General features: G+C 36.1%; 2 protein-coding genes, 1 long non-coding RNA gene and 1 pseudogene across 6 annotated transcripts; 2 read left to right on the top strand and 2 right to left on the bottom strand.

The window, feature by feature from the left end:
* Nucleotides 1-13,379: 13,379 nt before the first annotated feature.
* Nucleotides 13,380-53,594, bottom strand: Tcea1 (transcription elongation factor A1). Its single transcript, XM_026394411.2, has 10 exons — nt 53,368-53,594; nt 45,685-45,747; nt 35,517-35,622; nt 29,863-29,950; nt 24,685-24,830; nt 23,383-23,439; nt 22,192-22,346; nt 19,458-19,604; nt 17,124-17,195; nt 13,380-14,916 (listed from the first exon to the last, which is right to left on the bottom strand). Exons 1-10 carry the CDS (start codon nt 53,428-53,430, stop codon nt 14,908-14,910), a joined length of 906 nt encoding a protein of 301 aa, XP_026250196.1. The 5' UTR covers nt 53,431-53,594; the 3' UTR covers nt 13,380-14,907.
* Nucleotides 36,269-40,573, top strand: LOC113186838 (eukaryotic initiation factor 4A-I pseudogene; annotated as a pseudogene).
* Nucleotides 53,595-53,825: 231 nt separating the features above from the next.
* Nucleotides 53,826-81,868, top strand: LOC144255684 (uncharacterized). Its single transcript, XR_013343888.1, has 3 exons — nt 53,826-53,901; nt 54,761-54,850; nt 81,811-81,868. It is a non-coding gene; the product is annotated as an uncharacterized LOC144255684 (long non-coding RNA).
* Lypla1 (lysophospholipase 1) lies at nt 69,085-103,670 on the bottom strand. 4 transcript variants are annotated; one of them, XM_077800429.1, is made up of 9 exons: nt 103,486-103,670; nt 102,629-102,660; nt 85,028-85,093; nt 83,459-83,506; nt 81,784-81,854; nt 78,127-78,200; nt 76,290-76,391; nt 74,815-74,991; nt 69,085-70,946 (listed from the first exon to the last, which is right to left on the bottom strand). In XM_077800429.1, the coding sequence occupies exons 1-9, from the start codon at nt 103,552-103,554 to the stop codon at nt 70,893-70,895; spliced, it is 693 nt and encodes a 230-aa protein (XP_077656555.1). In that variant the 5' UTR covers nt 103,555-103,670; the 3' UTR covers nt 69,085-70,892. The 4 variants fall into 4 exon arrangements, with proteins under 4 accessions (XP_077656555.1, XP_077656556.1, XP_077656557.1 ...); XM_077800430.1 differs by lacking the exon at nt 76,290-76,391; XM_077800431.1 differs by lacking the exons at nt 83,459-83,506; nt 85,028-85,093.
* Nucleotides 103,671-114,346: the final 10,676 nt, after the last annotated feature.

Below are 114,346 nucleotides of genomic sequence, written 5' to 3'. Positions count from 1 at the left end.
GCTTAGAAAGTTCTTCTGTTGAAAAGAGTTACCATTATTTTAGTATCATAATTTGCCAACCTAAAGAAATTCACAACTTGGTCATGTTCACAATGAAACCTTCAAGTAAATCTATTTCCATTTTTATTATTGAAAGAAATATGGGGCATTTTTACTCTAAAAAAATAAAGCACAAGAGTTTTATCTCAGTCTTTACTTTTTCATATATAAATATTTGGGATACATGCAACATATCTTTTAGCTCCCATATCTTTTAGTATTCTGTCTTTATATTCCCACTATTTTTATCACAAATGGAATAACTTCAAAGCTTTAGGCAAATATATAGTTTGTAGCTCAACCATCCTGAAGAACCCCATGTCTACAGGAGTGGGCAAGACACAAAATCTAGACTGGTTTTAGTAGTGGGTTTGAAATTGATTTGCAAGTGGCCCACACCATGCTTTAGCCCACACACGAGGTAGTTCTCCTGTTAATCTCCCTACCCAGCCCTTCAAACAGCCTGTCTTCACTATTCAAATTCAAGTCCCAAGCCTAAGCCCCTGTCCCTCATTTCTCAGTAAACCATCTCACCTCCTACTCTACTATGAAAATTGTGTCTCTAATCCTCCACTTCCTGTGTAACCTACCAAATATGTACAAATCAGCATCTATTCTTGCCTCCTTCAGTCTCATTTCAGAAAACGTGTTCTTACTTCCTTTAAAAAATGTCAGTCCTAACCAGACATGGTGGCACACACCTGTAATCCCAACGGCACGGGAGGTTGAGGCAGGGAGAAAGTGAGTTCAAAGCCAGCCTCAGCAAAAAGCAAGGCACTACACAACTCAGTGAGACCCTGTCTCTAAGTAAAATACAAAATAAGGCTGGGGATGTGGCTCAGTGGTCAAGTGCCCGAGTTCAATCCCTGGTTCCCCCCTACAAAAAAAAAAGTGTCAATCCCTTGCACATGTTTTTGCTTCTGTATCTTCTCATCTCGTTTTTCACTAAGCAGAGTGTATCACTGTAATTAAGAAATAAACCCTGTCCTCTAGTAGTTTATATCAGACAAGGAAACAGATTGTCAATGGCAACTGCAATGTGATATAGTTACGTACAGTAACGGGACAAACAGCTATATAAGTACTGCAGGGTTATAGAAAAATTTTGCAGAGGTGGTACCAAAGCTAAAACAGCAACAATGTGTATGTGCTAGTGGGGAAGGAGGTGAGGTTCCTGGTAGAAGGGAAGGTCTTCATAAATGAAGTGACCTCAACTAAGCCCAGTTATGGATATGGTGAGTATGAGGTAACTGTAAGACATAAAAAGACATTAAGAAATCAGCTGGGTGGAGGTAACTGGGTAGTCGAGATTCAGGGCTGGAGTATTGACTTGGGATTTCTCAGCATGTAAACAAATAAGATTTTCTGGAGAGGCATAGCAAGAACAAAGCTAAGGATAAATCCTAGCAAGGATGGATGGAGAAATGAGAATCCCAAAGGAGACTTAGAAGGATTCACCTCAATACAAGTAAGAAGGAAGTCAGGGACATGTAAAGCTGTGGCACTTGAATGAGACATGTTTCAAGCAGAAGCTTCCATAAACTCCACTCTCATATTACTTATGGGGGTCCTATCTGTTATATTAGGAGGCTGAGGGGGCAGTGAATAGCGGGGAACACTCCTAAAGCAACCACCCATTAGCTTTCTCACTATTATGTCCTCACCTTCACCTTGGCCTTTCCCCACACTGTAAGCATGCTCCATTTCTCAGCCAAGGACAAGCCTGCATTCTGTTTTAATTGTTGAGTCTCCTCCTTTTTCAGACTTTTCACCACTTGCTGCCTCCACCTCGTGCTAATCATGCTCAAACCAACTACCTACTCTAAAGATGGCTCTACCTACAAGTTTAAACCCCAACCCCACTATTTTCCTTTATATCAAGGGCCTCATCTCAATGAGTGCTCAGGTTCTTGACATCATGGACAATTCATGGCTGGAAACACTCCTTCCCTATCTTCTCAGGCTCTCTTCTACTTCTCCATATTCGGTCATTTTTATTTCTTTCCTCTCCAGGCAGGAGAGCAGGGCAGCTACAGGTTTGGGTCTGGAGCCAGACTTTCTGACTCCACCATCCACTGTTGTGTGGTAATGGCTATACTTAGCCTTCCTGAGCCTGTTTCCTCATTAATAAAAATGATGATAATAATTGGACCTGGTACTAAGCATTGCTATGAAGATTAAAACTAATGCATATTGGGCTGAGGTTGTGGCTCAGTGGTAGAGCACTTGCCTAGCATATATGAGGCACTGGGTTCAATTCTTAGTACCACATATAAATAAAATAAATAAATGTCCATTGACAATTAAAAAAAATTTAAAACTAATGCATGTAAAATCCAGTATCAATGTTATTATTTCTTGCCCATTAAATGTGATGGCCCCTAAAGTCTGGACTTTAGCTTACTTTTCTTACTAATCTATATGCTCTCCCTTGGTTCTCATATCCCCTTCTCATTGTTTAAAATACTACCCAGTATACTAATGGCTATCAAATCAGAATCTGGACTGTGCTTCCTATGGCTGCTGGCTTGACAGCTCCACTGGTATATCCCTCAGATGAATGAAACTCAGCCTGCCTTAACTTTGACTCATCTCCCCTTTGGCTCTCCACCCTCCAGCCTCCTGGCCCCTGCCTGTAATCCAGTCACCCAGCCAGTCGCCCAAGCTATTATCTGGGTGTTAACTTTGATTCTTCCCTGCCTTTCTCCTACCAAATGCACTAAGACTTATCATGTACCTCAACATTTTTTGATATCTTATTCTTTCTTCTGACCCCATCAGATCTTACCTGCATCATTGCCAAAAGAGCCTAACTAGTCTGCCTCTTGCACCCCCACCTCAGCCCATTCAAATTCATCTGTCAAATTGTTATCAGGTCATCTTTCTCACATACAAATCTGCTTGCCACTCTCTCACTCTTTAAAAATTTTCAGTACAAATTGCCTACAGTACAAATATGGAGTTACTGGTCTGGCATATGAGCTGAGAGATTACTAACCCTCCCCTCTCCCCAGCCCCAAGCCAGCCCCTCAAGGGTTAGACTCTAACATCAGCCCTTCACAACTGTTTGTGAGAACTTGGTTCATACTTTCTACTGCCTCTTGCCTGGTCACTCTAAAACACCATGCTTCACCCAGTTAACTCTAATTGTTCCTTTAAGATTTACTTCACATTACCTCTTCCAGAAGCCTTCCTTACCTGATCACCTAAGTCATACTCAACATGCTACGTTGAGGGCCATTCTTTAGTGTTCCAGGAATGTTTTATACAAATGAAATCACTACAAATCATGCTGACGTGTCTTTTCCACTAGATGGTAAGCTTCTAGGGCACTGAAAATAATTTTACCCATCATTTTAGCTTTAATATCAGCTTACAGCAGTATTCATAAAGGTTTATAGAACTATAGAATTTCCCACAAAATAAAAACTACATTCCCAAAATTGTTTCACAATGTATTATAAAAGATACCATTACCACCTACGCAACTACAGAACTCACTACTACTATTACTACTACTACTACTACTACTACTACTACTACTACTATGGACCAATTCAGTGGGTAAACCCCACTGTATATGAATGTCCCAAACTACCCCACAAATTCAATTCAATTCCAAGTTTTTGCTTCTAAGTAAAATTTAATAGGTGATTTTGCTGTATTTGGAAAAACATATAAACAAATAGAAATTCCAAATGGCTTACATATCTAACAGCTTTTAAAATAAAAATACATTAAGCCTGGGGCAATGGTGCATGCCTGTAATCCCAGTGGCTCGGGAGGCTCAGGCAGGAGGACTGTAAGTTCAAAGCCAGCATCAGCAACTTAGTGAGGTGCTAAGAAACTCACTGAGACCCTGTCTCTAAATAAAAATACAAAACAGGGCTGGGGATGTGGCTCAGTGGTTGAGTGCTCCTGAGTTCAGTCCCTGGTACCCCGCCCCCCAGAAAAAAAGAAAAGCACATTAAGACTATTGGAAGACAATATAGACAATATTTTTATAACCTCAGATGAAAAATATTTTCCTAAGCAAACATAAAATGTAGAATACAGAAAATACTGGTAGATTTGATTATATAAAAAAGTTAAAATGTAAACCTCACTCTATAACAATCTAAAAATTACTATGGAGAATTTATTAGTGTGCCTACAACTTAAGATATAACTCTGTAGACAAAAAAGAAAAGGCATAATAAAAGATAATTAATAGTTGGGCATGGCTGCACAAACTTGTAATCCCAGTGACTCGGGAAGCTGAAGCAGGAGAATCCCAAGTTCAAGGCCAGCCTCAGTATCTTAGTAAGACCCTGTCTCGAAATAGAAAGAACTGGGAATGTAGCTCAGTGGTAAGGTGCCCTTGGGTTCAATCCCCAGTACAAAAAAAATAAATAAATAAAATAACAGAGAAATTAACTGATTAATAAATAAGACAGGCATAATAAATATAAAAAGATAAAAAACACAATTTAAAATTTTGAAATGACAGTGGTTACTATTTCTACGCTAGATTTGCAAAAATCAAGAGTTAATGGTATCCAGTATTAGCAATGTCAGAAAATGGGAACTTATACCCATTTGGCAAGCAGATAGTCTAGTGTGATTTTTTCGAAAATAATGCGTCAATATATGTCATTTTTGATGTACTATCCACTAGCTAAACAATTATACTTCTAGCAAAACATAAGTTGTAAACAGAATAAAGATAAAGATATTGATTATAACATTGTTTATGGTAATAAAGTCTACTCCATAGGAGGATAGTTGAGAAGAGAATGGAGTATATACACATGGATTTCTCTCCAGTTAAATGAATGTGATATATATGGGTTGACAGATAAGGATTCTAAGATAAACTGCTGAGGAAAAAAAAAAAGTTACAGGATATGCATATGTCCCCATTTTATTAATAATGGTCATTCCAAACACATTCCCCTCCCTGACTGAGGTAGGTATTAAGTGCTTTATACATTATTGTTTAGTCCGAACTCAAAGTCCTATTGGCTAAAATGGTGTTGCTTTATAGACTAGGCAGAGGGCTGGCATACCCTCCTCAATCTCATATCTAATAAGTGGTATAAATAGGTTTGAATCTGAACAGATCATAAGCCCACTCTGTAATGCCAGTTTCCTAGGAAAGAAGATTACGTAGTGGTAATCAAGTGGGCACATGCACACACACATACACACACACACACACAAATACACAAAATGAGGCTTTTTTTTTTTTTCTATTAGAATTTTTGAACTTGAAGCTAAACCACTTAAGCTTTCTTTCCTGGGATGTGTATCAAAAACTTCAATGCTGTGGGGCTGGGGGGTATAAGCTCAGTGACAATATACACAACAACACCTTGGTTCAATCCCCAGCAACAACAAAAATTTTCAGAGGTGAATTGTCTAAGCTGGATAAAGTACAGTAGTCACCAAATAGCTTTTCCTGAATAATGCCCAACTTAACCTCATGGAGGGATCAAACTAGCCTTGATATTACAGCACACCCACTTAAAATAACTATTCCAGAGGAATATGCTAGAAAGGCAAGCAATTAACTCAAATATTATTTTTTTTTAAACCCTAAGAGTTCAATTTGATTAGTCTAGGAATGGGAAGTCTGGTTTTTATGGTTGTTTGTACTAAGGTAGAACTTAGGGATGATTTATCACTAAATGATATCCAATCTTTTTTTTTTTAAGATAGGGTCTCAATAATTTGCTCAAACTTGTGATCCTCCTGTCTTAGTCTCCCAAGATCCTGGGATTATAGTATGCACCACCATGTCCAGCTTGGGAAGTCAGAAATTTTAATTATCTACTTAAACAATACAGAGGGGAAAACTTGCTATCAGTTGCTTTTCTTACCATGCAGGAATTCTCTCTCTTCTCACTTAAATAAATCCTGCCCTACTAACTACTGCCTTTCATTATTGTCTGTGGATTTTATTCTTCAAATTTGCAAGACAAGAACCATGAAAGAAACTGGTAAATCAGAGAAACTAGTTTCATAACAAATTCTGATTTTATTTTTGGCCCCCAAGAAAGGGCACTTTGGAAGGTCATCTGCCAACACCACCACAGACCTCTCTCTGGATTTCCCTGATAAGATGCCCAAACAAATAGCCTTACACATGGAATCCAAAACCAAACTCCCCTTCTACTGGGGGCCATTAAACAGGCCTCTCTGTAGAAGGACCCTGATTGCTGTCCCCTTTTAATCCTCCCTCTTTCAGCCTAAAGCAGCCAGAGTGATCATCACCCCTTTCCTATAAATGTAGTTAAAGGTACTTCTTCAGAACAAGGAAATAAGTAAGGATAGTTAATGTTCAGCCAATCAGGGTTATGGGCCTCAATGAGATTAATCTGTAGAAAAATCCAAATATCCCAGCAACTCCTTTGTCCTAAAACTGCGCAGGAAAACAGATTTGGGGGTAGAACCAAATAAAGATCACAGTAAAGATCAAATTCAAAGGCTAAAGGACACACAGCCAATTGGAGGGGCACGGACAAGCGATCTGCCATAACACTTTGCCAGTAACTGTTAGCAAGGGTTTTGATCACTGCCCCTACCCAAAAACTATAAAAGCCCCCACATCTACTACATTTAAGTGGAAAACTGGCTCTCAGTTCCCCTCTTGCCTTATGGAAGTTATCTTTTATTCTCACTTAAATAAATCATCCTCCACTCTTGAAAATGAATAAATAAACATACAGAGGTTTTAATGGTCTTACAGACATGCTTTGACTGAAGTTTGTTTTATTTTGAAGAGAATTAGGACTGTCATTTTAAGGAGAAGAAAAGGATGGACTTTTTATGGGAGTTCCATGGGGACAAGGAAATGACCCAGAGAAAATACACAAAAGGAAAACAAAGGAATAAAAAGTAAGTTACTATATACCATCAGTAAAGCATAAAGAGAGATATCAAGACAGGAAAGAGACAAAAGAGCTTGAAGATAAAAAACAATGAATAAGACTCTACTAATAATTACTTTTTTTTTTTTTTTTTTTTTGGTGGTGCTGGGGATTGAACCCAGGGCCTTGTGCATTCAAGGCAAGCACTTTACCAACTAAGCTATATTCCCCAGCCCAATAATTACTTTTAAGTGTAAATGGATTAAACTTCCTAATCAAGAGACACAAAGTGACTTACTAAATTAAAAAAAAAGATCCAACAATACACTGTATATAAGACTCACTTTTAGGTTTAGGATAGATATATGTTTAAAGTAAAAGGAAGTAAAAAGATATTCTATGCAAATGGTGGCCATACTTACATCAGACTAAATAAAAAAATGCCAACAGACAAATTAAGACATTATATGATAATAAAATGGCCAATTTACAAGGAAGGCATAATGTGTAATGTGTGTATATGTGTGTGTGTGTGTGTGTGTGTTTGTGTGTGTGTGTGTATGTAATCAGAGCGCCTAAATATAGAAAGCAAAAGATGAAAGAACTAAAGGGAAAGCCAGACAGCAATCTAGCAATAATAGGAAACTTTAATACTCCACTTTCAATAATGGATAGAATATTCAGACAGAAAATCAGTAAAGAAACAGGACATGAATGGCACTACACACCAAGTAGAACAAACATACAGAACATTCCATCCAACAACAGCAAAATACACATTCTTCTCAAATAAACATAAAACATTTTACAGGACAGATCACCTGTGAAGTCCCAAAACAAGCCTTAGCAAACAAGAACAAACAAAAAAGATTTAATTCATACCAACTACCTTTTCCAGCCAAAATGAAATTTTACAATCAATAGAAAACTCATATATGAAAATTAAAACAACACTTTTTTTAAGCTGTTGATAGACTTTATTTTATTTATTTATTTTTATGTGAAACTGAGGATCAAACCCAGTACCTCACACATGCTAGGCAACCGCACTACTACTGAGCCACAACCCCATACCAAAAGAACACACTCTTAAACAATTGATGGGTTAAATTCTTGCAACAAACAAAACATATCCAAAACTTATGGAATTCAGGAAAAGCACTACCAAGAGGAAATTTTTATAGCAATAAACACCTCAAGGACAAGAACAAACTATGCCCAAAATTAGCAAAAAGAAGGAAATAATAAAGATTAGAGCTAAAACAAAATAGAAAACAGAAAAATTGGAGGGTGGGGGGTCACTGAAATGGAGTTGGGTTTTTAAAAGTGACAAAATTGATAAACTTCTAGCTAGATTAATGAAAAAATAGCTTAAAACATAATAAAAAATGAAAGAGAAAACATATTTCCAATACCACAGAAATAAAAATGATCATTAACTTATGAACAATAATATATATCAACAAATTGGATAATATAAGAGAAATGGATAAATTCCTAAAAACATAAACTCTACCAAGACTAAATCATGAAGAAACAGAAAAAATAAAGGTCAATAGTAAGGAGATAATCAATAATAATAACATGTCTTCCATTCAAGAAAAGCCCAGATGCAGATGGCTTCACTGGTGAATTCTACCAAACATTTAAAGAACTAATGACATTCTTTCTCAAACTCTTCCAAATAATTCATGGAGGAACATTTCCAAATATACTTGAAGAAGCCAGAATTACTCTGATACTTAAGTCAGAGAAAGACACTACAAAAGGACTATAGACCAATATTCCTGATGATGATAAACACAAAAACTACAACAAAATACTACCAAGCTGAATTCAACAGCACATTAAAAGGATCACACGAGACTAGGGTGGTGGCTCAGCGGTAGAGCGCTCACCTAGCACGTGCGAGGCCCTGGGTTCACTCCTCAGCACTACAGAAGAATAAATAAAATAAAGGTTTGGTGTCCAACTACAACTAAAAAATAAATATTTTTTTTAAAAAAAGGATCACACACCATAATAAAGTGAGATTATCTGAGATGGATGCAAGCATAGTTCAACAGTAGAAAATCAATTTGTGATATTCCACAGTAAAAGAATACAAATCATGATCATTTCACACATTTGATAAAAACTCTCAGCAAACTAGAAATACAAAGAAATTACTTTAACATAATAAAAGCCATATATAAAAAGCCCATAGCTGACATCACACTCAATCTGTGAAAACTGTTTCCTCTAAGACCAGGAAAAGAAAAAAGCCTCACTCTAATACCAGAAGTACTAGCCAGGACAATTAGGCAAGAAAAAAAATTAAAGACATCCAAATCAGAAGCCAGGTGGCTTCTGTAACATACCTGTAATCCCACACACCTGTAATCCCAGCAGCTCAGGAGGCTAAGGTAGGAAGATCAAAGCCCTCAAAATAAAAAAGGGGTTAGGTGCCCCTGGGTTCAAACTCTGGCACCAAAAATAAAATAAAATAAAGGCATCCAAATCACAAAGGAAGAAGTAAAATTATGCCTGCTTATAGATGACAAATTCTTATGTGTAAAAAATATGTCTCCAAAACAGTAAACCTGTTGGAGCAAAAGAAATTCAGGAAAGTTACAGGGGCTGGGATTGTGACTCAGTGGTGGATTGCTCACCTAGCATGCACGAGTCACTAGGTTCGATCCTCAGCACCACATATGTAAAATAAAACTAAAAAATAAATATTAAAAAAAAGAAAGTTACAAGATACAAATCAACAAATCAATCTGTTACCACTTTTATATGGTAACAACAAATTATCTGAAAAAGAAATTAGGAAAATAATTAACAATTAATTAAATGAATTAAAGACTTAAACATTAAGACTCGAAACTATAAAAGAAGAAATGCTCCATGGCATTAGTCTTGGTGATAGTTTCTTAAGAGATGACACCAAACACAGAAGCAGCAAAAGTGAAAACAGACAAGTGGGAGTACATCAAAGTACAACACCTCTGCTCTATAAAGGGAAAGGTGTGAAAAGGCAATCTACATAATGGGAAAAAACATTTGCAAATTATTTATCTGATAAAGGGTTAATATTTAAAATATATAAGGAAATCCCACAACTCAAAGAGCATGAAAACAAATAGCCCAACTTAAAAAAGGATAGAGGACTTGAATAGACAGTTCTGCAAAGAAGACATACATAACAGGCATATCGAATATGCTCCATATCATTACTTATTAGAGAAATGCAAATCAAAACCAGAAGATAGCATTTCACACCTGATAGAAAATGGATAGCCAACAAAAAAAACAAAGAATAACAAGTGCTGGCATATATATGGAGAAATTGTGAAATCTATATACTGTTGGTGGGCATGCAAATGGAGAAACAAAATTTAGGAAAACAGAATGAAAGTTCCTAAAAAAAAAAAAAAATTAGAAATAGAATTACCATTTCATGCAGTAATCCCATTTCTGGGTATATGTGAAAAAAAGAACTGAGATCGAAATCTCAAAGAGAAATACAAACTCCATCTACTGTAGTATCATCACTGTAGTAAAGACATAAAAATTACCTAAATTTGCATTGATAGACTATGAAAAAGAAACATGTTCTATATACAAAATGGAATACTGTTCACCCATAGAAGAGAATCCTACCAAATAGATAGGGTTTGTGGATCAAAATGGATAAAACTTGAAAACATTATATTAAGTGAAATAAGCCAGTCACAGGACAACAAATACTGCATGACTGATTCCACTTATAGATGAAATCTAAAATAGTCAAACTCATAGAAGCAAAGAACAAAATGGTGATTGCCAGGAGCTGGGGAGAGGGAAAATGGGAAGTTGCTGTTCAGGGGGTGTAGTTTCAGTTATGCAAAGATGAACTAGCTCAAGAGATCTGCTATAACACATTGTGCTTATAATTAACAATACTTGGGGCTGGGGATGTGGCTCAAGCGGTAGCTCGCTTGCCTAGCATGCGTGCGGCCCGGGTTCGATCCTCAGCACCACATACAAACAAAGATGTTGTGTCTGCAGAAAACTAAAAAATAAATATTAAAATTCTCTCTCCCCCTCTCTCACACCTCTCTCTTTAAAAAAAAAAAAATACTTTGCTGTAAAAAACTTAAGTGGGCAGACCTCATATTATCTGTTCTTACCATAATGAAAAACATTTTAAATTTAAAAAGATGGACACAAGAGCAAAGGAATTCTGAGACAAACCATTCTGATATTGACCTATAGCCTTAATAGAAACTTTAATGCTCCTCAAGATGTCTTCTGCTTCTGCAGATAAATGGAAACCTTAGTGCACTCCTAGCTCTTGATGTTCTGTATCAAAGTTATTATTTAACTCAAATACTCATCCAAAACAATTTTTTTTGTTGTTGCTTGAACACAAAGGAAATTAATATTCTTACAAGATATTTATAGTAGTTCTAATTTCCACATGGCTGGATCTATCCCAGGTCCCCTTGGCTTTACCACAAAGGATCCCTGCACGTGGTACGCAAAAGAGGCACAGAGAACCCTATATGTAACTCATGCTGACTTAGCTATCTATCATTGTTCATATAATAATCATCCCAGAGAAAAGTAGGGGGTGGGATAGGACTCTGAACGAGACCCACAAGGGACAAATGGAGGGGAGAAGTTACCCTCTAAAGGATTTGGGGAAATGTTTAGGAACTACAACCAAAGAGATAAAAGCTATAGCTATGCCATTCAAACTCCTGTGCTCTCATAGTGGTTAACTTTTGTTAATCAGCTACACTTTCACAGTGGCATTTTTACACAAACAACTTTTATTTCAAAGTAGTTCAGTCAAGTTATGGAAACATGAGTTCATTTAACCAGACTATATGGCATATTGCATATGAAGTGTTTCTATCTTTACAGTCATGGCCATTAAGAAAAAAATAATGACTGTCTTTATGTGGTATCTAGGGAAACCTAGAAGCAGGTCAGTCATTTGAGGCAGTTGCTCATGCTTTCAAATCCACCCTCCAACTAAACAAACAAGTGCAAGAATACACAGGTTGATTTGAGGGGGAAAAAAAGGGGGTTTTTTTCACAATTAATAAAATGATTGCATCACTATAGAATTAAAGTACAAAAATGGATCATCCCAACACTGTATCTAGCACGATATATTTCTTTCTTTAAAACTGGAAGTCTAAAACATTACCAACCAGTGTCCATCGTACCATTTCAGTTCCCCAATCTGTGAAATGTTCTTTACATCTAATTTCTATGTTGCCAAATACAAAGGTAATGAGCTGACACAAACATAAGCAAGAAAAAACTATTTCATGAGCACCCACTATGATATAGGCATTCCTCTAGGTGCTAAAGATATAGCAGAGAACAATTTTCCCACAAGAACTTAACAAGTCCACCTTCATCTACTGGTGATCCTACACAGCCACAGTCACGAGATTTTTTTCCAATATGCTTCTCTATTAGTTCTGACTGACCTCAATTTACTTCAAGATTCCTCAAAGTAATTCTTCCAGTACTATCTAGAAATTCATCAGTAACTGTTCTATTAACTGTGAAGTAGCATCTTCAAGGTTGGTACTTTGATTATTTCTTAAATGGAGCTTTTACTGGTAATTCCCCGTCAATGATATTCCTATCACATTTCCCAGTGAGATATTCAACTTTTCTGCAATGGCTAATTTTCTACAACTGAAGAAAAGAAGGTGGGGAAAACAGTTGACTAAAACGCCTTAGATCATAACTCTTTAACTGCAGTTTTTATTTTGAAACTCAATTCAAAATCCCTAAATTATACTTTGACATTTAAAGACAATCTTTGAGTAGCTATAAAAGCAGACAAAGTCTCTTACTTCTTTTGTTGTCTTGTTAATATTTTAAACATTTTCCATTTGTGAGATATAAACAGATTTAGGAATTTGGGCATATATAAATATTTCAGAATTTCTGCCACAGCTTAGCAAAATTTATAAATCAATATTCATCAGCAGTTGGGTAAGCAAAAAAATAAAAATAAAAAACAAGGTTTTTACTGTTTTCCCAAGATGGTTCTGTATTATTCACCACTGTATCTGTCTACCTTAAATTCCTTTGTATGTTCACTTACAGGTTATTCTGTCCTGAAGTAAATATTGTAAAATATTACCCTTTATTGTACTTACTTCTAATGATTTAATAACTGGTCAGTATCCCTCACTAGTAAGACCAACATATTATAATATGTGCACATAAGGATACAGTTTTGTCTACTTGGAACCACCACTCCCTCCCAATCACCAGCAGTCCAGGAAAAGAAAAAACATACTCTGAACTACTGCTCAATTCTCATTTGAGCAGATTTTACTTACACAAAACTATACTCTAGAAATACCTCAGTAGTTGGAGGATAAAGGGCATTTTTAAACAAAACATAAAATAAAATTCAATGTCTAAAAAGAATGACAAAATGTGATACACACTTAACAACAACAAAAAAACTTTATTGAGTTACAAATTTTAAAATGGATCACTTAATTTAAAAGTGGGACTATTTTAACCTTATTATCCTTAAACTCATTCTTTCAAAAATGCACTTTATTTCTAAAATGAACAAAAGGTTCAACTATTAACTGACAAAGTAAATGTGGGTTAGTGCCCGTGGTCCAATCCTTAACATGGACATCAAAATGATTTGCAGTAAGAAACAGGAAGAGAGTAAGCAAAGGAAAGTGCAAAGCATGTATGGAGGTCTTTCTATGGTAACTGACAGAATGAATCTTCAGCATGATAAACTGTACACTTTGCAATAGTGGCCTTTTAAGATGTGCTAGAGCAATTGTAACCAAGTAACCAAGGTGAAAACTATTTTTTCTTATTCCTAACATAACAAATGGTAAACACATAAACAAAAAAAAAAATAAAACTTAATCTTAAGATACATACTGTGAAAGGACTCACTCTAATTCATGTTTTCAGTTGATTCAACAATCTCATTCATCATATAACAGAACAAGTCTGCAAATAAGGCTCAGAACAAAAATATCTTCTATCACCCTCCATACAGAAAGACCACAGCTTTAGTGATTCCTACAATCCTAATGCTTAATCCTTGGTCAGTATAGATTTTCAAATAAAATCAAGTCATGAACTGTTAACAATACTACTCTACACTAAGATGCTAACATTTTCTTCCCAGTACATCTTCCTACGAGGAAAAAAAAACTGTCAGAAGCTTTTGCTCTTTGCCTGTAAGGAGATTTATGAAAAACCCTATGAAACTGTAACAATGTTCTTTTGTAAAACTAAAATACACTACCAAGTCAAACAAGTAAATAAACAACAAACCAAACTGATTTTAACAAAGTCAAGTCATGTTTCCAAAAGTAAAATCTATTAAGAACAATTAATATACATGTACAAGAAATCACAAGAAATGATGATCACGGTTAGTTACAGATGCAAAAATAATATGTAATTAGCCCAAGCATGTGAACATAATAATTAAAATCAAATTCATATGCTAGTTCGAATATTATGTACAATTTAGATAAGATGGTCAAGTATTATGTGAATACAAACCATATTTGGTAAACCTAAACTTATATTACCTTTTTTCTTCCTTTAATATTTGTAGGTACATGCCAATATGAAAAAAAAATGTAATTTTTATTTATGTATTACAGAACAATAGAATTTCTACTGTATGCTTCAGACTGTAAAAAAATTAAGGAACATTTTCCTTTAAGAAGAAAAAAATAAAAATAAATTGCTAAAAGTTTGATAAAAGTTTAATATCAACTTACTTGTAAAAATGGGGGGGAAAGGATTGAAACAGATATCATACAATTATTGTATGATCTCCCTACAGATCTGAAACTACAGAAGGCATTGAAGGAAGGGATGTTAGGTCAAAAACAAACACTAACCCCACGGGATGTATGCTGATTTAAAAATCTGACTTTCAAGAAATCTAGTTGTTTGGCCTAGTTTTAAAGCTAATTACAAAATCCATTTTCTTAATGGTCCAGATCCAAATTCTTCCAACTCAACAGAACTGTCAAAAGAGAAGAAATATTTCATGAGACCTTTCAATGCAAACAAGGGGGCATATATTTCCCATTAACATAATATACACTGTAAATTGTTTTTTTTTTTTAATGAGACATTTTTGGAAAAGATTTTTCACACATAGTAGTTACCTATCTTAAGGATTTGACTTAAGAATTTGACAACTTAAAATTTGACAACTTAAAATAGATAACCAAAAATATATATATATATATGAAACATTTTAGGTTTTTTTTTCTTGTTGTTACTGGGGATTAAGCCCACGGGCACTCAACACTGAGTCATGACCCCAGCCCTTTTCTGTATTTTATTTAGAGACAGGGTCTCACTGAGTTGCTAGGGCCTTGCTAAGTTGCTAAGGTTGGCTTTGAACTCTCATTCCCTCCTGCCTCAGCCTCCTTAGCTAGTGGGATTTTTACTAAGGACCTCCCTAGCCACTTAAAAAGTTTTTATTAAATGACTCTCTTGATTTTAGGTTGAAACAATAAAAATTGTGCTGGGCACAACAGCATATGCCTATAATCCCAGACACTCAGGAGGCTGAGGCAGGAGGACTGCAAGTTCAAGGTCAGCCTCACACTTCAGTGAGGCTCTAAATAACTTAGTGAGACCCTATCTCAAAATATAAAATAAATAGGGTTGAGGATGTTGCTGAATGGTAAAGTGCCTCTGGGTTCAATACCCAGTACCAAAAAAAAAAAAGTAAAAATTCCTACCAGCTTTCTACATTAACCTGAACTTTCTTAAATTCATTAGGCACTATGTCATATATTCTGCTAATTAAGTTTGTATTCAAAGCAGCACAATCCATGCTCATAATAAAAAACTGACCAATTATGCAAAACAAATCTAAGAGAAATAGCTGAACAAGTCAAGTTTGCTCAACAGGATTGAAATTTAAAAAAAATAATAATAATCAATGTCTCTCTCCTAAATATCAATGTAAAACATTCACCAACTTAGAAAGGTAAGAAACACTGCTCAAAATCATGAAACCCTTTCAATATTGGTAAATTCTTCATCTCAGAATCAAATATTTGTATATAATAAAATAGGTACTGGACTTAATCTTTAGCCCCCAAAGTCCCAAATTATATTTGTGGAAGTTTATTTGTCTGGCTTCCAATACACTTCTAATTTCCAGAAAATGATTCAACCTATGTGAATAATTCAAAATTAAGTATTAAACCGAAGTCTGTAAATGTAGCCAAAAAATAAATAAATAAATAAATAAACCTTTTAAAATACTTCACAAAAACTGATAAGAACACCCAGCATTTTGGGGACTGAGAGGCATTTTACATACATTATCTCTACTCTTCATCACAACCTTCAATGCCAGTATTATTTACATTTAATACATAAGAAAATGACAATTAGTGATGGTATGTGCAAGAGATTTTAAAATCAGTTTATATGGTTCCAAAGACATGAAAGCCTCCCAACCCTACACCCGTAACATCCCTGCCTATATTTACAGGAAAAGTATTTTTGGGACTAAGGTGTAACCCTTCTCTCAATTTTTAATTTTATTTTTGTAGCTCACAAAACCATTCAAGAATGAGTTATTTAAATAATATAAACTTATCCGTGAACCTACGTCAAAACCTACAGGCAACATTAAGGTTTAGTGAAAATGCCCATCAAACCAGAAAACTGCTCACCTATAATTCCTAAAATAATAAAAATCATTGGGCTTAAGTTCAACAAGATAAAGAAAGTTTTACTGAATAAAAATCAATTAAAATAAGTAATAAACATATATATTTTCTGGGAGTTCAAGAAGAAATGATGTAATGAATATAGGATCTTGTTATGATAATTGGACATTTAAGATTCTCTCCTGGGGACTAGGGAGGTAGCTTGGTGGTGGAACTTTTGCTTAGCATGTGCAAGGCCCTGGGCTCAAGGCCCCAGTACCTAACAAAAGTGGGGGGGTGGGGGGAGGATTCTCTTCTAGTTATTCTTGTCCCTACAACAAAACATATATAACAAGGAGGTAAAATCAAGTTAATTATTTCTAGTAGGATATAAAATAGCTTATTCCAATACAAGTAGTTAATAAAGGACTTCTACATTACTGAACAGTGTGAGCATACATGTATAATTTAGATACTAGGTAAAATTATTAAAAGACTAAAAAAATTGTTCTATTATAAATGAGTATAATATGAATTCAAGAGGATGCCATACCTTCCATCGATTTCCACATTCATTACAAACAACAAATGTTGTCATTGGTTCATCTGCACTTCGGGTTTGTACCTGCAGAAAAATCAAGTGAAAGATATTACTTAAGTAGTACTATAAAAAAAGGAAAACCTAAAGAATATCAACATATAGACATGTAATTATCACAGTGGTACCACAATAAAATGTGTAAGAGTCTAGAAAAAATCCAAGTAAACAAAATAATATCAAAGAAGCATGTATTTCCAAACTTGATTTTTCTAAACCCATTTCCTCTTTCATGTTTAATTTATCCCAGATAAGTAGGGGAATCCTCTAAAATCACCCATTAAATATAAATAGTTAATGTGAAAAAACATTCATCAGTAACAAATACAAAAATGTACAAATTTAAACATGTTGATATTCTCTTACAAAGTGGCAAAGATGTAAAAACTAAGAATATTTCATTCTGACATGTAACTCCTACAACCTCCTAAATTAAGCAATAAGGTTAAGAATCTTAAATAACTATTGTCTCTAACCTATCTATTCTAAGACGGTAATTAGAAACATGAAGACCTATGTATAAGAATATTTGAAAAATCCAATTTTATAATAGCAAAAGTGCTGGAAACAAGTATCCAATAAGGAATTAATGTACTAAAAGTGCATCCATCTGATGGAATATTATATAGCCATTTGGATTTTGCAAAGGATCATGTTTAACAATTAAGAAGAAAATGCTTACACTTATAGAATTTACATGAAAAGTGAATAAGACAGTTTTGGCAGCATATACCTCCAAGTATATGTAAAAAGAAAATCACAAAATATTGCAAACATTAAAATATTGATGATTATTCTCTATAGATGGCAGATAAAAGGGTGATTTTAAATCTCTTATTCATGGGCTAGAAGTACGTAGCTCAGAAGTATGGCATGTGCTTAGCACACATGAGGATATGGTTTTAATCCCTAGAACCACCCACCACCCCCCAGATTCTTGGTCATATATTTCTGTTATTTTCCTAAATTTATTTATACTTACTTATTGAAGTAAATTAATATTTACTTCAATAAGTAAATATTATTATGTTGCATAAATAGTTTATATGCTCATTTGATCTAGCAATTATACTGCAGAGTACATAATCAAAAGAAATAATGAAGTAATTGTAAATTCACTTACATATCAACATTACTCACATTTAAATTTTTTGTATCAGTTATTTTCATGAGAACTTTGGAAGTTTTTTTTTAATTGAAAAGAAGTAATTTTTTTGATTTTAAGAAATCATACTAGGCTGAGGTTGTGGCTCAGTGGTAGAACACTGGTCTAGCATGGTATGAGGCACTGTGTTCAATCCTCAGCACCACATAAAAATAAATAAATAAAATGGAGTTACTATGCCCATCAATTAAAAAAATTAAAAAGAAATCATACTGGGCTGGGGATGTGGCTCAAGTGGTAGCGCGCTTGCCTGGCATGCGTGCGGCCCGGGTTCGATCCTCAGCACCACATACCAACAAAGATGTTGTGTCCACCGAGAACTTAAAAATAAATATTAAAAATTCTTTCTCTCTCCTCTCTCTTTAAAAAAAAAAAAAAAAGAAAAAGAAATCATACTGACTTCACATTTAGACTAGGTTCCTTCTGTTAAAAGAATTTTTTTTAATCTTAGCTGTTTATAACCTGATAATGTAAGATATATCACTCCTACTTTTCTGAGCTTTTTCTACCTGACTAGAAGAAAATAGCGCAATTAAAACGCAGAATTTTCTGAGACCACTTCTATCACATACATGTTCAATTCAATAACTGTCAGTAGTAAAACTTCTACACATCAAAACAATAAATTATAAGACACACAAGAATTATGGCCTGTTTACAGAATACCCAATAATCAACTGCTGATGAACTGTTAAAATACAAGTCATCTTGGCCTGGGGATGTGGCTCAAGCGGTAGCGCACTCGCCTGGCATGCCTGCGGCCCGGGTTCGATCCTCAGCACCACATACAAACAAAGATGTTGTGCCCGCCAATAACTAAAAAATAAATATTAAAATTCTCTCTCTCTCTACCTCTCTCTCTTTAAAAAACAAAAATACAAGTCATCTTATTAAACAGCGTATATTTTATTTAATTAACTGATACAGTTTTCAAAGCAACTATTTCCATGAAGGTATGATTTTAACAATTTATTTTTTCTTAACTGCAATCAGCATTAAGAAAAGCATTCTTTCATCTTAAGACATATCATCTCTTTTTGAAAATTATCAAAGTACTGGTAATTATCCTTGGTACCTATAAGCATTGTTAATATGAAAATAAGAATCTATAAATAATCACAAACCTGTGTGTAAGTGCAATTCTTCTTTTTACATTTACCACATGTGAACAAGTCAGTCTGAGTGCCACCGGTCTTCGCCATCTGATGCTCTCTGATGGCTTCTTTGGTCAAGTTTTTCCGCATCTCTTTGAGCTCATCACTAGCCATTTCCTATGACAGAGGTGGAAATACCACTCAGTTACAGAAATCTTCTATACAATATGTATATCCTATGATCTAAATGCTTCAATGTTCAATTAGCTTAATAATAATAATAATCAGCATTTAAAAGTTTAAGAAGTATAAAATTAATATTTTTTCTTAGAGAACTTATAAGAGTTTGCTTCCTTTAACATTTTCTTCAAATGCTCATAAGTTTGCATGTGAATACTGGAATTAATTGTTGTTTAAAGGCTATAAACAATGTAAACCTGTAACAATGAGTACCTATAGTATCCAGATTGTGGTCTCTAAATACCACAGCCCAGAAGGAAGCCAGGGACCTTTGGAGAAATTTAAGCCTTGGGTAAGAAGCAAAAGGATATGTCAGGGTCATGTTCTGTACCAAAAATCACAGAAGATACCAGAGAGTATCACAGTTGAGTCCAATGGAAACAGAGGTCAATGTGAAGTAACTCCTATCAGCCAAAAATAGGACCATTTCTTATCCATTAAATTAAATTACTGTAAAGAACTAATCCCACGGGATAAATAAAAAGTCACAAGTCTATGACAATACTTAAGAGAGGACACATATATTCAAAAACAAGCTGGGGAGAGTGGCATACACCTGTAATCCCAGCGGCTCAGGAGGCTGAGGCTGGAGGATAATGAGTTCAAAGCCAGCCTCAGCATTGGTGAGGCACCAACCAACTATGTAAGACCCTGTTTCTAAAATAAAAAATACAAAATAGAGCTGAGGATGTGACTCAGCGGTTGAGTGCCCCTGAGGTTCAATCTCAGTACAAAAAAAAAGAAAGCCATCACTGGCAATTAACCAGGGCACCAACTCCTGATTCTGGTAACTGATAACCAATGGAAAAGACTTATACATTGATCCTGACTTTCCTACCCAAACCAACAGCTTGAGTTTATAAGGAAAAGTGCTTCTTTAACAAAGAAACCTTGCTAATTATTGTAAAAGGAATGACATAATTTAAATCATTCATTTGTAGTGGTTATTTTATTGAAATAACCAATTCAGGCAAGGATCATCAGTGGATGAATTCATCAACTGAAAGTTCAATGGAGAGATTTACAGTGAACAAATCACTCTAATTATCCAAACCCAAATGACCAATCTTAACACCCTAAGAAGAGATCAATACATTATGAGTCTCCTGCTGTGAGGAATCTACAATAAAAAGCATCACTTATGAAGAAGTATTTATACAGAAAAAAAATGAAGCTTGAATATAATCAAGACTATTGAACTAGCTTCCAATATTACAGAAAATAGGGGGGATAGAAAAAAATCAAATTACATGAGAAACAGATACAGTTGTACAGACAAAATCCATAATGTGGGATGGGCTAGGGTTGTGGCTCAGCAGTAGAGCACTCGCCTAGCACTCGAGGGACTGGGTTTGATCCTCAGCACTACATAAAAATGAATAAATAAAAGAAAGGTATTGTGTCCAACTACAACTAAAAAATAAATATTTTTTAAAAATCCACACAAAGTGTGGATACAGAACTGATTTCTTTGAAAGGGCAATATCGTAAAGGGAAATTTTTTTAAAAAGCATTAGAAAGGATATAAGGGACAGGAAAAGAATAGAACATGAATATGAGCTAGATATTAATAATACCAATAGGTTTGTTAGATGTGGAGATGACATGCTATCTCCCAAATATAAAGAGGTTTAAAAAAAGATATAATGTCTGAGATGTGCTTGAAAATAAATTCAAGGGAAAAAGGGGGGCGGGCAATGAATAATTAAAAGGGTGATAAGTTCTCAAAAATACTGAAAGTAGGGCTGGGGATGTGGCTCAAGCGGTAGCGCGCTCGCCTGGCATGCGTGCGGCCTGGGTTCGATCCTCAGCACCACATACAAAGATGTTGTGTCTGCCGAGAACTAAAAAAAATAAATATTAAAAAATTCTCTCTCTTTCTCTCACTCTCTCTCTCTCTCACTCTTTCTTTAAAAAAAAAAAAAAAAACCGAAAGCTTCCGTGATGGATTCATGAGATCTCACTGTACTATGTTCTCTGCTTTGTAAAGCTTTAACATATTTTAACAAAAATTTTAAAAAGAATTTTTAAAATATAGCTATTTTGATTAGCTATGCAGAAAAACAAATTCACTCTTGGATGCCCAATAGATTGTAGACACACAATAGTTATTGTCAATGAATAACTGTCTACAAATAGCAGCCCTATGAATTTCAATTTTTCCATCATTTCCCATATAAATTTAAGAAAAAAAAAATCAGTAAGATATAAACAATTCCTGAGTGTTTAACCATGCAAAAAGGCTTAAAGGATACAAAAGGCTATTTGTAATTAGAGTCATTAAAACGATAACATTTTTAATTTTAAATAATGATTTAAATATAGCACCAAAAGAACATTAATGGTACAGAAGGAGCAAAACATTAATGTCAACAAAGTCAATAACATTAAGTATTTGCCTAGTATTTATGTATCTATCAGAACAGCTCACAGAAATTATATATGTAATATTTATATAAAGCCTTATGATATACTTGACATTATGCAATCACATCATAGAAACTTAATATATAGGTATGCTCACCTCTGCTGTCATCCTAGCAAATAAGTCGGGAGGAATATTCCCACAGAGTACATTTTTCCTCAAATTTGGATTTTTTGCATCTTTGAGATTTGATATCCTACTTCGTACTCTATTTTTGTATTTCATGTCTGTATTCCTTATTTCTTGATATATAGGTACTTGGCTGTTAAGGAAAAATGGTTAAATTATAAAGATAAAACAATTTTTTCCTTTTCTGCCAAAATAAGAAACCTAAAAATTTCTAAGGAGTTCACAAAAACTGTTTCCAATTTAATGAGTTAAAAAAAAGAGCACTGTTTCTGATTCCTTGATTCATCCATAATTGACAAATAATTATCAATACTTTTATTACACTATAGACAAGTAATTTTTTTTCTTGTTTAATCAAAGCAGCATGCAAATCAACAAGTAACTCAGGTATTCAATCCAAGTGAACAAATTTTTGAAAAACTAGCTTGAGATGACACCAGCTCTAACTTGCCCAAATCTGTATTCCACCAAGAATCCTAAGTCTAATGGCCTTGTCCACACAGTTCCTTGGGGCTTTCTGAAAAGAGACCACAGTAGCCCTGGAGGTTTATTTCCTTTCCCAGCTCAGCATGAAGCTAGTTTAGCAGGTTTCTCTCCATCAAGGTCAGGCCACAAGCAGAGGCTGAGCCCTGAAGGAACTCCCTCCCTAACAACGAAACAAGAAAGAGTTCCATGTCCTACTGTTACCTACATATTCCCTACTCCCCTCCTATATGAATGACCTGTATCCCAAGGCCCTTTCCGTGGTGCCCAGCATGAACATATTTCCCTCTAGGATAATGAGCTAAGGAAATTATGTGTGCTCTGTTGAGGTTCCTCAACAAGAAATCTTCACACATAATAGTAAAGGAGTGTGTGTGTGTGTGTGTGTGTGTGTGTGTGTGTGTGTGTGTTTTCTCTGCCATTCTGCACAAATGAAATTACAAACTACATTCTCAATTTGCAAGGCAGAAAAAATAAAAATGCCATCAACACTAATGTGATTTGTTTTTGAATGAGAAGAAAAAAAATGGAATAAACTGATATGAAAGTCCTTCTCTTTCTCCTTTCAAATCAAAACAATACTAAAGAATAAACCTTAGAATTATATACAAGAAGAAAAAATTACAATTATCCTAATAGGTTACTTAAAACAATTACAAATAGACACACAAAGGATATCTTCCTCAATCTGAGATCCTAGTTCTTCCTCATCAGCTCCAATAGCAATGTAGTCATCTAAAAACAGGCATAAAATTGTTAATTTATTGCAACATATTAAAAGAAAATTCCAGTACAAGAAAGTGAACTGCATTCTTATTTCTTCAAACCCATTTGCCTCATATAAAAATCCTTTTAGTTTAGTTTAATTAGAATCTGGTCTCTTACTACTCACTAGACTCCTCCTTTTAGATTCACCTAATATCCACAGTGCTCCTGCATTGATGATTCCTTTTCCCTCAGGGATGGGGAAGTAATTCATACAGCAGGCAATTCCTCATTTCACAACTCCATGAATTCTGGTTATTCCAGCAGAGAGTACAGAAAGTTAAATAAAGAACTGTCTTGTCTCCTGTGACTCAGAGTTCAGACTCGGGGTTCAATGCAAAGAAACCATTCATCAGCCAATCACATATATGGATACACTCAACAGACTCCTATACAAATATTCAAAAGGATAAAAGGAAATAAATAGAAACTAGGAAGAAAAAAAGAGACAGTAAGGAATTCAAACTAGAAAAGGCAGAAAAAGGAAATAGGTCCAATTAGCTAAGGTTGAGCATAAAGAAAAGGAAAAGTATAAAATGACAAACATTCCTGCATATGAAACTTTTTCTTTTCTCCTTTTTTATCAGTGAGCCAGCCCTTTTCATTTTTTTGAGACAAGTTCTTGGCTATGGTTGCCCAGGCTGACCTTGAACTGTGACTCTCCTGCCTCAGTCTCTCCAGTTGTTGGGATTATAGGTATGCACCACCATGCCTGGTTTAAAGTCAAAATTTTACATGCTAAGACTAAATACCTTCAAATATAATTAAGTTCTCATATATAAATCAAGATTGCTTTTCCACTTAAAAAAATCAGCAAATGGAATTATGAATACAAAACTTACACAATGTATCTAACATTGTGTACTAACATTTCAGAATTCAGTATTGTTAACTCTCAATCTAAGGACAGAGTAAGTAGTCTGCATATTAAATGCAGGTAACAAAATATTTGAGGGGGAAAGTTTAAAATTTCTACGATCAGGGAAAACATTCATATATTAGAATGAATCTACTTCTTGGAATTACATAGTAATAAGCAGATGTCCCAGTCTCACTCTTTAGGGACTGCTATTAGTAATAACTCCTCCCTAAGCTAAGCAGTGGTGGGCAGCTACAATCAGGATGGTACTTGCAAAACAACAATATGGAAGTGGATAAAGTACTAGTGGTGGTGATGAAAGGGATGGGAAGTAAAATAACATACACTAAACTTACCTCCTGTTCGGAGAGCTGCAGCAAGCATCTCCCTACATTTTAACCGCACAGAATCAGAAGTGCTTGGTGCCCGAGGAAAAGATGAAACGTAAGTATCTCGAGCATTTGTCTCATCCTTCCTGCTGCTTACATTGCCACTGGAACTACTAAAATACACGTGCCAAAAAGAAATTTTTAAAAAAACTTTAAAGTAACAATACTATCACTCTCTGAAAACAAAACTTCAGAGCCTAAATAAATATTTTAGTGACTTGTGTAAGGAAAAAAGTTGCCTGCATACACATTAAAAACTTAAGTGATTAAATTTAGTAAGGAGAAAAGTCTCATATCTTTTTTTAATTTTTTTTTTTTTAGTTTTTTTTTACTTTTATTTATTTGTATGTAGTGCTGAGAATTGAACCGATGCCAGGCAAGTGCACTAACACTGAGTCATAGCCCCCCGCCCCTTGTGTCTTTTTTGTAAAAAGAATACCAAGCATTTTACCTTGACTGTCCTTTTAAACAATGAATAAAATTTTAATAGAGAAAATACACATTAAAACTCACGGCAATATATGAGAAGAATGGATCATGGTTTGAGGGGAAAGGCAAGGGGATGGGACCAAAAAAGTATGGAGGCTTGCTACCAAAATTACAGGGAGAAAAAAAAAATGTTTGAAAACCTCTACTCCAATTAGACAATGGTTTTCTAATGAGACAAAAATCTGATGAAATAAATCTTGAGATTATAAAAAGGTCTGTTTAATTTCTCTCCATAAATACAAACTCCATCTGCACAGCAGGACAGTTTAATGACTTTCTAGTCAACTTAATCATTTCAATTGCTCTGATTAACTTGTTATATTAGATTTTCACAAAACAGGTTCTTTTAAAAATACTTTTCTGACTAGTTTCAATTCAGTTTTATCACACATAAGGTTATCTATCATAAACCTTCTTCTTTTCTTTTTTTTCCCTTTGGTACTGGGGAATTGAACCCAGAGGCACTAAACCACCGAGCCACATCCCTAGCCCTTTTTTATATTTTATTTAGAGACAGGGTCTTGCTGAGTCCCCTAGGGTCTTGCTAAGTAGTTGCTGAGGCTGGTTTTGAACTCTCCTGATACTCTTGCCTCAGCCTCCCAAGCTGTTGGGATTCCAGGGGTACCCCTTCAGGCCTTGCCATAAACCTTTTTCAAAGACTGATTAAATCATTGTCCTTCATAGATCTAACCTGCTGCAAGGTTATACCTTCCATGTTTTCTCTCCAAAACACAACCACTGTTGAGAACAGGTTACAGTGTACAAAATTATCTAATTTCAGTCAATTCTTCCTGAAGCTTCCTATTATTTTATCTCTCTGTACTCGCAAAAAACCGTGTACACACAGGTTTGCAATGACTTTTCATACATTTTCCTTTAACCACACTAAGTTTCTTTTTGAGGAAAAAAAAGTTTTATTATTAAATAAGCATTAAACCAGAATTGTGAAGACAGAAAGATTGTCTCACCATTTATAAACATAGATACATGTTTTCAAGATACATAATAAATACTCCAAGAGGTCATGATAGAACTTCATAAGGGGCTGGGGACGTAGCTCAGTTAATAGAATGCTTGCCTCTCATGCACAAGGCCCTGGGTTCAATCCCCAGCACCACCAACAAAAAAAAAAAACTTCATTAGAAATACACTTACATGATATGCCTAAGTAGAAAAAGGACATTTGCCTCTCTTCAGGGGCAATAATTCAGTCCTCCTCCCTCTCCCCAAACTCTTCAGGAAAATAAAATGACACTGTCCAAAAACTTTCATGAATACATTTTGTTTACAGTTGTTTACATAGTTCATCCTAAACTCACTGAGTAATGGGGTAACATTTACCTTAGCTATGTTGGCTTTATACAAAGAAAATATTAACTTCTTATATCATTATGATAGGAGGTAGCACTGCATCTTGGAGTGAGAGTCCCGGTGAAGTCTGGTTCTTCACCCACAGAAGCTGAGACCAGGCTAAGTTCTTAACAGCAAAAAAATCTTAGGATTTTATCTTTTGTGTGTGTGTGTGTGTTGCTAGAGATTGAACTCAGGTCCTTGTGCATGTGAGGCAAGCACTCTACCAACTGAGCTATATCCCCTGCCCATGATTTAATCTTCTTTGTATCTTCAATATACAGCACAGTGTCTGTAAGCAGTAAATAAATGAATAAGTCAATTTTTTAAAAAATCTCCTTCTTAAACTGGGCGTGGTGGCACACGCCTGTAATCCCAGCAGCTCGGGAGGCTGAGACAAGATCAAGAGTTCAAAGTCAATCTCAGCAAAAGCAGGGCACTAATCAACTCAGTGAGATCCTGCCTCTAAATGAAATATAAAATAGGGCTGGGGATATGGCTTGGTGGTTGAATGCCACTGAGTTCAATCCCTAGTAAAAAAAAAAAAAGAAAGAAAATCTTCTTCTTAGGGCTGGGTGTTGCTCAGTGATGGAGGACTGGCTGAGTATGGCCTGTGTTTGATCCTCAGCACCACAAAACAAATAAATATTACTTAAATACGTGATCAATTAAATGCTTTTGCTTCTGTCCGTAGCCAAATGCCTAGCCCAGCCAATGGAAACTACTCAAGTGAACTGATGGAGCCATTTCTCACTTTGCTATTGCTGGCACCACTGCATAACATTCTGTTACCTCTTTCTAACCATTTAAGCACATAATTTTCTCAATTTCTTGTACTTAAAATGTAAAACTTCACTCAACTACAAATCATTTAGATCTAACCTTATATCTCCCTTCATAATAATTTCTTGAGTCCTCTTTTATTTCTCTGAGTATGTGTAAACATGTATAGCCTTCATACACAATAATTCTATGCGTTTGCAGATAGGCTCTACACCTAAACTTCAAGGACATAGAACTGATAAAATGCATACTAAGAAACGACTCAGCTTTCAACATCTACTTAAAATGTTTATCTATATATGTGATAGACATAAAACCAGGGACCCTGAATATATCACAGCTGAAAACATGTTAAAAATTCATTAGGCTAGGGCCTCCAGTTTTCAAAAATATCAAGGTCAAGAAAGACAACAACAGACTGAAGAACTATTACAGATTAAAGGACATCAAAGAGAAATGACAACTAAATTCAATATATGATCTTGGACAGTATTTTTGAAGAAATATTTTCCCTTTGTAATAAATGAAATTATTGAGGTAACTGCAGAAATATGAATAAGGTCTATGATTACAAAATAGCATTTTATATATCAATGTTAATTCCCTGATATTGAAACTGTGCTGTGGTTATATGTAAGAAAACATATTGACATATATAAGGGTAAAAAGGGCAAAATGTCTGCAAAGCACTCATTTGGTTCAAAATAAAATTCATTCATATATACACACACACACACACACACACACACACACATGTATATGTGCATATACATATATAAATATAAGAGAAGCAATTGGGTAAAGAATTCTTTGTACTATTTTTCAATTTTTAAAATAAATTTGTATCATTTTTTAAATTTTTAGTTGTAAATAGACACAATCTTTCTTTTTTCCTTTCTTTCTTCATTTATTTATTTTTATGTGGTGCTGAGGATCAAACCCAATGCCTCACATGTGCTAGGCAGGTGCTCTACCACTGATATATAACCCCAGACAGCACTTTTTTAAAAGTCTGAAACTATCTCAAAATAAAAAGTTACAAGAAAAAAAAACTGCATAAATTTTATTAACAAACATTGTTTAACCCTACTTTTGGCTTACCTCTTTAAACATCAAATATACTTAGTACTATAACATAAAATAACAAGTGTATGTGATATTAATAAGTGTTAATTAAAAAAATAAATAAGGAACAAGACAGGTATGATGGCACATGCCTATAATCCCAACAACTTGGGAGGCTGAAGCAGGAGGAGCCAGCCTCAGCAACTGAGTGAGACCCTGTCTCTAAATAAAATATGAAAAAAAAAGGGCTGGGTATGTGGTTCAGTGGTTGAGTGCCCCTGGGTTCAATCCCAGTACCAAAAAATAAAAAGTAAAAATAATAAGAAACACAGCCTGGTGCAGTGGTGCACACTTGTAATCCCAGCTTGGGAAGCGGAGGCAGAAGGATCATAAATTCAAGGTCAGCCTAGGCAACTCAGCAAGACCTTGTCTCAAATTAAAAAACAAAAAAAATAGGCAGTGGCTGGGAGCAAGCACACACAAAGCTCTGAGTTCAATCCCCAAAAAATCAAAAAAATAAAAAAATTGTTCAATAAAAAATAATTATGTGATCAATTCTGAGGAACCCCTAAGAAATAAAATTAAAACAGAAGTAGCCTTAATGTCCTAAATACCTCTAACAATCTAGGTGGATCAAAAGTTCAGGGACAAAAAAGAAATTTGGAAGCCAAAAGCTAGAAGCAGAAGCTCTAAACCTGGGTGCCTCAGAAGTTAAAGGAGGAGCCTGTTAAAAACAATTCCTGATAGTTCCAGGATGAGGCCTGAACATTTAAGTTTCTAATAAGTTGCCTGGCAGTCCTTGATCTTCTTTGGACCACTTTGAGAACCACTTCTCTAAGTCAACATCAATAGTTAAACCACAAGCTTCACAAGAAATTGGAGAACTACTTGTAATCTATTACCTATACCAACATTAAGCAACATGTTGGATGCTGCACAGTTCGTGGTATGCAACAGTAAAGAATAAATGCAAAGATCTTATAGAAGCCAAGGAACAATTTAAACCCCTTGTGGCTGAAATTCATATTTTAAGTTCCTATGATAAATGGCAAAATTTGGAAGGAAAAAAAAGCATAAAAATGAAAGTGATCCAGGGTACAAATAAATCCAAAAAAGAAATTGGTAAGTAGAGGAAGTAACCATTTAAATCCCAAAGCACTACAGTCATTAACAATTCTATCAGTGCCTCTCCCAGGAATCCTATTCCATAAAACTTATTAAGCACAATGTTTTTATTTATGTAAATACAAAATTTGTTTTTATTTATGTAATCTACTACCTATCTTTTAAATTTCTAGGAAATCTTTCTAAAAACCTTGGCTATATACATTTACTAGTTTTATATGACTGGAAAACAGAAAGTAATGCAGATTTGTGATCAGAAGACCATTGAGAAATTGATAGAGTTGATAAAACTATCTGACTTTAACATAAATGAATTCCCAAAAAGTGAAATACCTTTCTTCTCTTGCTTCAGGGCTATTCTGTGATGTAATCGCAGGTTCTTTTTTCTTTTCTTCAGGGTCTTTATCAGTGGATGGTCCATCTGAAAATGTATGAAATCCCTTAGTTGTTAGTAACTGTTAAAAATAAAAACTGAAATACTGCATGTTAACAGGCTACTAACACAAGAAAACAATTCTAAGTTACCCACCAGTAAATCAAGTTTATGGAAACTATTCTATTAGCATACACACTTGGGTATTTTTCAGAACCCATATTCAGTTAGCACTCATTTAGTAAGAATTACAAATTCGTATGCCAAGGGGAACCTAAAAGTTTAAGAGAAAAGTATACAGAACAAAGAGAAGGAAAGAATATGGGAAAAATACGAGCAGTCATTTTAAAAATGAAAGCATGTGTCAGGCATGGTGGCACACACCTGTAATCCCAGAGGCTCAGGAACCTGAGGCAGGAAGACCAGAGTTCAAACCCTGCCTCAGCAAAAGCAAGGCACTGAACAACTCAGTGAGACCCTGCCTCTAAATAAAATACAAAATAAGGCTGGGGATGTGGCTCAGTGGTCAAGTGTCCCTGAGTTCAAACCCCAGTACCCCCCCCCCGACAAAATGAAAGCATGTGACAATACTGTTTTAATAATTTTTCATGAAGTCAAAAAATAAATACCCCATTTGAATCAAATATATGATATGTCAAGATAATTTAATGTTTTGCAAAACTAGTTAAAAAAAAGAAAGGCTATACCTAAAATATAAATATTTCTTTGACAGTAATAAGAACATTTTCATATAAAATACCTCAGGAATAGTAAGATCTACCTAGCATCCCTTCAATCTTAAATGATCTGTAAAGCAACATAAAATACACAAGCTTTAAGACTTACAGATGTAAAAACAATTAGACACTGTGAACAGGCTGATTTGATAAAATATTTTAGTACTGACAAACATTCACATCTAAATCAAATCTGCCTTGAAGATAGGTTTAGAAAATGTTTAGGCTTACTGTAGAAATTGCCCCACTTATCTATATTTTGCTCCCTATAAAAGTCTTAAGGGATACATAAAAAATTCTTTCAATTTTCACATGTCTCTATACAGAATACAAAAAGAATATATACTCAACTGGATATAAGGATCACCTAGGGAACTTTTAAACATACCCTCGTGCCAACCTCCATTCCATATCCAGTAAGTCCAAATCTCTGGCAGTAAGGTACAAGCATCATAATTTTTTAAAATTCCTCAGACAACTATGCCAGCTGGATGAGAAGCACTAATAGAGCTTTCTCTATTAGAGAAAGCATTAACAGAGCTTTCTGTATCACAATTGTACAATTTATCTTGTAAAGCACAGCTTTATCAAACCTAAAATAACAATTCAAGCCCTCTAGTATAACATGAATATACACTGAGTTTTCACATACTTTATTTCATTGATCCCTGTTATTCTCTATGATTCACCTTGAAAGCTTCAAAACCTAAAGATGGTACAGTACTGTGAGGCAGAAAACAAAGATTAATAATGACACGTGGCATGGACTAAGAAATAGTCCAAAAGTAATAGAAAAGACACTACTTAAAAAGGAAAGGTGATATAGCAATTAAATATGATTTAGCAAGGATCCAATGCTGCTAAAAGTGCAGTTAAAATTGATCTCCCATACCACCCTGGCACAGTAAATTCATATAATTCCTTTTGGAAAGCAGAGAAGTAAGAGGCATGAAAACAATTCCATAGGCAACACAGCACAGCCCCAGGAAACGTCTCAAGACTATATGCAGTCAGATCCTAGGTCAAGTATTCACCACTGATCCAACTGTGTGCAAGGTACCTAAGTGATCAGTACATTGGTTTCATCATACTGGGTTGTACTAAGGATTAAATGTAGTAATACATGTCAACAGTTAGCATATCCTAAGTATTAAAAAATGTGCTACTTACTAACAGTAGTAGTAAATCTTCTAGAAACCTAGCTAAGAATCTAAAGAAAAAGCTTTAGGCAGAACAATTATTTATTAAAAATTAGTTATAACAGCCATAACTTAAAAATAACAAACCTAACAATATGCAAGTGGTTAATTAAAATCAAAATATAGTCATTGGATTATTCTGAAACCAATAAAAATAACAGTTATGATAGAAAAACAAAATATTTTCATTAAACAGGTAACAGATGGGCTGGGGTTGTGGCTCAGCAGTAGAGCACTTGCCTAGCATGTACCAGGCCCTGGGTTCAATCCTCAGCACCACATAAAATAAATAAATAAATGAAGATATTGTATTCAACTACAACTAAAAAAAAAAAAAAAAAAAGATAACAGGTATACATGAAGTGAAAGTAACATAACAGCTGAAGCATAATCTGTGCATCAGGGGGAAAAAAGATAAGAAATGCAGGCTGGGGATGTGGCTCAAGCGGTAAGGCGCTCGCCTGGCATGCGCGGGGCGCTGGGTTTGATCCTCAGCACCACATAAAATAAAGATGTGTGCCCACCGAAAACTGAAAAATAAATTTTAAAAAAAGATTAAAAATGCAATAAGATATTGATAATTATAGTCACAAATAGACAAGGATTTTTTTCTCCTCTAACTTCAAATTTTAATGAAAAGTAAATTTTCACAAAATAAGGTGTTTTTTGTTTGTCTGTGTTTTTTTGGTACTGGGGATTGAACCAAAGGGTGCTTAGCAATTGGACCACATCCCCAGTCCTTTTTTTTTTTTTTTTTCCTAATTCTTGTGATAGGGTCTTGCTAAATTGCCTAGGACTTCACCAAGTTCTGAGGGTGGCCTCAAAATTGTGATACTCCTGCCTCAACCTCCCAGGCTGCTGGGATTACAGGTGTGCACCAACACACCTAGCACAAAATAATGTTTGAAGAACCTGAATGCCAATAAACATAAGGGTAAATCTCCTTTAAATATAAAACCAAATGAGCAAAACTGCAACGTCTAATCTCCCACAAAATATATCTATCTGGGCTGGGGCTGTAGCTCAGTAGTAGAGCACTTGCCTACATGGGTAAGGCACTGTGTTCAATCCTCCAGCACCACATAAAAAAATAAATACATAAAATAAAGTTATAAAAAAATATATTTAAAAATACATATAGAAACCCTCTTTCTGTGAGCAAAAATGTGTGTGTGTAAAGTTCTCAGTGAACTTTCCATGACTAATCTTTTTTTTTTTTTTTTTTAGTTGTAGATGGACATGATACTTTCATTTTATTTGTTTACTTTTATGTGGTGCCAGGGATCGAACCGGGTGCCTCATGAATTCTAGGTAAGCACTCTACCACTAAGCCTCAATCCCAGCCCTCTATGACTAATCTAAATTACTTGAAAATACAGAAAAAAAATTAAATAAATCATGAATCTAGAGTTTCCACCTGTCTTTGAAGACCAGATAAAATCCTTTTAAATCTTTTAAAAAGATTTTATTCTGGAACAATTTCAAATTTGCACAATGTAATAAGAGCAACACAAAGAAATTCCATGTATGTATTACTGAGATTCTCCAACTACTAACATTCTGTCACATTTTCTTTCTCCTTCCTACCTCTATTTATAGACATAAATGAAAATATGTACACACACAAATTCTTAGTGTTTATAAACTTATTTCTTTTATTTAAAATTAGGTAGCAGGGGGCTGGGGTTGTGCCTCAGCAGTACAGCGCTTGCCTAGCCTGTGCGAGGCCCTGGGTTCAATCCTCAGCACCACATAAAAACTAAACAGATAAAATAAAGATATTTAAAAAAATAAAATTAGGTGGTAGATATCATGTACTTTTATTCCACTACTTCAGTGTGTTTCCTAAGAATAAAGACACCTTTCATATAATCAGAGAAAACAACTAGCAAGTTCTGCCAATTGTCTTAATAATCATCTTTTGGGAATGGTTTTCATCCCTTTAAAATCTAATACAGGATCATGTACTACAGTCATTTTTCTTAATAGGCTTTTACATTTTTACAGGCGTAAATATTATCAAAGCACTGAATAGGGCTTGCCAAAAGGAGCCAAGATCCAGTTTGAAGGGGTAATCACTTTTCAAATCTGGGACAATTCAATATCAAAAAAATCTCAACCATAATAGATTATGAGTCTACACTAATTACAAAAAATCACTGGGAGGTAAAAGGAAAGTGCTTTCTTAAGTGTAAAGAGACTTATAAATATTGAAGTAGAAGAGTCAGAACATTCCACTTTTATAGCCATCACTATAAAGACTGGTTTGGGTGGCATTAAATTGGGGGAGAGCAATCTGATAAAATGCAAGATAATTTCAAGGTCTTATTATGTCTCCCACAGAATGTCTTTACAGGAAAAAAAAAAAATCAACTCTATAGTGTATACCTTGACTGAGTGTGATACCTTGAGAAGGATATAACACTGGTAAGCAATATTCCAACTGTGGATGTACAACCTGATCTAATCACTAGAAAACAGCACATAACCCCTAAAGAGGAATATACTATTAAAAAGGGGGGGGGGGTAGGAAGGTGCTTTATGTTCTTCAAAATTTCAATATCATAAAAAATAAAAGAATAACTTCAGATTAAGAAACTAAATAACTGTTCATGGGCTGAATTCTGTCCTGGACAAGTGGGGAAAAAAGCTACAAAAGACACGGATTGAGACAACTGATAAAACTGGAACATGAACCACAGATTAAAATATTATACCAATGTTAAAAGGACTGGGGATGTATCTCAGTGAACATATCTTTCCCAGCATATCCGAGGCACTGGGTTCAATCCCCAGTACCTAAGAGCAAAGAAATTATACGGAAAACAAACAAAAAGAAAGAAAACAATGTTAAATTTCCTATCTTTCCTATATTATGGTTATATGAGAAAATAAGCCTGTTCTAAGGAAATATCACTTAGGTTTTACAGGGAAAGAGCATGTGATATGTCAATCTCCCCTCAAATGATTCATAAAGAATAAGAAAAGAAGGCAAGAGAAAGAGATGATGATGATAAGGACATGATACATGCTGAATATCAAAAATCAATGATCTGGATAAAGAAAAATATAAAATATATAAAGTTCTTTTATTATTCTTGCAAGTTTTATATAAGTTAAAAAATTATTTCAGCCTGGGCATGGTGGTACATGCCTATAATCCCAATGACTCGGGAGACGGAGGCAGGAGGAATTCAAGGCCAGCCATGGCAACTTAGTGAGACCTTTTCAAAACAAAAAGTAAAAAGGGATGATACAGTATCCCTAGATTCAATCTCTAGTATCCAAAAAAAAAAAAAAAAAAAAAAGTTTTTTTTCAGTGCTGGGGTATAGGTCAGTGGTAGAGCGCTTGCGCAATATATACAAGGCCCTGGGTTCAATCCCTAGTATCATCAAACAAAAAAAAAAAAATTTTTTCCCCTTTCCTCACAAAGTTTGTAGAGCCTTTCCCTTGCAAGAAAATTCTTCTTAAAGTGCTTATTTAGTTGTGTTCCAAGTCAAGAGAGTTGAAATGACTAGCCTAAAGAGCAAAAATTTCAGAGATTAATATAACCTTCCCTTATCCTTATTATGAGACACTGGTTTCAGTACATCTAATTTTATAGAGGGAAAAAAAATGTGACAACCATTTGACAAATCAGAACATCAAAAATATATGTAAGGAAAGATCAATTATACCTAATAACTTTTTCCAGGATTTGATGAGAGATTTTGCTAAAGATGTAACTTCTTCATCTGTACTCTGCTTGCGAATAGCATTAACTGACATTCCAATTCTTGTGGACTGCAAGGCAACAACAAAAAAAAATTTGTACACCAATTATTTCAAACAATTAGTATTTCACCCAAACTTTACTTTTATTCAGATTTCTGTTTCTACTTTAGAATAAAATCACACTTCAATTATTTGAATTCTTATAATAGCATACTAAATGGACTTAAGGTATATACATCCTTACATCAGAAACTGAACTTATCTATTTCCTATCACTGAGATCTGCAAGTAGTCAATGTGCTACCATAAGAAGGCATGTTAACAAATGAAATCAGTCTTTCCACAAAGGAGAATTGAGGAAAAAATATAAAATGTATAAGGAATGCTGAAACAGTCACTACCAACATATGCACCCTTTAGCTTCTGTACATTCTTCTCCACATAGTACTTCATAGAGCATCTGCTACAACTTACAATGAAACTATTCAACAGAAATTACCACCAACAGACTTAAAAGGGTTTTTTATATTTGGAGTATGGGGGATCTGTAACAAGCAAACAATCATAATTATTTAAATGGATGGACTCCATTTAAATATAGATAAAATTATTCACAGGTGCTAAAACTATGTGCCCAGGATTATATCCAAAGCATCTACATTCATTAATTTCCTACAACCCTTCAAAGTTCAAATCATTATCCTTATTTTTAAAGATGACGAGATTGGAAGTATTAATAAATAAATTGCCCAGCATTACACCATTACTAATTGGTAAAGCTCAGATTTTAATCTAGGTTTGTCCATTTCCAAACAGTCCATGCTGTTTTCAACTCCTTTAAGGAATTTCAAACTTGTGCTCAAAGAACACAAAAGGTATGACAGCCCAATTATGGATGATAAATAAAAATGGTAAATTATTAACTAACTTCAGATTGTCAGTAGACAATCTTGCAAACCATATGGTCTATGGGAGAAAAACAAACAAAAGAAATTCTTAGTAATAATAAAGAAGAAGGGAATCCCTGCTATATGCTTTGAGGCAGAAAAATAAGTGGGCACTTAAGGTTTCCTTCTAAATTTTTCGGTTCTCAGCAAAAATACCTATGGCAGTTTTGTTTAAGAATTTAGAATACGTTGTTTGCTAGTGTATTCTATGCTACATCTCCTGGAAAGCTTAGCAAAGCACTTAAGGTTCAAAAGCAAAAAGATAATGGTGACTCCATAGTTTTAAAGACCCCAAATGGGAGCTAGAGTTGTAGCTCAGTGGTAGAGCACTTGCCTTGTGAGGCACTGAGTTCAATCCTAGCACCACATAAAAACAAAGGCATTGAGTCAATCTACAACTAAAAAAAATAATTATAATAAATAAATAAATAAATAACCGACCCCAGATGGCTTGGGGTTATCAAAGCAACTTTTGGGGGAATTTTTGGGAACTGAACCCAGGAGGATTTAACCCTTGAGTTGTATCCCCATCCCTTTATTTTTTATTATGAGGCAAGGTCTCACTTAAATTGCCCAGACTGGCCTTGAACATGCAGTGCTCCTGTCTCAGCCTCCCAAATCACTGGGATTGCAGACCTGTTTTTGAATGAGTGGAATAACTAACTTGAGTTACTAATATAGTTCTGAAATTTAGTACTAACACAGACTGGCCAATAAAATGGCTTTTCAGAAGGGTTTGCAGGACAGCAAGGGTTATTAGGAGACTAATAAATTGTGTTGTGTGCTTTTTAATTGTCACAGGATGTTCAGATTGCTAAAAATCAATGATAACTTAGTACTAAGAAAACTCATACTGAGAATAAATTTACCTTAAATATGCTTTCCTAAGGAAGAGATTGTCTAGTCAAACTGATAAGAAATGAGACTGGTGAGGTAGAATGAAAAAAATATTTGTGGTGCGTTTCTATTTCCTCTAGGGACTATTCTGGGGAGAATGGAAGAAAGTAGAAAAAGGAAGGATTAGGAAGGAAGCTATTTACTTGGATAACCTGGTTTAGATTTGCCTCTAAAAATTCTTCAGACTCTAGGAATTTTTTTCCTAAAATGGTTATACTAAGAATTACAGGATGCAATAGGTGGACTATAAAACAGTGTTTTGTGTTCACGAAACTATGTGCTAAACTACTGAAATAGTCAAGAACTATTTCTTGACTGAATGACTAGTGAAAATTTTAAACATAAATTATACATTGTGAAAAATCAAGCTGAGAAAATATGTGCTTTTGCTCAAGGATTCTACAGAACCTCAGATACACAGTTATAAAGACATTACCTTGGAAAGGTGGAGAGTAAAGCACATTAAATAGACTTATCGGTTGCATACTGATGGTAAGGCAGAAAGTAAAGAGTACTAAAATTAAGAGGTACTTTAACATCACTGGAAACAAGTAGATTGGTGGACTCAAGAAGAAAAATATCCTTCATGATCACTCATGAGCTTTTGCCAAGATGATTTAAAGGCAGCCACTAAATCTTAAGGTAAAAAGCATATCACTTCCAGGCACAGTGGTACATCCCTGTAATCCTAGTTACTTGGGAAGCTAAGGCAGGAAAATCACAAGTTCAAAAGGCCAGCCTGTGCAACTTAGCAAGATCTTATCTCAAAATAAAAAATAAAAAGGGCTGGAGACAGTAGAACACTTCTGTGTTCAATCCCCAGTACTGTGCAAAAAAAAAGTAGAAATGTGTAACTACTGTACAACTACTGAACTACTGTAAAATATATACTATTATATACATACATATATAAACATACAGCTAATATAAAACATTGATGAAAGAAATTAAAGACAACCTAAAGAAAACATTTCCTATGTTTAAGGATTAGAAAAGTTAACAGTTGGCAATTATAATCAAGATAAACTAGATTCAAGCCAAGTGTTAGTGGCACATGTCTTTAATCTCAGTCAGAGACTCCTAGGGCTGAGGCAGAAGGATCAAAACTTTGAGATGAGCCTTAGCAATTCAGCAAGGCCCTAAGAAACTTGGTCAGACCCTGTCTCAAAAAAATTAAAAAAGGACTGGGGATGTGGCTCAGTGGTTAAGCACCCCTGTGTTCAATTCCTAGTACCAAAAAAGAAAAGAAATTATAGATTCAATGCAATCCCTATGAAAATCTCATTTGCTTTTTGTGCAGAAATTGACAAATTTATCCTAAAGTTTATACAGAAATGCAAGGAACCCAAATAGCCAAAACAAGTTGGAAAACTCACAATTCCTGATTTCAAAACATACTACAAGCTACGGTAATCAAGAGAGCATAGTATAAATGAATGAAACAGATCGAAGACTCTGAAAATAAACAATGACAAACTGATACTACAAAAGATGTCAAGACAATTCAGTGGAGGGGAAAAAAAAACATTCTCACCAAATGCTGCTGGAACAACTAGATATCTATATGTAAAAAAATGAAATCAGAATTGGACATGGTGGTACATGCCTGTTAGTAATTCCAGCAGCTCGTGAGGTTGTGGCATGAAGATGCCAAGTTCAAAGCCAGTCTCAGTAATTTATCAAAGTCCTAAAAGCAACTCAGCGAGACCATCTCTAAATAAAATATAAAAGGGGCTGTGGATGTGGCTCAGTGGTTAAGCACCCCTCAGTTCAATTCCTGGTACCAAAATAAATAAATAAATAAATAAAATCAGAACTTTTCCTTATGCCACACACAAAAATTAACTCAAATTGAAAAGGTGTAAATCTTTGTGACCTTGGATTAGGCAATAGTTTCTTAAATATGACACCTAAAGCACAAGCAATCCAAAAAAAAAAAAGCTAGTTTCTAAGGATCATATCTGCGAGTCAGGATTCCAGATCCAGAAACAATGGCCCTGTTGGAATAGAGCCTGAAGTTGTCATCGAAAGTAACTGGAATGAGATTGTTGATAGCTTTGATGACATGAATCTCTCCGAGTCCCTCCTCCGTGGCATCTACGCCTATGGTTTTGAGAAGTCCTCTGCCATCCAGCAGCGAGCCATTCTTCCTTGTATCAAGGGTTATGATGTGATTGCTAAGGCCCAATCTGGGACTGGGAAACAGCTACATTTGCCATATCAATTCTCCAGCAGACTGAATTAGATGTAAAGGCCACCCAAGCCTTGGTACTGGCATCCATTCGAGAATTGACTCAGCAGATACAAAAGGTGGTCATGGCACTAGGAGATTACATGGGTGCCTCCAGTCATTCATGCACTGGGGGCACCAATGTACGTGCTGAGGTGCAAAAGTTGCAGATGGAAATTCCCCATATCATTGTGGGTACCCCTGGCTGCGTGTTTGATATGCTCAACCGGAGATACCTGTCTCCCAAATGCATTAAGATGTTTGTATTAATTGAAGCTGATGAAATGGTAAGCCGTTGATTCAAGGACCGGATCTACGACATATTCCAGAAGCTCAACAGCAATACCCAGGTGGTTTTGTTGTCAGCAACAATGCCTTCTGATGTGCTTGAGGTGACCAAGAAGTTCATGAGGGACCCCATTTGAATTCTTGTCAAGAAGAAAGAGTTGAGTCTGGAGAGTATCAGCCAGTTCTACATCAATGTCGAATGAGAGAAGGGGAAGCTGGACACACTGTGTGACTTGTATGAAACCCTGACCATTACCTAGGCAGTGATCTTCATCAACACCCGAAGGAAGGTTAATTGGCTCACTGAGAAGATGCATGCCTGAGATTTTACTGTCTCTGCCATGCATGGAGACATGGACCAAAAGGAAAGAGATGTGATCATGAGGAGTTCTGATCTGGCTCTAGCAGAGTATTCATTACCACTGACTTACTGGCCAGAGGCATTGATATACAGCAAGTTTCTTTAGTCATCAACTATGACCTTCCTACCAACAGGGAAAACTATATCCACAGAATTAGTGGAGGTGAGCATTTTGGCCATAAAGGTGTGGCTATTAACATGGTGACAGAAGAAGACAAGAGGACACTCCGAGACATCGTGACCTTCTATACCACCTCCATTGAAAAGATGCACCTTAATGTTGCTGACCTCATCTGAGAAGGGCTGACCTGCTACCTAGCTCCAGCCAGGGTTCAATCCAGGAGCAGCTGGAAGAGGGAGAGAAGGGAGCCAAGGGATGAACATCTTGTCATTTTTTTTTCTTTTAAAGAATGTCACTTTTTGAGACCAAAAAAAAAAAAAAAAAAAATTGGACTACACAAAATTTAAAACTTTTGTGCTTCAAAGAACACCATCAAGAAGTAAAAAAGAATCCCAGAACAGGAGATATTTGCAAATTCTGTACCTGATAAGGAACTATATTTAAACAAAGAACTATAAGTCAATAATAAAGATGTAATACAAGTTAAAAATGGGCAAAGGGTCTGTTCTATATAGACATTTCTACAACCCAGATATAGAAAAGGTCAACAGGTACATGAAAAGATGCACAATATCATTAAGTAATTAGGAGGTGGAAATCAACACCACTTTCACACCCACTAGAAAGGCTATAATCATAGACAGATCATAACAACTGTTGGCAAGGATGCAAAGAAACTGGAACCCTCATTTACTGCTACTGGGAATGTAAAATGGTGCAGCCACTTGAGAAAATATTCTTCAAAAAAGGTCTTCATAATGTTAAATAGTTACTACATGATCCAGCAATTTTACTTCCAGTTATCTACCCAAGAGCAAGAAAAACATGTTCACACAATCTGTACATAAACATGCATAACTGTAAGACTCAAAGAGCCCAAACCAACCTAAATGTCCATTAATTGACAAATGTATACTGGTGGTATATACATACAATGGAACATTACTCACCCATAAAAGGGGATGGAGTTCTGATATATAAAACATGAAATGAACCCTGAAAACATGCTGTCAAAGAAGTCTAACGCTAAAGTCATATATTGTGTTGATTTCCACGTCCTAATTACTTAATGATATTGTTCATCTTTTCATGCATTTGTTGGCCTTTTCTATATCTTGGTTGTAGAAATATCTATCTAGACAGACCCTTTGCCCATTTTTAAATTGTATTACATACATATTATATGATGCCACTTAAATGAATTCTTCAGGATAGGCAAATTTATACAAAGAAAGTGGATTAGTGGTTTCCACAGGATAAAAGGGAGACCAGACAGGGAGAAATGGAGAATGACTACTAAAGTATAGGGTTTCTTTTTAAGGTGATAAAAAATGTTCTAATGGGCTGGGGATGTGGCTCAAGCAGTAGCGCGCTCGCCTGGCATGCGTGCGGCCCAGGTTCGATCCTCAGCACCACATACCAACAAAGATGTTGTGTCCGCTGAGAACTAAAAAATAAATATTAAAAATTCTCTCTCTCTCTCTCTCTCTCTCCCCTCTCACTCTCTCTTAAAAAAAAAAATGTTCTAAAATTGATTATGGTGAGGATAGCAAAATTTTTTCAATATGTTAAAATACCACTGAATTTAATACTTTAAAGGAATGAATTGTATGGTATTATTCTCAATAGAGACATTTTTTTTAAATCCAGTTATATTTACTGTCTTTTTCAAAGTTCTAAGAAGGCAGGGACTTTGTTCATCACATAGAATTCAGTACATAGAATAATACCCAGCACACAGTAGGCACCAAATTATAATCACTAAATAAAAGAATCTACTATGTATTTTAAAGACCTATAAAATTAGCCCAATCTATTGTAACATTTGTCTTCCTGTTTATTTTCTGACCTTCAAAACATATCAGTATCCTGCTGTTACTCCCTGCACTAATTGTGAATGCCAGCAAATTATTCAGTTTTCATTTGATTTTACCAGGCTGCTATATCTGAACAGTTTACCCTTTCTAAAAGATCTAAATCCACTCCTATACTATTAAGTTTCTTCCTTTATCCAATACTGTATTGAGTTGTTTACACATATGGCTACTGAGACTAAAACTGAATCAAATTTAAAATTAAGTTCTCAATCCCATTTCAAGCCTGATATGGTCAGTAGCTACCATAGACACATAGACATCAAATATTTCCATTATTGCAGAAAGTTCTGACAGGCTGATGTAATCAACTTATTAGATATCTGCAATGTATTTTTTTATGGGCATCTCCAATGCGTCCAAATCATTCTTCATCTCTTCACCCTCCACCTTCAAATCAACTTTTTTATATTTTTCTATACTATAGCACTAACTACCCAGTTACCATATCAAAAGTCACCCTAAATTCCTCCTCTCCTTCATCCTGATCTAAATAGCAACCAATTCTTATATAGGTTTTTCTTCATTATTGAAACCTCTTCTATTTCTATTGCTAATATCTGGTTCAAGACCTTATCACTGCCCACCTGGATAACTGCATTAGTCAACAAGTCTTCCTGTCTCTATCCTTCAACTTCTAATGTACAAATCTGGCCATGTAAGTCCTGCCTAATATCTTTTGGTAATACTGCTCTTGGGAATACATGTAAAGCTTTGCATGCCATCATGCCTCCATTTTTCAAATCTATTGTAACTAGTTCAATCCTCAGTACCACATAAAAATAAATACATTAATTAAAAGGTTAAAAAATGCCTTAAAAAATAAAGAAGTAAACTTCTTTATGCTTCCTCCCTCTCCAAATGAACACTACAGACTTCCACCTGGGTATTTATATGTGTTGTTTTCTTCTCTTAGACTTTAAGCTTATAGTAAGGAGGGAAAGATTTTATCAGATTCATCTTTATAAATCCAGCAAAATTCAAATGTTTACTATATAAATATGTAAGACCTTCCAAAACAAGAAGCCTATGAGAATATTCAATAGATATAAATGAAAACCATATTCAAGGGCTAGGGTTGTGGGTTCAGTGGCAGAGCACTTGCCTAGCATGTGTAAGGCACTGGGTTTGATTCTCAGCATCACATATAAATAAATAAATAAAGGTCCATCAATAAAAAAATATATATATTCACCTCCATACCCTGTGTAACTCTACACACTCTTAAGTGCATGCTGGGATTGCTAAAATTGTCTAGGTGAATAAGGTACATTTCAAAAGGTAGTTTATTCTCACAGTTGATTTAAAGGGAAGCTTCTGGTCCCTAGACAGGAACTTGAACTCAGAAGACTGTTCCTCATGACTTTATTCCTTTCTCTTTCTTGAATTTATATTTACAGAAAGCATTCTTTTTTTGAGAGAGAGAGAGAGGAAAGAGAGAGAGAGAATTTTAATATTTATTTTTTAGTTATTGGCGGACACAACATCTTTGTTTTGTATGTAGTGCTGAGGATCGAACCTGGGCCACACCCACGCCAGGCAAGCGCGCTACCACTTGAGCCATATCCCCAGCCCTATGGGAAGCATTCTTAAACTTGGTTTTTTGGGGTTTTTTTTTTGGTTTTATTTTGCACCAAGGATCCCTCCCCTGGTAAAGTGTATGTACCCCCCAACCCCTTTCTCAGAATGCTTTTAAAATGCATTAAATAAAATGAAAGGACTACAAAGAAAACAAATTTATAATATTTAATTCTAAACATATTTTAAAATTTAATAATAATGTATTTGTCCCCTTCTTAAAATAGCAAATAGGATATAGCATAAGGTATAGGAGCAACCATCATGATGAGCAAAAATAGATTAATACAATTGCAATTATAAGTTAACAGAAGGTAAAATATTTGTGATCTTTTAATTATAGTCATGAATACTGCTAATACAATGGGCAGTTTACTGCCTTTATAACTGAAAGAACTGCTCAATTTGTTAGACATTAGTGAAAATGAATGTGACTTTTCTCCTAAAGCATATTCACACACTCCTACAACTCCTTGTTAATTTCTGGCTTAAGGAAATAAATAGAAATATCAAGGATGACACTATGGATTATAAGATATGTCTAGCACAAGCTAATGTTTTAACTACGTTTACTTTTCTTTTCTTTCTTTTTTTTTTTTTTTCTTTTCTTGGTCCTGGACTGAACCCACTGAATAACATCTCCATTGCTTTTTATTTCTTGAGACAGGCTCTAGCTAAGTTGTTGAGGCTGACCTTGAACTTGTGATCCTCCTTCCTGCCTCAGCCTCCTCAGTTGCTAGAACTGCAGGGCATGCGCCTTCGTGCCTGGATTTACTTTCCTTTTTAACATTTTGACATCTGCTAAAATTTCATTTTGTTTTAGGCTTGATGGAATATTAAAATAAGACTTCAGTAACAAACCTCTATGATGTGTACTTTTTTGGGGGGAGGGGGGTGGGGAACTGGGGACTGAACTCAGTGGCACTCAACCACTGAGCCACACTCCTCGCCCTATTTTGTGTTTTATTTAGAGACAGGTACTCAGTTGCTTAGCACCTCACTTTTTGCTGAGGCTGGCTTTGAACTCGAGTTCCTCCTGTCTCAGCCTCCCAAGCTGCTGGGATTACCGTGCACAACCACCCCCAGCATGTGTACATATTTGATGTTTCATTTTGTACATGCTTGGGTGGGGTTAAAAGAGGAAAACGTGGAAGCTAGAAAAGAAGGAAAAGGATTTACTCATGAAAATCAAAGAGAAAGCAATAGATCATAGGGTCAGAGGAGGGGAGGGAGGGAGAAAGTGCAGGGTAGTGATATTGACCAAATTATTCTGTTATATTTTGAACATAAGAATACTTATCAACAAATCCCACCATTATGTATAACTATAATGCACCAATAAAAAATGTGGAGGGGGGGGGAGTTCTCATTCAACAACAAAAGGAGGAAAAAAGGGAAAAAAGTGATTAATACCTTGTCACCCTCACCCTGGAGCTAGACTCATGATGGCAGTAGCTATGCATGATTGACCAACACACTCATACTGATACTGAAAATGTTCATTTTATAAAAACTACCAATTTAAGAGTTGTGATACATTGGGGCTAGGGTTTATGGCTCAGCAGTAGAGTGCTTGCCCAGCACAAGTGAGGCACTGGGTTCAAACCTCAACACCACATAAAAATGAAATACACATAGTATGTTCACCTACAACTAAAAAATAAATATTTTTTTAAAAAGAACTGTCATACAGGGGCTGGGATTGTAGCTCAGCAGTAGAGCGCTCGCCTAGCACGTGCAAGACCCTGGGTTCGATCTTAAAATAAAGGTATTGTGTCCAATTACAACAAGAAAATATTTTTTAAAAAAGAACTGTGATACATATGAGCACATACCTGTAATAATTCCAGGGTCATGGGAATATTCTTAAGCTCTTTCAGCAAATCCAATGCTCCAGCCTATAAAATAGAATAATTTTATATTAAATTCCCATAACACTGAAGCAGGGACAAGCCAACTAAATCATTTACAATGACTCATTAATTCATGTGAGAACAAAGATAAACATATGCATAAACACATACACAGTATCTCTCAAATGAGGGTTGAAACTCATCAGAAGATCATAAAATCCACTTATGGATCCTAAATAATCACCAGTACTTTTGAAGTAGTTGATAGGGACAATTTTGTGAAAGTATTTGTTTATATGTGCATTCTGAACAGAAATATAAAATTTCCAAATTTCCATGGAGACTACCTGCCTGAGAAAGGAACCAACCTTGAGAAAGTGAGAGTGAGGTCCAAAGATGCTGCAGCCTATCTATCATTCACCCATGTACAGAAAGTGTAGTAAAGGTTATCTCTGCTAAAATCATTTTTGTTATTATTTTTTAATTTGTTTTAATTAGTTATACCTGACAGTAGAATGCATTTATGCGTTGATATATCATACATAGATGGGATATAATTTCTCATTTTTCTGAGTGTACATGTTGCAGAATCATATTGGTCATGCATTCACATACATACATACAGTAATAACATCTGTTTTATTCTACTATCCTTCCTATCCCCACACATCCCCTCCCCTCCCCTCCCTTCACTTCCCTCTACCTAATCTAAGGTAACTCTATTCTTCTCTAGTGCCCCCCTCCTTATTGTGAATTAGCATCCACAGAGAAAACATTCGGACTTTGGTTTTGTAGGATTGGCTTATTTTGCTTATCATGATATTCTCCAACTCCATTCTTAAAAATCTAGTATCTGAGTCTGTCACAAAAACACACTATTTTCCTGGTTCCTGCAAAGTAGATAAGAACTGAACCTGAAAGAAAATTCAAAATTAAGATCTATGTTAAGCCTATAATCCTATCCATTCTCAATTCTCATCTGAAGTCAAAAGCTTTACCACGAAAGATGATAGAGGGAAGAAATAAGAGACTCATGGTAGAATAACAGAAAGCACCTAAATTTAAGAAAGGATGAGAACCAAGAGTACCACCTATAGTTTTTGGCCAAACATTTCAATTGGATACTTATTTAATATCATATTTCATGTCATACATGCACTTAATCATATTTTATTTAGAGTAATATTTACTTAATATACTATATTTAAACACATCATCAACTAGCAATAAAGGAAAAACTATTAAATTATGATACAAGTTTCTTAAAACTATTTTTAATTTTTGCTTACTAAAAGAATTTTTTAGACTTGAAATTTTTAATCATGTCACTTTATATATATATAAAATTAAAAATGAGCAAAACAAACTGGCTAAAGCATTCATTAAACTACTTCACATTCAGAAGTAGATGCTTATGAATCGTTTTTTTTTCACTCAGATTCAACATATTTGTTTTTAGCCCCCAAAGAATTTTATCAAAATACTAGTAATTCATAAAAGAATGCATAAAAGGGATAAGACCATTAGCCCTCAGGCTGCCTTTGTAGTGTGTAGAGCAATTTTTCACTTCCACTGCTGTTCATAAACATTTAGTCCCTCAGGGTTCAATAGTGCTGCACTAACGTCTCTCAGATTTTCTTCTAAGCCAATGACATCCATTCCACAGGTTATGATACTGGGTTTGATGTTCTGCTTGTGAAAGTACATCACAACTGTCATCTGTCAACAATACTGGTAAAATCCTGCTTTTCAAAATAACTAAAATCTGAAAACTAGGTATCTTACAAATCAACAAAACACAGCATATGAGGAGGTGGGGGGACTCCCAGAGCATGCCCCTCACTACATACCATGAAAGAACAAGCAAGAACTTTCATGATATGCTATTTCCTAAATAAAAATCAAATAAAGGCTTCCACCTACATAATTGCTCCATTTGAAGTTGATTCACAGAATAAAACAACAATAACTTTTCTTCTGGCAACATAAATAAAGTTCATTTTATTTCATTTATTTTTTTCTTTTCTGTGTGGTGCTAGGGATTGAACTCAGGGCCTTGCACATGCTGGACAAGCTCTCTGCCACTGAGAATATATCCCCAGCCTACTTTCTATTTTATTGTATTTTGAGACAGGTTCTCCCTAAGTTGCCCAACCTGACCTCCAACTTGCAATCCTCCTGTCTCAGCCTCCCAAGTAGGTGGGATTACAGACATGCACACCACAGCATTCAGCTAGATCATTTTAACTTAATTCAGTACCTCATAAATAAAATTTTAAGTTCAACAGGAATGACAAAACAGGTTATTACAAAGGGTTTAATAATTCATTGCTTCCAGATACCTTTTGATCTTAAAATGCTATAAATTATTTTTATTCAGAGGCACTGAAAAACTGTTAGAAAAGAAAACCAACATCAACTTGTAATTTATTATTAAACAAAAATTTCTACAGAATTACACTATGGGGAACAACTGAGGTCTTCAACTGCTTATTTGCAAATCCCAAGACCAAAAACTTTCAAAAATCCAAAAAGTTATAGATTTTTCATAGGATTTTAATAACTCATTTGGTAGCAAAACCTAATCTCAGCAGATGTAAAGTTATTTATATTCTACTTATCCTACTTAAAAGTAAGAGTACTATATTTCACTATGGAAATGTTAATATCTGATTACTAAAAACTTCCCAGATTTAACTAGAGGGTGTTACATAATATGACAGACCATATTATTTTATAAAATCTGAAAAAATTGAATTCCTTAATAGATCAGACCACAAGGGCTTTAACAGATTGTGGACCTGTGTCCTCTATATACCAAGGGCATTACTCCTACCCACATCTCTACTGACTTTCTGATCCATTTCTGACTACAGATCAATTAGAAAGGAAGAAAAAAAATTATACTTCTAGGATTTTCTTAAAAAAGGAGTCTCTCTCCTGAGGCTTATATAATGCCATCTGGCATACTTAAAGTTGATTCTTCTAACACATCAGCAATATGACATTTGGTTTAGGTTGTTTGCCAAGTAGAAGCAGTAGATTGCATTAATTTCATTACTTTCCTTTCTTTTCAGGCCTCTTTAATGAGATTGGTTTTAGAGATATATCTTGGCAGTAAGAAAAAAGCTACATTAACACATAAAAAACTATGACCGTTTTCTCATAATTACACTGTTTTCTAACCAACTGAGACAATATTTCAGTGCTGAAGATGTAACTTAGATATAGAAAGTTTGCCCAGCATGCACAAGGCCCTGGGTTCAACTCCTAGTAGTAGTAGTAGTAGTAGTAATAATAATAATGATGATAATAATAATAATATTTCACTTCAGTTTCTTTAAGAAACAACTATGATGATCTGAATGAGTGAAACTGGCAAAAAGCAGATGATTATTGCTATTAATTTAGTAACAACAACCTTAGGTATTTACTGTATGCCAGGTAGTGTGTGAAATACTTTACATGTATTATTTCATTCCACCTTCATATTAAATACTATGGACACAGGAAATCTGGTATCTTCACTTTGCAGATAAAAAAAAAAATGGAAACAAGAAGTGTTAAGAAACTTGAACGAGGTCATATGATTACTAACTAGAAAAGGTGAGATTTACCTCATTTCTATCAAATTATACTCCATTGCCTCTCAATAAATACTGATTACACTATGTACCAAGTGCTGTTCTGTTCCAAGCCAAGGATACAGCAGTGCACAAGATAGAAACCCTTTTAACTTCAGGAAGTTTTATTTTATTTTGATGCTGGGGTCTAAACCCAGGGCCTGACACTCTGCCACTGAGCTATTATACATATGAGTCCCAGGCAATTTTAAAATGAACAAAAATCTTTGAGTATCTACTTCAAATTCTCAATTATAAAGGGGTAAAAAAAAAAGAAAAGAAAAACAACTTAAACCCAGAAATGGCAACTGACTTGCCCAATGTCACACCGGTGGGTAGTATAACAGCAAATACAAGAACTATAGTCTTCTGACTCTCACATTTCCACTTTCCATTCTACTACTCCACCAATGCTACTGGAAGTACTGCTCTGTGAACTCAAGTGAACAGCATTATCAAACAAGAAGCTGCATTCTAGGGCTGGGGTTGTAAGCTCAGTGGTACAGCACTTGCCTAGCATTTGTGAGGCATTGGGTTCACTCCCCAGCACCACAAATAAATAAATAAAGTTCTATCAACAACTTAAAAAAAAAGAAATTTTTTTAAAGAAAAAGAAGCTGCATTCTATCCTTTCCCAATCATCACTTGCCTCCAAATGTCAAGTTGATTATATTGCAACATCTCTTATAGATAATGATGCAAGAGAAAGAAAGACTTGACTCTGTTACTTCCAAAGTCATATATTTAGTTCACAGTACTGGCTGAAAACTAAGCTATAGCTATCACACTATTTTATTACACTGTGGGTGCTTCTGTTAACAGAAATAAGTGCTTTTATAAAACACAGTATTCAAATTTGTACTGAGTGCCCAGTATGTACAAGACTATAAGATACAAACATTCCTCTCAAGGAGATTTAAAAAGGGAACAAGAAAGGCCTTAAAAAGTAAGAACATGGCTATATATTCAAATCCATACTCTTGTTTCCTAATTATATGACCTTGGGAATGTTACTTGTCCCCATTAAACTTCAACTTCTTTATAAGCATAATACACTGACAAGAGTAGGTAAAATGATCAAATGAGACAACAGATGAAGTATCAAAATAGAGAGGGCCTGACATATAGGAGACCATTAATAGAAGTGCAAAGATATAAAATTTATTTCTACCATAAAGAGCCATAAGGCAGCATTTTAAGTGAGCATATTTAAGTTCAATCAATTCAAACACTTTTCAGGATTTAAGATGAGACTGCAAGGTTAAAAAAATTAAGAGGTTATTCACATTTTAAAAAATAAAATACTAAATTATAAATTTTTGAGTTATAGCTCAGAAACACTACTATAAAATTAGGAATTCTAATTTCACTATACCACCTCAAACTTATAACTACACTACACAAGAAACATAAGCAACAAAACAAAAAATACATAAATTCAACTTCATCAAAATTAAGCTTTTGGGGGGCTGGGGCTGGGGCTCAGTGCCTAGCATGCACGAGGCTCAGCACCAAGAAAATGTAAATTAAAGGATCACAAGTTGGAAGTCAGCCTCAGCAACTTAGGGAGACCCTCTCTCAAAGTAAAATATAAAAACAGTACTGAGTTCAATCCCCAGTACCACAAAAAAAAAAGTATCAGTACAGTGGAGTACTAGTAAACAAAAACAATCAAAAAGAAGTCACATTAGCCTTTAAAACATTATATACTAAGTGAAAGAAGCCAGTCATAAAAGACCACATGATTTCACTGATATGAAATTTCCAGAATAGGCAAATACTTAGAGACAGAAAGTATATAGTGGTTCTGGCCAGAGTTTTAACCTCCTAAATTCTCTTTTTTAGGATAAGAATAATACTTATCTTACAAAACTGTCTGAGCAATAAAAGAGCTAAGGTACGAAACACTGTACTTGGCAGAATACTTGGCTGAGTAACAGCATATCATTTATTGTGCTAAGTGTGACATCTACAGTTCTATTAAAACAATACTCAAAAACAGCACTTAAATTTGTTAAGTGAAATAACAACTATTACTCTTCAAGCAAAGTTTCCTCTCATCATATAAAAGTACAAAATATAACACATAAGAGAAAAATCCACACACCACGGGGGGGGAAATCTTCCTTAATTCTACAACCCCTCAAACAACTTCTGAACATTTTAGAAAGGAATCTGTGGGTTGATTCGGTACATTAGGGAGAGGGAAGGATTGTCACTCTGACCTTTCTCTTTATTTCATCAGCCTGTCTGAATTTCTAAAGGATAGACAGGAAAACGAAAGAGAAACAAACAAAAACATTTTTAAAGCAAATTTTACCTGTCTTTGGGAGAGGGGGACAAGTTTTCATACTGGTTAAGTTTTGAACTATTAGAAAACTTATCTGACATGAAAAATTGGACTTGAAGATTTATCTGGAGTTTATTCTTATTCTCTCCCAGATGGATTTACTAAATATCAATCTGAGAACTGAAGATAAATACACACTTCTCTTCTTCACACTTGTCCACTAAGGAATTTCTCATTTTAAGAAATATATAATACAAAGAAAGGGAAGATAGAAAAACAAATGCCTAATGTATTAGATGATTAAAGGATACACACATAACCTGAATTAAGAGGAAAAAAATCATATATTTTTCTCCCCATGGAAGCTTCTACAGTGAAAATCTTCAGAACTCCAGGAAGAGAAGAAATTTCCCAATTTCAAAATTTCAAAATAACAGAATGCTAAACCTATCAAATAACTAAAACTCATCACTTGCGGTGAAGAATTAAAAAAACAGCTGAATCAATTTTTAAAAATGGTACAAGTAATATTTGGAACAGAAAACAAACAGGAAATACTTAAAAGGCCAAACTTGCAAATACAGATTATCAGGGCACAAAATAAAATGCTGGGTAATGCACCTGTTGATGGAAAAAGAGGAACATAGGATGTTTGAAATCTAAAATATTTTGTGTTAACACTAATTCCTAATCTGGTGGTGATGTAGAAAGCACGCTGTACAGTAGAAAACCCAGTTCCTGGCTTAATCCAAATTCCACAGTACTTAGTTTAAATAGGAGCACTTAATGTCTCGGAGCACCCGTTTTTTTTTTTTTTTTTGTTTTGTTTTGTTTTGGTTTTTTTCCACAATAGTTTGACATAGAAAATGATTTCAGGCACATCCATAGTGAAAATGTGAACAAGGAGAAACACATTCGGGTGAAGACAGTCATGGAAGTTTGGCTAAAAAATGACTCTGAAGCCAAGGGCCTGAAAGTGGCACACAGAGGTCGACAAAAAGTAGAAACTGGTTGTAGGACGACCTCACACAAATGAGAACACGTTCACAGTGACACCAGTCAATAACAAGATAACACGACAGCCACTCAGAAAGTACCCAGAAACATTTGTCCAAATCCATCCCTGGTGAGGATGTGTGCTTTAATCACAGCTCTTTTGTACGCCAAGATCCACTTTTTAAAAATAATCATAATAATAATGTTTAGCCACTTGCATGAGACGGGCATTTTTTCCCTACCTTTTTAATTGCTAACCAAACCTGTAATGCAGTTTCCGTAACCAAACAGACGTTTAACCCTCTTCAAAAATAAGATCCCGGCGACTGACGTTTTAGCCCCTGATGTCTAAAACCGGTCAGATGCCTCCCTTGGAGGCAGTTTCTAGTGGCTGACCACCGGCCAGCGCCGAGTGTATTCTTCCCGACAGCGAGAGCTTTCTGGACTCTTGGATTCTTCTGCTACGTAAAGGAGGTTTTACGACCACTAAAAAGTTTCCAATCAGAAGAGAAGGTGCCCTAATTCCTAACCCGATCAGCCTCACTGCGCTGGACCAACAAGAAGGGACCGAGAACCGGCCTTAACGCAGGCGGCCGGGAGACCGCGCGCCCTCGCCTTTCCGCGCACTCGGGAGCGGTTGGCGCCGGGTGGCGGCGTCGAAGACTCCAGAGCCGGGTGTGAAGAGCCGAGAGAGCCCTCAGGGCCGCGGCCCGGCCGACGCGGCCTCCCTTTCAGCCCGCGCCCCGCGGCGCTCACCGCGTTCTTCTTCTGCACCATCTTGTCCATCTTCTTGGCAATACGAACCACCTCATCCTCCATGGCTCCCGCAGGTCTTCCCCACGCCCAGCCCGCTGGGGACGGAAAGCGGGCGAAGCTGGCGCTGAGGAGACGAAGGAAGCGAGCTCGACGCCCGGCAAACCGCTCTACAGCAGGCCGGGCCTAGGCCCTTCCTCACACACCAGGCCGGCGGCAGCGGCTACAGAGGCGGCGTCAGAGGCTCCTCCCCCTGAAGACAGCGCCGGTCGAACTCGGCGCGCGCCGTGCAGGCACTACCAATCGCCCGCCGATATCCGAGGAGGGGCGGGGCGAGCTGACTGCTGCCAGGCAGGCGTCGATCCAGGCGCCAGCAAAAGGGCGGCGGGCTAGTCACTCCGCCTGGCTCGAGCCAGTAGATACTGAAAGGTGGTGCATTTAGTTGCCGCCTTGGGCTGGGGCTCCGCCTCCTCACGGAGCCGGGGAGTTTCCCCTTCCCGCCTCTCCAGACAACCTGTAATGGTGGAAACCGCCCAGGTCCGTGAGTCTCCAAACTGAAGCCGGTTCTTCGAAAGGAACTTGGGCGGGCTTTAAAGTTTGTGAGAACCGGGGCACTTTCTCCACGGTAGACGCCTGTCGTGAAAAACACTCCCTCGTACCCACTGTTACACGTAATTGTATAAAGCGTTTCAAAAAAGCTACATCATTTCATAGTTACAGGATTCGTCAGCTCTGGAGAACTGAGACCCAATTTTGGAAATAGCAAGTTGAGTATAGTTGAATGACAGTTGACAGACACCCTATCAAAGAAACTAAGGCCTCCCTCACCTGCTTAATGGAAATCCACTGTCAGTGGTTAGAGACTAACAAAAAGCCTAGGTAGAAAAGGGACAGGCGTGCTGCTCATAGTGGAGCCTATAGGCTCCTTCGAAAGGATTTTGCCTAATTACAACCAACGCATGCTATTTGCAGTCATTATCCTATTCGAAGTTTAATTATATTCATCAAAATCTACTGCCTAATCATATTTCTATACCGACAGAAGAGATTTTTTTCTAATTCTGACTCCCTCCTTTGCTGGGTGGGGTGGGGAGACGGAGTAGAATCATTTGGATCATTTCCCTCTTTATTTTATTTATTTTTTAAATTATTTTTCACTTAAATTATGGAAAGAATATGAGAAGTACCTGTTTCTATGGTATTTCTTGAATTTGTCTTAATGATTTTTATAAATATTCTGTGTCCGTCCTGAAAAGAATTTATATTCCATGAGGCAAATATGAATTTCTGTATGGACTCATCAGCCAGAAGTTGTATAGGTCCAATATTTATATTCCGGTTTGCTGTCTGCTTTGTGCATCAGTTAACGAATATGTTCTTTTAAAATTCCTTTTAGCCAGATACTGTGGCCCACACCAGTAATCCCAGCTAGTGGAAAGACTGGAACAAGGAGGATCCCAAATCTGAGGTTGGCCTGGATAACTTGGTGAGATCCTGTCTTTTAAAAAAAAAATGAAAAGAGCTTGGGATGTAGCTCAGAGCACTGCCTAGCATGTGCAAGGCACTGGGTTCCAAGGGGAAGGCATGCCTTTAATAATTGTGTCATTTTGGTTCTTCCCCCCGCCCCCACCCCCCCATGAAACTGTTCATTGTTTTTTTTGTTGTTGTTGTTTTGTTTTGTTTTGTTTTTTACTGTGGTTACAATGCATATAAAATTTATCATTTTAGGGCTGGGATTGTGGCTCAGAGGTAGATCGCTCTCCTAGCGCATGGAAGGCCCTGGGTTTGATCCTCAGCAACACATAAAAATAAATAAATAAGATAAAGATATTGTGTCCAATTACAACTGAAAAGTAAATATTAAAAAATATCATTTTAGCTATTTTAAAGTGTACAATTCAGTGGTATTATAAAAATAATAGCCATCTCCACAAGATAGTTCCCAAAATTTTTCCAAAAGTGTTCATCACCTCAAAAAGCAGCCCTATGCCAGTTAGGCATTCACTCTTGACTCTGTCTTCCTTCCAACCTTGGCAACCACTACCATTTCATATAATGGAATCAAACAATATGTCACCATTTCTAACTGGCTTCTTTCATTGAGCATAATGTTTTCAAGGTTTACCTACACTGCAGCATGTATCCATATTTCGCTCCTTTTTATGACTGAATAATATTGCATTATGTGTATATACCATGTTTTGTTTGTTAAATTAATGGACATATGAGTTGCTTCTACTCCAATTTCATTCACATTTTCACTCTTGTAAGTAATGCTGTTCTGAACATTGTTGTACAAGCTTTTGCATGAACACCTGTTTTCACTCCTATGGGAAATGTACCTAGAAGTGGTATATATGCTGGATACATATGTACCTTACCAAATGCTGAGTCCTTTTGTAATCTATATTTAAATCGGAAGAACTGTCAATCTGTTGTCCACGACAGCTGCACATTTCACATTCCCACTTGCAGTGTACTAGAGATCTGATTACTCCACGTCCTTATCAACAATTGGTTTTGTCCATTTTTAAAATTTTAACCATCCTAGTAGGTGCTAAGTGGTTTTCTGATTTTAATTTGATTCGTATTTCCCTAACTACCAATACATAATGTTTGACAAATGTTAATGTATTTTTTGGTCATTTGTATATTTTCTTTGCCCAGTTCTTAACTGAGTTCTCTTTTTCTTGTTGAATTGTAACAGTTCTTTTTTATATTTTGAACATTAGATATATGATTTGTAAACATTGTTCCCATTCTGTGTTCTCTTGTTAGTGACCATTCTTGTACAAATCTTTCCATTTTATCAAAGTCCAATTCATCTATTTTTTGTTGTTGTTGTTGTTACCTTGTGCTCTCAGGGTCGAATCTCAGAAACAATTACCAAATCAAAAGTCATGAAGACTAACCATTGCCATTTTAACAATACTAAATATTCCAGTCATTTTAAATGAGATGTCTTTTTCCATTTATTGAAATGTAATTTAATTTTTGGAAAATTTTTTGTAATTTTCAGTGTATGACTTTTTTACCACTGACTAAATTTATTCGTAAGTATTTTATTTTTTGGAATGCTATTACAAATGAAACTGTTTTTTTAGTTTCCCTTTCAAATTGTTTATTGCTAGTGTACACAAATACAACTAATATTTTGGGGTTATTGTTTTATCCTTTAAATTTGCTAAATTGGCTTATTAGCTCTAATACATTTTGTTTTTTGTTTTGGTACCGAAGATTGAACTCAGTTGTGCTATATCACTGAGCTACATACCACCCCTTTTATTTATTTATTTACTTTTATATTTTGATACGGGGCAGTGAACTCAGGGGCTCTTTACCACTGAGTTACATTCCCAGTTCTTTTTAATTTCTAATTTTGAGATAGGATCTCACTAAGTTGCTGAAGCTGACTCCAACTTGTAATCCTTCTGCCTCAGACTCAGTGTCTTGGTTTACAGGCATGTAGGACCAAGCCCATACAAGAAAAATAAAACTCTTTGCTTTTATAGCAATTTTTTATTTCCAGTATGTTTTGTCTTTTACTTGTATAGTCACCCCCAGCTCACTTTTTGTTGCTATTTTCACAGAACACCTTTTTTTTCTATTCTTCTACTTTTAATTTATTTGCATCTTTAGATCTAAAGGGTGTCTCTTGTAGATATCATATAGTTTTATCTCTTTTTTTAAAAAAAATCAATTTTACCAATCTCTGCTTTCCAATTGAATAGTTTAATCCTATTATGCGCTAAATGTTTGGGTTCTCATTCCTAAATTTGTATGTTGTAGTCCTACTCTCAAAGTGATAGTATTTGGAGATGGGGACTGGGAGACTGTTAGGTTTTGATCAGGTGATCAGGGTGGGACCATCATGATGGATTAGTGCATTTACAGGAAAAGGAATTTGCTGGGCACGGTGGCACATGCCTGTAATCCCAGTGGCTCAGGAGGCTGAGCCAGGAGGATCCTGAGTTCAAAGCCAGCTTCAGCAAAAGCGAGGCGCTAAGTGACTCAATGAGACTCTGTCTCTAAATAAAATACAAAATAGGGCTAGGGATGTGTCTCAGTGGGCAAGTGGCCCTGAATTCAATCCCCTGTACCTGTCCCCCCTCAAAAAAAAAAAAAAAAAAGAAAGAAAAGAAAAGGAAGAAATACCTCTCCATAAGCACACATGAAGAAAGACTACATGGATACACAGTGAAAAGGAGGCATGTACAAGCCAGGAAGTAGGTCCTCAATAGATGCTAAATCTACCTGCACCTTCAACTTCTAGACTCCAGAACTGTGAGAAACAAATTTCTGTTGTTTTGCTTACCCAGACCATTATATTTTGGTATAGCAGCCCAAGTAGACTAAGTCAGATCTATCTAAAGTGATTGCTAATACAGATTCTACCATTTTGCTCATTGTTTTTTGGTCCTCAATTGCTTCTATTACTTCCTTCTTTACTGATCCAGTTTTAATACTATGCCATTTTATTCCTTTCTCATTTCCTTTTTTTTTTAATTTTATTTTTTTTATTGGTTGTTCACAACATTACAAAGCTCTTGACATATCATATTTCATACATTAGATTGAAGTGGGTTATGAACTCCCAATTTTACCCCAAATGCAGATTGCAGAATCACGTCAGTTACACATCCACAACCTTTCTCATTTCCTTTTATAAATATTTTTAAATTTCTTTCTTAGTGGTTACCCTGAGGATTGTGATTAACATATTAAATTTATAATAATCTTGTTTAAATAATACCAGTTTAATTTCAATAATATGAAAATTCTCTACTCCTATACATTTCCATACTTCCTGTTTTGTGTAGTCTCAAATTGTCTCAAATTAAATATCTATACAATGTTTGCCCATCAACAGATTTATACCTAATGTTTTATGCATTTTGTGTTTTAAATTACATGAATTAATAAAAAGAGGAATTACAAGTCAAAAATATAACACTGATACTTACATTTCCCTATGTAGTTAGCAATAAACTCCTTTAGCTTCTTTCAGTCTATTAATTTCTTAATTTTCCCTTAATTTTGAAGGATAGTATTGCCACAACCAGCATGACCAAATTAGTAGGTTCCAGCAAGAGGCAATGGAGGATTAGAAAAATAAAGACTCGCATAGGCAGATTTCATGATAACAGCCCGGGATCCGGTGGATCTCTCTGAGGGAAAAGCAGGTCTAAAGAATTATGCCAGCAATCTTTATATATGTCTCATTAATCAGATTAAAGACTAAGCAAGCATTATTCTTTGTATTCATGGAAGTTACAGTGTTAGAAACATAATTCAGCTTATTCAGTGGTTACATTCTACAGTTATAATGTGCAATGGTAAGAGTTTTGTTTAGCTCTCGAAAGTCCATTGTTTAAATTACTGTTATGCAGCCAGGTTCAGGAGAAGCAGAGCTGGTAAAACATTATGGTTGTGTAGCAAGAGAGTTTCTTTATTCCCAGGAGCTATGTCCCTGAGATTAAGGTTGAAGCTGAAAAGACTCTAGCACAAAGCCTTCTCATTGCCAGAGCAACTAGGCATCCTACACCTTTGACACTTTCCCAGGCACCAAGCACACCACAGCCATGAAGTTATCAGAGACCCCAATCTCAGACACTGATCTCCCATTCTCTGTCACTACTCTCCACACAGTATTGCTGTATAGAATTGTTCATTGACTTATTTTTTTTCTTTTAGCACTTTAAATATATGTCATCCCATTGCTGCATGGCCTCTATGGGTTTTTTTTACTGATAATATTATTGAGGAATCCTTGTATATGATGAGTTGCCTTACATGTGCTCGTTTCCAGCTTCTCTTTTTGTCTTTCAACAGTTTGATTACAAGTGGCTTATTGTGGATGGCTTTCAGTTTATTCTTCTTGGAATTCAGTAAGGTTCTTGCATGTGTAGATTCATATCTTTCATCAAATTTAGGATTTTAGGCACCATTATTTCTTCAAATATTCTTTCTGTTGCCCCTCTTTTCTATCTCCATCTAAGACTCCCATGTTGGTACACATAATGTTAATAGTGTCCCCAAAGTTCCTTAGGCTCTGTTAATTCTCCTTTTTTCTTTCTATTCCTTAGACTGCCTAATTTCAATTGTCCCGTCTTTAAGTCTGATTCTTTCTTCTGCCTATTCAAATTGGCTGTTGAATTCTTCTAGTGAATTTTTCATTTCAGTTATTTTTATTTTAGCCTTTGATGTCTATTTGGTTCCTTTTTATAATTTTATCTCTGTATTAATATTCTCTAGTTATCGAGTTTGGATATGAAATGTTCCCCCTAAAGTTCATTTGTTGAAAGCATCCCCCATGCAGGGTCAGAGTGGGGCAATGCTTAGGGCTCTGAATTTATCAGTGGCTTAATCCATTTGCTGAATTAATTAATCAACTGATAAGTTAGTTGAATGGACTACCAGGAGGTTGGACATAGTTGTAGAAAGTAGGTGACTGGGGGCATGTCCTAAAAGGCTTTGTCTTTCTCCTGTTTATTTTCTCTCTCTATGAGTCTTTGTCTTTGTCACTGTCTCTCTCTTTCCCTCTTCCATATATCTGTCTTGGATGCAGCTGACCATATGAACTGAATCCTCTAAAACCATGAACCAAAATAAATCTTTCTTCCTCTAAGTTGTTCTCAGGTATTTTGATCACAGTGATGAAAAGCTAACACATTGAGATATTGTTCTCTTTAGTTTCTTTTGTCTGGATTCCTTTAGTTCTTTGAGGTGTATTTAAAACTGTTGATTTAGGTCTTTGCCTAGTAAGTCCAGTGTCTGGGCTTCCTTTAGGACAGTTTATTTTCTCTGTCAGTGTGCCAGATTTCTTGTTTCTTGGTATGATGGCTTAGTCAGCTTTCATCACTGTGACCAAAATACCTGAGAACAACAACTTAAAAGATGGACAAGTTATTTGGGCTCCTGGTTTCAGAGTTTCAGTCCAGGGTCAGGGTGACTTCATTGCTCTGGGGCTTGTATGAGGCAGAATATCATGATGGGATGGAGTGATGGAAGAGGAACCCCACTCTGCTTATTGCAGCAAGGAAGCCGAGAGAAATGGGAAGGCAAGGAGGCAGAAGGGTAGATAAACAGTTGCAGGGCACCCCTAGCAAAGAAAGATGACTAACACATTGAAATATTGTTCTCCCGGTTTCCTTTGTTTGCTATGGATTCCTTTAGTTCATTGAGGCATATTTACAACTGTTGGTTTAAGGCCTCTGCCTAGTAAGTCCAATGTATGGACTTCTTTAGGGACAGTTTAAAATATTTTTTTCCTCTGTCACTGGACCTGTGAGGATGGCCTTAGACCTGAGCCTAAGCAACTTCATTTTAAAAACTAGTTTGAAAGCTGTCGTCTCACCAGGCACACCTAACAGAGCCCTCCAGTATGGCCCTCAGACACAAACTGTAAAGGGTCCGGCGGAGCGTCGGAGGGAGAGACCACACAAGAGACTAGCTTCATGCAACTGCAGAAGGGGATTTATTAATTCAGCATGCTGAGGTTCCAGGCTCACTCAGGAAGATAGAGCAGCCCAGAGCCCAGAGCAGAGGTCAAGCAGAGCTTAAGTACACTTTCTGGAGAGGGCAGGGGGCTTTGCATACATCAGAACAAATCATCATGAGGCGTGGGAAAATTGAACAACAACTCTGAGACAGGATTAGTACATTCATTGGTGGGAACAGTCTGGGCAGGGGTGATTGGTCACTCCTAAGCGGGGTACACATTTAAACTGATTGATTTTGGAGCCTAGATGCTTACGTGCCGAGTTACTTGGAGCCCTTAGCTATTAAACAATCAGGGGACCAGGAGAAATATTTACTGGGCAGTTCAGGTATTGTCCTAACAGCTACAGGGATTACAGGTTCCGGGAGTAGCAGAGGAATTTTAACAATACCTGGTCTTTAACACTTTAGCCCAGGCCTTGCAATTTAGAGACTTTACAATGCCCAGTCTTTTACACTTTAACTCAGACTTTTGCAGCTTAGAATCAGCTTAAAAATTTTACCTTTACAAAACAAGTCACTTTCCCCCACCCTGTTAAACTTAAGAGTGAAGTCTCTGGCAGGTTGTCCTTGCCCCATAAGAGGGAAAGACACCCTATAAAAAGGAAAGGTGAAAGATCAGGGTGGGGTTCACCAGACCAGATGTTTTAACCCCAGGGTAAATGGTGTCACTGAGAAATCTGGTGGCAGCTGATAAGGATTGAAACTTATTATTGCTGAACATTATGTTTCTGTGCCACATTTTATTTATCCATTCATCATTTATGAACACTACGGATTTTTGCACATTTTGGCTCTTAGGAATAATGCTGCTATGAATTTTCTTTTTTTTTTTAAGAGAGAGAGAATTTTAATATTTATTTTTTAGTTATCTGCGGACACAACATCTTTGTATGTGGTGCTGAGGATCGAACTTGGGCCGCAGGCATGCCAGGCGAGCGCGCTACCACTTGAGCCACATCCCCAGCCCGCTGCTATGAATTTTCACCCACACATTTTGTGTGAACATAATACATCCGTTGCTTAAAGTTTATTTTACCTTATGTTAAAATAGCTAGTCCAACTTACTTTTCGTAGTATTTGCTCACTATAATTTCTATTCTTTTCTATTTTTTTTTTTTTTGGTATTAGGAATTGAACTCAGAGGCTTTTAACCACCAAGCCACATCCCCAGCCATTTCTTATATTTTATTTAGAGAATGGGCCTCACTAAGTTGTTTAGGGCCTCACTAAATTGCTCAGGCTGACTTTGAACTTCTAGTCTTCCTGCCTCAGGCTCCCAAGCCACTAAGTTTACAGGAATGTGCCTTCCTGCTTTCTATAATTTCTATCCCTTTATTTTAAATCTTTTGTGCCCTTGTGTATTAGATGTCTCTTGTAATTAAAATATAGCTTGCTGTCATTCTTTTGTCTGATCTGATAGCTTGTTATTTTACTGGCAAATTTAGTGCATTCACAATTGTATTTACTATAATTTTTTGGACTTGTGTTTATCATATTATGAAACTCGTTATTCTGTGTTGCATATGCTTTTTCCCTCCTTTCCTATCTCCTTTTGGATTGAGACTTTTTAATTTTATCTCCACTCCCACTATTTTAGACGTTACATATATTTGTTATTCTTTCTTATCTTTTTTCTTTTTTAACTTAGACATTGAACATCATGAACATTTAGTCTAACGGGAACAAATATTTCTTATCTACCATCTGAAAAATGAAAGAGTCATAGACTATTTCTTTTCTATTTTACATTAAAATGTTTTTCTTGAAATATTCATGGATTCACAGGGAATTGTAAAGACAGTACAGAGAGGACGGACCCGTGCACCATTCATCCAGTTTTCTGACTGCATCTAACCCTAATCACTTCCCAAAGGCTCCACTTCCCAACACCACTGTAGTCAGATTAAGTTTCCACCCCTCTCAACACCTCACAATAGGGATTAAATTTCAACACACTAACCTTGGGAATGCACTCAAATTGTATCCAAACAGCACAATCCATTAACATAGTGTATGTCTCCATTTATTTAGATCTTTTTTGATGTCTTTCACCAGTATTTTTGTATTTTTTGCCTTGATATAAACTTCAGTTTCGTTTGTCTGTTCTCTTGATTTAGTACCTATGTAGAAAATTCCCAATTGCCATTTTCTCTCCAATTTTAATATTACTCCAGGATCTTCTGACCTCTAGTGGTGATTTTATTATGTGACAGTTTAAGTAGGTTTATTCTAGTTGCTATTCAGATCTTTTTATATGGTGTTCAATCTTACTTTTCTCCATGATGTCTCAGAAGAGTTGTTGCTTATCCTATTAGTAATTAGATCTGAGGTTTCCTACTCTTCCTCAAGTCTGAAAAGATTTCAACCATTTTATCACCAAATATCACTTCTCTCCCGTTCTGTTCACCCCTTCTGCAATTTCCGTTAAACTTTATATTGGACCTCTTATTTTCGAAGTCTTTTACCCTCCCATCTGTTTGTTAGGCTTCCTTTTGAGTAAATTTCTCAGAGTTATATTTCAGTTTTCTTGGATCTAATATACAATTGAACTCACCTATTTGAATTTTTAATAGGTCATGAATTGGTATGATTTCAGTTTTGGAATATGATGAAATTCTAGAGATGGGGATGGTGATGGTTGCACAACACTAGGAATGTACTTAATGCTATGAACAGTACACTTAGAAATGGTTAGAATGGCTGGGCATGGTGGCACACACCTGTAATCGCAGCAGCTCAGGAGGCCGAGGCAGGAGGATCATGAATTCAAGGTCAGCCTCAGCAACTTAGTGAGGCTCTAATCAACTTAACAAGACCCCAACTCAAAATAAAATATGAAAAGGGCTGGGGATGTGGCTCAGTGGCTAAGCGCCCTGGGTTCAATTCCCTGTACCAAAAAAAAAAAAAAGAACAAATAAAAAACCTGAAATGATTAGGATGGTCAACTTTATGTATGTTCCAACATGCTATGTGTATGTGTACACACACACACACACACACACACACAATCTGAGTGGTGGTATATGACTGTAATCCTAGCTACCTGGGTGGCTGAGACAGGAGGATCACAAATTTGAGGCCTCTGACTCAAAATTAAATAATGAAAAAAATCGTTTTAAAAAATCTGAAGAATGAACGATGTATATACCAAGGGTAGGTTTTCCCTCTTGCACACTTGTTTGTCCTCACTAACCTCATTTCTTCCTAATTTATGTTTCAGAGATGATCATTAGACATTTCAGAATCCTTTTAGTATGTTTTTTTTTAAATATAAATTCTAGCCAAGTCAAATGTATGGGCTTATTTCCTCTACCCTTTTCCATTTTTTACAATGTTTTTTCTTCTAACAATGTCTCTTGAAACCTTCCCAACTAGTACAGTGTATCTTCATTCTTTTGTTTTTAAACAATAGATAACTAATATTTATTTTTTTAGTTTTCGTCGGACACAACATCTTTGTTTGTAGTGGTGCTGAGGATTGAACCCAGGCCACAAGCATGCCAGGCGAGCGCGCTACTGCTTGAGCCACATCCCCAGTCCCTGTATCTTCATTCTTTATTTAAAAAAATTTTTTTTAGTTGTAATTGAACACAATATCTTTATTTATTTTTATGTGGTGCTCAGGATCAAACCCAGTGCCTCACAAATGCAAGGCAGGTGCTCTACCACTGAGCTATATAGCCCTATCTTCATTCTTTTTTTTAAAAAAATTAACAGTTTTATTGAGATACAATTTACATACCATTTAAATTCAACCTTTTAAATTACACATTTCAATAGTTTTTGTGTATTTACACAGTTATGTTACCATCATCATAGCTTAATTTTAGAAACTATTTTCATACTCCTCCCCCCTCAAAAAACCCACCTTGTGTTCATTAGCTGTGACCATTCCACACCCTTATTCTCTGGTGATCTCTGATTCTGTCTCTACAGATTTCCTCTTTGGGATATTTCATCTAAATGAATCATATGTGGTCTTTTGTGTCTGACTTCTTACTCAGCATAATGTTTACCCATGTTGTAGCACATATCAGTTCTTCATCCTTTTTTATGCCTCAATAAATAATCAATTGTATGGATATACCATACCACATTTTGTTGTTTCGTTTCATCAGTTGACAGATATTTTGGTTGTTTCTACTTTTGTTGTTGTTATTGTTCAAACTAGTTACACATGACAGCAGAATGTATTTTGACACATTGTACACAAATGAAGCACAGCTTATCATTTCTCTGGCTGTGTACCATGCAGAATCACACTGGTTGTGCAATTATACATGCACATAGAATAATAATGTCCATCTCATTCCACCATCCCTCTTACCCTCACATTCCCCCTACCTCCCCTCTGCCCAATTCAAAGTTCCTCTGTTCTTCCCTAGCCACCCCCCAAAATTATGGATCCACATCCACATATCAAATATTTGACCTTTGTTTTTTGGGGATTGGCTTATTTCACTTAGCATGTTATTCTCCAGCTCCATCCATTTACTTGCAAATGCCACAATGTCATTCTTCTTTAAGGCTGAATAATATTCCACTGTGTACATATACCTCATTTTCTTTATCCATTCATCTGTTGAAGGTTATCTAGGTTAGTTCCATTGTGAATTAAGCTGCTATAAACATTGATGGGGCTGCATCACTGAAATATGCTTATTTTAAGTCCTTTGGGTATAAACCAAGGAGTGGGATAGCTGGGTCAAATGGTGGTTCCATTCCAAGTTTTCTTAGGAATATCCATACTGCTTTCCAGAATGATTGCACCAATTTTCAGTACCACCAGCAATGTATGAGTGTGCCTTTCCCCCCACATCCTCGCCAACTCATTTTTTTCTATTTATAGGTGTACGAAGTTGTGTCTATGTTTCAGTTTATTTAGCTACTCTATTTTTGACATTTGAGTGTTTCACATATGTTGCAGCTTTTCCAGATGTTTTACAAGTGGCTTTCATTTCTAGAACTTTTCTTTTCAAATCTTCATTTGATGTTGTTATTCTTAGTTATACATGACAGGAGAAAGCTCTTCAATTCATTGTACACAAATGGAGCAGAATTTTTCACTTCTCTGGTTGTGCATGAAGTAGGTACACCATTTGTGCAATCACATAGGGTAATAATGTCCATATTATTCCACCATCTTTCCTACCCCTTTGCCCCTCCACCCTCCCCTTTGCCCCATCTAAAGTTTGATGTTATTCTTTATTGTTTTTCACTTATTTTCTCATACTTTACTAAAAATTCTATTTCTCCAAGATCCTGGGATTTTAATCATCCTTTAATCTTTTCTTTACCTATTTGTAGTAGGTAGACAATTATATGTAATTTTTGTAATTTTTAATTTTTTTTAGGGTATGTTGCTCAGGTTGGTCTCAAATTTATGGATCTAAATGATTCTCCTGTTTCCGTCTCTTGAGTAGCTGGGACTATAGACATGTGCCTAGTTGAAGCTCACCGATTTTTTTGGATACCAGGGATTGATTAAACCCAGAGGCACTTAACCATTGAGCCACATCCCCAGTTCTTTTTCTTGGGTTTTTTTTTTTTTTTTTTTTTTTTTTTTGGTATTTTATTTAGAGACAGGGTCTTGCTAAGTTGCCTAGGGCTCAAGTTGCTGAGGCTGGCGTTGAACTCATAATCCTCCTGCCTCAGCACTCCAGAGTTGCTGGGATTATAGGTGTGCGCCACCATGCCCAGCTGGAGCTCACTTTTGACAGAGCTAAGTTTGTGCAGTCTCCGAATTTAGGTTTTGAGGCTGTTACTCAAAAGTTTTTGTGTTTGCCTCTCCCAGGTGCTCTAGGAGCAGAGCTAGTCCAGGCACATTCTTTTTCTTTTTCTTTTTTTCCATGCTAGGCAAGCATTCTACCAACTACACTATACCTCCAATTCTGGTCTGAGGAGATTCTTGATGTTAATTTATACGTTTGTGTTGCCAGCCCACATAACTTAAGAGAAATTCACAGCCCAGATACATGTGAAGACAAGTTTCTCATTATAAAAGTTCAGGGTCAGATCCTTTTCCTTTTCCAACAGAGAATCCACGACAAAACACACAAGCTTCCTTTTATTTTCCTGTGCTAGGGATCAGACTTTTTTTCTAGTTTACCTTCTGTGCACCCACTGAAAGTGTCCTTGCTTTATAATGGTGCATTATGTCCACATCTTACCTTATATGAGCCCAAAGTTAAGTTTGCCCCCATGAATTGTTCTTTTAGTTCTCTCTGGTCACTGGAAATTACAAGTTCAATATGGTGATATGATTTGCATCATAGTTTTACTTGGCATTATTATTATTAGGTACTGGGGCTGAATCCAGGGACGCTTAACCACTTTGCCACATCCCAGCCCTTATTAGATATTGTATCTAGATACAGGGTCTTGCTAAATTGCTGAGGCTAGTTTTAAACTTGAGATCCTCCTGCCTCAGTCTCCTGAGCTGCTGGGATCACAGGCAGGCAACACTGCACTCGGTTTTTACTCAGCATTTCTAGGTGTTTTGATCATATAAAATACACTGTTTAAAAACATTTAAGTTACCCTGCTGGGGCACAAAGCAAAGTGGTAAAGACCATGGAACAGGCACATCAATTTGAATCCTGAGAGCTCCATTCTGTTTCCTCTTTAGTAAAATGGAGATAAGGGTGATGAGAAGATTATATGAATAAAGGATATAAGATATTTGATATAACTTGGAGTGGTGGCCCACACCTGTAATCCTGAAAAAAGTGACTAGGAAGGCTGAAGCAGAAAGATTACAAATCCAAGGCCAGCCTTGGAAATTTAGTAAGATCTGTGTCAAAATAATAAAGGGTACAGCTCAGTAGTAGAGCACCCCAGGGTTCAATCCCTGAACCAAAGGGGGAAGAAAAAGATGCTTAGTATAGTACCTGGGATCTTATGAAATACTTAAGAAACTACATCTTGCTTTTTAGTAGTTTCTACAAAATAAAATGGTATTCATGGGACTTGTTAGGAGGGTGGTGAATATGCCATAAATCTACTTTTTAAAAAAATTATCAAGAAGTGAGGGCTGGGGGTTGTGTCTCAGAGGTAGAGTGCTTGCCTGGCATGTATGAAGCACTGGATTCGATCCTCAGCACCAAATAAACAATAATAAATACATAAAATAAAGGTATTATATTCATCTACAACTTAAGAGAGATTGTAATAACAGGCCAAGTTCCAAAAACTTATATATACATACAATTACTGTTAACTATTGGCAGACATAGTATGAAGCTCTGATCACAATTATGAACATATGTTTTTATAAGGATGATGAAATAATCGTTATCCCATGAGAGCTAGGGCACAGCTCAGTGGTAGAGTACTTGCCTAGCATGTGTGAGGCTCTGGGTTCCATCCACACACACCACACACACGAAATAAGGTGCTGTAGAGGATAAATCCATAAGAACCGAAGTTGCACACATATTTTTGTTATAGAACTCTCTTATAATTAGAACTATGTAAAATTTTAACAGACTAAACAAAAGGTACACTGGTCACTTTCAAGTATTCAAAAGCAGAAACTAAAAGACTATTTAGAACAGAAAGGATTCCAGTACTGGGAAAAGTTAGATGCCAATGGTGAACTAGAAAGAGAAAAACTGTTTTGGGGGGCAGGGGTGGAGAAGTGCTAGGGATTGAATCTAGGAGTGCTCTGCCACTGAGCTATATCCCCAACTCTTTTTTTGAGATAGGATCTTGCTCAGTTGCTGAGGCTGACTGACATGAACTTTGATCCTCCTGCCTTAGCCTCCCAAGTGGCTGGTATTATAATCAAGCACCACCACACCCAGCTGACAAGATCTATTTGGATGATAGGAATATTTGGATAACTGATTTGTGATCCTAATTTAAAAGTTCCAGTGAATACTGCATTAAAGGAAAAGACAAAAGGAAAACACCAAATAGAACTTTTTAAACAAGTTAGGAAGTCTGAAAGCCAAATGTGGGTGTTTGTTTTTCTTTTAGATTAAATTAAATAACATCAGATTATTTCTCAGGCCTGGTTCTATTCCAAGTCATTAACACCAACATCAGAGTTTGTTTCCCAATGCTTTTTCTTGTAATTACATTGTTATCTTCCTCCTTTGCATTTCAGACACCTATTTCAAGATAAGCCCAAATGTTAAACTACTACTAAAAAAAAAAAAAAGTCACAGAAAAGTCAGAATTAAATTTTATTTCACATTTATAGAAACTGTGAAAAACACCGACATTTTCCCATGTTACAGCACAACATTTCAACGGAATATTTCTTGCCATAAATAAGATCTTACTGATTTGTATAACTGAAATTAGACAGTTTTTGCTCTTCAAGTTAAAATAAAAATGACTTAGTAAATGATTGTTTAAAATTTTCAAATCCAGACATAAACATATGGCTTCATTATTAACATCCTATATTGTCCATTACGAAATTATTTCCATTAACAATTAGCACCCATTTATAAAGATGCATTCTTAACATTGTTTTGGTCAGTTGGAGTACAGAAAAAAAATTAACAGTTCAGAAATATTAAGCATACATTTTTGCAATATACTAAATTGTGAGGGTACTACATCATATATATAGGGGGGTCTGATTAATTTTTATTACCCATAAATTTGTTTTCAAATAATTTTTATCAGTAATCTGGAAATTCTGATGCATATTAACTAAAGAATTGCTTTTTTGATACTGAAAATTTAACCCAGGGGTACTTTACCACTGAGCTTTATCCTCACCCCTTTTTATTTTTTATGTTGAAGACAGGGTCTTGCTAAATTGCTTAGGGTCTCTCTAAGTTGGTGAGGCTGGCCTTGAAATTGTGATCCTCCTGCCTCAGCCTCCAGAGTTGCTGGGATTACAGGCATAATATTAAAAATCATTTGACTCAAGTGAAAATTTCAAATAAGTACACTGGCAGACAAAAATAAAGCAACTTTTTCTAATGGACAGCTCATTTTCTGTAGTAGTTGGTTTCAAACATATATATATAGAGAGAGAGAAAAAGTAAATCTAAACCGTATGCTACAAGACCCAATCATTTTAGAAACCAGTTTTTAAGATCAATCTCAAATATTTCAGAAAATGCCAAAATATGACCTAATTAGTCTTTCAGTTGTTTACAGAAAAAAATAAAAGTACAGACAGAATTGTTCTTATTGATTGAATATTCTAATAACTAAACAGGTCTAAATTTGGACTAAGGTATAGTTTTTGAAATATGTAGTACAGGAAGTTTAAATAATGTTCAATTTCTTTTAAAGCATACATTGATCTTAAATATCCTATGTCAGTGATTCAGATGTCTATGGCAAGGAAGCAATAACTGGTCTGCTAGTGAAGGACAATCAAGAAAGAAAGGACTTTTATTTTTCTCGAGAGAAAAGACTATTAAATAGAAATAATATCAAGGAAAAGAACAGCCTGGTCCCCCAAATAAAAGGACAATTAATTGAAAAGAGCAACACTATTCTCTGTTGACACTTATAAGCATTATCCCTATTATCAGGAATAATGTAACACCATCTAATTTTATGTATTATCATCATTATGTATATACGAATATATATATATATTAAAAAATACAGATACTGCATGGTGACTAAGCAATTTTGGAATAAATCCATAGACCAAGTCACAGCATGCATAAATTGTTTATATCTTGATTGCTTGTGTATACTGAAACAAATTTTTGTCAAGCATACTAGTAATTTTCAAATGATATGATAAAAAAAATTTGGTTGTAGTATTTTATTTTGCTGAATTACATTTAAGAAAAAGAAGCTAGGTGCTTCACCTATTTTAATACTAGTGTAGTCTGGATCATCGTATACAAATACATATATAGAAACTTAAAAGATCCTAGGTTTCCCACGAGGAGCCATTATTTTGTCTGTATCATTGGTGTGTATCTGCAAAACATTTCAACACTGCAAACATTAGAAGTTTTAAAGTTGAGCATGGGAAAAGGTTTAGACTCTACTGCAATGAATGCTGGTGTACGTCTACACAAGGCCTCTTAGTGACGTCAATCAACCGGAGGTAAGAGTTTATCAATGAATTGCTTGACATCCATCATTTCCTGTTTGAGATAAAGTTAAATTAGTCAGCAGCAACATAAGTCAGAAATTAAATCCTCACTAAAATGTCATTAATGAAATCCAAGTAGGAACATAGGTAAGCTGAAGTCACATTTTTATTTCTATAATAAAGAGATATGAAAGAAAAATGAGGGCTAGGTTTGTGGCTCAGTTGTGGAGCACTTGCCTGGCATGTGTAAGGCACTGGGTTCAATTCTCAGTGTCACATATAAAAATAAGTAAATAAAATAAAGGTCCATCAACAACTAAAAAAAAAAATTAAAATAATATGATATGTCAAGAGCTTTGTAATGTTGTGAACAACCAATAAAAAAAAAATAAGAAAAAAAAATAAGGCTTTAATAGAAATTTCATAACATATCCTATGATGATTATCATATACTGAAATGATAGCTTCTGATTATTATCTAGTTTCCATGAAAATGGTTTACATTTTCTGATATTTAAATAAAACAAAGCACTAGGGAATGTAGAAGTTTAGAAGTTACAGTACATATACCAAGAAGACTTGGTAAGTGCACAGTAACTGACAATCAAGTCTCACTTTTACTCTAAAAAATAAATATTAAAAATTCTTGGGGCTGGGGATGTGGCTCAAGCGGTAGTGCGCTCGCCTAGCGTGCATGTGGCCCGGGTTCGATCCTCAGCACCACATACCAACAAAGATGTTGTGTCCGCCGAGAACTAAAAAATAAATATTAAAAATTCTCTCTCTCTCTCTCTCTCTCTCTCTCTCTCTCCTCTCTCACTCTCTTTAAAAAAAAAAAAAAAAAGTCTCACTTCTACCATTCCCTCATTAGAAAATGAAATGCTAAATCCATAGCATAAACTATTTTGTGCCTTTAATAAGGAATTATATACAACTAACCATCTGAAAGAAAGCACATACCTAAGATAGGCCTGGAAGGATCTGAATATGAATATAAGAACAAACTTCCTCCTGGAAGCCTCCTGCATTGAGTCTGGCTCACAGTTTTCCCATCTCCCTCAAACCCACTTCCTGCCTTTTACACTTGAAGGCCTTGGCCTCACTGTTCCACAAATCATAGATACAGAGAACCTTCAACTTTATAATGTAGTCACCCAGAAAAGAAGCGTGCAAATGGTCCTGAGTTCAACTCTGGTACCACACACACACACACACACACAAAAAAAAAAAAAAATCAAAGCATGAAAGTGTTTGATTTTATAACACAGTGAAGTGCTTACAGTTTTCTGTGACACTACATCCCTCTGCCACACCTTACTTTCCATTCTTGCCTCAAATGCAACAGCACAAGGAATCATCTAAAAGCAGGGTACCTGTGATGCTCTAAACCCTCAGTCCCTCCTGGGTACTTAGGATGCCAGCACCTCCACCTCCCCTCTCAGTGCATTCAATACTTCATAGGATATCAAGCCCCTGGTCTTTCTGGATAAGTCATATTACTACCCACTTTTTCTATCTCTAAAACAAGTGAATTAACCAGGCTGAATGGCTATAAAACAGTGTTGCATGGACTATTTCACTGCTTAGCCATCAATCTTTTTTATTTTTTATGTGGTGCTAAGGATGGAACCCAGGGCCTCACACGTGCGAGGCAAGCGAGGCCAGTGCTCTACCGCTGAACCACACCCCCCCCTTTCATTCTTATCAAATGATCACATCTCCTACTTTACTGAAAAAGCATCTAATGTAAGCTCTCAAATAAATACTCTTTTCTACCCTGACATCTGTTTACATTCACCTATTCTCTTTTATTTTGATTCCAAGTATTTTCTCCTACGGTAGTACAACTCATCTATAGTCTTAATTCTACTATATGATCCTCCAGACTTCCTCCTCTCAATTATCTTTTTTCCATTGCATCCTCCCTTCACCACAGGTCTTTCTCCCATCTAAAAATGAGACTTTGGGCTGGGGATGTGGCTCAAGCGGTAGCGCGCTCGCCTGGCATGCGTGCGGCCCGGGTTTGATCCTCAGCACCACATACCAACAAAGATGTTGTGTCCGCCAATAACTAAAAGAAATAAATATTAAAAAAAATTTTCTCTCTCTCTCTCCCTCTCCTCTCTCTTTAGAAAAAAAATAAAAATAAAAAATGAGACTTCCTATTCTTCACCAAAACTTTTTTTTGAAAAAGGTCTGTATTCCACTCTCTACTTTCTCGTCTCCCCATCTACGTCACATGGTCCACTGTAGTTTGGCTTTTCCTTCCCAAACAACCAAGGTCAGAGATGGCTTAATACTGGACAGTTCCCTCCTGGCCTCTCTCTCTTTAATCCTCTGACATACGTGATACTGCTCTTTCCTGTAGAAATTCTCTTCCCCCATACTTTCAAACACCTACTCCTCTTTTCTTTAGCCTGAATTCAAATGTATCCTCCAAAGTTCTCTCTCTCCGCTTTTTAATGATGAGGTTCTGAGCACACTATTCTTCACAGATCCACAATAATGGTAATTATTCCAAGTCTCCATTTATAGGCTTGAGCTTCAGACAAGTATTTCCAACACCCTATTTTGATACAGTAGGGGTACATCTCAAAATGGTCACAAAACTCAATATTATCTCCTGCCTGTTACTCTAAAATTGCTCCTTGTACCTACTTTATGATGGCATCTTTGGCATCTGAGCTAAAAAATCTGGCACCTCTTTGAAACCTCCTACTTTCCTACATATAGAATTAACTTCTAAATTCTATAGGAGTTCTTCTCACCTGCTCTGACATGTAGACTACATCACATCTCTCACTTTGATCAACACTGATGGTTTCCTGCTGTCTAGAGAACAAGCCGCTCCCTGTCTCTTCTGTCCTACAACATCTAGCTTTTCATAAAACTTTGGCCAAAATGGACATTTTTTTCTTATTGCCCTATAGACCTTACCTGCATATTTCCTATCTGTATTCTGCTCATTCCTCAAAATCCAGCTCTTTTATTATGATAGCAGCACTTCCTAAAATATAATTAATCTCACCTGTCTCAGATTTTCAGGGCACTATTTTTTTGTGTGTGTGTGGTTCTAGGGAAACCCACTAAAATATATCCCTAGCCCTTTTTATTTTAAGATAATCTCCTAAATTGCCCAGGTTGGCCTTGAACTTTCTTTATTCCTCCCTTAGCCTTTAGTAGCTGGGATTACAGGTGTGTACCACCACACTCAGTTACAGGTACTTTTTTATTTTTATTACTTTTAAATATATTTTTTTTTAGTTTTAGATGGACATAATATCTTTATTTTATTTTATTTTTTATGTGGTGCTGAGGATCGAACCCAGACATGCCAGACGAGTGCCCTACCACTTGAGCCACATCCCGAGCCCCCAGGATACTTTTTATTTTTTAATTTATTTAATTTTTTTGTGGTACTGGGGATTGAACCAAGGGGTGCTTATACCAGCCCTTTTTATTGTTTGAGTCAGGGTCTTGCTAAGTTGCTGAGACTGTTCTCAATCTTGCAATCCTCCTGCTTTGGTCTCCACAGTAGCAGAGCATGTGCCACCACACCTGGATGCCTGCAGGGTACTTTTCAAAAACTGCTACTAGTGCACATATCATGTTCTGTTTCCTGTTAGATACTTGGATAAACATCTTTCTCCTATTAAGTGTTAATTAATTAACCTTAAATTTTAATGATTAAAAAGGAATATTTATTATTCACTTTTGCTTTTTGTATGATTTTTATGTGTGATAGACAATGAGGGATTTGTGGAATTTTAGTGAATAAACGTTTGAAGACTTGCTAACCTAAGATTTAAGCTGAACTCATTAACTCTTTTAAGTCCCCAAGTGTCAAATGTTATTGATCTTAAAAATATCATCTAAAGAAGTTGCAACTATGACTCTGATCACTGTTTCCAGATACCTACCTGTTGACATGAACAGTGCATCATGCCTTCATAGATTTTGAAAGTTACATTTGCTGGATTTACCAAAGTCTTTAGTTTTTCAACAGTAAGAGAACCAAACATTAGCGGAACTAAAGGATCACAATCTCCATGGCACTGAAGAATAGATATCTCTCTATTAGGGCCACTGATGGGATTCTGCAGAACAGAATAAAAGTACCAGTTAGTCACATGTATAAAGCATTATGCCAGATACTTAAAACTGTACACAGAGTAATAACAGACAACATGTTATTACTTATTATTTCAGGTGATATTTGGCCAAAGAAATAAAATTTCCTTCCTTTCTTTTCCATGTCCCTTTATTTAAAATTCTATAGAATGATTGCCTTGTTTTATACCACATCTTCCCAACGAACCCATTTCTTGAAATCTATTACATCTTAATTCATTTCTATATTTTCAGTTCTTGATATGAGAAGTAATTAATATCTATTAGGATATATTAGGTTAATCATGTTCTTTTTCAGCTTTTATTTAATTGACTTTAATAAGCAGTAATAAACAATGCCGAGTAAGTGCAAGAAACCAAAGAGTTATTAAATAATAATAAGACAAAACCCTAGATTTAAAAATAAATTTGGGGCTGGGAAAATAACTCAGTGGTCATGTGCTTGCTATGCACAAGGACTTGTGTTTGACCCCCAGCACCAACACCCCGCCCAAAAAGAAAAAGAATTTGAAAATAATGTCTACATTTCCCATGTGTCTTATATATTGCTTCACTGTTGAATATTTAGAAATTATATTCTGTAGTAAAATTCTGCTATCAAACCCTGAATATATTAAATACTAAAAAATAGTTCTGTGTGTTTAAAAAATAGCCCTAATTTCCATATACCCCTTAAAATATAAAATATAAATCAAATAAAAGATTTATGACCTAAGGCTTATTTCTTATTCCATTCTATGCAATCCACAATAAAGACAATAGAGTGTATAGGTAAAGCCTAGTAACACTTTACAAAGGCCCAAGGAAATTCTTTTTAAAAAAGGACGACTGAGCCAAGCATGGTGACACATCTGTAATCCCAGTCACTGGGAGGCCGAGGCAGCCCCAGCAACTCAGCGAAGCCCTAGGCAACTTAGTGAGACCCTGTCTCAAAATAAAAAATAAAAAAGTGCTGGGAACATGGTTCAGTAGTTAAGCACCCCTGGGATCAGTCCCTGGTAATGTAAAAAAATACAGTAAGATAAAATAAATAAAATAAAATTTAAAAAGGATGACTGATATAAACCATGTAGAAATGATGTCTCACTTAGGTCTACTGATTTTAAGGAAGGTCCCACTGTGGTGTGGGATTTCCACAATGGGAAGTTTACTTTCTGTTCAATTTTGCTATAAACCAAAAATAAAGTTTCTTGATTTAAATAAAAAGGATGACCTCCTCAACATTATCTGCTACCTCTTAGCTCAGAAATCGAAACCAGGCTACCTGTGGGAATGAAGCCCGGAGTGGAAGCCAACAACTGAGTGCAGTGACACCTGCCAGTTTCTGCTGTGTGGTGAGAGCAGTGTACAAAGACAAGGCTCCTCCCTGGAAAGCAAGCAGGGAAAGTCAATGGAAAATCCACACTCTGCCAATAGCAATGTAGGAAATTTCTTGTTATTAATGACGTCCATGAAGATATCAACTGAGTGGCCAATGTCAAATCAAATCAGACAAACAGTGGGAATGCATACCCATATTGCACACAGCTCTCTACACCAAAGAGAACATACCAACTACCCAGTCAAGACACAGACAATAAATAGTATAGTAAACTGTTTACAGCATGCCTTAGGAATATTCTGAACTTAGTTATCATCTTCTCTTTCGAGAAGTCTTAGGCCTAAAATCCAATCTTGTCTTAAATTAGTACTATTTTCTAAAAGTGGAAATCAAGATAACAAGGACAGCGTAGCAGACATCTTTAGAGTATCTGCCCACCCAGTTCAAAACATCCCATGTCCTGGGAACTATAATCCTGCAGCCATCTAGATGCCTATCACTCTGATTGTGCCCATACGCCACTGCTAGGGCCATCCCAGACACTGATGGTTGTTTTCCCCGGAACTGTGGAACTGGGATTCAGTGACTGTAGGCAGCCTCTTTGTGTGGCTGGAACTGTAACATGTAAATTCAAGAGCTGAAAAATTACAAGCTGCAAGAACTAAGATGGACAACAAATGATGGAGAAGCAAATGAGGCAAGTGAGCTGACAAAGAAAGCTGAAGATGGAGAGAAAAGTCCTGATGGCTTTCCAGGTTCCCGCTACTTCCTGAGTCCATACTTTATTTTTAGGCATGGTCTCCCTGTTACGATACTACAGACTCTTAACTTAATCCTTCTTGCTTAAACTCATGATGTTCCATCATTCCACACATAGGTATTAGGGATTGTTTTCTGTAGGCTGTTATCAATAAATCTCAAATAGACAAGACTCCTAGGTACACTTCATATTTTGAATCAAGCATTAATTTTTGTGTCTTATGTTTCTGTCAAGATGTGTATTATGCACATTATTTCAACAAACACCTTATAAGTAACTCCTTTTTACTGTATTGTATCAACAATATTATGTTTATACTGAATTCTATTCTCTAAATAATTCTAGAATTCTGACATTAGCCTAAGTAAGGGAACACTCAGTTGCTGACTTAGAAGATTTGTAGATTAGAAGCTAGAGCATTCTAGGACAGGTGATATGGAAACAGGTGAAAAGCTGAAGTAAAGACATGAGGCCAACACAAGGGAACCATGGCTGTTAAAAAAGTACAAGGAGGAGAAAAAATAAAGACAGGAAGAAAGATACCAAAATAAACTTTACACATTTATATTTAAAACCTATTTTTATATAACAAAAAAGGGAAAGACATTATTTTTCTCTCATCATCTACCTATTGTTTCTAGTCCAAGTCACCTAGAACAAGGGACTTATGCCTGTGTTATCAGAGTTCTAATTAATTAAAAGGGTACATAGTGTTAACTTAAAAGCCTAACCACAGTGGTGTTATTGTTATTTTAAGAAAATACATTTCAGGTTTCAATCAGTTTCCTTAATAAATTGATTCTGAAGATAATCTAAAAGACAAAGGTTATTGTTAAGGGCACAGAAAACTAGGAAAGCAAAAATGTATCTAAAGTGAAAATTAACTAGTTTTAATCCAAACTTAATTCAGCATTAACATCCATCAAGATTCTATAATTCTTCCATAGAAAATGACTGAAATCTCAGATTTCTAGATAAATATACTGATGGTACTGACATACCACCCAAACTTTAACTTACCTGAGAAAATCCTCCCAAAATAATTCTGTTAGATGGAATGCCATTCTTCACTTCTTGATCTATCAAAGCTTTTACTAAAAACAAGAAAGTTAATCACAAATGCTTTCAAAGTTAAGCCCAGAGATGCAATATAAAATAGGAAAAAAAATAGAAGAAAAGCACTAAGTATATTCAAGGTGAAAATGAGTGAAAAACCTGAAGCACTCAATTAAAACACAAAATCAGAATGTCTTTTCGTTATGAAACTTCTCAGATTTTGCAAGTGCTGTATAACTTAAAATTTCAACAATTTCTTGTCACTTTGTAATACTCTTTCTTCATTGAGAGGTGGATATTCTTGCCCAGTATGGTGGTACACTCTTATAATCCCAGCCACTTAGGGGGCTGAGGCAGAAGGACTCCAAGTTGAAGGCCAACCTGAACACAACTTAGTGAGACCATGTCTCAAAATAAAATAAGGGCTGGGGTACTGCTCAGTGGCAGAGCACTTGCCTAGCATGCATGAGGCCCAGGATTTAACAGGGGGTGTATGCATATGTTTTAATTCATGGTTAATTCTGCTCATGTACACTTTATATTTCTCTTTAAAAAAAAAAAACTATAGGGCATTTATACCTAAAAGTCTTCATTTTAAAATAGCATATAGTTGGGTTTTTTTTCTCCCAGAGTTGAGGAGTAAGCCCATGACCTCACACATGCTAGGCAAGCATTCTACCACTGAGCTACATTCTCAGTCCTTTTTTAAAAACAAATATCATTATTGTATTTTGAGCCAGAGTCTCACCAAATTGCCTAGGCTGGCCTGAAACTTGGGATCTTCCTGACTTGGCCTCCTGAGTTTCTGGGATTACAGGTGTGTGCCACTGTGACACCTGAGTTAAATAGCATATGGGATTGCATGTTTTCTGATTTACAGTATTTAAAACTGTTCATTCTAATTCTTAAAAGTATCAGTAAAATTTTCCTATAGTCAGTAAATAATTGATGAGGGAAGAATTTCAAATAAGTACTTTTGTTTCTACAACATACCTTGACATGCACCATACAAATATAAGTACTTAACAACTCCTGGAATTTTCTTTTTCCTTATTATCAATCTTGTGTTTCATGGATAACTTGACATTTTACAAATCTGTCTGATGTTTTACATACATACATTCTTTCATGTTTTTAAAAAATTAGAATCTCCGATTTTATATTTCCTTTTTTATCAAAAACAAAAAACTCTTGTATTGCCATCTATCCTAGCTGACGACCTAATGCTGGGTTCACAAAATCTGACTATTCCAATAACTTAAGAAAACGACAAAGAAAGCATGCAAACACACAGAGATATCTTTTCAAAATCTCTGACGGCTCTCCGACCTTAAGGATCCATAGAAAGAGAGCAAGCCACTGGAATTCTTTATTCTTATATAGGGGACACACAAGGGGAGTTTCCATGGAACATTCTATCCCAACAAGGGCAAAGGGATAGGATTACAAAGGAACGGATAAGTGTAACTCAACCCCAGTGGGTGACGCCTACTCCTAGAGCCACGCCTTGTTATCTGAACTGGGGTGACGCCCAAATTAGTGCAACCTGGCGCTACCATGTCAGATTGAGGCAATAATTGTTCAGAACCCCAGTGCATCAGGACTTAAAGGCGTCTGCATGCAGGGCAGCTCCCAACAACTCTGCTTTTATTAAAATACCAAAAAATGTCCAAATTAAAAGTTATTTTTGATTTACGTAAAATTTAGTTCTTTAGTTAGAATTAGTATAAAAAAAGCAAGGGTACTCTAACTATTTTGAAAAGCACAGTATAATGTGTTAGACACCAGGAAAGGAGGCTTAAGGAACTGTTAAGAAGTATGAAGGACTGATTAGGGGGAAACCGCACAGCCGCAGCTGGAGATCAAAAGATGCCGAAGGGGCAAAAACAGCCCAGCTTCCAGGAGAGTGGGGGCAGAGGGCAGCAGAGGCTGGGCTCAAGGAACATTACTGCCAGTCAGTCAGGAAGCACTTGAGAGTTTTCCCTCAGTTTCACAACGCTCAGCTCCTTATAGTTATACCCAGTGGTTGAGGTAAAGGCCTCTGGACAAGGCACAATGACAGCAGTCAGCTGTGGAGAGGCAGGTTTTCATTTCAATGACCTTCACCCTAAGGGCAGGAGCAGTAGAATCTCAATGGAGCACTCTGCTTTTTTCAGTAGCACATTCTCTCTGCCTTTTTTCCCCTAACTGGTCGCTTGGAAAGGAAAGCAGTGACAAGTATTTCATGGGCCAACTCCACTGTCAAGACAGTATTTCTCTCATTCTGGAAATCATGAGGCCCACCTGTCTTTTCCACAGGGCCTACTCAGCCCCTCCTGGTTTTCCACAGGGTCCAACACTTACTCAATATCTAGATATATATTTTTATTATCTGTTATTTTTAGACAAAAATGTTAACTCTAGTATAGCTTTGATCTACTTCTGATGATCTAATAAAAGTCAGTATTCATTGGATTTTCACAAACATCCAATGTTTTTTGAATGTATTTTCTCTTTCTTTCTTTTTCTTTTTTTTTTAGAGAGAGAATTTTTTAATATTTTTTTAGTATTCAGCGGGCACAACATCTTTGTTTGTATGTGGCGCTGAGGATCGAACCCAAGCAGCACGAATGCCAAGCGAGCTTGCTACCGCTTGAGCCACATCTCCAGTCCCTATTTTTTCTTTCTTAAAGATCATAACAGTTCTTTAAAAAAGATTAAAGGCTCTTACTAGGCTTGGGTTTTTAAGTCTGTTTTTAAAAATTTCAACAACTACAAAAGTATGAAGAGTAATGAAATAATTCCTTGGGATCCTTCCTTTGATCATTCTATATTACCTTAATTCTCTAATTATCAATTCACAGTCACAATTGTTTTGCTGATGCCACCATCCAGGAGCCACTACCCAGATTATTCTGAAGTCAATCCTAATCATTACATTGTTCTATCTGTAAATAATTCGGTTCATACATGTAAAAGGAAAGGATGCGTCTGTGCACTTTTACAAACTATCAAACTTTCAGTAAGTTAATGTTCTTATGCTTTCACCACAAAATAAGCTGAGTTATGTTCATAAAGGAGAATGCAATACTACCCCTAAAATTGACTTTGGAGATTCTGTAAAGTTTAGCTAATACTTGCACAAAAGCGTTAAGTGAAGACAATTTACAAGAGAAATACCTAGTTTATAAATAGCTAATTAATTCATGATATATATTGACACTAACATTAAACTTTAATATCATTTTCATTTTTTATTAACCTTATATCATTATGTTCTGTACATCATTATTTTTATCATATTTCATATCTCCTTAATGAAGATAACTAGCCACAACCTACTAAACTCTGTTCTATTTTCTCCATTTGCCTATTCTGTGAATCAAAGCAAAATTCTTACATATCTGACAGAGCTGAAGCTGACAAATGCTTCCTCCCCATCCACCTCACCTCCATCAACCACAGCAGAGTCCATGTAGACATGGTGGCAAACCAGTCAGAGTGATCAGAAAGGAAGGAAACAGCACAACCTCCTGAGATCATATAGCTGGGTCATATCTAATCAGTATCAATGTAATTACTCAGTCAACTAAAAGCATTTAGAGATGCCTTTGGCTGTTACAAAAAATTTTCTATACTTACCATTTTCTGCCGCTTGTTTAATTCCAGGTTCATCCTCCTGAGCATCTGGTGAAAGTCCAATGATATCAAACCTAGAAAATGAGGCCAAACCTTGAAAGAACCATTCGATTCTGAAAACGTCTATTCTTGGCAAGGATGTTTTATTAAATTCACGGCAGTGTGTATAAAAAGCACTGACCAAAGATCACTCTCTACAACTTGAAACTCACGTTAATATGTCTACAGAGGTCATACAACTAACTTAAAACACATGACTCTGACCTTCTGTGTGTTCCTTTCATTCTAACTAGATTCAGATGCTAATGTTAAAAAGTCACAGTGTCACATAATATTAGGATGAGAAGAACCTAAAATATTAGTCTAACCTTACACTCAAGCAAAAGCAAAAACAAAATAAAAAACTCCAAAACAACCCCTTGGTATTTCAACCCTCAATCCTGAAAATTCTGTAATAAATTCCAGCCATTCCTATCCTTTTCTGTATTCTAAATCAATTCAATGGAATGATTACTTTCTGTATAATGTTACTCTTGTATATACCACCTCATACCCATCAAACTTTAGTACTTACAGTGATCTTTATTCATTTCCCATTATGCATTATAACCACCTCAAACCAGAAATCAAGGAAAATCTTCCATTTGCTCTCTCTACTTCTCTATCTGGTTATATGCTCACATTATGGTCTCTACAACATTAGTAGAAATTTTAGTTCAGGGATCAGGATTTTTGTCAGACACAGAGATAAAATAAGGTATGTAGAAACTTGGAAATATTCATGGAATCCAAAGTAGATAAAAAGGGAAGTGGAGGGTGGGTAGAAAACGTAGTGGGGACAAAAAGACAAAAGACTGGAGGTCCTGATGAGGTCTCAGAATACACAGTATGGAAACAAGGAAATAAACTCAATGGATATGCAATTATTATGTTAATATTCAGGGGTGAATTAAGTAACTTCAGAGATGAGACAGTTTCAGATGACAAGACTCAAGGAATGACAGTGGATGACCAAAGTTAAGAAGAAGGGGAAAAAAAAAAAAAAAAAACAACCTGGGAAAGAGAAAAGGTGAAGAAACTAGGAAGCCAGTCAGGTTGTAAATGGGCCACTTAAATTGGACCCTGTGGTCACCCAAACAGTAAAATAGTGGCAGAAGCTGAAGTAAAAGGCAAAATGTCAAAGCCAACATTTTTTGGAAACACTTGATGACAAGAGTCTCAGAGAACCACAGGGAGAAATCATATAAGGTAATAAAGAGAAATGAGAAACTAAACCTACTTCCTGACCATAAAGTAAACAACAAATGTGAGAATGGGAAATGGCTTCTTTAAAAATTAACCAGCTCTCCAGAAGGAGAAAAAACTGGAAGGATAAAGAGACTGTGGCTTAATTAGAGTGAACCACATCGGATCATTTAGAGGTTTGGTGACTGAAGTCAACAAAGGCCTATCAAACAGAAAGATATTTTCCCAAAATATTTCTATGTACCCATTTATTCATGTTTCTGTTTAAATAATTCCTTATATTTATTCACAGATCTAAAGCATAAAACCTTAAATAAGGTTAATGTTTGTAACTTTGTAATTTAAAAAATAACTAAATAAAGACTGTTATACACAAAAGCACTTGTAATGAAAAACTAAAGAGTTTTGATTGAATAAGTAAATTCTGACTTACCAAGATGGCATAGCCATTTTCATATTCAATGTAACAGGCATAACTGGCCTATACGGGAGAGGACAAAAAACAGCAAAATAATAACAACAGAGCACAAAACCTGATAAATTCAACCAATCAAAAATAAATTATGTGAGGCTCACACAAAACTGCTACAATTTTAACATATGTTTTATGTTGTCCTGAATAACTATGATCTCTGCCCTCCAAGTGTGCTCTGAGGACACAGCAGCAGCTGTGAAGGATTAAGCTTGGCAAATAAAAAAATGTCCTCAACACACTTACTTAATACTTACAACTTCTCAGACATGAGAAGGGAAGCCAAGAACCAAGATGGTTGGAAGCATAAAATATGAGACAATTAGAGCAATTTTTTTGCACAGAAATGGCAAACTTCAATTCTCATAACCCAGATCACATTTTTCTTGTCATCTAGTTCTTAGCTATGCACCTGCTTGATTAAGAGACCTCTAAATAAATGTAAGATTTGCCTAAGTGTCCATTATATCCAATTCAAATCTGAGATGAAAAATATGACAGATTATCTGAACTTAGCCAGGTACAAAAGGAAAGAAAAATAAACACATCTCATGGACTATTCTCTTCATTTGCGTAACACATCTCTCTATATATGTCTTTGAATTTTTAAACATCTATATCTAAATTTGATGATATAAACATCCCCCAGGCTGTGAAATAGCCTTACAGCAATTCAATCTGGGGAAAATAACAATATAGCAGAAATTCTGACATCGTAAGAATTCTCGTAAGAATTCTGTTTCTTGTTTGAATAGATTAATAGAAGACACAGCCACACTACACCACAGTGTTCAGATGTAGCTGGAAGTAAAACAGACCCTCTATTTCTGAATAAAAAGAGAAAGAAAATTTTTCTTTCCTAATCTCAGATATTACTCCTTTTCCCATATTCATGTATGTTTCAACTGTACTGCTCTTCCCACTTCTCAGGATGAATTACTAACCTACCCCCATGTACCTCACCCTTCTGTCTTCTGCATAGCTACTTCCTCTCAGCAACCTCTTGACAGGAAACTTGCTAAACTTATTGATTTTTCTGCATTTACTCAGAAGTTGCCACTTCCTTTTTGACAGAATCAGAAATTGAAACCAAATATTTTAAAATTTTGAAAGTCTGTTCTGTCCACAGTACATCACATTGTCTCTGATAAAATTCAAGAGTGTTTTTAACATAATAATTTTTGAAAATCTGGCAGGTAGATCCCCTTCACAGATATCCCTAGAACTTTACATATATTTAAATATCCAAAATAATTTTCCTGACTTTACATTCAGCTGATCTCTAGGAGAGCAATATTTAAATTTCTTAAGTAAAAAAGGAAAAAAAGTTTCATTTTAACCACAAATTCTAGTTTTAAGAAATTCTGAAATTAAGAAATTAGTTTTAAGGAGTTCTAATCTTTAATCTTAAACTGAAGATTTAAGGGATAAAAATTAATTATATTCAAATGCTTTTCTGAAAAAGTAAAGCTATTATAATTGTTCCTCCCCAGATTCTGAACCACAAGCCTAAAGACTAGAAATACTCACGCATGCGGGCAGATATATTTGATATGTGAACTTCTGATACCTGCAAAAGCTTCTGCCCATCCGTGCCTGGTGGAGAAATTATTTGGATAATGCTATTAACTACTGTTTTAAATTGCAAAAAAATAGTACTTAGAAATTTTGTGAGGATAAATGTTAGTTCCTAAAAATACCTTAAATGTGGACCATCAATGCTATTAAAACACCACCATGAATCTAGAAACAACCTAAACAAAGCTGTTATTTAGTCTTTATCTATACATAAAGATTATCTCTCACGATTTCTGAACAGCAATGTATAATCCTTCATATATTTCTACTAGGTTTCCTAATTTTCTGAAAATTCATATGCATATTTTTTACAACCAGATCCCCATAAAGTAGGCAAAACATATAACTCTGGAAAAAGCCTCAGAGGAATAAAGTAAATCACTTTTCTAACATCTCTGCATGCTTACATTATTATAAACAACTTTAACATTTTCCTTATATATATATATGCAAAAATCTATACATGCTTAAAATACAATACAGAAAAACTGAAAAATATAAATCCTAATAATCCTAGCCAGAAATAGCTAATCTTTTGGTATAATTCCTTTTAAGTATATCAAATAAGAAACAGATCATGGTTTTGGCACAAAAGGGACATACTGTTCAGTTTCTTGCTTATTTACACTTGATATTTCATGCTTTTTTTTACATGTTATCTCTACTGAAGGATAAAGGTCTTTGTTTTGTAAAATTTTTTGGAAATGAATCTTGAATACTTTGGCAAGCTATTATTCTGTTTTAATCCACCTCTTCCAAAATGTTAAAGACATAAAAAGATTTAAAATAACAGTATCAACGGTACATAACACCAAGTATGAGCCAGGCTATTTGTACATGTGCAAGTTCATGTGTGTGTGTTGTGGGTATATGTCAGGGTATCTATTTTAAAGATTTTACTCTAAAAGCTACAAAACATGAAATTAAAAGAAATTTAAAAGTTGGATAAATGGAAAGACATCCTGTGTTCAAGGGCTGGAAAACACTATTTTTAATATGGCAGTACTCCTTAAATTAACCTAGAGTCAACACAATCCTTATCAGAATCCCAGATGAGTTTGCAGAAATTGATGCTAATTCAGGATGCACATGGAAACTCAAGAGACCCAGAATAACCAAAACAATCTTGCAAAAGTTGGAGGACTAACAAAAGTTACTAAAAAAATCAACAGCCATAGTACTGGGGCAAAGACAGATAAATAAGCCAATCAAGAATCCAAATATAAACCCTCACATGTACTGTCAATTAAGCACTAGAACAAGCCTGGTGCAGTGGTACATGTCCATAATTCCAGTAACACAGGAGGCTGAGGCAGGAGGATTGCAAGTTCAAAGTTAGCCTTAGCAACTTAGTGAAACCTTGTCTCAAAAAAATAAAATAAAATATTAAAAGCTGAAAATGTAGCTCAGTGGTTTCATAATAGAGTGCCTCTAGGTTCAATCCCTAGTACTGTCTGAAAAACCCAAACCAAACCTACCCCCACAAAACCCATATTAATGGTGAAGGAATAGTCTTTTCAACAAATGGGAAAGTAGATATCTACATGAGATGGAAGGAAGCTAGACTACTACCTCACACCAGACATAAAAATTAACTCAAAATAGGCCAAAGACTTAAATACAGTAGATAAACTATAAAATTCCCAGAAAAAAAAAACATAACTCTTTTGTGACCCAGGACTTGGTAATGTTTTCTTAGGACACTGAAAGCATAATCACAAGAAAAACAACAGATAAAACGAGAAATCATCACAGTGAAAAACTGATGGTCTCCAAAAGACACTATGGAAAAAGTTAAAAGACAATGTACACAATAGGAAAAATATCTGTAAAATCATATTCCCAATAAAGTTTAATATTTGTAATACATTCAGAACTCTTAAAATTCATAAACAAACAAACAAACAAAGACCCATCATTTTACAAACGGCAAAGAACCTGAAGAGACACTTCTTCAAGGATACACATATGGCCCACAATCACAGGAAAAGATGCTTGCTCTTCATTAGTCATGAAGGAAATACAAATCCAAACTACAATGAGATGATGGTTTTAATAAACACTAGGATGGATATAAAATAATTTTCAAAAAAACTTAAGAGTTGGTAAGGATGCAGAGAAATTGGAACCACTATACATTGCTGACAGAAGTGTAAAATGTACAATAGTTTGGTAGTCCCTAAAAAAAATAACATAAGTTTGGTGTGGTAGCAGAGGCCTGTAATCCCAGAGATTCAGAAGGTTGAGGTAGAAGAACTGCAAGTTAGAGGCCAGCCTTAGCAACTTAGGAAGGCCCTAAGCAATTTATAAATTGTGAGACCCTGTCTCAAAATGGCTGAGGATGTACCTCCGTGGTAAAGCACCCCTGAATTTAATTCCCAGTAAAAAAAAAATTAATATGGAATTATTATATGATCCAACAATCCCAATCCTAGGTATAAACTCAAGAAACCTGAAAACAGTTATTCAAACAAATACTTATACATAAATATTCATAATGATACTATTTGCAATAGCTAAAAGGCTAAAGAAGGAAAAAACTCATGTCCACCAACAGTGAGTGGCTAATATATTTCTCATGGAATATTATTTCAGCACACAAAAAAATTACTATAATGATACTTGTCCAAAATGTATAGATCTCAAATATGTCATACTATGTGAAATCAGACACGATATGTCTATATATTATTATATTTATATAAAATATCCAGAATAGACAAATCCGTAGCTATGGGAAGCAAATGAGAGGTTACCAAGGGGCAGACAAAGAACATTAATGGAAAGTGATTACTTAATGGGTTTGAGATGCTTACACTCATGTTTTGAAACTAAACAGTAGTGATGGTTGCACAACATGGCAAATTTTCTAAATGTCATTGACTGTTCATGTTAAAATGGTTCCTTTTTCTGGGTATGGTAGTATACACCTATAATCCCAGTGATTCAGGAGTTCAAGGCCAGCCAGGGCAATCTGTGAGAAAATGTCTCAAAAAAAGACTCAAAATAAATAGAAAGGTGGGGCTGGGGTTATAGCTCAGTTGGTAGAGCACTTACCTAGCATGTGTGAAGCACTGAGTTTGAGCCTCAGCACCACATAAAAATAAAATAAAGGTGTTGTGTCCATCTACTATAAAAAAACATTTTTAAAAATAATAATGAATAAATAAATAAATAAATAGAAAGGGTTGGTGGGGAGAGATGCCCCAATTAAAAGTAAGCTATGGCTATGAACCTGAGTAGACCTTTCTCCAAAGACACATAAATGTCTAACAAGCACATGAAAAGATGCTCAACATCATCAGTCATTAGGAAACGCAAATCAAACCACTGCTGGATATCACATCATACCTACCATATGCCTATAATAAAAAAGACAAGAAATGAAGAGGGTGAAGAAAAACCAGAACTGCTGCTGGTAGAAATGTAAATGATGCAGCTTCTTTTCCAAAAAAATTCTGGCAAGTCCTCCAAAGGGAAACATGAGGTCACTGCATAATTCAGCAATCCTACTCCTAGGTCTACACCCAAGAGTACTAAAAGCATATGTCCACATAAAAACTTAAGAACATAAGCACACATGTGTTCTTAGCAGCATTAGTCATCCAGTATGGATGAATCTTAAAATATTAAATGAAAGATGGCAGTTACAAAAGACCGTGTATTATGTAATTCCATTTATATAAAATGTTCAAGTTAGACAAATTTATATAGATAGAAAACAGATTAGTGGCTGCCTATAACTGGGGGCATGGGACTTTTAGGAGTGATAATTTAAAAGTATAGGGTTTTGGGCTGGGGATGTGGCTCAAGTGGTAGTGCGCTCGCCTGGCATGCGTGTGGCCTGGGTTCGATCCTCAGCACCACATACAAATAAAGATATTGTGTCCACCGAAAACTAAAAAATAAATATTAAAAAATTCTCTCTCTCTCTAAAAAAAAAATTTTTTTTAAATATAGGGTTTCTTTTAGGGGGCAATGAAAATGTACTAAAATTGCTGAAGTTGCATAATCTGTGATGAACATATTAGAAGCCACTGAAATAGCTGGGGATGTGCTCAGTGGTAGAAATGCTTGTCCGGCAGGCATGAGGCCTTAGGTTCAATTCAGCAGCACACCTTCACAGCATCCTGGAATCCACTGCATACATTGGCACTGGGCAGTCCAAGCTGCCATCCTGATTTTGTTAACCCAACTAAACAGGTTCCAGCCTGCATGGACACAGGTGAGGGTAGCAGGGAGCTACCCAATTGGGATGTTACTGCCCTTTCACTCAGTTTTGCCTTTTAAAAACAAAAACAAAACAAAAACTTTTTATATTGCATCTGAACACAGAAAGAGGACACATATCTCTCTTCTAACAAATACATATGTGGTAGAACAGTTTCATTTTGATTCTAAGGATTCAATTCATTGGATGATCCTTACTACCTTCAAAGCCTTAGGCTAGGTGCTACAAGGAATAGAGAGAAAGATATGCTCCCTCCTCTCTGTGACTTACAATATATTGAGAATAACAACCATATTGATATATTATCATCATGACTCAAGTCAATAATAAAGAAAACCTGTGTAATTACATTCTTTAAGTCAATATTGCAGTAAAAACTAGGATGTAATTAATACGGGGCAAAATGACTGCAAAAAGTCTGACTGCACAGTAGGGTTAGACCAGTGCTGATTTCCTAATTTGGGGTGATAAATAAGTGTCCTTGTGCATGGGAAATATATACTGGAGTACTCATTGGTGATGAAAGATCTCATATGCAGGATGATCTCAAGAATAAAAGACTCATATCATCAGATGAGTGTGTGTATATGTGTGAATACACATATAGAGAACACAGGCACAGCAATATCAGCAAGCACAAGCAACACACAGGACTGAGTGCACAATGGAACACATGCAATAAAAGATTGGGGAAGCTATGTTACAGCACTATGGGATTTCTTGGTATAAAAACACATCTACAAAAAAAAATTCTGAGTTAAACAACAGTATGTATAGTAAAGAATTATGTTCCAATTGATGAATCAAAATAAAATGAGCAAAAGGAGCTAGATACAGAAAAGGATATACCAAAAGTCATAATCATGATTCCCTCTGGGGATGAGAGGGTACTGACTGCAAATAAAGGAAACTTTTGAGGGCTAGGAACATTCTGTATCTATATCATATTGATGATTACATAGGTGTATATATATAAACAACCAGAAGAACATTTAAGACTGGAATATCTGTCTATTTTATACCCCAAAACAATTTTTAAAATATTTTTTTAAATAGCATATCCAACTCAAATAGGCACCTAGATTGAACCAAAATGAGTTAAGAACCCTAGTAACCATTGCAAAAAAAACCCACCTGGTATACTCTTCTCTACCTGCCAAACTCGATTCTAATGAAGGTCATAGGAATTGGGTTGAATGTGGCCTTTGTGAGATCCCAGCTGCTCATTGCTCATATAGACTTTATTGAATTTGGATAAAATAAGCAGTACAAAAGATAAAATTGAGGACAATGGGCTGGCTGATCTGAGATTAATCTGAAAAGATTTGGGAAATCATATTAAGACAAGATTATAGATTCTGCAGATAAAATTAACTTCTGCCATCTGCAAAGAAAAACGTAAAGGTATGTGCTGTGTTAAATGACTCAAGTACTTACTAAACCCCCTTAATGAGTTCTTCATTGCTTTTTATGTTTTACACTTCAATTTACTATAGGCTTTAATATGACTGTGATATGTTCTTTCCAAGGTTACTGCAAATGCTGATTTTATGTATGTTGTTTCTGTTTTCCTCTTTTCAATTTCTAAGTGTATCATTAGTTTATTTTCTACTTTCAGGATCTGTACTAATGACCTCAGGGATGACTAAATAGGCCTTAAACATCATGGTGTTATTTCAGCTAATTATAGCTTTGGGAATGCAGCCACTAAAAATCACATTTATAAAACAATTTTCCACCTATTTATTACTCTAAATGGGACACAGGTTCAATTATATTCCTCAAGACATTACTATGTATCATATATGCTGGACATAACAGGGCTGAGTAGGAAGGATAACAGCCTTACTGCCTTATATTTACAGATTAAAGCCACATGATTAAAGTTCATTGAAAAGTAACCACATATCTATGTTGACTAGAGAAACAGTAAGATAGTATTTTAAACCCAATGTTAATTTTAGAATTTAAAATAAATTTTTTTTTAGTTGTAGATGAACACAATACCTTTATTTAGTTAATTTATTTTTATGTGGTGCTGAGGATTGAATCCAGTGTTTCACACATGTGAGGCAAGCACTCTACCACTGAGCCAAGACCCCAGCCCTAGAATTGTTCTTAATACAGGAAACCTTGGTCATTTTCTCCGTAGCTGACCATTTGTAGCTCCCATATATGCATAAACTGAATAAAAAAGCTGGAGTTCACTATGGTAAACATCAAAGATGTTTTGGTTCACTCACTTGTTTGGTATAAGAGAGGGTGCTGGAAATAAGTTGTCTTTCAATTATTTGATCCAAATGTATGGACAATGAAGCAAAGGTTCACCTTAAATCTTGACTATTTATGATTATATTCCTATTTGTGTCCAAAATTTAACCCCACAATTATTATTTATTCATAAGATATGTTGTTTCTCTTGACTACTTTTAAAACCACTGTCCCCTTTTGCCCCTGCCCCAATATACAAAATCTAATCAAAAGCTCTAGTCAATGGTCTACCTCAAGAAAATGCCCTTTTTATAATCAAAGATATCATTTTTAAAAATAGAAAGAAATTAAACAAAAATTATACATGAGCCAGGCACAATAGTGCATATTCCAGCAACTCCAGAGGCTGAGGCCAGTCTAGGCAATTTAGCAAGCCCCTGTCTCAAAACAAAAACTAAAAAGGGCTAGGGATTAATAAGCTCAGTAATAGGTGCTTGCCCACCTTGTGCAAAACTATGATTTCAAGTTCCAGCATTTTTTGTATATTTGCTGATTGATTGTATATCCTCTTCTGAGAAGTGTCTGTTCAGGTCCTTGGCCCATTTATTGATTGGATTATTTGATTTTGGGGCTTATCTTATTAAGCTCTTTATATACCCTAGAGATTAGAGCTCTATCTGATGTGTGAGGGATAAAAATTTGTTCCCAGGATGTAGGCTCCCTATTCACCTCACATATTATTTCTTTTGCTGAGAAAAAACTTTTTAGTTTTAATCCATCACATTTGTTGCTTCTTGGTTTTAATTCTTGTGCTACAGGTGTCTTACTGAAGAATTTGGGGCCTAGCCCCACGTGATAGAGATTAGGGCCTACTTTTTCTTCTATTAGATGGCAGAGTCTCTGGTTTAATCCCTAGATCCTTGATCCATTTTGAGATAACTTTTGTGCATGGTGAGAAATGCAAATTAAAACTACTCTAAGATACCATCTCACTCCAGTAAGAGTGGCAGCCATTATGAAGACAAACAACAACAAGTGCTGGCGAGGATGGTGGGAGCGGTACACTCATACACTGCTGGTGGGACTGCAGACTGGTGTAGCCAATTTGGAAAGCAGTATGGAGATTCCTTGGAAAACTGGGAATGGAACCACCATTTGACCCAGCTATTCCTCTTCTCGGACTATACCCAAAGAACCTAAAAATAGGATATTATAGGGACACAGCAACATCAATGTTTATAGCAGCACAATTCACGATAGCCAAACTGTGGAGCCAACCTAGATGTCCTTCAGTGGATGAATGGATAAAAAAAATGTGGCATTTATACACAATGGTATATTACTCAGCAATAAAAAAGAATAAGATTGTGGCATGTACAGGGAAATGGATGGCATTAGAGAAGATTATGCTAAGTGAAGTTAGCCAATCCCCAAAAAAAAACAAATGCCAAATGTCTTCTCTGATATAAGGGGGGTGACTCAAAATGGGGTAGGGAGGGAGAGCAAGGGAGGAAGATTACCTCTAGGTAGGGAATACAGGTGGGAGGAAAAGGGAGGGAGAAGGGAATAGCATGAATGGTGAAAGGAAACCCTTATCATTATACAAAATACATGTATGAAGATGTGAATTTGGTGTCAACATACCTTATATATAATCAGAGATATGATAAATTGTGGTATAAAGGTGTATTAAGAATTGTAATGCAAACATAAATAAATAAATAAAAGGTTAAAAAAATTTCCAGCAAAAAGTACTGTTCTTAGTGAGTTTATAATCTAGTAGGAGAAACAAGATATAAATGCACCAACATTCAAATAAAAATTTAAGCACAACAAAAAAGTTACGTAGAAAGTAAAAATGAGGAGGAAAGGAAAATATTAAATTTTAGCTATAGGAATCATGAAAGGATTGACAGAGGAGAAACTGTAAGATATTTTACCTATCACACACACAAACACACACACACACTCACACACACACATAGTACAGAGGGTTTTGTTACATTTATAGTCAAATAATTTTTTAAAAATAAGTTATCAATGGACCTTTATTTTATTTATTTATACGCGATGTAGTGAATCAAACCCAGTGCCTCACACATGCCAGGCAAGTGCTCTACCACTGAGCCACAACCCCAGCCCTATGGTCAAATAATTTTTTACAATAGTGCCAAGGTAATTTAGTTGGAAAAGAAGAGTCTTTTCAACAAATGTTGAGATAAATGCATATTCACATGAAAAGAAAATGAAGGTGAACCCTTATTTCATGTAAGATAAACTTAAAATGGATCAAAGATCTAAATAATAGCTAAGCTTATAAAATTGAAGAAAAACCATGCAATGCTTAATGACTCTGGATTGGAGAATTATTTCTTGATATAACACTAAAAGCATAAGTAACCAAAAAAAAAAAAAGTGGCGTGGAATTCATCAGGATTAAAAACTATTGAGCCTCAAAGGATCCTAGTAGCAAGAGAATAAAAAGACAACCCATGAAATGGCTTTACAAGTTATATATCTGAAAAGAGTTTAATGTCCACAATATATAAAAAATTCTTTAAAGTCAACAATAAAAAGAGAACTCAATGTAAAAAATGGGCAAAGTAGAAGGGTATGGTGACACCGTCTATAATTCTAGCTATTGGGAGGCTGAGGTAGAAGAATTAGAGGTTTATGGCCAGCTTGGACAATCTATCTAGACCTTGTCTCAAAATAAAGTAAATAAATACAGGTTCGGGGCTAGCTCAGTGGTAGATGCTTATCTAGCATGCATGAAGCCTTAGGTTTGATCCAAGCATTGGGGTGGGACGGGTAAAGTATGTGAATATATATCAGATAGATAGTTCTTCCAAAGAAGCATACAGATGGCCAAGAAGCACATGAAAAGTTGTTCAACATTAATAGCTACTAGAAAATGAAATAAAAAAATGACAGATAATCAGAACCTTCATATATTACTGGAAGAAATGTAAAACTGCAATCACCGTGAAAATCATCTGGGAGTGCCTCAAAGGGTTACATGTAGAGTTATCATTGACTCAGCAATTCTACTTCTTGGTATATATACCCTAGAGAACTGAATACATATGTGCATGCATCCTGTACATCAATGTTCTGAGCAGCATTATTCATAACAGTTACAAAGCAGAAACAACCCAAATACTTCATCAACTGATTACCATTTTAAAATGTGGTATTACACATACAATGAAATTCTAACTCAGCCATAAAAGAAATTCAATCATATACATACTATAACATATATGAACCTGAAAAATATTACGCTAAGCAAAAGAAGTCAGAAACAAAAAAACCCAATACTATTCTAATCATATTTCTATTATTATTATTATTATTATTATTATATTTTTAGTTGTAGATGGACACAACACCTTCATTTTGTTTAGTTTTTTTATGTGGTGCTTGAGATTGAACCCAGTGCCTTTCACATGCTAGGCAAGTGCTCTACCACTGAGCCACAACCCCAGCCTATCTAATCATATTTCTATGCAACATCCAGAATAAATAAATGCATAGATAAAGAAAGGAGATTGGGCATTGCCAAGAAGAGGACTGAGTAGTCTGCTAATGAATGTGGTGCTTCTTCTTGGGATGTTGTAAATATTATATAATTAAGGTGGTTTTAATTAAGGTGATTAATACTAAAAACTACTAAGTTGCATAATTTAAAAGAGTAGACTTTACAGTATGTGAATTACACCTCAATAAATAAAGATAACAAATAACAGGGCAGAAATGGTCATTATTTGCCAATCTCTGTTACACAGAAGATACATTAAGAACCCTTATATGAAATTCTACACGTGAAAAAGAAATGGGAATTTGGGGTTCTAGTCTCAATTCTGCCACTATCTAGAAGTGTGGCATTAGTAGTTCTCAAAAATGTAGTTCAATGGACCTGTAGTCAATAGCAAATTCCTGGACCCCATCCCAGAACTAATGAATCAGAAACTTGGACAGTGGAGCCCAACAATTTAGTCCTTCAGGAGATTTTGATGCATACTAACCTATGAGAATCAACACCTCGGAAGTCCTCAGTTTTCCACCCATAACCTGAACTAACTTCTAGATGATCTTGAAGATCCTTACAGGTTGTAAAAATATTTTGACTTTAACTATAGTAATATAAAAGTATGGTCAACTTGTGTCCAGTCCTTTTAATAATTTTCAAAGTCAATGAAAATCTCAAGATTTAAAAATTCAATACAAAGCTTCAATTAAAGTTTAATATTTAGAAATTTAGATCAGAATATATTTCATTTTATTACTAGAAAAAAAGAAGGAAGTCAGGCGCAGTGACACATGCCTGTAATTCCAGTGGCTTGGGAGGCTGAGGCAAGCGGATTGAGTTTAAAGCCAGCCTCAGCAAAAGTGAGGTGCTAAGCAACTCAGTGAGACCCTGTCTCTAAATAAAATACAAAACAGGGCTAGGGATGTGGCTCAGTGACGAAGTGCCCTGGTACCCATACACCCACAAAAAAGAATGAAAACAAAACACAGACATGCACAAACAAGGTTTATGATCCAGGAGTCTAGGATAAAACACAAGAAATATTATAAATTCATTCCAGGGGCTGGGGTTGAGGCTCAGTGGTAGAGTACTCGCCTAGCGCAGGTTCGATCCTCAGCACCACATAAAATATTTTTAAAATAAATTCATTCCAATCTACTTCCTTCTCAATTGTGCTCTTAAAACAAAACAAAACAAAACAAAAACACTGCAAAGTAACTAAAGCATTATTTGCTATCTGGTAGTAATGGATGACTCTGTTCAAATTTGCACACACACAAAAATGCCACTCTCTACATTCCCTACAGCATATTATTCTTATGAATCTTTCTATTAAATCCTCATCAGTCTTTTCCACTAACTGACCAATAATAAAGTGACCTAAGATAGGTCAAATAAGAAACTAAGACTGAATAATATGTCAAATAATAAGACTGAAAACCCAAACTAGGAGTGATATAAAGTCAGAGCTGGGGTGGTTAACTGTAGAGTGACAGAAAAATGTGACAGCAGAGAAAATTATGCAAATACACAGAAAGAAGCCAAAGTGAGAAACCGTGAGACCAGGGAAAGGTAGCAAGAATAACCTAAGTGTCCCACTTTTACATAGGACATCTGGAACCTCAGAATAAGATCTTATTTGGAAACAGCTCTTTGTAGATATTAACTAGTTAAGGATGGAGATGAGATCATACTACATGAGTCCTAAATGCAGTAACCAGTGTCTCTATACCACAGGAAAGAACACAGATACACTGCAGAGAAGGGTATGTGAAGACAGGCAGAGGCTGAAGGCATGCTGTCTCAGGCCACAGAAAGCCAGGGATATCAGCAACTGGAAGAGGGAGGGAAGGACTAATCTCTCTTTGAGCCTTCAAAAGGAGCATATGTAGCCCTGCTTGATTTTAGGCTTTTGACCTATTCAACTGTGAGAAAAATTTTCTGTTGTTTTAAGCCCTATAGCTTGTGGTTGTTATAGCAATCCTAGAAAACTAAAATATGTGGTAATTGATGTGCCTTGTGTGTCTTGCCCTTTAATTACCATTTATTATTTGTTCAACAAATACTCTGTACTCTTTGAGCCCTGGGATACTATATAAGTTAAACAACAACAAATTCCTTTTGGTGAATTTTATAGTATATAAACTGTATCTTGATAAATTTTTAAAAATCTTTGCCTTCATGGACTTTTTATAATGAACTATCCTTATCCACAAATCCTACTTTTTGCTTAAGCTGAAGGATTTTCATTCCGTGTAAAGAATCTTCAAATCTCTATAATTCTACTAGATCTTTTTTTCTTTCTTTCTTTTTTTTTTTGGTACTGGGGATTGAATTCAGGGGTACTCGATAACTGAGACACATCCCCAGGTCTATTTTGTATTTTATTTAGAGACAGGGTCTCACTGAGTTGCTTGGCGCTTTAGTTGCTGAGGTTGGCTTTGAACTGAAGATTCTCCTGTCGCAGCCTCCCAAGCTGCTGGGATTACAGGCATGCATCACGGCGCCTGGCTCTATTAGATCTTGATTATAGAAAGACTAGCAAACTTAGCAAGGTCACAAAACATCCATGTTACCAAACCTATATTATTTACAATCCTCCCATTGTTTGACCTCTCAGTAAAATGTGATCCATTAGCAGTAGATCAGTTCTTTATCTTTCAAACATTCTTTTCTGTGCTTTCACAATCTCCTCGGCCTAGAAAAATCTCACAAAGACTGGTAGTACAGAGCCTAATTCCTGGAGTATATGGAGGCCTGGGGTGTAGTGGGGTGAGAATGGTGGCTCATGAAGAGGATTGAGCTGTCCACCTGTCCTTTCTTCCTCCTTCATTCTCCTTAATTGGAACTGGTTTCAGCTATCACATTCAAAGGGTAGGAGGAATCCCAGAGACTCAGGAGGCTGAGGCAGGAGGACTGTAAGTTCGAAATCAGCCTCAGCAACTTAGAAAGACCCTACCTAAAAATAACATATAAAAAGGGGGACTTACCTCACTGGTATAGCGCCCTTTGGTTCAATCTCTAGTGCAAAACAAATACCAAAAAAGAAAGGTAGGGGGAGGCCAGGCATGGTGGCACATGCCAGTAATCCCAGCATTCAGGAGGATGAGGCAGGAGGAACACAAGTGTAAGGTCAGCCTTGGCAACTCAGTGAGAGTCTGTTTCAAAAGGAAAAGGGCTGGGGATGTAGCTTAACGGTAGTTGGCCCCTCATGTAGGAAGCACAGCTGTGGGCTAATACAGGTGGAAAGAGCACACTAGAGCTGCACTACTGCTAGAAATGCAGGAGTAGACGCCAGGCTCCTCTTGGAACTACAGATATAGAAAGGGGGAAAGCTATAATAAATCCGGGGTGCTGGGGTAGAATATGAGGAATCAATTTCAACTAAATGTAGACATATTCATTGCCCTGTACACTAAAAGAGCTAGAAGAAACAACTGAAGAAATCAGCACACACAGTACTCAGGTCTTGGTTCTTTTTTGTTTTTTTGTACCTGGGATTGAACCCAAGGGTGCTTAACTACTGAGCCACATCCCCAGCCCTTTTTATTTTTTATTTTAAGACAGGGTCTTGTTAGGTTGCTTACAGTCTTGCTAAGTTGCTGAGGTTGGCTTTAAACCTGAAATTTTCCTGCCTCAGCTTCTTGAGCCCTGGAATTATAGGAATGTACCACCACACCCGGCAGATCTTGGTTTTTAAATACAATTCTCTACTGAAAGCACCCAGACTCTTAGAAAAATGGCTAAGTCCAGAAACAGAGCAGGAAAAATATAAGATGATCCTGGCAAAGATTTTGTTTTAATCAAAGCAAAAGAATTGCAAATAATGATAAAAATATATCCAAAAGACATGAGCACTATCCTGAAAGTATTGGATGTATTTTTCTCTGAGGGTTACACTCTTGTTCAATCTGTCATTTATTTCATTCAAGTTGTCTTACACAGGGAATGACCGTTTGATTGGGCAAAAGGGGAAGAGGGGAGGGAACATAGGGGCAGGAAAGATGGTGGAGTGAGATGGACACCATTACCCTAGGTACATGTATGACTGCACATATGGTGTGACGCTACGTTGTGTACAACCAGAGAAATGAAAAGTTGTGCTGCGATTGTATATAGTGAATCAAAATGCATTCTGCTGTCATATATACGTAATTAGAATAAATAATTTTTTAAAATCAGCAAAATATGTGCCTGAGATAATTCAATGAGACAAGTACAGCAACATTTCTGAGGTACTCTTGACAAAAAGGTACAAATCACAAGGAGACATCAGAAAACCCAAACTGAGGGACATTCTACAAAGTAAATGGCCTGTATTTTTTTAAAAAAATAAAAAGGTCATGAAAGACAAGGAAGGACTATACCAGACTAAAGGAGACTAAGGAAACATGATAACTAAATGTTATATGTGACTCTGGATTAGATCCTGGAGCGACGAGGGTCAATACTGGAAATCAAGTCAAATGAAGGAAATGTGAATGCAGTTGATGAATTAGATGGAAGCATTAAATCAGTGTTAACTTCTTGATTGGTGGTTATAGTGTGGTTGTTTGGGAGTACCCTGCAATTAAAAATACATGCTTAGGGTTGGGGATGTGGCTTAGTGGTAGAGTTCTTGCCTAGCATGAGCCCTAGGTTCAATCCTTACACTACAACACACACACACACACACACACACACACACACACACACTCTTATTAAATATGGAGGAATGAAGCAACATGTCTGCAACTTATTCTTATGGTTCCAAATATTAAAAATTGAGCAATCTAAGTGAAAAGTATATAAAGCTGAAAATGCTATTTCTATAACTTACATAAATTTGAAGTTATTTTAAAGCTAAAAAATTTAAAACACAACAGTAAAATATAGCCTATTAAATAAATTTGAGTCCACATTAAATAAACTCAAGAAGCAAAGTAAAAAACAGAAAAGGATGGAGTTAAAAGTATCATAATAATAATTGATTCAAGTAAGATTTATCCAGATGCTAGGTGAAAGTCTGATGAGGAACTATTTACATGATTTCAAAGTTATCTTCCTTCAACCTGCTTTTTTAATTACAAAGGGAAATAACTGCAGTAGAGAAACTTGGAAGACACCGCCTTAATCAAGTGATTCAAGTTAATGCTAATAGTGGGACAAATGGCATCATTCATCTTTTGATATGACAGTACAAACAGGACATATCGATTTTATGGTATTCATATTAAAAAATGCACAGATAGATCTAATCATAAGGAATACTACACAAACTGACTAGCCCCAGCTTTGTAAAATTATCTATGTCGCAAAAACAAAAAAGCTTGAGAAATTCTGCCAGATTAAAGACTAAAGAGATGTGACAATTAAATGCAACATGTGAATAGGAACTGGATTGCAGGGGGAAAAGATGGCTACAAAGTACATTACGGGAACAAATTGGCAAAGTTTGAATATGTAGTATATTAGATAATATTCAATGTCCTGAATTTGTTAATTGTTCTGTGGTTATACAAGAGACTCTTTATATATTCATACAGCATTTAATTTATATTTAGTTTACATTACTTAAGAGATTATGCTAAAGTATATGGAAGTAAAGAATCTTATCTGCAATTTAGTCTCAAAGGGTACAGTAAACAGTGTGTATTTCATAAGTACAGAGATTAGTAAGTCTAGGTAATGGATATTGAGTATCTATTATTCTTGAAACTCTTCTATAAATTTTAAACTATTTCAAAAGAAGCATTTCTTAAAATGAGATAAAAAGAGCTTATCTCTGGGTCTTGGAATCTCAACTCATTTTCATTCTCTTTTTAAACATATTTGCATTTGAAAAATTTTTTTTTACAATACAAAGGTAACATTTTCAAAACCATAACAAACACTATTTTTATTTTAGAAAGAAAACTGATTTCCTGCAATACAATATGATCTAAAAGTATTTCTTCAAATAGTAGTTTCACAGTTCATTATACCACTTTGATGTTCAGATGTATTCTGTGAAAGTTAAACATTAAATTGCCACTTGACAGATTGGCTGGGTCTGAATTTCATCATGAATTCATGGAACCAACACAGAGTCAACTTTTCTTCAGTGTTGGGTTACGACATATTTTCAGAACTGGAGACCTTTAGTTTTTTGTTTTACATAAACTTAAATCAAGATGTCACAGATGCTGCTGGTATTTATTTTTAATCTTATCTTGATTTTCTTCACCATCTCCACTCTTAATTTCAGTTTGGAATCTGGCTATACTGGACTCCACAGAGACTCTGCCTCTACTGAGGCAATTTTTGCTTGGACTGGTTCTTCAGACCCTGAAGTTCTCCTTATGGCAAGGTTATATGACAGCAAGCATCTCCCTGGCTTCCATTCAGTAAAATAAAAATCTGTCATTTTCATCGGACTATTGATTGCCAGAAAGTCTTACAACCTTTCCTATAATTCCATATTTGACTGAGTAGAGATGAAAGAATACAAATAATCTCTTTAAAGAACGGATCTAGCTCATGTCTAAAGCCATAACACCTTGAACACATCCTATCAGCTGATTTTGGAAGCTAAGCAGGGTCAGGCCTGGTTAATACTTAGAAGAGAGAATTAATCTAGCCCAATTCCTGCCTACCTGCTTGCCTATCTTTTTTTTCTTTTTCTTTTCTTTCTTTTTTAGTTGTAGATGGTCACAATACCTTTATTTTGTTTATTTTTATGTGGTTCCAGGATTGACCCTAGTGCCTCACGCATGCTAGGCAAGTGCTCTACCACTGAGCCATAACCCCCCCACCCCCACACACACATACACATCTATTTAGATACCAGGTCTCTTATGTTGCTCAGAGTGGTCAAAAAGTCCTGTGTTCAAGTGTTGCTTTTGCCTCAGCCTACAGAATAGTTGGAACTTCAAGTCTGAGCCACTGCACCCTACCAATATTTCATTTTGAAGAACATTAACTAGTGTTTTGGTTGCTTTATCAAAATGAATTTATCTTCTTTCTTCCAAATACAATTTGGAGTTGCAATTTACAAAAAATATGAACTTAGCATTCATATTTTACCTAAGTTTCAAACTGTTAAAAACCTCTCAAATAAGTAAAAGATAAATCTTAAAGTTAGTACAATAAACTTGTTAGATAAGCCTCCAAATAAATCTTTGAGTTGCCTCCCCTTGTCCTCCAACTGATTTTCTTCTTTAAGGGATCAACTAATCCCTCATTCAGAACTCTATATGCCTTATATTGCCTTTTAACAAAATCAATTAGCCCCTCCCAACCTGTACTGATATTTTAACTCCTCTGGAAGGATCTCAACTGCACACCGGCCTCTACAAACATTCAACTGTTCTCTGGTATCCAATACCCAAAGTAACCAAGGAGTAGTTTACAATTTTAATATGTTTCAGAAATGGGAGCTGAAAAATGATAAATTCAGGATGATATAGGAAAATTCTGGGACTTTTGAAAACACAGAAGATTAGATCTTACCACTTGTCTGTAAAATATTACTAGCAATACTTTTTAATACAATTTCCTCCTCTTAAGACACAAAACCTTTCACCCCCGTTTAAGTACTTTTACTAATAATGGTACTTACCCAGTATCTCCCAATCCATGAAGGAAAATAACCTAAAGAGGAGGAGGAAAAAAGTAAGCAATGCTTAAATCAAGGAGCCCACACACAACTGTAGCTTTGGTTAAGGTGAAAAACTGAATGAAGGTTCTTAAAACGTTAAGACAGAATTCCAGAACACTGTGTAGAATTAATATTATAGACCTCTTTTTAAATGGCAAAACAGCAATCACCTTTTCTACTTTTGGTTCCTAAGATAGTTAACGTGGGGTTTTAGCACTTAGAAGTCCCAGTTAGACATTTTGGAGTGCAAATTATCACATTCCAAGGAAAACAGTTTGTCTCGGTCAAGTAAAACCATGGAGGTCTCATACACTGTAGAATTTTTCCATCACAAAAAGGAGTTTCCGGGGGGCAAATATAAGTTTGCAATTCTTAGGAAACAAGTTCCCTTAAAAAAAAAATCAAGACCTCTTATCTTTTAAGACACTAAAGCTTAAACTTCTGTCCCTTGGGACAGGGGTGCGAGGTAGGACAATACAGCAACGTGCTGGCGGACTTGCCCTCCTCCACACACCGAGTGCAAGCGTGCTGGAGAGGCACCGGCGCGCGTCGCTTCACGCCGGAGCCAGGCAACCGGGGTCCCGGGGCCGCGCTCCTTCTGCAATGCAGAGGCCAGGGGTCAGGGCCGCTCTCCCGGCCAGCTGCGACCCCAGCGGTGTCCCCTCACGGCCCCGGCCGGGACGCACCACCACCCGCATCCCTCCCGGGCGTCCCCCGACCTGGTCGCCCCCGGCCTGCAACGACCCACGCCGCGAGGGGGGACAGACGCCGGGGACGGGCCCTGTGGGCCCCTCCGAGCCCCGGCCGCCGTCACTCACCGCGGCGGTGGCCTTCCGGGCAGCAGGAACGACGGAGGGCAATGGGGCAGACATGTTATTGCCGCACATCCACCGGCTCGCTGGACCGCGCGTCGGAAGCGGAAAGCAGAGCGGGCTCCCGGCCGCGGCCCAAGGGCGTGCGAGCGGCGAGTCCCGGCCCGCGAGTCCGGGCCCGCCCTACCGGGCGCGCGCTCAGGCGCGTGCGCGCCAACGCGGCGCCGCGCCGGCCACCGCGGCTCCTCCGGCTCTCTGGGCTGCCCCGCCCCTCCTCCAGGCCCTCCCGCCGGCCCTCCCCGCGTCACAATGTCCAGGCTTTCCCCGCCCGAGCCTGAGCGCCGCCCGCGCTGACCTCCGCGGGTCTCCATTCCTACCTCTGGTCGCGGTCCCCTGAGCCCGCGCGTGCCCGGTGCGGCGGCGTCGGGGCGGACCCGGGGGAGGCCCAGGCCGGCTGCCGGTCCCTGGAGCCGGGCTCCGTCCTCTGCACCAGCCCCAAACCTTATTGCACCCGACCCTGGGTGCTCCTCCTTTGTCTCCGAAGGCCAGGGTTCGCCCATTTGTAAAAGTAAAAGGGAAAGACTGAGGGCACCCCGCTGGGCTGTGGCTGTGTCCCCATTTGGGTTTGCACCCGTGTGCAGTTTGGGGGTTGACTCCAGCTTGAGTTGGAACAGAAGCCTTTCAGTTGTCACTCAGAAGCCACAACTTCCCTAAACCTGTCCACACTGCTTACAGACGGTCAGATTGCCAAGTGCTACAGATTGAAGCAGAAGTCTAACTGGTCCCTTCCCTGCACTGTTGGGCTGTCTAAAATGTAGTTTATTCAACAACTTTATTGCGTTTTTAATTTATTGCATATGTGGTATGATCTGGTAGGATCCAAGAGATAGTCAAAAAGCTGTGAGCAGCAGGGTGTGGTGGCACATGCCCGTAAATCTCAGGTAGGCTGAGGCAGGAGGATGGCAATTTCATTTTTCAATATCCGACCATCAGTAAGTAGTGTGATCTCATTTACATGAAATATCTAGAATAGAAAATTTCTTGGAGACAGAAAGTAGATTAAATGATATTAAGGCTTAAGGGATGGGAGAATAAAGAGAGATTCCTTAAAGTTTATAGAGTTTTTGTTTAGGGTAATGAAAAAGTTTTGGAAATAGATTCTGGTGAACGTTGGACAACATTTTTTTCATGCAATTAATGCTATTGAATTTTATACTTAAAAATGTTTAAAAGGCAAATATTACATAGTATACACAACCACAAATTTTTAAAGTTAATATTATAATGTGTTAGTCATCTTTTCTTTGTTTATTACATACCTAAAAAAACCCACTTAGGAAAGGGAAGATTTATTTTGGCTTATGGTTTCAAAGTTTTAAGTCCAGGATTGGTTGGCTCCAAGATAGAAACATCATGGCGGAAAGTTGTTGCAAAGGAAAGCTGCTCATCTCATGGCATCTATGAAGCAGAGAGTCAGAGAAGAAGGGATTAGGGAAAAGATAGTCTTAAGGGTATGTCCCCCAAGGACCAGTTCCTTCAACTAAGTTCTATCTTCTTCCCTTTTCATCGCCTCCAAATAGTCCATTCAGATTATGAATTCATAGATGGATGAAAATGAAGCTAATGCCCTCATGATCAAATCACTTCTCCAAAGCCTACCTCTGAATACTGCTGCACTGGAGACCAAGTCTTCAACACATGAGCCTTTGGGGGGGGACATTCCAGATCTGAACCATAACATGTAATATACCCAAACTACTGAACTGTACACTTAAAAAAAATTTTTTTTTAGTTGTAGTCAGACACAATACCTTTATTTTATTTATTTTTATGTGGTGCTGAGGATCGAACCCAGCGCCTTGCACTGCTGGGCGAGCGCTGTACCGCTGAACCATAACCCAGCCCTCATCTGTACATTTTTTTAAAAGAAAACTTTTTTCTTTTTTCACTAGGTGCGGTGGTACATACTTATAATCCCAGTGGCTGAGGAGGCTGAGGCAGGAGGATCGAGAGTTCAAAGCCAGCCTCAGCAACATAGCCAGACCTTGTCTCTAAATAAAATATTTTTCAAAAGGGCTGGGGATGTGGATCAGTGGTTGAGTGTTCTGAGTTCAATCCCTGGTACCAAGAAAGAAAGAAAGAAAAAAAAAATAACTGCAGGCAGGCTAAAGGTCGAAGTACTGGCAGCCAATCATATTATGTACTTGTGCTCCTAATTTTCTATCCCTGGCAGCTTGTGTCTGAACTCAGGGTTAAGACTGATAGTCCCATGCCTTGCACAGAACCTCCTTAAGCAGGGTGTCACCATAGCAACTGGGCAATCTTGACCTATATCTTTGCACAGCAAGTTCCCAATCTAGGGCAGTCTCCTGCTTTGAGACAGATACCCTGATCCAAGTCACCACTCCCCACATTAGTCCATAATTTGCCTGCAGTAGCTGATGTCATTTAAAGTTGGGGGACAGGACAGTAATTACCCTTGGAGTAATTTCTAGAGCCTTTAAGTTAAAAAAAATTTTTTTTCACCACTTAGTTATCATGAGGGGAATATTCTTCCATATCCCTATACCCCCCTTCTGGAAGTTCCTGTCTTTATCTGTTGCTTTTTAAGTTAGTTTGAATAGTGTATATATTTCATGGAATTTGATTTCAGGTAATTTCATTTAAATCGTTGAGTTTATTGATTCAAAGTTTTTCACTATATTCCAATCTCATTTTTTAATGTCTGAAGAATTTATAATGATGTTTCATCTGCCATTCCTAATGTTAGTAGTTTGTGTCTTTACTCTTACCCTTGATGGTCTGGCTTAGTTTCTAAATGATATTGACCTCATATAATCTGCTTTTTATTTAATTGTTTTCCTCTTTTTTATTTCATTGGCTTTTTTTCTTTTGCCATTTTCTGGCTCTTTTATTGTCTTTTACCTTTTTTATTTTAATTTTCTTCCCCCTAGCTTTTTTAGCTCATTGATTTGAGAGTTTTCTTCTTTACTAGTGTTTTTTTATTTTAATTTTTTTAAATTTTTTTTTAAAGAGAGAAGGGGGGAGAGAGAGAGAGAGAGAGAGAGAGAGAGAGAGAGAGAGAATTTATTTATTTATTTTAGTTCTCGGCGGACACAACATCTTTGTTTGTATGTGGTGCTGAGGATCGAACCCGGGCCGCACGCATGCCAGGCGAGCGCGCTACCGCTTGAGCCACATCCCCAGCTTTTTTTTTTAATTTTTAAAAATTTATTTTGTAGTTAAAGCACCGGAGCTCAATCTCTAGTTAACAACAACAACAACAAGAACAAAAAATGTATTTTTAAAAAGTTTTGTTTGTGTCTTTGTATTTCTATTGCACAGTGCTGCAATAAATAAAATGAAACCACAGGGCAGCAAAATGTGTGATTTTTACTTCAGGGTTAAGCATAGGAAATGAAATCCCAAAGGTGTTTACCTCACAAAGCTATATAGGAAAAGAAAAGTGAATCATTTGTACAACTAGCCAGATGAAATCTACACCCGCTAAATTGTTTTGCATTCTTTCAGGTAAAGAAAACAAAGATTAATTACTTGGAGAAGAAATTACATAAGTCTTACTTAGACTAAAGAAATACCTAGTATGTTAACATACTACTTTCACAAATCTTAAACAACCATATGTAGCCTGATGTCATTAGTTTCCAAGAACAGCTTAACCATACCCCATACATTTTTATGTTATGCTTTGGTTTCACCCTATTAAATATATTCATTTTTTTCCTTTTTTGACGTATGGGTTATTTAAAAAAATATATTATTTCACTTTCTCAAATGTGTCCCACTTTTCTATACAATCTCTATTTTAATCTTTATTTATTTATCTTATGGTATTGGGGATAGAACCCAGGGTGATGTGCTAGTAAAAACAGAAGGTTTGTGTCTCCTCCGAACTCATATGTTGAGATCCTCATCCCTAATGTGGTATTAGGAGGCAGGGCTGTTAGGAGACAATTAACTCATAAGGGTGAGTACCCTTATAAAAAAGACCCTGAAAGAGGGCATCATCCAAATCCAACCAAGTTAGCATTCTGATCGCTACTTTTCAGCCTTCATAACTGACAAATCAATGTTTGTGGTTAAGCCACCCACTATGATAATTTGTGTATCAGCTTAATTGACTAAGATGTATTTATTAGCATGATTTTTTGCTTGTTTCTCCTGCTTGGGAAAATTCTGCTTATAGGATTATAAATTTATAACTTATTAAATTCAGGGAATTTTTTTTTTTTAGTTCTCAATGAACCTTTATTTTATTTATTTATATGTAGGGCTGAGAATCAAACCAGTGCCTCACTCATGCTAGGCAAGCGCTCTCTAACTGAGCCACAACCCTAGCGCAAATTCAGCCATTGGTTCTTTAACTATTTTTGTCCCATCCTCTCCCCTTTTGGGAATCCTATTACACCCATATCAGGACACTTGGTGTTATTTCACAATTCACAGATATTGTGTTGTTCATTTTCCAAGTCCTTCCTCTATCTCATTTTAAGTGATTTCTATGGTTGTCTTCAAGTTTATTAATCTTTTCTTTTTTAAACAGGATCTAATCTGCTGATAATCTTATTCAGTCCATTTTTTCTACTAGGACATTATATTTTTCTTCTCTAGATTTCTATGTGTAGATTTTTTTTTTCTTTTAGAGTAGCAAAGTGCTATTATTTTCCCCTCGTCCAGTGCTTTTTAAAAAAATTGTGGTAAGCCATTGGGTACAGTGGCACATGCCTATAATTCCAGAGTCTTGGGAGGCTGAAGTAGGACAATCCCAAGTTCAAAACCAGTGTTGGTAATTTAGCAAGGCCCTAAGCAATTTAGTGAGAGCCTGTCTCAAAAAATAAAAATGAAAACATCTGGGGATATGGCTCAGTGGTTAAGTGCCTTTGTGTTTAATCTTTGGTACCATAATAACAATAACAATAATAATTAATAACAACAACAATAACAAATAAAAAATCATGGCTAAAAACATAACATTTACCATCTTAATCATTTTTAAATAAACAATTCACTTGTGTTAATTATATTTGCATTGTTGTGAATTAGATTTTTGTATATCTTTCATATTTTTTCTTATATTTTTTTTAGTTGTAGGTAGACACAATATTCTTATTTTATTTATTTATTTTTTTGTGGTGCTGAGGATTGAACCCAGTGTGTGGTTTTTTGTAGCGCTGTACCATTGAGCTACAACCCCAGCCCTCATATTTTTTCTTAAAAGGCTCATCCTTCTACCTTCTTAAACATATGAACTCTATTTATACTGCTTTAAAACTATCTTAACAATTTCTATCACCTGTGTCACGTCTAGGTCTGTTTAAATTGAGTGATTTTTTTTTCTTTTCATCATAGCTCTGTTTTTTCTTTTTATTTGCCTACATGGTATTTAAAACACACACATACACACACACACACAAATGTCAGATATTGTGAATTTTACCTTGTCAGTTGACATGGTTCCACATATTTTATTGGTTTGTTTGTTTTTGGTGGTGGTTGTAGATTTTTTTTTTAAGTTTGTGACTTTATTTGGGGATTCAATTAAGTCAATTATAGTCAATTTGGTCCTTTTGAAGCTTGCCTTTTCACGTTTTTTAGCTCGTAATGCAGGGTGATTTGATCTCCATACTGATACAATACCTTTTTGAGAATGCCCCTTTCCATGAGCAAATTTTTTTGTTGGACTGGTGGGAACGTAAAGTATTCCCAACCTTATGTGAGCTCTCAGACTGTTTCTACCTGACTCTTTCTGGCTCTTCCTATGGCTTTGAATTGCATACATGTGCTGATAGATTTGCTTTTGGAACCCTCCCTGTGCAGCTCTCTCATCTTTTATGCTCAGCCCAATAAATTCTAATAAAGCTCCCTATGTAAACTATGTCTTCTCAGGTCAGGGAGACCACAGGCCTCTTTTGGATATTTCCTCAGAGCATGTACCTTGGAAATTCTCTCCAGGAAATAAGCTGGAGCAACAGTATGTCTTTTGTTTCGTTTTTTCTCCAGATATCTCTTTCAATGGCTGTTACTTAATATCTGGAAACTCTCATTTCATATATTTTGTCTGGTTTCTTAGTTGTGTATAGTGGAAGGATAAATCTCATTTTTAAAAAATCTGGTTGTTTCTACTTCATCACCTGGAAGAATATTCTCAAAAATACCATATAGTCATTATTCAGTATCTTTAGGGGATTGCTCTCAGGGACCACCCACCTTGCCACTGATACCAAAATCCACTGATGCCCAAGTTCCTTATGTAAAATGATATAGTATGTTCATATAACTTATATACAAGTTCCTACACATTAAAAACATCTTTAGGTTCCTTATAATACTAATATAAAGTACTGTGTAATTTAGGGAATAATGACAAGAAGATGTCTATACATGTTTAGCACATATGATTTTTATTTTTTTTTGGATTCTGGGGAGTGAACCCTGGGGCACTCTACCACTGAACTACACCTCCAGCCTTCTCTAGTTTTAATTTGTTTTGAGACAGGGTCCACTAATTTGCCCAGGCTGGCCTCAATTTATGATTCTCCTGCCTCAAGCCTTCCAAGTCACTGGTATTGTAGGCATGTGCCACCATGCCTACACAACAAACACAATTTTTTTTTTTCAAATATTTTTGATCTTCTGTTGGTTGAATCCATGGTTACAGAACACGGATATGGAGAGTGAAATGTACTCTGTTCATGGATATATATACAAGAACAGAAAAAAACATAAAAGTATGGGAAAGATAAATTCTAAATTCAAAGTAGTAGTTACTTTGGGGAAGCTGGGAGAAAGAGGAATGTGATTATGTATAAAATAGACCTGTTACTATATGTGTAATGGTTCATAAGTGGGTATTAGGCATTTATTATTAGTTATATTTAACATCAGACCATCTAGAATATTTCATAATGAAAAGATCCAAAATAGAAAAAGTTTTCTCTCTTTTTTCTTTCTTTCTTTTTTAAAGAAAGAAACCATAAAAATACTGGGAGGTGTTATGCCAGATTCGTGGGACCCCAATAGATCTCTGGGAGCCGATCCGATGCAATCACACAAGAGTCTTTACTGCAAGCTCGAACCTGGACTCACAACCGTTCCCGATGCGGCGGTCCCAGGGAGTAATCCCGGTCCTTTGTTCAGTGAGATTTTATAGGTTTGGGGGGTACTCTATGCGTCACAACATCACACAGCAAATCATTCCATACCTCGGGAAAGTCAAACAACAACTCTTAACATTGATTAGCACACTCACTGGTGGGAACAAGTTGGGTAGGGGTGATTGGTTAGTACAAGAGGGGGATTCTTTTGAACTGATTGGTTTAGGCCACAAGGAGTGTATGTGCTAAACTACATGGTTTCCCAACATGTTATCAAACACCATAAACTACTTGGGGGTCATCTGGCATCCCAGGTATTTTCCCTGTCTCATGCTGATTGGAGGTTGCTGGGGGGGGGGGTGTTGTGGGTCCTCACCTAGCCTCATTGAGTCAGGGACACCTGGCGTCTCAAATCTCTCCTGTTATTTGTAGGTAAACAACTCAGCAGGGTGGGTATGTGCCTAGGAGTGTTCTGTGAGTTTTTCCAAGGACAAGGGTCACACCCCCTTCCTTGGACAGGCTTTGATCTGAGGTAGAGGCTGATTTCTCAAAAATGGAGTCACATTAGTTTCTCAGAGGAAAAAAAGCATGTATATCTTAGTGGGATTTATAAACTTGATAAAACCTTTTATTCCTTCCTTCAAATGTATGTGTAATATATAAACAAAAGTCTTGAAATTATAATCAACTATCATAAAATCATGGAGCCAGTTCTATACCATTTCTTTGATTTTTGCTCTGAGAATTCAATAAGGAGAGTATTTCCATAGTGTTCTGTACTTTTAGAAAATCTTAAGGTAGACTGGCTGAAGCTAGGAAAACTGGAATGTTGAATAGGGAAAATGAGGAAACATGCTAAGGGTTCATTCTTCCAGCTCTGTAAAAATAGTAGAAAACTATTTCCTCAATCTTAGGGGGATGAGGTAGCAATAAGACTTCCCAAGCCACTTTGTGTTTCTACTGTGTGCCTACCAGTGAGACCAGAACTGGCAATACTGATGACCTTGTACAGTGGGAGAACTCTTACTACTGCCAGATGTATCTGTGCCTTTCCCTCTGCTTTGTTTTCCTTTGGGTGCAAAGGATCATGGTAGTCTTTAATCATGTTATCCAAATATTCCAGGTTGATTCTCTATCTCCCAGGATTGACTCTCAGACTTGTTTTAGATGAGGTGATATGAGTAGTTGTGATCAATGAATTTTAACTGGAAGAGAGAAGTGCCGCTAATACTAGTCTAGAGATTTTCTTTGCTAGTGTGAGACCCTCCAGAGTCCTCTTTCCATTTGTCATAGCAGAGTACAAATTTCAAGATGGTGGCTGCTCTCCGACTGGGTTTTAAAATGAGAACCTCTAGCTGATCTTACATGGGATTACTATGCGATTCAGAAATGAACCTCTGCTTAGAAGGCACTAAAGGTTCTTTTGTATCATTCAGCTCTAATGTCCTTTCAGACAGTCAACCCTTGAGCATTCATTCAAAAAGCACCCACAAGTATCAGCTACTTTCTAACACACTCCGGTTTGCTTTTATGGTGCCGTGAAATGGCTTTATTTACTTGTACTTTTGGTGTGTGTGTGTGTGTGTGTGTGTGTGTGTGCATACACACTCCCATCCTCTAGGACAGAGAACGTCACAACAACAGAAAACCTTGCCTATTTTACTCACTGCAGTATACACACTTTGAGGATAGATAGGCAGGGATTGGAGAAGCTGGATACAAACAGGCCACAGTAAGAAGCTTGTGGTTTATTCTAAGTGCAGTGTGAAGTCACTGAAGAAGGGTAATGAGGCTCTGATTACTTTCAGAGAATGGATAAGAAAGGGACAACAGAGAAAGTGAAAACACAGACACCACTTAGCAGCCTTTTGCATTTTTCTAGGTAAAATGATAGTTGGCTGAATTAGGGTAGTGTTTGTGGATCAAAGATATCAGTCTTGTTATGTGGGAAACAGGGAAAGAGGAATCAAGAATGATCCTCAGGTTTTTAGCTTGAACTAGATAAATAAGAGATGACATTTATTGAGAGAATGAATAGAAGAAAAGAACAATTGGTTTGGGAGGTTGTAGCAAATAATCAGAAATTCATGATTTCTTTTTGACTATGTTAAGAAGACATCTTAGTCAAGATAACCAATTGATCAGCTGGGGATAACTCACAGTGTAGATAAAAATCTGTAGTTTGGGGATGCAGATATAAATTTAAGAATTTTTAAGCCATTTATGATCACTTTTGGAGAACATCTGTATAGAAAAAATGTCAACATTTATTTAGAGGTCAGATAACTGTTGGGAGAGTTAACAAAAGTGGCTGAGAAAGATCAATGAGGGATGGAAAAAGAAACTCCAAACACAGGCTGTCCCAGAATTCAAACATGGAAAACATTACAAGGAGAGAGGGATCAACTGCCTTGACTGCTTCTAATAACTCAATTAAGAGAACAGAAAAGTCCTTAGCAGATTTGGCAATATGGAAGCTATTAATAATCAAGTATATAAATTTAAAAAATATGGCTTGAGATACCATACATAGAACTCTTTTGAGGACTTTTGCTATGAAAACAGAGAAATGGGCAAAGCTAGAGGAACAGAGTGATGGAAGGGTGAAGAAAAGTGGTGTTTTTTTTTTTCATTTTTTTAAAAGATGAGTAATATTGGAGCAAACTCATATTAGAGCATTTCCCAAAAAATACATTCTTATTTTTAATTGACACACAGTACTTGTACAAATATATTGGATAGAATGTGACATTTTAGTATATATATATAGAATATATAATGGTCAAATCAGAGAAACTGACATCCCTATAACCTCATACATTTTTCACTTCTTTGTCTTGGGAAAATTCAAAATTCTCTCTACTACCTATTCTGAAATATACAATTAATCCTGGTCAACCACAGTCATCTACTGTGATACCAAACATTAGAAGTTATTCCTTCTCACATTAGAGCATTTTTATATGATGATGAGAGACTATCCAATATAAGGAGAGATGTGGGACAGAAAAGGGATAATAAAAGCAAATGGAGCCAGGCATGGTGGTGCACTTCTGTAATCCCAGCAACTCAGGAGGCTGAGGCAGGAGGATCAAAAGTTTAAGGCCAGTCTCAGCAAATTAGTGAGGCCCTCAGCCAGAGAGACTGTGTCTCAAAATTAATAAAAATAAAAAATGACTGGGGATGTGGCTCAGTGATAAAGTGTCCCTGAGTTAAACCCCTAGTACCGAACAACTACAACAACAAACAAATAGGAGTGCAGATCTCAGGTGGAAAGACTCACTTTAATAGGATGATAGAGAACAAATGCAGTTATAGGAAGGATTGCAGATTTCGTGGCAGGATGTTGAGGAAGTTCCCAATCTCACTATATATTTTTTTTAAAAAAAGAATCATTAGCTGAAGAAGAAAAAAGATAAAAAATTGTAATCTTGGGAAGTGAAAAAGTAAGTTTCTAGAAAACTGAATAACCAATTTGAGATTTCTGATTAAGAATTTAAAAGAAGCCTGTCAACCTGAAAGTTAGTTCTTTGCAGTCAGTAAAGAGGTGAACACTGAAAATTGTCTAGAGATAGCAAACACAGTAATTATAGTTTATTTTCCTAAATAATCACTTGAAGTATACAGGTATAATATAATCCATGACAATGAGAAACATACAACTAACAAAATTTGGAAAGTAGAAGGGGCAAAGAAGAGATTAGACATTTCAAAGCTTCATCTTATTGAGAATGAAGAGCTAAAGTATACTT

Source organism: Urocitellus parryii, chromosome 7 (assembly GCF_045843805.1).
Source record: "Urocitellus parryii isolate mUroPar1 chromosome 7, mUroPar1.hap1, whole genome shotgun sequence".
In the NCBI taxonomy this organism is placed as follows: domain Eukaryota; kingdom Metazoa; phylum Chordata; class Mammalia; order Rodentia; family Sciuridae; genus Urocitellus; species Urocitellus parryii.
The sequence above is the reverse complement of the archived record's forward strand: the minus strand, read 5'-3'. Positions and strand labels throughout refer to the sequence as shown.

Coding starts and splice junctions, on each gene's coding strand:
- Tcea1 (XM_026394411.2), bottom strand. CDS start 53,430: ATGGAGGATGAGGTGGTTCGTATTGCCAAGAAGATGGACAAGATGGTG. Junction 35,623..45,684: donor TGACCCTGGAATTATTACAG/GTATGTGCTCAT, acceptor GTTGCCTTGCAG/TCCACAAGAATTGGAATGTC. Junction 19,605..22,191: donor TTGCTAGGATGACAGCAGAG/GTGAGCATACCT, acceptor CCTCTGTCATAG/GAAATGGCTAGTGATGAGCT.
- Lypla1 (XM_077800429.1), bottom strand. CDS start 103,554: ATGTGCGGCAATAACATGTCTGCCCCATTGCCCTCCGTCGTTCCTGCT. Junction 102,661..103,485: donor CCCGGAAGGCCACCGCCGCG/GTGAGTGACGGC, acceptor CCTCCTCTTTAG/GTTATTTTCCTTCATGGATT. Junction 81,855..83,458: donor AAAATGGCTATGCCATCTTG/GTAAGTCAGAAT, acceptor CTCATTTTCTAG/GTTTGATATCATTGGACTTT.